Source organism: Antechinus flavipes, chromosome 3, assembly GCF_016432865.1.
Source record: "Antechinus flavipes isolate AdamAnt ecotype Samford, QLD, Australia chromosome 3, AdamAnt_v2, whole genome shotgun sequence".
NCBI classification, from domain to species: Eukaryota; Metazoa; Chordata; class Mammalia; order Dasyuromorphia; family Dasyuridae; genus Antechinus; species Antechinus flavipes.
In genome coordinates this window covers 321284639-321399898 of record NC_067400.1, presented here as the reverse complement: position 1 = coordinate 321399898, position 115260 = coordinate 321284639, and the positions used below count along the sequence as shown (strand labels likewise).

General features: G+C 37.7%; 1 protein-coding gene across 1 annotated transcript; it reads left to right on the top strand.

The window, feature by feature from the left end:
• Positions 1 to 38876: 38876 nt before the first annotated feature.
• Positions 38877 to 113371, top strand: SLC12A8 (solute carrier family 12 member 8). Its single transcript, XM_051985472.1, has 9 exons — positions 38877 to 38982; positions 77301 to 77388; positions 80113 to 80200; positions 88647 to 88793; positions 96460 to 97114; positions 102197 to 102294; positions 103015 to 103132; positions 107610 to 107670; positions 112432 to 113371. Exons 2-9 carry the CDS (start codon positions 77306 to 77308, stop codon positions 112592 to 112594), a joined length of 1413 nt encoding a protein of 470 aa, XP_051841432.1. The 5' UTR covers positions 38877 to 38982; positions 77301 to 77305; the 3' UTR covers positions 112595 to 113371.
• The last annotated feature ends 1889 nt before the right edge of the window (positions 113372 to 115260 follow it).

Genomic DNA, 115260 nt, shown 5'->3' with positions numbered 1-115260 from the left:
ATATATATCTATATTTAATTAACATCTATTTATATTCTGTCATATCCATCTATATCCATATCTATCATGTCTTTGCATCTCTCTATATGTCTCTCTATATCTTCTCTCATCTATTCATTCATTTGTCTAGCTATCTGTCATCTATTTATATCTGTCTATCTATCTTTCTTTCTGTCTGTCCTGATTCCCCTTATGTATCATTCTAGATATTCAAGATTCTCCTAGATATCATGGAAAAACTATCTGTATGACATTTCATTTTTCTCCTATGAACTGGACTTTCTTCATTTATAAATGAGGAGATTGGACCAGATAATCTGTTAGCTCTAAATTCTATGCAAAAAGTTCTTCAGCCACAAAGAGAATTGTAAAATTATGGCTGGGTCAATATCCTAGTATCACTAGAAAAATAGCTAAGAGTACAAATTCCATCAACAATGGATTGGCAGAATCTGTATGTGAATGGGAGCACATTCCTATAAATCCAGCCTCTGGTAATAATGGATGGTTCCAAAATTCTAATCATTGACTTTGGGAAGTAACACACTTCCTCTTAAACTCCTCAGGACCTGATGAGCCAGGGGGAATGTGTGTGATGGCAAACTACAGTCAGAATTTAACTATTATCAAAAAATCCTGTCCTGATAACTGTTGATTTTTCTTGAGTATCAAGAGTATCCTGGTAAAAGTTTAACAATTGTCTCCATAGGGGAAATACATGGCCCTGGCATAGTTTTAAATTTTAATCTGCATCTAAATTTCTCCATTACTTAAGTCTAGATATTAAAAAAACCCAATAAATCAAGCCCTGTTTTGTAGCTATTGTTAATTTTCAAGATATAAATACTCTTGTTAAAAATTTAACAATTGGTTCTAAAGAACTGACAGGAATTGGCTCCAGCACACTCTGTTTGTGCTCCAGTTTGAGAAAGTAGGCTCTGGGGGAGTCGGGGGAAATCTGATGATGCTGAATGGGAACCAAAAAGGATGAGGTTGGGTCTGATTTCTGGTATAGTGAGGCAAATCATTTATGGATATGTCTCTATTTGAGGAAATGGTTCCATGAATATTTTAATGGAGTGGCAGAGCCTTCTAGCTATCAGGAATCTTTCTCTATTACTAAGGAAACTGAGTGAAGCAAATTCAGCATTACCTGGACATTTATAAAAAAAGAAATAAATGATCATTTTTCCTCAGGTTTTTCCAATTAGAGTACAGAGACTGTCAATGACCTCACTTTTGACCAATGGCCAATGTATTCAACAGTCTGGTGAAGAAATCTATTAACTGGGTACCTGCCAATTGTCTGGAATAGGAACTAGTCTACCCATGTGTGTTTAAAGAAGCGATAACATTGTAAAGGGCTCCTACATAGATATTAGGATGGGAAATTAAGGGGAGGAGTAGAGGGTCAGCCGACGTGCTGAAGTCTGTACTTAATGACTGCTTGTGTTTTTCTAGGATTGACCAAACCATGACTTTTTTTCCCCTTGGGTTTGTGCTGTTCTCTGAACCTTGGCTTTGGCAGTATTCTATGGGCTTACTAGTTTAGGAAAAACTGTCTTGCACTGAACATAGAAAAACTAGAAAAGTTTCTCTCTAAACACCATCCATTTTATCTATATTAGCGTCATTATATGACTGTAGCCGATGGGGGCTCCCTTTGTGGTGAAAAAATTCAAAGAGAAAAAATCAGATTTTTTGTTAAGGGAATATTCAGATGATATAAGATAGCAAAACCAGCATTCTGCCAGCACCTAGCCCAGTGCCTTCTGCCCAGGGGACAGAGACTGGATTTGTGATTTAATTAACAAAGGGAATTCCTAGGTGAGGAAACTCCCTCTGCCAATGAAGGCAATGCTTTCTTTGCAATTTAAGAGATTTAGGGGTTTGCCTAGAACAGAGGAGTCAGACATACTTCTTTCTGTCTGTGTGTGGCCCATAACACTCCCAAGTGAAGCCCAAACTTGATTGAAATGTAATTGGGAAATATTTAAAAACATGAATACAAACATAAATAATATTAATATGTGGTTTTCTCTTGGGGCAGTTAGTTGGTGCAGTAGATAGAACGCAAGCTTTAGAATCAAAAGGGTCTGAGTTCAAATCCAATCTCAGATACTTACTGATTATGTACTAGCTAAGTCACTGAACCCTAATTTTCTCATGAGTTCTCATGAACCCATGTCTTCCTAGCATGGAGGCCAGCTCTCTTTCCCCTACACTATTCTGCCTCAAAATACATTATCTAGTGCATGTTGTTGTTCAGTCATATCCAACTCTTTTCTTGACAAAATATAGTGGAGTGATTTGCTCATTTTAGGAAACTGAGGCAAGCAGGGTTAAATGACTTGCTCAGAGTCATATAGCTAGAAAGTATCTGCAGTTGGATTTGAACTCACAAAGAGGATCCTTCCTAATTCCAGAAGCCTGGAACTCTATCCACTGCCCCATCTTGTACATAATAAAGACTTAAAAATGATTCTTGATTGAACTGAAGATGAGCTCTCATTAACTAATGGCACAGGCTAAGTGAAATTACAGTTAGAATTTGCAGCTGATTCAGGCTGAATTCAGAATGTTGTCATTAATGGTTTGATGTTCATCTGGAATAATAACAATAGCTAACATTTTTTATAGTACCTACTATAGGCCAGGCACTGTGTAAAGAGCTTTGCAAATATTATCCCAACTGTCCTCACAATATCCTTGGGATACAGATGCCATTACTATTACCCATTTAAGGAAACTGAGGCAGACAGAGTGCTTGCCGAAGGTTACACAGCTAGCAAGGAGTTCTCAAAGGAAATGGCCCGAGAAGGATCTCCCCTTGGCCTTGTGCTGTTTAGTATCTTTATTAATGGCTTGGGAAAAGTTGTAGATGGTTTTTTAGGACCATAGACTTACAGCTGAAAGGGACCACAAAGATCCTCTAATTTAACCTTCTCATTGTACTGATGAGGAAACTGAGCCCTAAAAAAAGTCACATGACTTGTTCAAGGTCATTCAGGTAGTAAGTTCCAGAGCAATAACTTTTCTTGAGGTTCTCTGACTCCAAATCAAGGTCTCTTTCCTGTGCCACATTTCTCTTCTAGCTGGATGACAGAATGAGGCTCTCATCAAATCTGCAGATGATTCAGATCTGGGAGGGACAGCTGGAAGACAAGAAGTGCTATCATAAATATATTAGTATATTTGGGCAAGGCTCCCCACGTAAATCATTCTTCTTTTGGACCATTCAGATTCTTAGGGAGTTCTTCCTTATATTAAACCTAAATCCACCTCTCTGGAGCTTTCGCCCATTACTTTTAGTTCTATCTTCCGCACTCAGACAGAACAAGTCTAATTCCAGTCTTCCCCATGGCAGGGGACATTTGAAGATGTCGTGTCCTCCCAAAAATCTCTTCTTCAGATTGAAAACCCCTGGTCCTTTCAGCTGATCCTTTTATGGCATGGTCTCCAGTCCTTTCAGAGTCCTGGCTATCTCTTCTAGTTGTGCTTTAGTTTGCCAGTATCCTTCCTAAAGTCTGGTATTCAGAAATGGACATAACACTATTCCAGATGTAGTTAGCCCAGGAAGATTACCAAGGAATGATCAACTCCCTCATTCTATACCCCATACCCTGTGATATAACCTAGATGGCAGCAGCTTTTTTGTATGTTACACTGTTGATTTCTATTTAAGTTGTGGTCCACTAAAACCCCTGCATCTTTTTCACAGAAAGTATTATCCAGTTATACCTCCATTATTCTATGTTTATAAATTGACATTTTGAACCCCAAGTGTGGAACTTTACATTTAATTCTATAACATTCATTTAAAAAGATCCTGCCTTCTCTGGTGTTCAGAGAATGCTGGTTCAATTGTTTCACTAATTCAGTATCTCTTTGGAGCCTCATTCTGTCATCCAGCTAGAAGAGAAATGTGGCACAAGAAAGAGACCTTGATTTGGAGTCAGAGGACCTCAAGAAAAGTTATTGCTCTGGAACTTACTACCTGAATGACCTTGAACAAGTCATTTGACTTTTTTTAGGGCTCAGTTTCCTCATCAGTACAATGAGAAGGTTAAATTAGAAGATTCCTGTGGTCCCTTTCAGCTGTAAGTCTATGGTCCTTAAAAAAATCCAAACATGCTATTTATGGCATATTAATATAATGCAATATTAGTTATTTTTAATTTTTAAAATTCATTTATTTGGAGCAAATAAAAAATGGAGAAAGAAAAAAATATTGCCATGTGTACCATAGAGGATTTAAAAATATGAAACAATTAATTCAATATTAGTTAATAAGAGAAAAATGGAAAGATTTGTATGAGATGATGCAGCATGAAATGAGCAGAACCAAGAGGCAGTATGGTATAAGAAATAGAAAGTTGGCCTTAAAGTCAGGAAGACATTGGTTCAGATGCCGTCTGTCACACATACTGGCAGTTCCTTCATCTCTTAGTATTCCTAGGAAACTTCCTAATTATAGAGCAAATATCTTTCTTTAATGGCAGAGAAAGTTTCCTCAGTAATCACAGTTTCAGGCCAAAATCCAAAAAACAAAAGGAAAATGAGTGAATACAAGAGAAAAGAAGAAAGGAAAAGAACAGAGAAAAGAGAAAAGTCAAAAAAAGAAGAAAGGAAATGAAAAAGAGAGTAGAAGTGAGAAAAAGATGAGAGGAAAGGAAAAAAGAACAGAAGAGTGGTAAAAGAGAAGGGAAGTGAGAAGAGGAGAGAAAAGAATAGAGAAAAGAGAAGAGGAAAGGAAAAGAGAGAAGGCAAGAGAAAATAAGAGAAGAAAAGGGAAAGGAAAAGAAGAGATGAGTAAAAGAAAAGAGAAGAGGAGAAAAAAGTAAATCAGCAAAACCATTATGGAAGCCATGGGAGTGGATGAAATTTCCAGGAGAAAGGAGGAAACCAAGGAGAGATCAATGGTAAATTTTGGTTAGGTAAAAGCCAATGAGACAGCAAAAAAGACAGAGCGGGAGTGTTTAGAGAGGAAAAAAGAGAACCAAGAGAATTGTGAAGCTCTGGGGAGAGAGAGTATCCAACATGCCAACAGGGTCAAGAACTGAAGATAATGAGTTTGGGGAGGGGAGGCCTCCAGGTTGGACCATGAGGAGGAGCCTCTGAGACCAAAGTTTCAGTAGCAGTGAGGCAGAAGCCTGAGTTGTAAGGGAGGTAGTGGGAAGTAAGGAAATTGCAGTATTGGGTATAGATTATTTTTTTAAAGAAAAAGTTAATTAACAACAATATGGAGCTAAAATATAGTTTTAAGCATTTGTATTTAATTGAAAAAATCTCCACATTCTCTGTTTTTAATTTTAAAAGTATATAAGCAGATTAAAAAAAATCTCTAGGTCAAACAACACTCTAAATTGAGAGTTGAGTTGGAGGGTTTTTTGAACATTATCTTTGAATGCTTTTTCCACCTGTGCTTCAGTGGCCTTTTAAAAGTAAAGCAGTTCTCTTGGAAATTGAGTGGATGCCCCTCAGTGGGGGAATGGCTAAATAAGTTATGGAATATGAATGTAATGAATATTATTGTTCTATAAGAAATGATGAGTAGACTGATTTCAAAAAAGCCTGGAAAGACTTATGTGAACTGATGTAGAGTGAAATGAGCAGAACCAAGAGAACATTGTACACAGTAACAAGATTTTTTGATCAACTCTGATGGACCTGGCTCTTTTTATCAATTCCAATAGACATGTGACGGAGAGAGCCATCTGCCTCTAGAGAGAAGACTATGGAGACTGATTAAAGCACAATAGTTTCACCTTTTGTTATTGTTGGTTTGCTTGGTTTTTCTTTTCTCCTATTTTTTTCCTTCCCTTTTGATTTGATTTTTCTTGCTCAGCATGAAAAATATGGAAATGTTTAGAAGGTTTTTCTTTTCTCCTTTTTTTTCCTTCTCTTTTTAATTTGATTTTTCTTGTGCAGCATGACAAATATGGAAATATGTTTAGAAGAATTGCACATGTTTAACATATATTGGATTGCTTGCTGACTAGGCAAAGGGAGCAAGGAAAATTTGGAACACAAGGTTTTGGAAAGCTGAATGTTGAAAACTATCTTTGCATGTATTTGGAAAAATAAAAAGCTGTATATTAAAAAAAAATGTAAAGCAGTTCTCCACTCCTGATCTAGAAGATGTTTCTTAATTACAGCTTATTCTAGGGCTTGATTCTGATTAAGATAGTCTGGAACTAGAATGGAGTCTCCTGGCCACAGGGAGAAGAAAGAGAGAAACAGCAGCAAATGTCTTTTGCATGGGCTCGGAGCACTTCATTCCAGCTCCATTTCCACGGAGGAAGCTTGGATGAGATGCTAATGCTCTGGCTTGTGTTGCTGGAATACTTGGAGCATGAAGTCACCAAAGCTGGGGAGGGTCCTTTTATGCTTGGATGCTTCTCTTAGCTCAGGCCTGATCACAGTTGGGATAGTTTGTGGTATTGTCAGATCTCAAGATAAATGGATGATTGTCAGTGAATACAGTGACACTAGTTCTATCCTCTCATGTGTGAGATAGAAACTGAGGCACAAGAGAGGGCTCATGGATTTAAAGTAGGAAAGGGTCTTCAAGGTCACCTAGTATAATCCCGTAAGTATAAGGATAGGGAAAATGAGGCACAGAGAAGAGATTTGTTTTGCCCCAAGTCACGCAATTAGGAAGCAGCAGAGCTGGAACTGACACCCACGGCTTCTAGTTCCAAATCCCAGTGAGGTGAAATAGCTTACCCAAAAGTGGCACAAGTAATTAATTAGTGGCCGAATTAGCACCAAGACTCCCAATTCCCATCCTACTTTTCTTTCTATTCTACCATGTCGTAGGATCATAAATTGAGGACTAGAAGGGATCTTAGAGACCCTTCCATTTTACAGATGAAGAAACTGAGGCATGAGGAGATACTAAAAGGTGTGGGTCCTCTCATCAATTAGGACCTAACTTCCTAGTCCATTTTTCCCCCCTCCCTCCCTTCATAAACACTTAATTCTATGATTGGGTGGTGGTGAGGGGAAGAGAGTCCAGGGGAACATCAGGTGAGGGGAGTTACCTTCTCTGGAAGCTCTCAAAGCTGGAACAGATTGAAAATTGTCTAAGCCTGAGGCAAGAAAGTACTCCTGAAATTCTCGCATCCTCCCACTTTTCCACATTTAGCCTCAATCCTGATAAATTGGCTTCTCTCTGACGGGTGGAGGCATTTTAAACTATTTTCAGTTAAGCAGTGGAAAGAGCAAAAAAAGAAATCTTCATGTACACTTTTGAAACTTTCTGACCCAGAGTTAAACTTCCCCACCCCTCTCTGTCATAAACAAACCCAGGGCTTACTCTCAGCTCAGGGTCATTCCATCACTGGCCTGATCACATCCAGGTTTGGACCCGTCTTATTAAACAATGTGGCAGCCTCTCTGATTCACCAGCGCTTACTTGTGGATTTCTGGGCTTTGACAGTGAGTTGGGAGTTGGCCAGACATAGTGAGGCTGTTGGGAAAATGTGTATCAGCCTTTTCATAATTTCCAGCTTCATCATAGGAAGAGTGAACACCTGACTCCAGCTGGACTAGATACTGGGCTATCCCAGGGATACTGCAGACAAACAATTTACCCAGGAAAATGTCTTCCTTCCCCGTCTTTGCTCAGTCTCTCCCCTGCTTGACCTCTACTCAAGTCAACATCTCGGTGAAGGTGTAACTAGACAATAGTCACTTAAAAAAGGTCTTGGGGTTTTAGTGGACAATATAAGTCTGTAGAGTTGATGCAACCCACCCAAAAAACAGTGCAATCTTGGGGCTGCATGATAAGAAGTATAGTTTCCAGAAAGAAGGGGATGTTACCCAGTTACATTCTGCCCTGGTCAGATATCATCTGGAGTACTTTGTTCAGTTCAAGGCACCACATTTAAAAAAAATAAAATTTGTTGTTCTATTTTCTTTTTACATCATCTTTATTTTCCAGTATACTCCTTCCATTCTCCCTCCCAGAGAGCCATCTCTTGTAATAAGGAATGTTTTAAAAGAAAACCAGAACTAGTCAATATATTGATCAAGTCTGGCAGGGTTTGCTGGATTCTACACTCCTCATTCCCCACTTCTGTAAAGGAGAGAGGGAAAGAGAAGACATGATAGAGTAAAGTCTTCAGAACAGGAAGCTAGAATAATGAAGGGCCAAGAATCCACAGTAGTATTAGCAAAGTGATATATGTGTGTATGCACACATATATACAATATATATCTACATATTTACACACACATACATATATAATAAGTCCATGACATGAGGATTGGTTGAGGGAAATGGAGATCTTTAGCTTGGAGAAAGCAAGTGGGAGAGGTCTGATATGATAGTTTAATTTAGTGACTTGAGAAGGGAAGATGAATTAGACTTTTTCTTGATCCCAGGAGGAAGGATTAAGAGTGATGAGTGGAAATTTCAAAGGAACAAATTTTGATTTAACATGAGGAAAAGCTTTTTTGAAATTAGAGCTCTCCTAACATGGAACAACTCCCTCCCTCCCCACATTTAAGTGTTTAACATTTTATTTGTTTTAACATATTCAATCTTTTTTTTTGAGTCCCAAATTCTTTTTGTTTGTCCCTCCAACTCCTCCCTCACCCACCAAGAAAGCAAACAACGCATCAGTTATAATGTGAAGTCATGCAAAACTATTTTTATATAGGCTCCAGTATGGAACAACCTGACAAACAAAAGCCAGATAGTCACTTAGGTGTATTGGATGAGGGTATGGGTTGAACTAAATGGCCACTGAAGTCCTTTCCAACTCAAAATTTTGTGATTTTTCTTTTTATTCAGTCTCCTCTTTCTATAGATCCTTGATCTGGGATCTGAGTGGGATTTGGAGAGAGGACAAAGATTGAGAGAAAAAGAGGAAAATCTCCTCACCTCATGAGAAGGACACAACCTTTACTCTTACCAGCCTCTGATTCTAATGAAGAAAATATGGATTCTGTCCTTAGGGAACTGTTAGAGTCACACATACTATCTGTTTTGCCCTGGGCTGCCCCCCTCTCCCCACCAGCTTCATTTCTTCCCAATGGTCTCTAGTTGTTTGGAAGGTGAGGTACCTAAGGAATAGACCCAGTCACGGATCACTGCATGTTGTAACTGGGGTGCATTGCTTGCTCAGATCTGGCAGAATGTCTGTCCACTCAATTCTTGCTAACTTTATGGTGGACCTGACCTGACAAGCCTCTCAAAAACTGGCCTCCTGAATCTTGACAACTGATGGGCCCAAAGGGGTGAGACACCATTGTGGAATAGGTCAGTAACTTTGATGTGCTGGTCTAGGACTTCCAGTTGGCTTTGAGAGGCCAGTTTTTGAAAGGGAAGGAGGGGAAAAGTTGAAACAGAAGTGTTTGCAAGGGTCAATGTTGAAAAATTACCCATGCATAAGTTTTGTATATAAAAAGCTATAATAAAAAAGTAAAAAAAAAAGATATGAATAGAAAATAGAAAAGCAAGTAGCAAAGAGTAAAATGAGAACATGACACTGTTCTATAAAGTATCAGGAATGCTAAAATTCAGGAGACATTGATGAAGGAAGTTGAGGTCAATAATAATGTGACAGGGAGGTAGAAGTTTTTTTCTGGAAGAATTGCCACATGGAAGAGAAAGGAAGATAAATGAGTACGTAGAATCCATATATTACATGGGATATATAGGATAGTGATCTGATAAATAATAACACAGAAAGAAGTCCCAGATGCTCTTGTTGTTTTTTGCATCATCTGCAACGGAAATCATAGAACAAAGATGGTTCCTAGGTGGTGATACTCAAATAGCTAAAGAGAAATAAAGTTCCCAGTAGTTCTTGATGAATTTAAGTAACTAGGATAAGGACTTATTTTCTCAGGAACTTAAAGAATTGGCATGTGTGATTGCTAAGCTATTATTAATGATAGTGAAAAAATCACAGAAAACAGGAGAGGTATACAGAAGCAGAGAAAAGAAAAATCCCATTTTTTAAAAAGGTAATTTGCAAAGAGAATATAATTTACAAATTATAAGCTAATGAGATAGGAAAATTCTGCAGCAAATAAAGAGTTATTGAGTGAACATCTAGGAAAAGGAGAAGTGATTTCATTAAATCATGCCAATCTGTTACTAAACTGATGGTTGAGATCAATGACAAATCAGGATACTTTTGGAACATGTGAATCCCACTGGCAATCTGGTGAAATTTGTGGAAAATCTCTTTTCAGTCTGATATTTTAAAAGAATATAATATAATATTGAAATATGGCTACCAATAAATTCATCATCAATTATATTGACAAAATAATTTGCCTTATTAAAAAATAGAATAAGAAAAAAGAAAATCAGAAAAGGAATTTTTAAAATGAAACCAAACAAAAGAGAACATTGTCCAGCAGAATATCAGGAAGGATTCAAAATATATAATAACAAATATCAGATCAAGAAAATATAAATGTTAGCAGAAGAAATTGTATTCATGAATGTCTATCTTTACTTCTTTAAAAATTATTTTTTTGTTCTCTGCTGCATACCTTTTTTACTTTATTCTTTTTCCTTCTTTCATCCCCCTCCCCATCTCCAAGTAGATTAATAGTTAAGAAAGGTTACATTTATATATACACACACATACATAGACTCACGTGCCCCCCTCCAAAATCTTTCCTATCCCTGCTGACCCTTTGCTTTAATTCTGCACCTAACTTGCCTTGCTATTCCTTAATCTCCCCCTACCCATGGATCTCTCCCTTTTCTTCTCTTACTCTTTGCTTCCCAGTTTACCCATCCTTCTCCCTTTATTTGTTTATAGATTATGGAGGGTGCTACATCCTTCATAGTATATATGTAGTGTTGCCTGTTTAACCCATTCCCAATGTGAATTGGTTTTCAGAACTAAGAGTCCTCCTCACCTCTGTGTTTATTCTTCCTCTGAATCTCATTTGTTGAATTACTATTTTTGCCTTAACTTTGCTCCAATCTTTCTTTTGAGCTGCTGTATTGTTGATTACGATCTTAAAACATACGCTATTCATTTCCCATTTATTAAAAAAAGTAGGGGCAGCTAGGTGATGCAGGACAGAGCACCAGATCTGAAGTCAGGAGGACCTGAGTTCAAATCTGACCTCAAACACTTAACACTTCCTGGCTATGTCTCCCTGGGCAAGTCACTTAACCCCAATTGCCTCAGCAAAACAAAACAAAATTTAAAAACCCATAAACAATTTGTCTGTGCTGAGTTCCTTGTAACTGATCTTTGGTATCGGCTTTTATGTATTTATATATTATAAGTTTTCTATTAAGTTTGGGTTTAGTTGATAAAGTCCTGAAAATCTGCAAGTTTGTTTGAATGTCCATTTTTTCTCATTCAGTATTATAGATAATTTTGTTGGATATGGTATTTTTGGTCGCAGGCCTAGTTGTTTCTCTTATATGTTAAATCTTCTGTTAAGTTCAGGTTTGGTTGATAGAAAATCTTGAAAATCTGCAAGTTTATTGAATGTCCATTTTTCCTTATTCAATATTATCTATAATAATTTTAGATAATTTATAAAAAATAATAGATAATTTTGTTGGATATGATATTTTTGGCTGCAGGTCTAGTTCTTTTGATTGTTAGTAGATATAATTCCAGGATTCCAGTCTTTTATTGCGGCTGCTGATAAGTCTACAGAATAGAGTATTTTACTGTAGAATAAGTCTTCAATTCTAATTGCAGCTCTAGCATATTTGAATTGTTTTTTGCAAAATTTTCTCTTTGATCTGGACTTTTTAAAAATTGGCAATGATATTCTTGTGTGTTTTCCGCAAAGGATCTCTTTGAGGTGGTGATTGGTGGGATTTTTTTCTATTTCTACTCTCCCCTCATGTTCTATCACTCTAGGAAGATTTTCTTGGATTATTTCCTGCATTATTTTGTCAAGATTCTCTTTAGTCACAACTTTCTGGCAGTTCATTTGTTCTTATATTTTCTCTCTTTGATCTGTTCTCTAGAAATGTCATTTTTCTTATAAGATGTTCTGCATTCTGTTTTATTTTCTCATTCTTTATAATCTATTTTTTAATTTTTCAGTCTCTCATAGCTTCACTGGCTTCCCCTTGCCCGAGTCTAATTTTCTTTCTTTCTTTTTTTTAAATTAAAGTTTTTTTTTTTTTCAAAACATATGCCTGGATAATTTTCAACATTCATCCTTACAAAACCTGTGTTCCAGATTTTTTTCATTCCCTTCCCCCTCCTCCTAGACAGCAAATAATCCAATATATGTTAAACATGTGCAATTCTTCTATACATATTTCCTCAATTATGCTGCACAAGAAAAATCAGCTGATTCTAATTTTCAAAGAATTATTTTCATCTTTGAGACTATCTCCTTTTTTAGTTGGTTAACATAATCTTGTTTTTCTTAGATTTTTTTTCCCTCAATTTCTCTCATTTGATTTTTAAATTCTTTTTTGAGTTCTATAAATTCCCTTCCTTTGAAGATGAACCCTGGTGTTCCCCTTCTTCTTTGCCACTTCACTCTTTTTTAAAATAAGAGGTATTAGTGTAAGCATGTCTAATAGTGGGGTGGGGGGTGGATGGAGCCTCAAGCTTCCCTTCAGCTCTCTTCTCTGACCAGGAACCCCAAATCAAGAACTATACCCTCCTGCAAATGCCTACAGCCAGTAGCATCTCTGCCCCACTCTTTCTGCACTCACCTGGTGCTGGTTCGTTCTTACCCAGGGCCTCATCTCTGTAGCACAGCTGGGCCTGGCATTCCTAATCAGCAAAAGTTCACTCAATCGTCCCCGATTCAGCCCCCACTCAACAAACAGGGAGGTGAAAGTTTTTGTGATTCCTGCTGAGACTTCAGTCACAACCAGCTAGTGCCAGGGATTCCCACTGGGTGCTTCAGAGGAACTAGTCCAGAGGTGTTTGCATTCAGATAGGTTTATCTCCAGCTTGGGTCTTTCTTTAGATCTTCTCAGGTTGTACCAGAAGGACCTCTGTTCTGCCCCAAGTCTTCTTGATTTTTCACCAGTCTATGTTCTTCCTGAGGAGCAAATTTGTTCCATTTATGGGGGAAATTGGGAGAGCTTGAAATTTACCAACCTACTCTGCCATCTTTCCATAATCCTCCCCCAATTCTATTTTTTTTAAAGGAATTGTTTTCTTCAATCAATTTTTGGGTTTCCTTTTTCAAACTGTTGACTCTTTTTTCATAAATCTCTTGCATACCTCTCATTTCTTTCTTCTACTTCTCTTACTCAATTTTATAAATCCTTTTTGAGCTCTTCCATGAAACCTTTTGAGCTTGAGACCAATTCATTTTCCCCTTTAAGGCTTCCCATATAGGTGTTTTGCCATTGCTGTCCTCTTCTGAATGCTTCCCTGTCTCCATAGTAGTTTTCTGCAGTAAGAACTCTTTTTGGTTTTTTGCTCATTTTTTAATTAACCTCGGCTCCTGGGCACAGATGATATTGTTCTGAAGCTTCTTTTACAGGGAGACAGGGGCCTTGGCACTGGTTTTCCCTGCTGGAGACTTGCCCACTGTGCCAGGGAGGCCAGTCCTACTGGTGCTTCTTGTGCAGGGATTTCGGGACTCACAATTTGCCTTCTGAGCTGGAGCTGGAGGCCACACAGTCGGCATGCTGTGCCACTGGCCGGATAAATCAAGACAGAAGGGCCTTGGCTTCTGATCTTCACATAGCTTAAGTCTCTCCCACTAGACTTTTTGCTTTGGACTATGCTTCCCTTTTACTCAAGTGAGAAAGACCTTTCCTGCAGTCCTTCTAAGTTATCGTAAGCTGGAAAATGGTTTCACTCTGTTATTTTGTGGGTTCTCTCACTCCAGGATCTTTTTAGAGATTTGATTTAGCATTGTTTCTAAGGGAAACTGGGGAGAGTTCAGGCAACTTCCTGACTTCTCTCCATCATCTTGGCTACACCTCCAATTAAATAATTAATCAAATAGGTTCCTCCCATCTTAATTAACTAGCTGGCTAATGGAATGATAAACTCATCTCTTTCCAAAGAGGAAACGTAAGGCATCTATCTATCTACTTAAGAATCAGCCATTGCATATAAGAAGATATGAACAAACAGTTCTCAAAAGAATTGTAAACCATTAACAACCATATAAAAAACTGCCTTATATCATGTACATAAGAGAAATGTGGATCAAAAGAACCCCAAAGTTTCACTCCATCTCTCATCTCTGGGCATTTTCTCTAAAATTCCTTATACATGGAATAAATTTTTTAAAATTTAAATTTATTCATTTATTTTAATATACATTGCTTTGTGAATCATGTTGGAAGAGAAAAATCAGAACAAAAGAGAAAAACTATGGGAAAGGGAAAAAAAACAGAAAAAAGAAGTTAACATACTATATATTGATTTATATTTAGTCTTCTTAGTTCTTTTTCTGGATGTAGATAGCATTTTCTGTCCAAAGTCTATTGGGATTGCTTATGAAAAACCAAGTGTTTAATAGTTGATCATTGCACATTCTTGCTGTTATTGTGTGCAATGTTTTCCTGGTTTTTCTTATTTTGCTCAGCATCAGTTCATGTAAATATTTCCAGGCCTTTCTAAAATCAGTTTGTTCACCATTTTTTATAGAAGAATAAAATTCCATTACCTTCATATACCATAAGTTGTTCAGCCATTCCCAGATTGACAGCCATCTACTCATTTTCCAATTCTTTGTTACCTCAAAAAGAGCTGCTACATACATTTTTGCACGTTTGCACGTTGGTCACTATGCCCAAAGGGCTATAAAACTGTGCATATCCTTTGACTCAGCAGTGTCATTACTGGGTCTGTATCCCAAGAAAATCATAAAAGAGGGAAAAGAACCCACATTGGCCTAAAGTCAAGGAGATTCATCTTCCTGAGTTCAAACCAACCTCAAACACTTTCTAGCTATGTGACCCTGGGCAGGCCATTTAACCCTGTTGGCCTCAGTTTCCCCATCTGTAAAATGAACTGGAGAAGGAAATGATAAACCACTCTAGTATCCTTGCCAAGAAAACCCCAAAAAGGATCACTAAGAGTTGGACTTGACTCAACAACAAGAAACTTATTCTTTATCAATAAAATGGAAATAATAATAATACCTGCCACGCAGGATTTTTGTGAGGATCAAATGAAGCCCGACTGGGTTGAACTCTTCACAGAGGGCAGTGTAGGGGCTCAAGGAGGGAAAGGATACAGGTCAGAGTTTCAAGCATAGGCAAGGAACAGAATCATCCTTTGAACAGTATTTAATAATATATATCATGAGACTGGAAGACTGTGATGGTAAGTAAATGGAAGCAGGAGCTTAAATCAAGGATCAGAGGCAGGATCAGAGGCAGTCTGGGCTTGGGTTTATAGTAGTTTGGTACCAAGGTAAATCAAAAATGTGGAGCTTGATAACATTCTCACAATTTGTTGCATTGAAGTGTTCAGCCAGCCCTTCTGTTTGCCCCATCCGGCTGTTTGCAGTATGGGGAGCCCCACCCTTCAGCTTCCTCTGAATTCCTTTCAACAGGACTACTGCCACCACTACCCTGATAATTCTGACAATGGTTGATTTTTTTTCCTTTTAAGAAAAGGATGTCTTTTGTTTTTAGTCACCTTAATTTCTGAATTTATTTTTTCCTCGACCTATTAAGCTATTCCTTAAAACAATGATATAAAAATAAAGAAAAAGGCTGCTCAGAAAAACCAACTAATATCAATATTCCATACTTTGTACTCCCATTTCTGCTATGAAAAGAGAGAAGGAGATTTTCTTGTCTCTTTTTATGGGCCAATTTTGGTCTTTACAATTATACAGTGGTCAGATTTATCTTATTATTTTTTCCTTTTATATTGTTGAGGTCATTGTACATACTATTTTTTTAGTTCTGCTTTATTATTGTTGTTCAGTTGTTTCAGTCATGTCTGACTCTTCAGAACCCCATTTGGGTTTTTCTTGGAGTGGTTTGACATTTCCTTCTCCAGCTCATTTTACAAATGAGGAAACTGAGGCAAACAAGATTAAGTGATTTGCCCAGGGTCACACAACTAATAAGTGCCTGAGGCCCGATTTGAACTCAGGAACTTGAGTCTTCCCAATTTTAGTCCTGGCACTCTGCACTGTGCCAATTAGCTGCCCCCTGCTATGTATCAGCTTATATTTAAGACTTCCCATGTTTTTATAAATTCTTTGTATTTTCTGTGTCTTGTAGAGGAGTAATATTCTATTACATTTATATACCAACTTTGACTACATTATACCTCACTTGATAGGAACATTATTTTGTTTCTAGTTTTTTGCTATCCCCCCCAAAATATAGCTTTGAATATTTGGTTTTATATGGGACCCTTTCTTCTGTTTTTGAACATCTTGGGATATGTGCCCAGTAGTAGGCTAGAGATCCTACTGGGAAATTAAAAAGTGTAGATATTTTAATCACTTTTAAAAATATAATTGAAAATTATTTTCTATTTTAAAACTACCAGATTATTAGTGTACCTGCTTTCCTGAAATTCTTCCATCTTTTGTCCTCTTTGTCAATTTGTTGGGTGTAAGGAGAAATCTATAATTAATAAATAAACATTCATGAAGTGCCTACTATGTGTCAGGCACAGAGCTAAGTGCTGGGGATACCAAAAAAAAAAAAAAAAAAAAGCTCCTGGAGACAACATGCAAATAAAAATATAAAAAGCAAGATATGTATCAGATAAATAGAGAATAGAGGGAAGGCATGAGAAATTAAAAGGGATTGGGGAAGACATCTGATAAAATATAGAATTTTAGTTGGAACTTAAAGGAAGCAGGAAGGTCATTGGTCAGAAAAGAGGAGAAAGAACATTTCAGATATGAAGGACAGCTAGAGGAAATGCCCAATGATGAGAAGATGGAGTGCAACTTTAGGGTTATTTTAATTTTCATTTCTATTATAAGTGATTAGGGCAGTCTTTCATATAGTTTTAATAGTTTGCAATTGTTCTTTTGAGAACTGTTCATTCATAGCCTCTATATGTAATCTCTGATTCTTAAGTGGCTATGAAGGAGCTTTGGGTCTCTTCTTGGGAAGGGCATGAGTTTATCATTCCATTAGCCATCTGGTTGAGTAAGATGGGAAGTCAATTGACTATCTACATTTGTATCTTCTTCTCCCAGGGTCAGCTAACCCCGCCCTTTGCCCCTTCCCCTTTCCTCCTGAATGGGATAGATTGTCCAGAATTCAAAGGTCCTACAGTTGTGGTTGAAGTGGAAGGGCTGAGTTGGGGAAAGAGGAAATTGCATTGCTTAATGATTGCAGCCCTAGGCTGTGGCCTGACTTCTAGGGGTCAGCCAAGGCTGTTTTTTTATCTCCATGGAGATGATGTAAGACCACCCAACCCAATTCTAGTGCTTCTTACTGTCTCAGAGACCCTGGACAAATCTCTCTTTTTTAAAAATAGTATTTTTTCAATATATACAAAAAGAGTTTTCAATATATACCCTTTCAAAACATGTTCCAAGTTTTTTTCCCTCTCCTTCCTACCCCCTTCCCCAAGACAGTAAGCAATCCCATAGAGGTTAAATATGTGCAATTCTTCCATAGTAGTCATGCTGTGTAAGAAAAATCAGATCAAAAAGGAAAAAAAAAAGGCGAAAAAAAATCAAGTAAACAACAACACACAAAAAGATGAAAATACTATATTTTAATCCACATTTAGTCTCTATAGATCTCTCTGGAGATGGATGGCTGTTTCCATCACAAGTCTATTAGAATTACCTTGAACCATCTCATTGGTGAAAAGAGCCAAATCTGGACAAATATCTTAACTTGTTTGGGTTTCATATGTATAATGAGGAGGGCTAAGATCACGTCTGTCGGTCTCTGCTGGTATATTTAAGGCACTAAAGACAATGTGTTCAAATCTGGGCCACATACCCAGGACTAAGCTTCTCAATGATCAAATAAATTTCTGAAAAGTGAATTTAAACAATCAGTGTCCTAAAAAGGGGTGTGAGTGTGTGTGTGTGTGTGTGTGTGTGTGTGTGTGTGTGTGTGTGTGTGTGTGTGTTAGCATGGGGAAATAGTGATTTTTTTTTTATAGGTTGTCTCAAAGTGGTGGTAATAACTTGTTGGGATAGAAAGGCTGCATTCTGTGGTTCTGGGCAGCTTCATTATAGAACTCAAGTCACACCCACTTGACCAAAACCTCAGTGGTTTTATATGTCACTGAAGAGAACTATATTTTTAAGCATTCCCATTCCCTCCCCCTACTGTCCCCCCCCCCAACCCATATAGATAACTACTTTCTACAAAGATCTAAGATTATGAAATAATCAGAAGACTGGTTAAATAGCATTAACTAGCAGTTCAATGTTATAGTTAGTTAAATCTGTGGTTGTATGGTGTTGGACCTCTGTAGATTGGCAACATGAGCCAGTGGAAAGGGTCTTGGTTGTTAGGATTCTTACAAGGTACTAACACTGGGAATCAAGGCCAAATTCTACCCTTGACTCCATGTGGTTTGGGGCAATTGATGTAATTTCTCTGTGATCTGAATTTCCTTGATTTAAGGGCTAAAAAAAATGCGCAATGATATGAGAGATGTAGAAGAACTAAGAAAATATAAAAGTATTTTTTTTTTACATTATCAGTAATAACAATCAAACCCTATAAATTATTAACCAACATCATTGCAGTGAATAATACTTGCTTATCAAAATTTTGGAAGGAAGAGGATTCCTAGTTGATGAAACATCCAGGTGTCATGGTGATTAGAGCTCTGGATCTAGAGACAGGAAAATGAGTTCAAATCTAGTGTCTGGGACTTACTAACTATGTAACTCTGGACAGGTCACTTAACTATATCTGCATCTATTTTCTCAACTGCAAAATAGCATACCAATAGCACCTACCTCCCAAGGTTGTCGTGAGGATTAAAAGAGATGATATTTTTAGAGTGCTTAGCGTGGTACTTGGCATATAATAAGTGCTATATAAATGCTAGCTATTATCCTTGTTACTTTGATGTTCCATTGTAGTATGTGGGTTCTCAATGGCTGTGGTACACAAAATGAACTATATAGGCTATAGGTTACAGCCATTCTAATTAGCCTGGAGAGGCTTATCACTGGAAGATCACTTATTAGGTGATTAATATTTTTGATCCACAGCAACCTGGGACACCATCTATTAAGATATGGAAGGCTTATGCTCTACTGCCATGGAGGGCATATATTGTATGTATACCAGTGAAACTATGAATTTTGCTAGGACTGAATGATAAGACTTATTGATTATTGATCATCAATAGCTATAAATTAATTTACTAATAAACATTACTTATTATTTATTAAGAATTAATCACATTAATTTATCACTAATAAGATCCTAGATTTAGTGTAGAAAGGGATCTTAGATGAGAAAATGGAGGTCCAAATAAAGCTGGGAAGTATCTGAGGCAGGACTTGAACACAGGCCTTCCTTCCTGACTCCAAGATCCGGTGCCTTATCTATGTCTTCATGTTATCTCTCAGGAAGGGTAGATTCTCTTACACAACAATCCATCACTGTTTAGCTGTCTCATAGCTTCTGCTGCATTGTGACTAGGAGTGGGGAGGATAAGGTAGGATTGGTAAACGGTCACCTGGGTGGCAGACCCTCACTTTTGCAGAGTTGGCTGCTTGGACGGAGGGGTTGCTCCTTTCTCATAACCTGAAGGGAGGGAGGGCTTGCACATCCCTGACATCAGGATCCTCTCAGAGAAGAAAGGACAAAAACGACATCCTGAAGCATGATGGGGACATAAGGAAGCGCTGCCTTCATGAAGCTGAAGCCCTAGAGGTGGAGCTAATTTTAGGGTCGGCAAAGAGGTTAAATTGGGAACAAGGGGGCATAGGAGTGGTATGGAAAAAAAAAAAAAAGGAAAAAGCAAAAAAAAAAGCTCTTCAGCCGGATGGGAATTGGTATTGTGTGTTGACTTTAAGCAGGCGGAAACCTTCCAAAAGGAGTGAGTAGTGTCTGGGAGGAACAAGCCGGGAGGGTGGGGACTTCCTGTGAAAACAGCCACTTATCCTGGGGAGCCCATTCCTTCCTACCCCGTGATAAGAAAGCCAGATTTTCCTTTCTCAGGCTCGTGTGAGCTGTGAACAGCAACAGCCCCAGGTGGCTTTTCAGCAGGGTGATTGTGGTCCGTCTCACCAGGGCCAGAGCTGGGGCGTGTGTGTATTGGGTGGGTGATATTTTTGTGGGGGTCCCCAGCCTGTGGATCACTAGTTACATAGCTCTTCTACAAGCTCTGTGGTACAGAATGCATACCACCAGGCAGGAGACAAGACTGTCCCTAAGAAACGGGGCAGGCTGTAACCCTCTCAGATTGGTGGTCAGGCTGTGGTAGCCCATCTTCTATAGAGGAGAGGAAGAAAGTTAAATCAGATGATTTTCTTTCTCTCTCCACCTCCCCCCATTCCCCTGTTCCCCTTCACCCTGTCTCTCGGTCTCTTTTCCATCTGTCTATTTCTGTATCTCTATCTCTCTCTGTCCCTGTCTCTGTCTCTTTCTCTCTGTGTCTATCTCTTGCTATCCACTCTTTTTTTCTTCATCTCGTCCCCTTTATTACTCTCCTCTCTTATCGTACTACCTCTTCATTTTTCTTCTTCTTTTTCCTCTTCTTCCTTTTCTTCTCACCCTATCTCCCTCTTTCTCCCCTTCCTCTTCTCCTCCCTTCTTTCATTTCACTCTCTTTCTTTTGCCTCTTGCCCCCTCTCTTTTCTCTCTATTCCTTCTTTATTCTCCTCCATAACTTTCTCTTATGCCTTCCATCTTTCCCTTCTTCCATTTCATTCTCTTTCTTTTGCCCCCTCGCTCCCTTTCTTTTCTCTTTCTCTCCTGTCCCTTTTTCTTTTCACTCCTCCATATCTTTCTCTCATGCCCTCCATCTTTCCTTTCTTCCATTTCATTCTCCTCCTGGCTAACTCCCTCCATCTCTCTTTTCTACTTTCTCTTCTTCTTTCATTTCTTTTTCGCTTGTTCTCCATTTTCCTCTCCCTTCTCTTTTTTCATTCACCCCACCCTCCATATTACCTCTTCCTTTTGCTCCCATTCTCCCTTCCTCCATTTTCTTCTTCTTCCCATTATCCAGCCTCTATCTGTCCCATCCCTTATAATCTCCTTCCTACTAAAGGGTAGCATGAAACTCTTCTAATGTTAGGGACCTGGAACACCACAGTGAGAAGTGATTTCTAAAATGGAAGTAGGGTCAAAGTTACATGCAGGGCCCGTTAATGGTATTGTTTCACTAAAGATTTTTTTTAAAAGAGCTTATATTAATGGAGATAGATCATCACATTTCATGTTCATCTGAAGCTGCTTCTCTTCATAAGATCAGTGGTTCCTGTATTATAAAGAATCATGTAATCTGTAGCCTAGAGGGAATTCTACAAAGCCCCATAGCCTATCTATCCCCCTAACCTCTTTTTAATCTTTTTTTCTAATAAATTTATTTATTTTTAATATACATTACTTTATAAATCACATTGGGAGAGAAAAATCAGAGCAAAAGAAAAAAAAAACTATGGGAGAGAGGAAAAAAAAAAACAGAAAAAAGAAGTGAACATAGCATGTATTGATTTACATTCAATCTCCTTAGTTCTTTTTCTGGATACAGATGGCATTTTCTATCCAAATTCTATTGGAATTGCCTTGTATCACTGAACCACTGAGAAGAACCAAGTCTTTCATAATTGATCATTGCACATTCTTGCTATTATTGTGTACAATGTATTCCTGGTTCTGCTTGTTTCACTCACAATCAGTTCATGTAAATTTTTCCAGGCCTTTCTAAAATCAGCTTATTCATTTTTTTGTAGAACAATAATATTAAATTACTTTCATAAGCCACAAGTTGTTCAGCCATTCCCCAACTGATGGGCACCCACTCAGTTTTCAGTTCCTTGTCACTACAAAAAGGGCTGCTATAAGCATTTTTGCACAGGTGGGTCCTTTTCCTTCCTTTATGATTTCTTTGGGATACACACCCAGTAATGGCACTGCTGAGTCAAAGGGTATCCATAGTTTTATAGCCTTTTATACCCCCTAATCTTCTAACGTTAGGATCACATCTAAACTATCTTGAACATTTGAAAGTTATTTCTATTTTCAAGGAGGTTTAGAGAAAGAAGCATTGACTTTAGAGTCAGGGCACTTAGGTTCAGATCTTAACCCTGCCACTAACTGTCTTTGTGATCTTGACTAATTATTTCACATCCCTAGCCTTCATTTTTCTTAATCATTAAAAAAAAAAAAGTACTGTTTGGACACTATGGAATAGTGGACAGAATGCTGGACCTGAGTTCAAGTCCAGCCTTAAATCCTCCGTACCAACTACGTGGCAACTCATTTAAGTTCTCTGTGCTTCATTTTCCTCATCAGTAAAATAAGAGGGTTGGACTCAGGGGTTTCCAAGGTCCCTTCCAGTTCTGAATCTAGGATTCTATGGTCTTTCCTTCATTTGGAGAGGGGACAAGGGGCCATTCTTCCCATCTCCTATTCTCTGATGTGCTTTTATACTCTCAATCCATTTTCCCTCAATTGTCACAGCTCTTTCTTTTAGCTCTTCTTATGCCTTCTTTTCTCATGGAGAAACTCACAAGTGCTAAATGCTTCAGGATAAGTATTTCCTTTCCTCCTGCCTCTCCTCCACTTCTTTTCTTCCCTCCTCTGGTCTTCTGTAATCTCCTACTGCACAATGGGATTCCATGGAATCTTTAGTTCCTGTTTTAATTTCCTACTTGCCATATCTCTTGGACAAGTATTTTCATCTGAACCTCTTTCCCCACTTGCAGAAATGGTTTAAAAATATTAGGCATGAAAGTCCTTTCTACTTTCCCTTGAAGACAATCTTTTTTTTTTCTTTTTCTCCATCTCCTTTTACTTTCTTCCCTCTTCTTTCCTCTTTCATTCCTCATTTCCTTCCCTCTGTCTTTATTTTCTTTATCTTCTTCCCTCTTTATTTCTTTTCTCATTCTCTCTATCCCTTCTTCTCTCCCTTTCTTTTCTCTTTCCCTTCCTTTCATCTTAACATTTGGTTATCGCAAGAACTATGGAATAGATCATTTACTAAACAAATATTAAGTACTTTCCAAATGTCTGGCATTGTACTGGAGATTTAAAAAGGAATATAATCTCTGTCCTGAAGGAGTTTGCATGCTACTTGTGCATTGTAATGAATGTATACAAGTAAATAAATTGGAAGTATACAAAGTAATTTCAAAGGAGAGAAGGCACTAACAACTGGGAAAATTAGGAGAAGTGCTCAGGGAATAGAGAACTTAGTTTAGAGTCAGGAAGACTTGAGTTCAAAAGTGATCTCAGATAATTACTAGCTGTGTGACTCCAGACAAGTCATTTAACCTGTTTTTCTTAGTTTGTTGTTCAGTCCTTTCACTTGCATCTGAATCTTCTGATGTTATTTGGGGTTTTCTTGGTAAAGATGCTGGGGGGGTTACTATTTCCTTCTCCAGCTTATTTTATAGATAAGGAAACTGAGGTAAACAGGGTTAAGTGACTCTGAGGCCCGATTTGAACTCAGTTCTTTCTGAGTTCAATATAGGTCTGGTGCTCCATCCACTGTGCCACTTAGATGCCTTAGTTTACACAACTGAAAATAAAGATAATTACAGAATCTACCTCCTTGGGATAGTTCTGAAGATCAAAAAAAAAATTGTTTAGTCCTGAATTAGCCTAGCACATATTGGGTGTTTAAGAAAAGCTTTTTTCTCCTTCCTTCCTTCCTTCTTTCCTTCCTTCCTTCCTTCCTTCCTTCCTTCCTTCCTTCCTTCCTTCTTCCTTCCTTCCTTCTTCTTCCTTCCTTCCTTCCTTCCTTCCTTCCTTCCTTCCTTCCTTCCTTCCTTCCTTCCTTCCTTCCTCTCTTCCTCCCTTCCTCCCTTCCTCCCTTCTTCCCTTCCTCCCTTCCTTCCCTCCTTCTTTCTATAAAAAATAGCCTTTGCTTTGATGAAAGTTAGGGATTCTAAAAGTGTAGCAGTAAGGTAGGATGGCTGTATAGTATTATAGACATGGAGTTCAGGCTTTGCAAAGTCATGGAGATAGGGAATATCATTTATAAGTAACAGCAAGCAAGCTAATTTAGCTGGGACATGGAAAACCTGAAGAGTAATGTACAAGTCTGGAAAGATAGATGTCAGCCAGACTGTGAAGGGTTTCATATGCCAAATTGTATTTTATCCTAGAATCAGAAGGGAGCCACTGAAGCTCATTGATCAGAGGAGTGATACAGTTGAAGATGTGTTTCAGGCATATCAGTTTTGCAGTTTTGATAGAGAGAGACTCGAGACTGGGAGCACAATTAGGAGAGTTGCCATGCAAGTAGAGAGAAAAGTGTGGATGTGAAGACTGTTGGGTGGGTGAAACTGGCATGATTAAATAATGAATGAGGGTTAGTGAAGAATCAAGGAATAACTCAGAGATTTTGAACTTGGGTGACTGCACGATAATACCCTCAATAGAAACAGGAAGGTCAGAAAGAGGAAAGGGCTTGGGGTGGGGGGGAAGAGAATAAATTCTGTTTTTGATTTGGTGGATGTGAAATACCAATGGGGCCATCCAGTTAGAAATAGCCAATAGGCACTTGGTGACATGAACCAGACAGGTAATCCCAATTGAATTCTAGTTGGCTTGGAAATGAATTGTCTTTTAAATTGATATTAAAATAGTTTTGTGTTTGCTGAGCCTACATTGAACTAGCAGCATTATCGTAGGAGTGGGGTTGGAATGAACTCTTTGTCATGAATAATCCACAAAGTAAATGACCTACATTCTAGGAACTGAGAATTGGCTTTTCTTTTTGCTCCTCAGGCATTCCTAGAGCTGTCATTACTGTGAGATAGGGGGAGCACGGCAGCATCTATTTCTGTGATTTGAGCTCATTAGAAAAAGTAACCCTACCCTGTTTGCCCTGTATCATGGTGTATTCTAGACCCTCATATTCTGCTTTCTGACAATATTTAGCCTGATTTTCCCTTTTCATTTCCATTGGCAGACAGGTTTTCTTTTCTGGCAGTATCTCTAGTTATTATAAAGAGACTATGCTTGGGATTCATCTAAGACTGTTTTGGAATTATTCTTTAGAAGAGCTTTTCTTGTTTCTTGATCCACTTTCAGTGAGTGTTAAGCTGGGAAATGTTTAGCAATCAAGCTCTTTGGGAAAAAACAATGACATTTTTAACTTTAATCTGCATTATTAATACTTTCTTAAATCTAGACAATCAACAAAACAATAAATCATGTTCTAATTTGTAGCCACTGCTTGTTAGAGCTGGCTCTTCCCTGATTCTACTTTTTCTTCTTTCTGCTCCCCCTCCTATACCCCACATTTGTAATCTTGAAGCACTGTCCTTTTTGAAAGGGCTTGCTTCTGTATAAAAGAGCTTACATAGGACCACAGAGGCAAGTTAGGAGAGACTTTAGAGGTCAAATACTGCTAACCTCTCATTTTGCAGTTGAAAAAACCAAGACTCAGAAAAGTCATATTAATTTATCCAAGATCACACAGGTATTAAGAGGAAGAATTGGGATTTGAGTGTAGGTTTTTTTTTTTTCCCACTCTAAATTCTGTTCTCTTTCCACTGAGCTTTACTAAGCTCAATCAGGTCCTTGGAGGAGAAAAATGATCCTCTCTCCAATGTATTGTAACCATTTTCTCTAGAGACAGAATTATAAGAGGCAGATGTGAGTTTAAGATGAGGTAGTGTCTATACTGAGTGAAGATTGGTAGGTTTTGATGAGCTTTGGAAAGAGAGACTGGTGCTTATGAAATGAAGGGCCAAGGGAGTGGGGATGAAGGGGGTGGTAAAGGGAAAGAGCTTCTAGAAGAAATTAGAACAGCATGCCATCATGGCAAGAGCACTAGTCTAGGAATCAGGAGACCCACTTATAACATTTACCAATAGTGTCAACTTGAGCAAGTGATTTAACCTATCTAGTTCTTAGTTTCCTCATCTGTAAATGAATATAATCCTATTTTTTAAATCTGTCTCACTATTTTCTGTGTGAGGATCCAATGAAATATTCTATATACTTTGCAAATTAAAAGTTCTTTTAAGACATCCATTTTATCATTACGATGGGCCCTAGGTTGCTAAAAATATCCCTTTCTGAGATGACAGCATGCTTTTGGATGGATACCCATCCAAACGAACAGATTAACAAAGAATTGGGATCAGAGTTAAGCCAGAAGTTGGAGAATAGGCTCTGGGAAATGGCATATTTTATGATTCCAAACTTCCCATTAAAATAAGGACCCGTCCTTTTGAAACCAGAATTCCCACACTGGTATACCACCGTTTATCCAACCATTTCGTAGTTTATGGGCCTCCTCTCAGTTTCCAATTCTTTGCCACTACAAAAAGAGCTGACATACATATTTTTGTCCAATGAGTCTCTATTCTTTTCACCTCATTGGGAATTACTGGGTATTCTGGGAGAAGGGGTATTACTGGGTCAGAAGTTATGCCCAGTTTAACAGCTTTTTGAGCATAATTCCAAACTGTTGTCCAAAAGGGGTTAGATCAGTTTACAATTCTACCAGCAATGCATCAGTAGGCCTGTTTTCCCATAGTCCCTCCAGCATTTATCGTTTTCCTTTTTTGTCATCTTAATCAATTTGATGGACATGAGGTGGTATCTTAGAGTTGTTTTAATTTTAATTTCTCTAATTACAAGTAATTTAGGAATTTTTTTTATATGGGCACTTATTTAGGGCTGCTAGGTGATTTAATGGATAGAATAATGGAACTGAAGTCAGGACTTCCTGAGTCCAAATCTGGCCTCAGCCACTTATTAGCTATGTAACTTTGTTTCCTCCTCTGTAAATTATTATCCTTCTTCCTCCTAGAATTGAGAACATCTAGTGGGAATTCATAGGTAAATCACCTTGCAAATATTAAAGTGACTTACAAATGTGAGCTCACTATTATCTGTATGAACATTATAAGGTTAAATTCAAGCAAAATACTCAGAAACTGCCTGATACCACTCCTTGTTCACTGAAGGTCAAATATAGCAGGGGGTCTTGACCAGCATCTGCCAACATTGTGATGTCAGTGTTTATTGCCAGGGAAGGATGGTAAACATTTGGTCAGATTTGCCAGAGCAGATTGGTGATCTTCTAAAGTGTCAAGCCTGTTGGGAGCATCCATCACCTTCCAATAGAAAGGACACTGACTGTCAGGGTGATAACCTGAGTTCAAATCCTAATTGTGCCACTATTTTTAAAAATAGCTTTTAATTTTTCAAAATATATGCAAAAATAGTTTTCAGCATTCACCCTTGCAAAACCTTGCTTGTGTTCCAAATTTTTCTCCCTTCCTTTCCTCAGTCCCCTCCCCTAGACAGCAAGTGATCCAATGTAGGTTAAACATATGTAATTTTTCTAAGCCTAGTTCCACATTTATCATGCTTGTGCCATTATTTAAAAAAAAATTTTTTTTTAATCTTTGTTCCATTTTAAAGTGCTAAACTGTTTCCTTGCTCCCTCCCCATGCTGGAAAACTATGGAGAACTAGAGAACTATGCTATTTAACATATATATGATTATATATAATGTTGAATATTATTGAATTGTGTTCATTTAATATGTGGATATGTATTGTTATAATAATAATGCATGATCTACACATATATGTAAAATCAATACTTTTTTTTTATCAGTTTTTTCTCTGGAGCTGGATAGCGTCTTTCTTCATAGATCCTTTGCAGTTGATTTGAGTATTTGTAATATTCAGAATAATCATTCGCAGTCATTTTTAAAACAATGTTGCTGTTACTGTATACAGTGTTACAGTGTTCTTTTGGTTCTGCTTATTTCCTCTTCATCATTCCATACAAGTCTTTCTATATTTTTCTGAAATCAACCATTCATCCTTCCTTACAGCGCAATAGCGTTCCCTAGGCCAGTCACCACCGACGGAATCTTGACCAGTCCGGGACTCAGTTTCCTCAGATGTAAAGTGAGGCAGTTGAGTGAATTGAAGTCTAATTCTCCTTCGGTCTCGAAGTCTCTAATGCTATGATAGAATACGTTGTTGGTTTGGGAGTTTATCCTTCGCCCCCATGTAGTACAGCCCCTCCCTCTTATTCACCCCCACTTCCATCACGTAGATACATTCTCTCGGCAGCACCCCCTCCCCCTCATCTTCCTTTTCTTGTGGTTCATCTAGAGGTCCCTGCCCCGGGGGACAGCCGATACACAATGTAGACATCAGAGCTGGGAGGGATCTTCTTTCTAGTCCTATCCCCGCCTTTCCCCCCCCCCCCCCGCGCCCCCAATTTACCGAGGTGGGATGTGACTTGGCCAATGGCACACAGCTGCTGCACTGGCAGGACGTTATGTTCCCCCTCTCTCTGGGACCTCCGACTCCTACTTACTCCTCTACTGGAATACCTTGTCTCTTTTAAACGCCCTTTCACTTTCTTACATGGCCCCTCAGTGGGAAGTCTGTTCCTTTTCAAACGTGTGTGTGTGTTTGGCTTCCCAGAATCAGCTTGCTCCCAGCCTCTCCTTTCCCCTTCCTTCCATAGTTACTCTTCCTGTGATCTCCGAAGCCTCACCCCTCCCTGCCCGCTTTCCCCTGGGGTCCCGGCAGCCCTCTCTCCTCCTTTTCCTCCCTCCCTCCCTTCCTCTCTTCCAGGCCCTTCCTCCCCTCTTTCTATTCCTGGCGGGGCCAGCCTCTCATTGTCCGTCCCTCTGTTCCCAGGAAAGGGCAGTCTCTCTAACTTAAGAAGGGAGGAGGGTGACCCTGCTGGGGATGGGTTGGAAGCGTGTGTGTTGGGGGGGTAGATCGAGGAAGAGACAGCTGTGGCTCAGCCACACCAACTCCACCCCGGCTCCGGGGGCTGGGCTGTAACAACGGCCGTGTTGAGAAAACCTAAGTTACTCCGCCAAAGCAACTGAACATCTTTATATAGGCTGCAAGGGGCTTTCCAGCCTAAATAACCCAGAGGGTTTCCAGGGGAAGAGCCTCTGCTGCCAAGCCTTCCTGACCTTCCTTTGCAGTTGTTAGTTCCCTGGATGTCGCTAGGAAATGGTTTTGAAGGTCCCTTGGAGGGGTACTTTTGTTCTGCTGCTGCAGGATGATCTTGGCTTTGGCTGAAGCACAGACCCTGTTGCATTTGGCTTAAGTCAAGGGAGGGTGGGGTTCAGCTTTGCAGCCCTTTGAGAATTGACCCCGTGTAACCACAGTGTTACAAGGCACAGACAACTCGGAGTTCATGAAGTCCTAAGTGGGAGGGAACCCAAAACAGTCACGCTTCAAATTTTTCTGTCTATCTTGATGATTTCCCATTCTAACCTCTCTTGGTCTTTTTTCTGTCCATCTAAATCCTCAAGAAGATTTTTGTTGGTTTGTTGTGGGTTTGGGGGATTCTTCTGATGCAAAATCATTCAACCAACTAAAATGTAAATTCCATGGACTCTGGGAATGATTTTAACTTCATAGGGCAGGAAGGGACTAGCTAACTCCATGTTACAGGCATGGAAATGGAGGTTCAGAGAAAGAAGGATGATTTTTCCAAGATCACACAGCTGAGGTAGGATTTGAATCCGTTTCTCTTTCTTCACAACCCTAGGAGACTGGAAATTTCATTTCTTATCATCAGTCAGCCAAGGAAGTGAGTAAGTTCTTTGCAATGTAATCCAATACAGCCAACATCTTTTAAACATCTAGTAAAATTATACAGGGTAAGATAGAGTATCAGAACCGGAGTTAAAAAGACCCATCTTTCTGATTTCAAATCTGGCCTCAGACCCTCACTGGCTATGTGACCCTGAGCAAGTCACTCAATCCTGTTTGGCTCAGTTTCCTCATCTGTAAAATGAGCTGGAAAAGGAAATAGTAAAACAGTTTGGTATTTATGCCAAGAAAACCTTAAAATGGGATTACAAAGAGCCAGACGTGAGTGGGAAAACTGAAATAATAATAACTAGCATTGTTTTGCAGAATACTTTGCCTATGTTATCTGATTTGATTCTCATAAACAACACTGTGAAGTGGAAGTTAGTCCCATTTTAGGAGATTGAGGGAAGAATATAAGTGATTTATCCATCACATCTAGTGTCTGAGGACTAGATTGGAATTCTGTTCTTCCTGACTCTAAGGCTAGCACATTACATGCCTATAGCTCGTCTATAGAGCACTATTCTTGATGGAGGAGGAGATAAAGCATAAATAAGACAAAGGCACCTGTCCTCTAGGAGATTACAATTCAGTATTGGATTAAAACAACAACATAAATAGCTATTATACAAAATACCTGATGGAAATCATGATTAAGGAACCAAAATGTCATTTGGGTCAGAAGCAAAAGCATTGGACCTGATTGGGTCTCTATTTCCTTTGATGTCTTATGTTCTGTGGCAGATAATTCAGTGAACTGTATCCAAAATGACTTGTAAAGTACAGCAGGATTCTTAGAAGAAGGAGAACAAAAGCATTTCAGAATAATTCACAGTTCTGAGTGACCGACTTGATGCCCCTCATTTTAGATAGTCAAAGTTTTGTCTCAGAAATGAAGAGATCTGCCCCAAAGCAAAGTGGAAGAAGGAAGGAAGGCTCTAGGTCAGATGATTTCCAATTTTAAGGGTTCTTTCCACTGTATCACCCAGCTTTTAGCAGGCATGACATTTCCAGGGTTGCTCAACTGGCTTGGGCAAATATGCTCCTCTCTCAATCACTGGCCAATAATAATTTATTTTATATGATTACAGAAGGGCCTCCCATTCTTGGCCTTTCCCAAAATCCTAAAAAGTAGCTAATGATAATATTATTAGTACCATCTTATAGGTGAAGATATAAAAGTTCAAAAAGGTCCCATGACTTGTTATTTGTCATATATAGAGCATGTTTAGAGAAGCCAGCATTCACTTAGCATGGCACCTGGCATATAGGAATTGCTTTGTAATTGCTTGTTGACTAGCTAGCAAACTATAGCCCATGGGTCATATTCTGTTGCCTGTTTTTGTACAGACTCATGAGATAAAAACATTTTCAACATTAAAATAAGGTTTTATTATTCTTAAAAAAAATTAGGGGGAGATTTTTCTTATGTAGCACAATAATTGTAGAAATATGTATAGAAGAATTGCACATTTTTAACAAATGTTGGATAATTTGGTATCTAGGGGAGGGGGTGAAGGGAAGGGGAAGAAATTTGGAACACAAGGTTTTTAAAGGGTCAATATTGAAAAATTATCCCTGCATTTGTTTTGCAAATAAAAAGCTTTAAAAAAAAGAAAAAAAAGTAGAGTGAAACCCCTTGTACAAAAACAGGCTTTGGGATGGATTTAGCTTTGGAATCCTAAATTGCCAAATCCTGAGCTCCATGATTCTTTCTCAAAGAAAACTGGGAAGAAAAAAGGGCAGAAGCCAATGGTCTGGTCTGGGGGAAATCGTTCCAGAATGTTCTACAGGAAACAACCTGCTACAGGTGATTTAGAAGAAACTGAGGTTATTCCTCATAATTAAAGCTGTCTCTGAGTAGTTCCTGCAGCTAAGTGGAATCATAGTACATAGAGTACCAGACCTGTAGTCAGGAAGATTTGTCTTCATGAGTTCAAATATGTCCTCAGCCACTTACTAGCTGTGTGACTCTGTGCCTCAATTTCCTCATCTGTAAAATAAGCTGGCAAAGGAAATGGCAAACCATTCTAGTATCTTTGCCAAGAAAACCTCAAAGGATTGTAGAACAATTAAGCAGAATAGGTGCCTCTGGAGGTTATGTGACCCCACCATTCCAGCCCCCAACTCTCACCTCTCTTTGAGGTCTTTAAGCAAATGCTAAATTGTTAGTGGTATTACAGAAGGGATTCTTGGCCAGGTGTGGTTTGAGTCATATGACCTCTGAGGCAGTTCCAACTTTGAAGATCCATGATTGTTATTTTGTGACTTATGAGCTGAACTCATGAATATCCAAGATATGAAAGGGTGGGAACAAAAAGGCCATTTAAATTTTCCCAACCTTCCAGTTATTCAGTGGTTGGTTTGAAGCATTTCTGTGGTTCAGTCACATGGGCACACTGTTCTCCATGTAAGATGGTACTTGTCTTTGTAACTTCTTCCCCTATACCGGGACATTATCTGAGAAGGATCTTCAAGAGGTCATGGCCATGGTTCCAGAACAGTCATGATGAAACCTGCTATCCACCTCCCACAGGATAAATGATAGACAGTACAGATTGAAGTGTGTTTTCTTCTATTTCTTTCTGTTTCTTGCCTTTTGTTTTCTTAGATCATGGTTAATGTTTTTTGTTTATGCATATTTGTAATTTTACTTTTCTTGCCTTCTCGATGAGTGGAGGATGAAGAAGGGTAGGAGAAAGAGAATTTGGAACTGAAAATAAAACAAAATTGAATTAAAAAGAAAAATCATGGCAATACATGTATTGTTCATCAGACTGATTCTAGCTAGATTCCTGGAATAGATCCATTTCCCATCTTTCCATTCTCTGTCTTCCTGATCCCTCACTAGTTTTGTCATTACTATTCAGGAAAGAAAGAGTCTTGGGTCAGTAAAGCTAAGTTGAAATCCAGGCTCTGACACCTACTAGCTTGTGGGGTTGTTAGTTATGAAAAAAAGCATTCTGTAAATCCTAAAACACTCTATAAATGAAAATTTGGGCGGGAGCTGAGAACAGTGAGTCAGTCTGGCTTGGTTGAGCTCATGTCCAGGGCAGTAATAGAAGCTGGCTAGAGTGGTTTTTCCCTTCTGTAATATTGGTCACTGAGGTCAGCCAGCGGAGAAACCAGAATTGACTCTTTTATATGTGGAGTTGGGTTCTTCCTTTCTTCACAAATTTAATTGAGGGAAAGATGATCTCTGCAGAAGAAAGTCAATCAAAATGTTAGCTCTCTGTTTGAGATTTAATGCACTTAGAAAAATGTGAAAGCCAAAGGAAGATATTCACAGTGATTCCAAATCCCGCCCTCTGCTTTGGGAAGGCTAGACCTCTCCCTGTAATCATTGCCTTTTATTATTTTTTTTCCTATGAAGCAAAGATTCCTGAGAAATCACAAATACAGAAGAGGAAGGAGAAAGAAAGGAATACACACTTATATAGCCCCTACTACATGCTAAGAACTTTGTAAATATTATCTCATTTGATTCTCATAACAACCCTGTAAGGCAGATGCTGTTATGATCTTTTTTTTTTTTTATAATTGGGGAAACTGAGGCAAAGTGACTTTCTCATTGTTACACACCTAGATATATCTAGGAGGCTCTGGTCAGGCCAGAGGAACTAATTGATCTTCAGCTTCCATGAAAGCAAGTGTTTCCCAAGGACTGTTTTTTGTCAAGTCTAGTTAAACCAACAAGCATTTATTGAGTTCCTATTATATGAGTGGAAAGAAAGAGCTAGATCATAGAGATGCTGAAGAGGGAGTAGACAATTGGACTGATTGGACACAGTGGGAAAAATGAGGGACAGAAGAGTAGAAGGGTGGGAGTAGAGGGGTGACTATGAGACTAGGGAAAAGAAAAACAGAAACAAAGCACCTAATCCCAGAGATAATTTGGAGCCTTATGATACACATAAAACACAGGGTGTTTCTTGGTCAAGGGCACCTGACATTTAAAAACCCTCAGCTCATGACCATAGACACATTCTGTGCAAAATAAGCTCCTTTGACAAGGATAGTAGAAGCCTCCTATGATGAAATCAATTTAAGCCTATAAAAACCTTGATAAGTCTGGTTTGGGTCAGAATGCTTTGTTTTTCTGTTTGGGACACAAGTTCTAAGCAGTTGTAAAGAATGGTTACTATAGCAGTGTAGAGAGAGACGGGGTGGCTATGAAAAGGGGCTGCATATGTTGCTAAGCAGCATTAAGAGGAGACACTTGAGCGAGTAGCTAAATTCCTCTCCTTTTTAAGAGAAAGTGGAAAATTATTCTCTTCTAATTTGAAAAAAAAATCAAAAAAGAGATCAGGGGTATCCTTGTAGACCTGGAATCTCTTTCAATTTTTCTCTGTGAGCAAAGATAGAAATAAAAATGGGAATATTTCCTCTGCTAGAAGAATTCAGTAAAGGATACTCTTACTAGTGTTTTAGAGAATGAACCCAGGGTAATCTAAGGAAAGCTGCTGTGTGATGGAAACCTGGTCTGTTGTTCCAGAGTGAGTGGCTGAGCAGTGATCTGGGTATAAAATAAGAATTCAGGGTATATTAGAAAGAAAAGTCTAAAGGGAGATTCAGAAATAATGGATCTCAATAGACCAGAGTTTGATTAACTTCAATATGTAAATTTACTAAGGAAGCCCTCCCTATTTGATAAGAATTGAGAAAACTGGAAAGATCTAACAAGAATTAAGTTTTGACCAAGACCTTGAAACATATTTTGCAGTTAATTTAAAATTTTAATTTTTAAGACCATACCATAAAAAAATTAGAAGAGAAACAGATCATTAACATCTCACAGCTATGGATTAGAGCTATATTTTCAATCAAGCAAAGGATAGCTAATTGCAAAAAATAAAATAGGTAATTTTGATTAATGAAATTGAAAAACTTCTACACAAACAAAATTAATGCATTTAGGTTATGAAGAGAAGCAGTCGGGAAGAGCTAGGTGGTACAATGGATAGAGCACCAGCACTGGAGTCTGGAATTCAAATGTGGCCCCAGATACATGACACTTATTAGTTGTGTGACTCTGGCAATCACTTAATCCTGATTGCCTCAAATGGGGAGAAAATTTTTCATCAGATTTTTCAGATGAGAGTTTGGCATCAAATATAGACACATACATATATATATCTATATTATATATATCTTACACATACACACACAAGTCAAAAGCCATTCCCAACCTTCATATATCACAACTTATTTAGCCATTCCCCAATTGATGGGCAGCTCCTCATTTTCCAATAGATAAGAGCAGTGCTTAAAAGAATTACAAACTCTTAAACCTTTTGGAAAATGCTCCAAATCATCAGAGGGAAATGTAAATCAAAGCAACCTTGAGGTCCTATTTCATACCCAGCAAACTGGCAAAATGACAAAGATCGTAGTTGTTAGACATGTTGGAGAATTTGTGGGAAGGTAGTGACATTGGTATAAGTACATTGTTGATGGAGCTGTAAATCAATACATTATTTCATTTCATTTTTTTTATTTTGCAAAAAAAGTAACTAAAATATCCATAATGTTCCTATATAAAAACAATGTTCGTACTCTTTGTTTGACCCAGAGATTCTATTTCAAGGTATATTTCCCAAGGAGGTCATTGATAAAATGACACATATTTATAGGAGATTTTTTGTAATAGCAAAAGAACTGAAAACAAAGTAGATAACCATTGATTGGGGAATGTCTAACTATATTTTACATGTTTTTACTATAAAAATGTAGTGAGTTTTATTAAGTAAGTTATTCTTTTATTTATTTTTATTTTTAACACACATTGCTTTATGAATCATGCTGGGAGAGAAAATTCTCAGCAAAAGGGAAAAACTATGAGAGAGATAAAAATCAGAAAAAAGAAGTGAACATAGCATGTGTGGATTTACATTTAGTGTCCTTAGTTCTTTTTCTGGATGCAGATGGCATTTTCTGCCAAAGTCTATTGGGATTGCTTTGAATCACTGAACCACTGAGAAGAACCAAGTCTTTCATAGTTGATCATCACACATTCTTACTGTTATTGTGTACAATGTATTACTGGTTCTTCTTATTTCATTCAGTATCAGTTCATGTAAATCTTTCCAGGCCTTTGTAAAATCAGCTTGTTCATCATTTTTTATAGAACAATAATATTCCATTACCTTCATATATCACAACTTATTTAGCTATTCCCCAATTGATGGGCATCTACTCGTTTTCCATTTCTTTGCCTACATAAGTTATTCTTGATTATAAACCTAGATCTTTTATCTTCTATAATATATCCTAAGTTCTTTTTATAATGACAGCAGCTAAATCTTCTATGATCCCAACTACTTCTCCTTGGTACTTGAATTCTTTTTGGTTGCTTATGACATTTTTTTCTTTGACCAGAAGCTTTGGTTTTGGTTACAATATTCCTGAAAATTTCATTGTTTTTTCAGAAGCTAATTAGTGTAGTCTTTGTATTTCTACTTTATTTTTTTACTCTGAAATGCCTTATATTTTCCTTTTAATACTTTTCACTTTTTTTTTACTTTGTTTTAACATTTCTTTGTTGTCTCATTAATCATTGGCTGCTGCTTGATCAATTCTAGTTTTCATAGAGGTTGTTGCTTAGGCAAGGTTTTATACCTTTCTAACCAAGTTGTTAATTTCATTTCCAATTCTTTTTTTTTTTTTAAATCTGTCTCATTTCTTTTCCATTTGTTTTCCTGTCTACAGATCTCACTTGATTTTTGAAACTATATTTTAGCACTTAAAAAATTTTGCATTGTCTTTTCCAGGAATTCTGATTAGTGCCTAATCTGTGTTTTTCTTTGAGGCTTTATTGAAGATGTTTTGTGGTTATTCTTTTCTGGGTTTGTGTCTTAGGCATGTCTTGGACTTTTTAATAACTCTTTATGGTGGATTTTTTTTGTTTACTTATTTGCTCATTCTTCCATTCTACTTCTTGACTTTATAGACTTCTAGAATACTTTCTCTACTTTATATGAGAGATAGATTCTAAATACTTCTGGGGAGTACATCTAAGCTGAATTTTTATCCTTTTAGGTCCTTCTTCCTTCTTGGGATTCTGAGTATTGTGTTATTACAGAATATGAAGAATACTTAAACTGGGGATCTGAAAGTTTTTAATGTTCCCAAAGCAGTGTGATCTGGGGCAGATTCTGACCATTACCTTCTTATCGGTGTTCAACAAGTTCCTGACCTGGGAATATTCCTGTAAGCTTATCTCTGCTTGCAAATTTTAGTAGACTACTAGTAGAATCAACCACTATCAGCTGGCTAGGATGCTCTGAAAGTTCAGTGACAAAACTATAGGTTCCCTTTTGAGCTTGTATTCCTACTCTGGTTACTCCATTGTAGACTTAAGACTGTGTTGGAGGCTAGAACGAAGACCCCTCTCTTATTAGTTGTGTGACTCTGGCAATCACTTAATCCTGATTGCCTCAAATGGGGAGAAAATTTTTCATCAGATTTTTCAGATAAGAGTTTGGCATCAAATATAGACACATACATATAAATATATATCTATATTATATATATATCTCACACATACACACACAAGTCAAAAGCCATTCCCAACCTTCATATATCACAACTTATTTAGCCATTCCCCAATTGATAGGCAGCTCCTCATTTTCCAATAGATAAGAGCAGTACTTAAAAGAATTATAAACTCTTAAACCTTTTGGAAAATGCTCCAAATCATCAGAGGGAAATGTAAATCAAAGCAACCTTGAGGTCCTATTTCATACCCAGCAAACTGGCAGAATGACAAAGATCGCAGATTTTTGTTCAATACACAGCCCGAGACTCATTGCTGCTCCTTACCCCTGAATACCCTTGGGTGTAAGTCTACATCCCATTATACGCTGGATCTGTGGGTTGTGAGTGACAACATGCCAGTTGGCGTTTGTTCATGCACCCTACAATTTTGTGCCTTGTTGTGGGAATGAAAGCTCTTCTTACCCTTGGGGATTGCCTCACTCTTCCTTGAGTCCCTTGGCATTAGAAAGTTACATAAGTCATGCTTCTGGCCAAGAGCAGCATTCACCGTGATGCTCACACTCACCCCAGGTATCCACAAATCTTTCTGTCTTCCTTTGCCAACCTGAGCTAGAAAATGACTACTATGATCTTTTTTTTTCTTGGAGTTCCTAACCTATACTTGGTTTGGTACATTTTCTAATTGTAGAATGGTTAGATTGGAGGAGCTGGGCTAACTTCTTCCTTCTTGGATCTGCGGCTCCCAATTGTGGTACATGAAAGTAATGGAGTATTGCTGTGCAGTCAGACATGGCTTAAATGAACTGATGCAGAGTAAATTAAGAGGAGCCAAGAAAATCTTATACTCAATTACTATAATACAATAAGTAGAAAGTATAATAACCACACACACAGAAAGGGAAAGTGAACACTGCAGAATTATAAATAGAAAATGTGATTCCAAAGAGGAATAATGAATATATATTCTTCCCCCATTCTTCTGATGAGGCAGAGATGTCCAGGGATATGGAATAATGCAGATATTTTCAGTCTTTTGTTGTATTGATTAATTTTGATGATTTTTCTTTTCTTTCTTTAAAAACTTTGATATATAGAAGGCTTCTCAAGTTGAGGAAAAGAGAATTAAGAGAGGATTAAGAGAAATCTAAGTAATATAGAATCAAATAATATCAGTAAATTTTATGTAAAACTTCTTCAGTGACAAACGAAATAAAAATTCCCATTAGTCTAGTTCATTCTGTAAATAGGATCAGATTTGGATTAATATATAATTAATAGCATTTAAGGATTAATTAGGGCAACTAGGTAGCATAATAGATAGATCACCATGCCTAGAGTCAGGAAAACTTGAGTTAAAATCCAGCCTTAGAAACTTAATAGTTGTGTAACTTATTAAGTCACTTAACCTTATTTGCCTCAGTTTCCTCATCTGTAAAACAGGGATAATAATAGAACCTACTTTAAAAAATTGTAAGACTAAAAATGAAATAATATTTGTGATGCCTTTCATAAAGAGCTATGGAAATGCTGGCTAATATTAGCTATTATTATTTTGCTTGATGGATCTGTTTATAGGATTATGGGGTAACAGGTTTAGGGAGGTCTTTAGAAATGATATAGCCCAACCCCTCATTTGATAGATTAGTAAACTAAAGCATGAGCAGGTCAAACGATAAAAGATATTTTCACTTAAGCTAGAAACAACCATTTGACCTGCTTCCTCTTTCCCTTTCCCTGTTTCAGATCATGGTTTTGTGGGGTACACCCCAGAAGTGCTACAGAACAACACACTGCCAGACTACAGTCCTGGGGAGTCCTTCTTCACTGTATTTGGGGTTTTCTTTCCTGCAGCCACAGGTACAGTTATGAGTGGGTTTTTTCTTTCTCTTTCCTGCAGGAAGTGATGGATGAAGAGCTCCCTGTGTTAGGAGACTTTTTCCCCTTTCAAAACTGCAAAATCTCCCTGATTTCATTGGTGTGGGGATCTCCTTCACTGAGAGAATGCCTCTCCCCTTTCCTGCCACATCATAGTGGACAGTTAGTCTTCATGAAGTCTCATGGACCCAAAAGGACATCATCTAGTGGCCAAACCTCCAGCTTTGGAATTAGAGAGTTGTGGTTCTCAATGGGGAAGAAGGGATTGGGGAGGGGGAGGGTTTATAGATTTGGACAGGGAAGAATGACATATATAATTGGTTTCCTTTGTAGGCTTATATATCTTTTTTTGCAATGAAAAATATATTTCTGAGAAGAGGTCCAAAGGCTCCACCGACCACCAATGGGGTCCTCAACACAAAAAAAGTATAATAACCAATCAACCATATATGTATTTATATATGTGTATGTACATATATCCATGTGTACATTATAGATATGGATGTCTGTGTATATCTATATGTTCTGGATGGTTGGGCTTTGGGTGACTGACATGTACATTCCTAGGTTCATTATCAAAGTCTTTTTAGCTTGAAAAGTGTGGTCTAGTAAATAGTTCTTCTACATGCCACAGGGAATAGAGTTTGAAGTCAGGAAGATCTGAGTTCAAATTCATTTCTGACATTTGCTTGTTGTATCACCCTCCACAAGTCACCTTTCAGCCTCGGTCTCCATATTTATAAAGTGAGAAAAATTATAGCACAAGTTATAACATAGTATAATACCCAGAGTTGTTGTGAAGTTAAAATGTAAATTAATAAATGTAAAATACTTTGTAAATCTTAAAGTGCTATATAAATAATAATTATGCTACATTACATGCTATAATGATTATATCTATTATATAACATGATAATAATATTATATATGTAGTATTTCAAATTATAATAATTATTACTGTGTTTAAATCTTACCTCAAACCCTTAGTAGCTATATGACTGGACAAATCAGTTAACATTTGTGGACCTCAGTTTCCTCATTTGTAAATGAGAGGACTAGGTCTGGGGGCATCTGAGGTCCCCTGTAGCTCTAAATCTATTATTAGATAACGTCATGATAGTTCCATTAGAGCCTGAAAGCTCCCTGAAGGCAGGCACTGCCTCTTTTGGTGTCCCAGAGCTTAGCACACTGCCTGGCACATATTAGGTGATTAATCAATGTCTGATGAATTTGTTCTACGGGATACAGCCTCTGAGAGCCAAGGATCGCCTTCATGCCATGACAAGACACTAGACAAGGACTTTTGTGGAGGCTTTTTCCAGAAATTTGTGTTCACACGTCTGCTTTCATAAGGAGTGTATGGAAGGGGTTATAGAGTTGTGCTTTCTATTGGGCTGTCCACATTATTCTAATGTCAAATGCATGCTTGCCAAAAAGACTATTTTATGGAGAATTAACACAAGGCAAGTGTTCACAGGGTGATTAGAAAAAGCAACACAAGGACACTCTCAGGTCCCTCTTAAGAAAATTAGAATCGATTGTATGACAGGGGACACACTGGCATGGGACCGCCCAGCATGGCAGGCCCTCATCAGAGAAGGTGCTGTGCTCTATGGACAAAGAATTGAATTAGCCCAGAAAAAATAGGAGATGCTCAAAGTTAGAGAAGCTACCCAAAATGTTCACAGGGATCTGAGCTCTAGAGCCTGGTCCTGCCTTAGATCTATATGTGAATAATTAATATATATTCATATGTAATATGTATAATATGCATATACAATATATGTGTAACATAATATATACATATAATATCTAATATTCATATGATAATTATTTCCCTGACCTGTAAAAGTAGAATAGTTCCTGGCACACAACAGGTGCTTAATAAATGCTTCTTCTTGTGGCTGTTGTTCCCTGTGTCTCTTCTGCTATTCTTCTCTACCACTTTGTACTATCTGTGATATTTAATAGATACATAGAACAAAGCAGAATTGAATTAGCTCAGAAGGAATTCGAATGCACGAAGGTTCACAGGGACTATTTGTGTCCGACCTATGGCAGAACATCCTGAGCTCATACTGGTCTGATCAGCCACAGTCAGACATACGGAACTCAATTCTAACATAGTGATGTCATTTTGCTCCTTTTCAAGAACAAAGAACAACAACAATAGTGGAAGGGGAGGCAAATCTAAGTGGAGATGCCTGATTCCCAAGACTCAGCACAATCTTTTATCATCCCATTCCTTTAGGATTTATTTACATTTAAATGTACATGACTTATGTACATTTATATAGATCCATATATCGTGGATCTATGATTTTCGTGGGCATGGGAACTACCATCCCCCTTTCAACAGATTTTAATCAGGCAATTACTTATGATTTTTAGAGCTGCTTAATGTTCAGAGAGAGAGATAAAAGGACATGTCCATGGATGCTCAAATAGTAAGTGTCAGGGGCAGCATCTGTATCCCCTGTTAACAGTCACAATCCATTCACTAGGCCATTATATATATATATATATATATATATATATATATACACACATATATATATATATATTATATATATATATATATATATATATATATATATATATAAAATTTATATGTATATATAACATATATATAAGTAAATATATATACATATAAGTAAATATATACATATAAGTAAATATATATGCACATATATAAGTAAATATATATACATATAAGTATATATATATGTGTATATATATATATATATATATATATATATATATATATCAGACATTTGCTAGTTGTGTGACTCTAGATGAGTCACTTAATATCTCTGTACCTGAGTTTCCTCATCTGAAAAATGGAGATAATAATAGCACCCATCTTATATAGCTGTTATATGTCAAATGAAATAATGTATCAACCACTTTATAAATCTTAAAGTTCTACATAAATATTAGCTATGATTATCATTCAACAAATGATCAAACATTATTAAGCACCTTCTATATTTATATGTTGTCAAGTGATTATTACTCCATTGAAGACATTACTTATTCACTGATGATCTGAGGGGCAGCAAATCCTTAAATGTTCTTCTGATCTCAGAACAAGTTAATCCAACTGTAATTTTATATGGCTGTTTTGTTGCTGATATAATGGAAAGAAATATTTCTTTGTAATGTCAGGCAACTAAGTCTTCAATATATTAACTATGCGATTTGGGGCAGGTCTTTTAAAGTCCCTGTACCTCAGTTTCCTCATTTGTAAAGTGGGGGAGTGGGGATTCCAGCTCTAACATTCCATTCTTCTTTTTGGATGAAACAGCATTCTTACCTGGGGACTGGAATGCCCCCTCCCAAACCACAAGGCAAGCTCTAATTCAGAAATCCCATTGTCTTTGGCTCTGCAGCTTGCCAATTCTTGTAGGCTTCCTAGAAATGTTTGTTTTCCTCTTTGTACTAGCCTTGAGTCAAGGAGAGCCCTGTGGGGAACAATAATTAACACTCTGAAAATAGTCTTATTTTCCCTCCTAGACTTTCCCTTCTTCTTGATCCTACAGTGGCTAGGGAGATAGCTCCAGGCTTTTAAGTCTTCATAGGGGCAAAAGAGAGTTTCCCTCTACATGGAAAGCCTTGTCCACAGGATAATCAAGCACCAAGTAATATTGGCAATATCAAGGAAGAGAAAGGCAGAATAAGAAGAGACAATACTTCCCTTGAACTTTCTCCTCAACCTCCTCCTCCAAGACCTAGTTTCCTTTTAGACTAGAGATTCTTAATCTGAGTCCTCATAGATTTCACAGGGTCCTTGAACTTGCATGGGAAAAAAATATATCTTTATTTCAGTATTACTGGTTTCCTTTACTATCTTATGAATTTTCTTTTGTGCATTTGAAAGCATGATTCTGAAAATCCAAGACATACCAAAAACATTTAGAACCCCTGCTCTTAGAGACTCATCTCAAATACAGTCTTCTTCCAGAAGCCTTTACTGTTCTCCTTCGACTACTAGTGCTTCCTTCTCCCCCCTGTCATGTGTACACATGTTATCTTCCAAGCTTTTTTAAAAAGTATTTTATTTTTTCCAATTATTGTAAAGACATTTTAATATTCATTTTGAATAAAATTTTGAGTTATAAATTTTCTCCCTTCCTTCCTCTTCTCTCCCCTCCCTAAAATAAGTAATTCCATATAGATTGTATCTGTGCAATGATGTGCAGTGATATTTCCCTATTAATCATGGCACAAAAGAAGAAATAGACCAAAAGGAAAAAAAAAAAAAAAGGAAAGAAAGTTAAAACAATGTGCATCAATCTGCATTTAGACTCTATCAGTTTTCTCTGGATATGGGTGATATTTTTCACTATGAGTCTTTTGGAATTGTGTACCCTTCGGGACCCTCTCCAAAACTGTTTTGTTGGTTAAGGCCTTTTGGGTTTTGCAGTGGAAGGGCTTTGCATTCAGTACCACTATACTGGATTTTCTTTGTCTGGACACTGAGGGATTTCCCCTATTTACAGTAATCTGAGCTCTTTCCCACTTTCCCACATGTGAGTTTTTGTATCTTCTTGTTTTTCTGTAGTCCTTGGAACAATCATAAAGCAGGTGGTCCATCTAGAGAACAGATTCATAGGGTCATAAATCTAGAGGGAGAAAAAATTTCATGGGCCTTCTATTCCAATCTCAACTCGTTTTGCAAATGAGGAAGCACACCCAGGAATTATAAATTAATTGCTCAAGGTGAAACACAGCTTATTGTTAGTTATTGAGTCATGTCTACCTCTTCATAACCCCATGGTTTGCCGTTTCCTTCTCCAGCTCATTATATATATCCAAAAACCGAGGCAAACAGAGTGAAGTTATTTGCTCAGGATCACACAGCTAGGGAGTATTTGAGGTTGGATTTGAACTCAGGGAGATGAGCCTTCCTGGCTCTAGAGCTGGTGGTCTCTCCACTTTACCACCTCACTGGCTGAAGTCACACAGGCACTAAATCCTTAATTTAGCTCTAAGGCCTCAGAGCTCTTTCCATTGTACCACACTGCTTCCCAGGGTTCTGTCAGTCTGTGTTCATCTTTAGGGAAAGAGGTGGAAGCTTAGGTGGAGCAGTCAAGGATGCCTGCATATGTTGGGAGCAGAACATCTGTTTCTGAGTGTTCTCCAGTGGAATTGTGGAAAATACCCACCTGGGAAGCAAGTAGCAATGGCTTCCTTAATCAGCCTACTGACCTCAGATAACCACGGGGCACAAATTTCACAAAGCACATTTCACTCTTGACTACCCAAGTGCTAATGAACCAGAGTATGGATTATTTATACTCTAAAATTCCTTCTTTTACCTCTTGCTTCTCTTGTGGCTAAGCCATTAGCCTTCCTCATAACCCTAGACTACCCTGACAACGTAGGGGCAAAGAAAGCAGGAAAAACTTGAACCAGTCATTTTTATTTTTGGGAAATAGTGCTAGGGAAAGGGTTAATTGGATTATAGACTAAAAGTTGATTACAAAAAGGTTTTCAAGATATCTGTAAATTTATATTAACCCCCTGGCTTCTGCTCTCAGATTACTGAGAATTTGCTATATTCTGTTGTTTTATATCTAGTTTTCAGCAAGCCCAAATATTTTTATTCTTGGTAATAACTTTAAATAGTGGAAGATTGGGGATGCCAACGGGTATAAATCAGTTCATGGGAAATAAAATTCCCATCAAATAGTCATCCAGAATATCCTTTTAAAGGTATTTGCTTGCACTGATAATAACTTTTGTGGCATTTGTGTGATAGAGTGGAAAGACTGGATTTGGGGTCAAAGGATCTAGATTCAAATTCTACTTCTTCCCATTATTATCTGGCTATCTGTGCGTAGCCTATGGAGAATAGATTCAAAGGATCATAAATTTAGACCTGAAGGGGTCCCCAGAAGTCATTCTTGTCTAAAGGTGAAGAAACTAGAGGCCAGGGAAGTTGTCACTTCCCCAAGCTTACACAGTTAATAAACATCAGAGGGAAGATTTGAACGTAGGTCAGAGGTATACTGGTAAATGTTTAACAAATGACCCTCCCCCCCAAAAAAATTAACTGCACTTTTCCCTATCACTTTTTTAAGTCTAGACAATCAACAAAATAATAAACCAAGCCCTAATTTGTAGCTGCTGCCAATTTTTGAGGTGTAAATGCTCAAAATTAACCTTTGGCTCTCCTGAGCTAATTTGAATTAACTCCAGCACACCCATGTCTTACTTTTAAATTCAGTTCTCTTTCTACGTGCCCTCATGTTTCCTGTTCCTCGGATGTAGGTCTATCTGTCTGAGTTAAATCTTTGAGGAAGAAGGAGGAATCTGGGGGTCAGACAGAACTGACCAAGATTAGAATAGGCAAGATTGTAATAAGGTTACACACTGATGAGTAAGCCATCACCTCTCCCTAGTACCCTTATCTGTAAAACAACAGGGTTGGACTTTTGCGGTTTGGTCATTTCAACTCTGTGATCCCATTTGGGGTTTTCTCAGCAAAGATGCTGCAGTGGTTTGCCATTTCCTTTTCTATTTCATTTTACAGTTCAGGAAACTGAGGCAAACAGGATTAAATGATGCAGCAAGTATGTGTCTGGGGGTGGATTTGAATTCAGATCTTCCTGACTCCTGGCACTGTGTCACCTCACTTTCCAGGGGTTTAGATTAGGGAACGGCAAAGTTCCTTAGAGTTCTCCCTCTATTATCATCATTCCTTTGACAGAAATAGGCTAGTATTACTGTGTGAGGTGCTATAAGACAATTAAAAAATGATATTTTCAGGTCTTGTCATTTCTATTATTTCACCCACTCTCTTCTCTTTATTCACAGACCACTTTCTGATTTAGATGCCTATCACTTCTCTCCTGGATTATCTCCTACTATTCAGTCTCTCCTTTCTCCAATCTGTCCTCCACAGGACTGCCAAGTGGATGATATTCCTAAAACAGGGTTATTCCTCTCTTCTAGGATCTCTAGTGGCTTCCTATTGTCTCCAGGATAACAAATGAGCTTATCTATTTGGCATATTCACACTTGCCTCTAACCTATTTTTCCAGACTAATTTAACATTGCACAGATTCAGAAAATGTAAAAGAAAACAAGGGGAGAGCATTAAATATAGACAACTTTTTCAAGAAGTTTAGATTAGAAGGGACTAGAGGAGATGATAAGATCAAGTGTGGGTTTTATTTTGTTTGTTTTTTTCAGTGAGGGAGACATGGACTTGTTGGAAGGCAACTGGAAAAAGCAAATAACTGGGGGAAGTGAAGAGTTGTGTGTGTGTGTGTGTGTGTGTGTGTGTGTGTGTGTGTGGATGTGGGTGTGGTTAATAGTGGACAATCTCCTGGGAAATATTGGAGGGCGTGGGATCAAGGGTGCAAATGCAGAGGTTGGCCTTAGCAAGGAGAAAGGCCATCTCTCCACCAGAAAACTGCTATGAAGGATCATGTCTGAGGGATATAAGATGAAGAACTTTGTCCGCAAATTTGTTTGTTAGTCGTGTCCTACTCTGTGGAACACAGCATGACAAAACTTTCTTACTTTCTTTCTTTCTTTCTTTCTTTCTTTTTCTTTCTTTCTTTCTTTCTTTCTTTCTTTCTTTCTTTCTTTCTTTCTTTCTTTCTTTCTTTCTTTCTTTCTTTCTTTTTTTTAATAACTTTTTATTGACAGAGTCTATGTCAGGGTAATTTTTTACAACATTATCCCTTGCACTCACTTCTGTTCTGACTTTTCCCCTCCCTCCCTTCACCCCCTCCCCCAGATGGCAAGCAGTCCTTTACATGTTGAATAGGTTACAGTATATCCTAGATACAATATATGTGTGCAGAACTGAACAGTTCTCTTGTTGCACAGGGAGAATTGGATTCAGAAGGTATAAATAACCTGGGAAGAAAAACAAAAATGCAAACAGTTTATATTCATTTCCCAGTGTTCTTCTTTTGGGTGTAGCTGCTTCTATCCATCATTGATCAGTTGGATCTCTTGTCAAAGAAATCTATTTCCATCAGAATTGGTCATCATATAGTATTGTTGTTGAAGTATATAATGATCTCCTGGTTCTGCTCATTTCACTCAGCATCAGTTCATGTAAGTCTCTCCAGGCCTTTCTGAAATCATCCTGTTAGTCATTTCTTACAGAACAATAATATTCCATAACATTCATATGCCATAACCTATTCAGCCATTCTCCAACTGATGGGCATCCATTCAGTTTCCAGTTTCTGGCCACTACAAACAGGGCTGCCACAAACATTTTGGCACATACAGGTCCCTTTCCCTTTTTTAGTATCTCTTTGGGGTATAAGCCCAATAGAAACACTGCTGGATCAAAAAGTTTGCACAATTTGATAACTTTTTGAGCATGGTTCCAAACTGCTCTCCAGAATGGTTGGATTCATTCACAACTCCACCAACAATGTATCAGTGTCCCCGTTTTCCCGCATCCCCTCCAACATTCATCATTATTTTTTCCTGTCATCTTAGCCAATCTGACAGGTGTGTAGTGGTATCTCAGAGTTGTCTTAATTTGCATTTCTCTGATCAATAATGATTTGGAACAATCTTTCATATGAGTGGTAATAGTTTCAATTTCATCCTCTGAAAATTGTCTGTTCATATCCTTTGACCATTTATCAGTTGGAAAATGGCTTGATTTCTTATAAATTAGAGTCAATTCTCTATATATTTTGGAAATGAGGCCTTTATCAGAACCTTTAACAGTGAACTTGTTTTCCCAGTTTGTTGTTTCCCTTCTAATCTTGTTTGTATAAGTTTTGTTTATACAAAGGCTTTTTAATTTGATATAATCAAAATTTTCTATTTTGTGATCAGTAATGGTCTCTAGTTCATCTTTGGTCACAAATTTCTTCCTCATCCACAAGTCTAAGAGATAAACTATCCTATGTTCCTCTAATTTATTTATAATCTCGTTCTTTATGCCTAGGTCATGGACCCATTTTGATCTTATCTTGGTATATGGTGTTAAGTGTGGGTCCATGCCTAATTTCTGCCATACTAATTTCCAGTTATCCCAGCAGTTTTTGTCAAATAATGAATTCTTATCTCAAAAGTTAGGATCTTAGCTATAGTTGACTATATAATCTCATTCTTTATGCCTATGTCATGAACCCATTTTGACCTTATCTTGGTATATGGTGTTAAGTGTGGGTCAATGCATGGCAAAGCTTTCTATGAGATTTTCTTGTGCTCCAGCTAAGACAAATAGGGTAAGTGACTTTATGAGAGTCACATAGCTAATAAGTATCTGAGGCTAGACTTGAACTCCAGTATTTCTCATTCCAGGCCCAGTGTTCTAGTCACTGAATCATCTAGCTGATTCCTAGCCAAACACAGTTAAGTAACTGAGGGTCATACTCCCAGTAAGTGCCTGAGGCTGGATTTGAACTCATATCTTCTTGACTCCTAGCCCAGTGTCCTATCCACTAAGCCACTAGTTGCCTTCTCTGTCAGTGAATAATTAAATTTTTTTTTCCAGTGAAGCTCAAAGCAAAGTCCTCAGCTGAATGGGTGGGGAGAGCAGAAGGTTTGCCTGTGCCACTGTGGAGTGTGGGATATCAAATCAAGGAGACAAGAGAATGCCTTATTGCAGTGAGAGCCCAATTGAAATTAAATGACAAAAATTTATGGTGGACCCAATCAGCATGTATTTGTGACTAATTCCACTTCCACTCAGTAGCACGGGAATAGGAGAGGAGGTAGGTGGTAGGAGTCGCCCAGAGTTGGGATGTGGCAAGGTGAGATTGGAAATAGTTTAAAGGGATGAGTGTAACATAAAGTCAAATTGGTTCCTCAAGGGTTTGAGATTGAGAAGGGAATCAGTGTAAAATGGAGTGTCAGTCTGGGAAAGAAAGGAAAGCTAGAGCAACTGGACATCACAGGTGCACCTATTCATTCAGGCACTATTTTCTGAGTCCTTGATGGAGCAGCACATCTCAGCCTCCTGGTCTAGAGATTGTCAGGTGGTATGCTTTGTTTTCTCCATGTAGACCTGATGGAGGTCTTTCCCCTTCTCCTCTTAGCCCAGAAATTCAGTCAAGGACAATACGGCCACAGCTGAGTGGGTGTCAGGCATTATGATCTAGGCTCCAAGCTCTGATTCAGAATTTCCACCAGGATAGTAGTCTTGTAAGTAGCACGTATGTGTGTATGGTAGGTCTGTATCTGTGTGTGTCTGTGGAGAGGTGATCTGTATTGTTGGCTCTTTTCCAACCAGACAGGGAATAACAATGATCTGAATCTTCTGACTCTGATCAGTGGTGGGCTTTAGACTTTAGAGCAGGGGTCCTCAAACTACGGCCCGCAGGCCAGATGTGGCAGCTGAGGATGTTTATCCCCCTCACCCAGAGCTATAAAGTTTCTTTATTTAAAGGCCCACAAAACAAAGTTTTTTTTTACTATAATCCGGCCCTCCAACAGTCTGAGGGACAGTGAAGTGGTCCTCTATTTTAAAAGTTTGAGGACCCCTGCTTTAGAGAATCAGCGTTCAGATTCTTCCTCTGATACTACTTATGTGATTCAGTTTCCTCATCAGTAAAACTGAGTTGGGTTAGATTTTTCTTACTAACAACAAAATAAGTCTTCAAAATAAAGAGGAAAGGAACTAATAGACAAATTGAACAACATTTCATCGATTTAGTACAACAAAAAATTCACATCTTTTTCACATATTAAAACCAGTTAATCAGCTAATAAGAATTGATTAATAAAAAGAATTAAATACCTATTATATGCCAGACACATCCTGCCTGGCAAATGGCTAGATGGGGCACCAAGCTTGGGGTCAGACAGTTCAAATTTGGTCTCAGACACTCACTAGCTATGTAATCCTGGGCAATTTATCTCAGTTTCCTCATCTGTAATGGGCTGAAGCTCTTGAGTCGTTGCACTGAGGTCCCAAGCACATGAAGCTAAATAGCAATTGGACTATATTCTATTAATATATATGCTTGGAGAAAGAATGGCCCCCGCCCACTCTTTGTGCAAGTTTTATGTGTTATATAGGAGATGACATAGAAACGATTTGGTGGGTGGAGTGAGAGAGCCAGAGGCGCTGCTGGCTGGATTTGTGTCGCAATTGCTCTTACTTCATACTGCCATTCCCCTTCACCTCCGCAAAGAATAAAGATCAAGCATTTTCCCTTATTCCGACTCCAGCTGATTCTAATATACTCTGGTTGCTAAACACGGTCATCACACTCATCTGTCAAATAAGCTAGAGAAGGAAATGGCAAACCACTATAGTATCTTTTCTAAGAAAACCCCATGGGATAGCTTTGGTGTGCCATGGTACATGGGGTCACAAAGAGTTGGACAAGTCTGCTTTGTCAGCCTGTTTTCTTCTCAATAAAATGGAGATAATAATATCCACCTCACAAGGTTATTGTCAGGATCATATCTACAGTGTTTTGCAAACCTTAGAATGTCAGAGATGATGATCATCATCATCATTATCTTTATTTGGTCTGAGGTCTCTTATTTATGATACTGGAACCATACATTTTTAGAGCCTTCAAGGGATCTCTTTTAGTCGATCTCCTTTTATAGATAAAGAAACTGAACCCTTAAGAAAGGAAGTCAAAAGAATATGAGACAAGGAGAAGGAGAGACGAGGGATGGGGTTTGGTGAATTATCTCCATTTTTTCAGTGAAGAACAAGGCAAGATCCTCAGACAAGAGGATGGAGGTAGAGAGCACTATGAAAAGCTTAAAGAGAGAGGAGAAGGTTTATGGGAAATGGGATATCAAAGGACTAGGATGATTGCCTTTCTGTGGTGAGTGCCCAGTTGAAGTTAACATAAATTTGTAGTGATCTCAATCGACATAATTTTGTTCCTTATCCACTTTTATTCAACAGCAAATAAGGAAAGTAGATTATGGGAGTAAGCCAGGAGGTTGGGAATTGGCAAACTGTGGTCAGTGATGAAATGGCTGTTCCTACATCATACCACTAGCTATCAAATGATCTAGGACTTGACTGTTGGGTCAGAGTCCTTTGAGGAGGGTGTCTCCCTTTAGTGTAGACTGCTTTCCTGAAATTTCCTTCATTTTGTTTACCTCTGCCCCAAATGTACACTCATTGGGTAAGATGGACCCCTTGGGGTTAGCCCTCCCTGGACAGACTTTCTCTTAGGCCACCCCAGCTGATAAAAAGCAGTGGTGATTGGCAGTTTCCATGGTGATGGATTTGCAAAGGATTAAGTTTAATCGACTCACAGCTGGGTTCCCTCCCATGTGTTTCACTTCTGGAGCTGGTAAAGCCTCTGGCAATGAACAAGGAAGATGGCTTTTGAATAACAAACATTTTTGTCCTTCCATCACTCTTTTTTCCCCCTTATCCCTCCCACTTCTGGGCTGAGATATATTATTTCATCCCCTCGTATCCCCATGTCTATAGGCAGCTTGCTAGAAAGGCCAGCTAAAAAACCGGGTTTTAGAGGCTTTCCTGGACTAATACAATATTGCTTTTCCTGCTCTCTCCATCACCACACCCTGGGCATTTGACAAATGCTTTTATTTGTTTTTTTTTTTTTTGTTGGTGTGTGTGTGTGCGTGTGTATGTGTGTGTGCAGTTAGCCAGACGTGGAGGAGAAGTAGCCTCTGCACTTGTAAGGTTCCTAAAAGGCAGAATTTTTCAGTCTTTGTCTTTGAATCCCCCCCTCATTACCTAACACAGTCTGGTATCAAGTAAGTGCTTAATAAATGCTTATAGATTGATTGCTTTTTAGAAAAAAATCTGTGCTGTTTTTTTGGTTTTCTGCCCCAGCTACAATCATACTTTTTATTTTTTTCAAGAAAAAATAATTTAGAGAGATGCTTGTACAGTTAACACACACACACACACACACACACACACACACACACAGCCCACTGTAGAATACTTTTGGTCCGTATAATTAGACTATGCAGTGAATATAAGTACCATGCAGTCTGACACTCCTGTGTCCTCACCTTAGTGAATCTCTTCTTTTTTTGGGAGCACGGCTGATGAATTTGAAAACAATCACAAATCGAAATTCTTACAGGCCTGGATAATCCACATTTTGGATTTTTTTTAGAGTAGTGTTCTCAACTTTTTTGGTCTCAGGATCCTTTACACTCTTTTTAAAAAATATATTATAGCTTTTTATTGACAGAACATATGCATGGGTAATTTTTACCACATTATCCCTTGCACTCACTTCTGTTCTGACTTTTCCCCTCCCTCCCTCCATCTCCTCCCCTAGATGGCAAGCACTTTTATACATGTTAAATATGTTACAGTGTATCCTAGATACAATATATGTGTGCAGAACTGAACAGTTCTCTTGTTGCACAAGAAAAATTGGATTCAGAAGGTATAAATAACCCGGGAAGAAAAACAAAAATGCAACTAGTCCATATTCATTTCCCAGTGTTCCTTCTCTGGGTGTAGCTGCTTCTGTCCATCATTGATCAATTGAAACTGAGTTAGATCTCTTTGTTGAAGAAATCCACTTCCATCAGAATTGATCATCATATAGTACTGTTGTTGAAGTATATAATGATCTCCTAGTTCTGCTCATTTCACTCAACATCAGTTCATGTAAGTCTCACCAGGCCTTTCTGAAATCGTCCTGCTGGTCATTTCTTACAGAACAATAATATGATCCTTTACACTCTTAACAATTATTGAGGACCCCTAAGAACTCTTGATTATGTGAGTTATATCTATACCATATTTAAAATGAAAAAGGATAAAAATTTTAAAATATTCATTAATTCATTAGAATAACAATAATAATAAATTCACTACAAATAAAATATTCTTGTGAAAAGAACTGTATTTTCCACATATAAAAGAATTTGAAAATTATTAAGAAGAGTGACCTAGTTTTAGAGATTTTTTTGCAAATCTCTTTAAAATACGGCTTAATAGAAGACAGCCAGATTTTCCTATCTGTTTCTGCATTCAATTTGATACTTATGTTTTTTTTGAAGGGTATGGAGAAAATCTGGCTTCACATAAATATGTAGTTAGAAAAGGGAGGAGTGTTTTAATGAAAATAGCATTGTTGTATTACTGTAAAAAATAGTTTTGACCTTGAACATCCCATGAAAGGATCTCAAAGATCCCTCGGGGTCTTTAGGCTTAGGCTATATTCTAAGATTTGCAGCTTTAGGATGTAGAGGATAAGAAAGGGAGATAGCATAAAGTGGCAGTTGTTTAATTGGATGAGAGTCAACAGATCTGACTTCTAGCCCTGGCTATCACTAACAAGATTTGTGGATAAAAGTCACTTTTGTCTGTTCCTCACATTGAACTTAAATTCACTCATTGAATCCCCAGAGGTGACTGCTCTCATAGGTACCATGTATAATGCTGTGAGTGACTACTCTTAAGATTGTAGCACCTGAGTCCCCATCCATACTTCCTATTAACAATTAATCTATAGATTAACAAGCTTTAAATAAAGGCATTATTTATTAAGATGTATTAGTAAGACTATTTGGTACAAAATATTCCTCTCCAAAACCTAGGGCACAAGCTTCCATCCATATACACAGAATCCAAGGGACAAATGGGTTCAAATTCACAGTAGTGTGAGTGAGGCTCACATGGAATACATATGTATATCCTAATAGATGGCCTGGAAATTCTCTTTGTAAAGTCCTTATGAAGTTCACCTTTCAGTAGAACCTTTATTGGGTGGAGCTTATAGGATCTGCCCCTTCAGGAATCTGTAGCTATCTGTTTTTTCTTCTATGAGTCAAGATCTTTGAAGCTTTTTCCCTCCTCAAGTGGCTGTTTCATTTTATCAGCTTCCTGTTCTTGGGTGTTTGTTTTTACAGAGTGCACCGTCTCCTACTTGTCCAGTAATTCTGGAGAACATCCTCTTCCCTCCCAATTAGAGTCTCTTCCACAAGGCACTCCTGGGTTTTTGATCAACTACTGAATGGCTTGCTGTTTTTATATTTTGGTCTAGGAAACATGACATTCTGTCATGGAATTACATGATCTTTCCTGTGTTATATCAGTTGCTTTTATATAAGGCTAAAGTCCTGTAAGTCCTCTCAAGTTAGACATATTCACACATGGTTGTGGGCTTGTGGAAAACTCCTTAACACTACCATAATACCTTGTGATTATATCTTGAGTCTTCTGTGATTATATTAACTGAGGTGGGGGGGGGGAAGGGGGAGCATAATCTCCCTTTAGTAAAATGTAATGCGAAAAAATGAAGGGACTGGCTATCATATTATCCAAGATTTCTTCTAGTTCATCAAGTTATAGTTGTTTGTCCTTCATTCTCAAAGGTGGCCATGACATCAGGGAGGTGATGTTATGACATGCAGGTGAGCTGGATTTGAGGGAGGGAGGGCTGTGCTCATCATGGTATAGTAAGAGGAAAGCAGCGGACCTAAAATCTGAAAAGACTTGGGTTTTTTCATTCTACCTTTGACATGTACTAAAGGGGATTTAGCACTCCAACAATGTTAGCTGTAAGAAGGAGAAGTGGGGTCTGAGAGGAGAGACACCATAAAACATAGTGGGGTTAGGAGAGATACCATGTGGCATGGGGAAGGGGTAAGGACATGGCAGACTGACCCAAAGGAAATTCATCAGAGATGTTGTGGGCTAAAGCAGATTTATAGGGAAAATCTAACCTCAGGGGCATGATTGTAATTTCTGACAGATCATAGCCTGGCTGCCCATGGCCTCCATGGAAGGTGGACCTCAGGGGTTTGACATAACTTGGATTTCTGACTGGATGATCTCCCCAGAGGGTGGGAACATGGAGTTAAACTGATCTCTATCAGAGCCTTTTCCTTCCTGCCCCAGGGGAGTGCTCTAGTTTCTCTTGGCCAACTCCAGTCAGCCATCCAGGACCTCACCAGTCACTAAAACAAAGAAGGAAGAGAAGGGTCAGCATGTGTGTGATAATTCTGCAAAGGAGAATGAGAAGGATTGGTCAGACTGGAAGGAAAATGAACAGTGTCATGAAACCCCAGAGAGAAGAAAGTACTCCACAATATCCATTGACTAAGAAAGCCATTGAATCTAGCAATAAAGAGCTCACTGATGACTTTGCAGACTGTAATTTCCACTGAATGAGGGGAAAAGAGTTATCTTGTAGGGCAGTAAAACTTAATAGGAGGTGAGAAAGTGGAGGCATTGAGTATGGAGAGGGCTTTTCCTAGGAAACTGGCTTCGAAAGGGAAGAGAGATAAAGAATGATAGCTTGAGGAGGTGGAAAGATCAAATAAAGTTTTTGTTTTTTAAAGTTAAATAATTGGAGAGATCTGATGATAGTTGTAAGCAACAGACTGAGTCCCATCCACATGCCCCATATGTCTTCTAGGGTTGTTGTGATGATCAGATTTGAAGGTTTAAATGAACAAAAACTGCTATACAAATATGAGATCATTATCATAATTACATAAGGGAGACAGCAAAGTACATTGGAAAGATTGTTAGATTTGTCCTTTGATGATGGCTCTGCTGTTTATTGTATGTTTTCCAGACTAGAGCTGGTTTCCTTGTCTGGTACAATAGAGAATTGAGCTAGATGTCCTCCCTTCCGTCTCTAAATCAATGATTGTGTTATTACCTGAGATATGGACTGCCAAAGTTTCATTGTACCTCAGAGCCAGTAATAGAGTGCGAAGGTGATCCGAAGCTGGAAGGAAATTGGAGATCAGCGAAACCTATAAAGGAAAACTTAAGAGTAATTTTTATTTTTTTGCTTTTGTAGCACCTGTTTTTCCTAATACAACTGTTTTCCCCTTGCAGAAGACTATCCAGAATATAGAATTAAAAAGGGGAAGAAAAAAAATTCAAAAAGCTTAACCAAACACATAAGAAATCTGATATTGTATGCAGTGTTCTATTCTCCCGGTCCCTAACTTCTGCAAATAAGAGGAGATGTAACTTTTTTTCTTTCCATTCAAGAACATATGAAACCCATATTGGGTCAGTGTCTGACGCATAGTAGTACTTAATAACTAATGCTAATTGACTGACCTAGGTACTTTTCTCCATTTGACATCCTTTATGTTATAATATATGTGAAGCATTTTGCAAACTTTAAAGCAACATCTGAATATCAGTTATAATAATTAATATTATTTAAAGACTTTTGATTAGATTTGATATATGGGGTATTCGAGGAATACCCCATTTATCCACCTCCAGTGTGAGGGCTTGAAGAACCCTTTTCAGTGCTGCTTATCCACTTTTGGTGTCTACCTTGAGCCAACTCTTACTTGTGCCTCCAAGAAGCTGTATAGTGACCATGATAAGGTAGACTAAAGACTCCAACAAAGACCAAATCTTTGTTATCCAGGTAGGTCATAAGGAAGGGCAGTAATAGGAGAAGATCTGAATTACTGTATATTTTTGGAAGCCATGTTTAGAGAGAGGCATTAATAAGATTAAGTGGGCCCTATTCACAGCCACATTGACAAAATCATCATAATCTCACAGTTACTATATCCAATCAGAAAGCCAAGTTATATAGTCAACCTCCAAGGTTATTTTTCCCCTATAAAAAATCGACTGTACCTCACTTCCTTGTTAACTTATTACTCTGCCGGTCAATGGTATAATCTCCCAATTTTTTTTTTCTGGTTCATTAGGAACTGCCTACCTTATGGCAGTAAGTTCATTAGGACTTAGTCTGCCTAATGGCATCTTTCCCCCGATTAATTATGAGTTCTGTTAGGGAACAGCTCAGGTTTTTCCCCCTTCTTACTGACTAAAACTCCTTTTTGGAACTTAAGCCCCCAGTCAATGGTGTAATAATAAAATCTTTGCCTCTTGATTTGAAGATGGTTTAAGTCTACCAATTCTTTTGAGATACCTTGTAATACTGGTCTGAGATTCCAATATACTTTTGGGGTCCAAAAACCCTTCTCCCCAATATTTGATGGACTATATGGAGGGAGTCTGAAACCTCAGTATATTTTGGGGGGTTCAGTACCTTTGCATCCCATACTCCATCAGCCACACTTCAGTCAACCAACTTGTCAAATGGGCTAAACCAGGTTGAGGGTAACTGAGATGCCTCAGATATGTGGGTGAGTTAGGCAATGTGTTCCCCAGGCAGAATGGGTGGATGGGAACAGTTTGCTCCAATGATCATGAAAGCATCTGAAGCAGTTTCTGTGGAGTATTTAGAGCTCCCCAAAGGGCAGTGAAGACATCAAGGTCATCCACTGTATCTTGGGCCATTGCCAGTCATCTTGACTTTTGTTGCTGGACTTCAGTGACACAGGAGGAGAGAATGAATGAGGCTGACAACTTTGTGCAACTCTGGTCTTCTTAGAAAAATGAAAGATGAACTACATTTAAAAGCAAATGCACCTCCATTCTTTTTTTTTTTTTTTTAAAGTCAGCTTTTTTTTTTTAATTTAAAACTGGAGGAAATCTAGTGAAGATAAAAAATTCTAAAACTTAGTTTTCTTTTTTTGGTGGAAAAGTCCTACCAGAACTGTCAGGAAGCTACTTGAGGAATAAAAGAATGATAATGTCCTTCTCTTCATTGTAATGCCTGTAATGGGCTGTGACTCAGGAGGGATACATGGTATAGAATGAATCCTTGTTGGTTTAAGGAATGAAGAAAAGGTGAACTAATGAATAAGATGAACAGGACATCACCAGGAACTGGGAAAATGAGACCTGGGAAAGGAGAAGGTCAAATTTCATTTTGTAATAGTTTAATAGTAGGGAGTAGGGATTGTTTTATTCTTTGATTCTGTCTCCCTAGCACCTACTTCAGCGCTAAGCACTTTGTTGTTGAGTCTTTTCCATCGCATCCAACCTTTGTAATCTGATTTGGGGTTTCTTGGCAGGGATAGTAGAATAGTTTGCCATTTCCTTCTCCATCTTATTTTATAAATGAGGAAACAGTGACAAACAGAATAAAGTGACTTGCCCAAGGTCACCTAGCTAGTAAGTATCTGAGGACAGATTTGAACTCAGGAAGAGGAGTCTTCCTGACTCCACAACCAGCACTCTACCCACTGTGCCAAATAAAGCCTTATTCTAATATATTGCACATAGTAGGTCTATGGTCTGTCCCAGCTCCTTCTGAAGTCCCTTTGGTGGAAGAGCTCATCATGTGACCTCCTTTGTTGGCAATGACCCTTGTCATGCTACATTAGACAATGACAAAATAATTTTCCCACCTAATAGACAACTAGCAGGTATAGGAGATGGCAGAAAAGTCTAATAAAAACCACACATTCTGATCTGACTTTACTGTGCTATGAGAAATAATGAATACAGAATATAGAAATGAAGAATACAGAGAAGTATCAGAAGACTTATAGGAACTGATTCCAAGGGAAGTAAGCAGAATCAGGAGAAAACTTTACCAATTACTATAATGCTGTAAGTGGTTGAAAATAACAACAAAGCAAAAGTGAACACTGTGTAATCATAATGATTAGGCTTTGTCCTGAAGTAGAGAAAAAAGATAACCTCCAGGCATTGCAAAGGTGAATGATAGGGGTACTAAACTGTTTAGTTTTTAGTGTTTAGTATTGCTTTGCTACTTCCCCTTCCCTTCTTTTCATTTTTGCATTTTTAATTTTTAGATACAAAGGATGGCTCTCTGGGGAATAGAGTGAGGAATAAATTTGAAAATGAATGCGATATAGCAACAAAAGAGATCAATTATTTTTTGGTGAGACATGAAAAAATTGGGGTTAATTGACTTATCTACAGCCACACAGCCTATAAGTGTTAAGTGTCTGAGGTCGAATTTGAACTCATGTCCTTCTGACCTCAGAACCAGTGCTCTATCCACTGTGACATCTAGCTGCCCTCAGATTATAAGAATTTTAAAAGTTATACATCCTTCCTAATTTCCACCCTAAGTTAAAAGGAGGAAATTTGAGATATTCATAATAATCGTATTATATAGGTAATATCTAAGAGACTTAGGAAAAAAACCCTTAATGGGATATGGTTCTTATAAGCTAAAAATTCTATAGGAAGAATAGGAATGAGTTGATAGGTGAGGATTTAGCTTTGTGTGTGAGAAGTGACAAAATAACAAAACCACAATAATACTGTGAAAATATGATTGTGCAAAGAGAACTATTACAAGTACTTCTATGGGTTTGTGAAGGAATCCAACCTAGTTGTGCTTTCTTTCACATTTCTCAAAATATAGACTCTGAAAGAAAAGCATGCCTTTTTGTCAAGCCAGACTGTGAGTTAGAAGCCCATTATAGTAATAAAAAGGAAACACTTAAGCAATTTTCTGCAATTTAACTTTTATATTAACTTTGGGTTTTAATGAAAAGGGAGCTAGGGAAGAACAGCAGGTAGAGGAGAAGATTTTCTTATTTTGAGGGAAAAGAGAATACATGTAGAAATGTACTGTATACAAAGTCATGAGCTTTCTCATTCTTTGTTTTAACTATGGAAAGGAAAGGAAGTAAAAGCAAAACAGGAAGACACTTTCTCCCTTTTGAAAAGGAAGACTCAGTAGGGTGGAGAGATTGAGTAAGAAGTGCTTTGGGAATCAATTAAACCATCTAAGGTGGAAGCTTGGAGCCTATTCCCTCACAAGTTTGAAGTAGTAATTAAAAGCATCCTAAAAGGATGGACCCAGCTGCTTCCAGGGATTTTTGATACCAAAGGTAAATGGAACCCCCAAAGCACCGTTCAGTTATATTATCTGGAATACTTTGGGTTCCAAAAAACACACATTACTACCAGAGCACTTGCAGCCTGTAAGGCAAGGTAAATTAGATTTCATCTCTCTTCCAGAGTTCTCTGCTGCCTTAAAGCTCAAACTCCCAGGTGCAGTGGGGATCCCCCAGGCACCTGAAACTGAGAAGGATAAAAACAGACACCTAAGCTCATTTCTCCAACTTGATATAAAAGCAATGGAGAACGAGAGAGAAAGTCCTTCCTCCTCCTCAGTTCAATCCTTGCACCTGTGCTGTGCATGAACCAGCATCTTCATCCTCCGAATGTAGCAAGAAAGAGATAAAATCATATCTGCCGAATGTAGCAGATTGAACAGAGAGGGACCATTTCCACTCACTTGTTTTAAAGACAAAACTTGTTCAACTACGTAGCCAATCAAAGGAGGCTAAACCTACCTGTACAGTAAGGGATGGAGAAGCTTCCATGTTAGGAGATCTAGGTGTGCCCAGAGAAGTTACACACAATTAAAGGTGAATTATTTACTCAGCCTCAAACACAGAACCAGTATTATTTATAGGTTAATTGTTAACAAAACAGTAGAATTTAAGTCAGGGCTGTACAGAATTTTACCTAGGTGTTAATTTTCTTTTTATCTTTGAACATGTTATACAAGTATCAGTAATTCAGTTAATACATATTTGTTACGTGTCTACTATGTGCCAGATATTTTGAAGGGTAGAGGGGATATAAAAATCATCCTTACTCATAAAGAGTTTAAATTCTAATGAGAACAATAAGTGTACGTGTTTACACACACACACACACACATATGGATCTATAGACAGATACTTGTATACATAGATGTACATACATATGTATATATATATGCGTACACACATTATAAATTATAATTATAAAATTATAAATTATAAAATGAATAAATGTAATTATACACTAAATAGTTAAATACAAGGTAGTTGAGAGACAGGGCACTAGAAATTAGGGAGAAATCAGGAAAGGCTTCATGCAAAAGACAGTGCTTAAGCTGCATATTAAAGATTGAGAGAACCCATATGGGGTTGAAGTAAGGAGGAAATATATTCCAGACATGTGAGACAAGAAGATGGAGCATCAAAAGGGAACAACAAAGATAAGGATTATTTAGTATTTATTATTTGAATAGAAATAGTTTTACACCTGCAGGAGAAATGAATGTTGGAGTTTTTAAAGAACCTAGAGTGATATCTTGCTATTTCCCTTTACTATTTGGTGACATTGGGCAAATTATGTAATTTTTTGGGGAGGTCTCAGTTTCTTCATCTATAAAATAGGAGGGTTAGACTAAGTGACCTTCTTAGATCCAAAGGTCTAGATCAATTGTGTTTCTCTTTTCATACATTCTTTCTTTTGGGAGGCCTGGCCATTTAGATTTATTTATTGTATTTGCATCTTCAGCAGCTAACACAGGCTTTGGCACTCAGTATTATTGTTCAATCTTTTTAGTTGTATCTGATCCTATTTAAGGTTTTCTGGACAAAGATACTGGAATGACTTGCCATTCCCTTCTCCAGCTCATTTTACAGATGAGAAAACTGAAGGAAAACAAGCTTAAGTGACTTACCCAGGGTCACACAGCTTGTATCAGAGGCCGGATTTGAACTCAGGAGCATGAATCAGAAAGACTGACTCCAGGCCCAGTTCTCTATGTATTATAGCACCAATTAGCTATTCTGGTACATAGTAGGGACTTACTAAGTACTTTGTACTCTATATTGCATTACTATATTGTACTGCACTCTATATTGCATTGCTATATTGTATTCTCAACTCAAGCACCCCTGACTCTATGGTGGGAGCTATAAAATACAAAGCAGCACAAAGTATAAAGAAGTACAAAGATAGGGAGAGTCTCAGAAAAAAGAAGCAACCTTATGATCATAATCCCATTAAGTGATGAAAGATAGTGGTAACAGATGAGAAATCATATTTGCATGAAAAAGATCTTATAACAAGAATAATAAGATGGAGCTGGAAGTGTTTAATAAATTGTTTCATTATTCTTTCAATTGTGTCTCACTCTTCATAATCTTCTTTGGGGTTTTATTGGCAGAGATACTGGAGTGGCCTGCCAATTCCTTCTCTGACTCATTTTACAGATGAGGAAACTGAGTCAAACAGGGTTAAGTGACTAATGCAGGGTCACCCAGCTAGGAGATGTGTGATGCCAGATTTGAATTCAGGTATTCCTGACTCCAGATAATGAATTTGACCTTTTTCTAAATTCAACCAGTTTTCTCAGCAACAAAATAAGGCAATTAGACCATATGGCCCCCAAAGATCTCCTCTAATTCTAAATCTTTGAGGTAGACTCTAACATGGAGCTGAGATGGGGAAGAAAGGATTTTGGATGAGATAAATATCTGTTTCTTGGAACAGGTAGTTGTAGAAAGCAGAAGTGAAGAAACTTGATCGAGTATGAACATTAGTCAGGGAAAAAAATGGAAGGAAACGGTTATTTTAAAACAAAACAAAATTAAAAATGGAATCAGGAAACCTGGAGATAGTTTTTTGAAAATGAGTCTTCTTTTTCTGTCTACTCTTGAAACTCTGTCCCCACAATTGGATTGTTGAACAATCAAATTACTGGATTGTTAAATCCTTCTATTTCATATTTCCAGGGCACATTGTCAGATAATCATGAAATTGTATTTTCTAGGCAAATTATAGTGTAAGGAAAAGAAATTGTAATGCAACTCATCACTGAGACTGAGCCACTGGAAGTGTGACAGCAAAGTCCATTTCCAGATTTTTTAGCCAGACAGACCAGAATGGAGAGTCCAGAATTCAGGCCCCCATAAGCTGAGTTGAATTCTGCCCCTGCTTTCTTCCCAGATTTTTCTGAAAGTATCCTCTTCATCATGTCCCTGCTTCAATCCAACTATCTTGTTCCATTGCTGAATTTGAAAGTGAACGTGTTGGAGTAGATGCCATTAGGAAACTGTCTTAATTCTAATTCTACTTCCTCCAAGAATCAGGTCTAAAATATGACAACTACCACTAGTGATAACAACAATAATATAGTCTACAGACCTTTTTATAGTGGCAGGGAACTGGAAATTGAGTGGATGCTCATCAGTTGGGGAATGGCTGAATAAGTTGTGGACAAGCAGGCTGATTTCAGAAAGGCTTGGAGAGACCTACATGAATTGGTGCTAAGTGAAGTGAATAGAACAAGAGAGCATTGTATACAACAGCAATGAGATTATGTGATGATCAACTCTTATGGACTTCGCTCTTTTCAACATTGAGATGATTCAAGGCAATTCTAATAGACTTGTAATGGAAAGAACCATTTGCATCTAGAGAGGGAACTATGGGAACTGAAGGTGGATCAAACTATAGTATTTTTATCTTTGTTGTTGTTTGTTTGCTTGCTTGCTTTTGTCTTTCTCTTGTTCCCCCCACACACACACACCTTGATAAGATTTTTCTTGTGCAGCATGACAAATATGGAAATATATATAGGAGAATTGCACATGTTTAACCTATATTGGATTACTTGCTGTCTTGGGGAGGAAGGAAGGGAAAGAGGGAGGGAGAAAAATTTAGAACATAAGATTTGGCAAAGATGAATGCTGAAAACTATCTTTGCATGAATTTGGAAAAAATAAAATATTATTTTGTTATGTAAAAATGTAGTCTACAATAAATTGAGTGGGAAAGGGGGAGTGCTCCTCTACCTAAACACTTGAAAATGAAAAAAAAAAGTAACTTCATGAATATTTGTCAAAAATTTTAAGTGCTATTATAGTGGGAGAAGTATAGCTTTTAAAGAATAGACAGAATACCTAAGTGAGAACAAAAGGAAAGCTTAAAGAGTGTAACAGGTAAAGTGAAAACAAGAAATTAGTTGATCCAAAATAGAGATGGAAAAACTCTTTGCAGAAGACTCCAAAACAAAGATGCACTAATATTATTGTTGTTGTTGTTGTTTATTCTTTTTTTTTTTAAAAAAAATAGCTTTTTTATTTCCAAAATATGTGCAAAGACAGCTTTCAACATTCACCCTTGCAAAACCTTGTGTTCCAAATTTTTCTCCCTCCCCTCCCCGTTCCCCTTAGACAGCAAGTAATCTAATATATGTTAAACATTAAGCACTAATATTATTTTAAAATTTAAAATTTTATTTTATTTACATTAGTAAATTCTTTCCCTCTTTATGTCCTTTTCCATACCCATTGAGAAGGCAAGAAATACAGGGCCTTTTATACACATGAAATCATACAAATTATGTTTACATATTAGCCATATTGCAGGAAAAGCAAGAAAAAAATTGAAAAAAAAATGCACAGATTTTATTAGGTCTTTGTAAAATCACTGAATCTCAGAATTGAAAAATGCTTAAGAAGTCATCTATATTTGAATTGGAATTCCTTCTTCAGGGATCCCAATAAGGAACAAAATGGCAGGGCCATTGGGCTTAGAGTCAGGATGAATTGGCTTTGAATCCTGCCTCAGGCACTTAATGGTATGTAACTCTGGGTGTCACTTAAACTTTCACAAATTGCCTATTAGACTTTTTTTTTCTTCCCATTGGGTTTTTTAAAAAAAATTCACCCCCCATTGGATATTTAAAATTAGATGTTATATAGGTATCTCAAGTTCAAAATGTCCAAAACAGAACTCTTTTAAGCTTAACTTTTTATTTTTTAACTTTCATTTTTTAAATTTTGAGTTCCAAATTCTGTCCCCGCTTTCAGCCCCTTCTCTACTCATTGAAAAGGCAAGCAATATGATATCCATTATACTTGTGAAGTCATGCAAAACATATTTCCATATTAGTCATACTGCAAAAAAAAAATAAACCAAGAAAAATAAAGTTTAAAAAATATGTTTCAGTCTTCACTCAAAATTCATCGTTTTATTCCTGGAGGTGGAGCATTTTTCACGAATCCTTGGGAATCATATTGATCATAGTAGCTATTTCACAGTTGATCATCATTATAATATTTCTCTTATTGTGTACAATGTTTTCCTGGTTCTGTTCACTTCATTTTGTTGTTATTCAGTCATTTCAGTCATATCCAACTCTTTGTGAGCCCATTTGGGGTTTTCTTGGCAAACAAGAATGGTTTGTTTTTTTCCTTGTCTAGCTTATTTTACAGATGACATTTTACAGAAACTGCCCAGAGAGAGTCACACAGCTAGTAAGTGTCTGAGGCCAGATTTGAATTCAGGTTTTCCTGATTCCAGACCCAGTCTTTTATCCACTGTGATACCTAGTTGTTACTAGAGTAGAACTTGCTTCAGTTCATGCAAGTCTTCCCAGGTTTTTCTGAAACATCCCCTTTCATCATTTCTTACACCATTATAATCATGTACCACAAGTTGTTCAGCTATTTGCTAAATGATGGGCACTCCCTCATAAAATATAAATCTTTAAATTTTTTTTCTGCAAAACCCATTCCTTTTCCAAACTTCTTTATTTTTTGAAGGTACTATCACCTATGCAGGTTTGCAAGCTAGGTATCACTTAGCCCCTCACTGCCTTCAGGGAATTTATCAGTTATCTTCTTCTTTCTGGTGGCACTTGAGTTCAGCTTCTAGGAACCCCCCTCCAAATGGCTCCTATTTATTTTGAACATATTGCTACATGCACATGTTATCTCCCATAATAGAATATACGCTTCCAGAGTGTAGGGACTCCTTCATTTTTGTCTTTGTATCTCTAGGACCTACCCAATCCCTTGAACATTATAGAAGCTTCATGAATGCATGTGAAACAGGAATGATAGTACTTCCATCACAGGGCTCTTATGAAAATCAAATGAAGTAACGATATAAGCTAATAGCTAATATTTATATAGTCTTTACTATGTACCAGGAACTGTGTTAAATGTTTAGAGTAGATCCTTTTGCTCTTCATTTGAGGATGAAATTGAGGGTATATTTGATCCTCACAACAACCCTGGGAGGCAGATGCTATTATTATTCCTATTTTATAGATGAGACAAAGGTGAAGTAATTTATTTAGAGTGTGATAGCTAATAAGTATCTGAGGCCGGCTTTTAACACAGGAAATTCAGTCTTTCTGACTCCAGTCCCAGTTCTCCAGCTACTGTTTTACCTAACTTATCAGTCAATTAGGATTTATTTTGTATTTACTATGCCATGTGGATAGGTAGTCAGTGCATTAAATAGTGTGTTGGGCTTGAAGTCAGGAAAATTCATCTCCTTGAGTTCAACTCTGGCTTCAGATGATTACTAGCAGTGTAACTCTGGGTAAGTCACTTAACCCTGTTTATCTCAGTTTCCTCATCTGTAAAATGAGCTGGACAAGGGTGTGACAAAAACTCTAGTACCTTTGTCAAGAAAACCCCAAATGGGGTCATAAAGAGTCAGACATAACTGAAAATTACTGAATAACATGAACTATGTACAGTGCTAAGCAATGGATTACAAAGGTGACAACAGTCCCTGCCCTTAAGGAGCCTATATTCTAAAGAGAAAGAATGTGTAAAGAACTAGTTACAATCAAAATTATATATATATATATATGGAAAGAGAGAGCAGAGACAGAGAAACAGAGAAAGAGAAAGGAGATAGAGGAAAGGGGGGAGAGAAGGGAGGAAAGAGAGAGAGGAAAAGGGAGAGAGAGGAAAGAAGGGAGAGAAGGAGGGAGGGAGGGAGAGAGGGGGAGAGAGAGAGAGAGAAGGAAGGAAAGGGAAGGAGAGATAGAGAGTAAATAGAAAATAATTTGAAGGCAGGCTGGAGTGGGGACTAGAAAAGGCTTCGTATATAAGGTGAAATTTGAACTAAATCTTGAAAGGACAGTCAAGGAAACCAAGAGTTGGAAAGAAGGGGTGGAGTATTCCAGATGTGGGGACAAACCCTTCACAATTTAAAAAAAATTGTTATTATTATAGTCAGGACTGCTAGGTAGCCCAGTGAATGGACCACCATATCTGGAGTCCAGAAGACTCATGTTCCTGAGTTCAAATTCTGCCTCAAATTCTATGTGATCTTGGGTAAATCACTTAACTCTGTCTCAGTTTCCTCATCTATAAAATGAACTGGAGAAGGAAATGGTAAATGACTCCAATATCTTTGCCAAGAAAATTCCAAATGGAGTCACAAAGAGTGGGACTCAAATGAAAATTACTTAAGAACAACAAAATTATTATGGCCAATCAGACTGTATTTCAAGACATTCAGTGATGAGAAAGCTTTTTTCCTTCCTCCTGAGGCAATACATTTACTATTGGACATGGGAAGAGGAAATTATTATGCAGTTTTTTCCATCAAGACCCAAAGATTTCCTTTCTATAACTTCCATTCATGACCCCTACTTCTGCTTTCTAGGTCTAAACAGAGTAGGTCAGCCTTAAAAAATTATTTTCTTCCCTTCCTCCCTCCTTCCCTCTCTCCTTCTCTCCTTCTCACCCTCCTTTCCTTTCTTCCTTCCTTCCTTCCTTCCTTCCTTCTTTCCTTCCTTCCTTCCTTCCTTCCTTCCTTCCTCCCTTCCGTCCTTTCTTCCTTCCTTCTTTCCTCCCTTTCTTCTTTCCTTCCTTCCTTCCTTTCTTGTTCTTCTTGTTCTTGTTTTTTTTTTTTTCTTCTTCCTCTTTTAAAAGATTATCAGGGAAAAAAATTTATAGACAGTTTCTCAGATAAAGTCTCATACCAAAAATATACAAAGAACTTAGTTAAATCCATAACAATATGAGACATTCCTAGTTATTAAATCATCAAAGGATATGAACAGGTAGTTTTCCCATGAAGAAATCAAACCTATAAATTGAGATGTGAAATATCAAAGCTATAAATACAGAAAGTGCCCTAAATCCTTATTAATCAGAGAAATGCAAATTTAAAAAAAATAAGATTTCATTTTATACCTGCTAGATTGACTAAAATGTTTGAAGGGGAAAACAACTATTGGAAGGATCAAGGAAAACTGAGACACTAATTTACTATTAGTGGAATTATGAACTGATCCAACCATTTTAGAGAGCAATCTGGAATTATGCCCAAAGGATTATTAAACTGCCTATACACTATACTTTTACTAGGTCTATTTCCAAAGATGACTAAGAAAAAAAGGAAAAGAATCTGTATGTTCTAAAATATTTATAGTAACTCTCATTGTGATGGCAAAGAAGTGGAAATTGCAGGGATGCCTGTCAATTGGGAAATGGCTGAACAAGTTGCGGTATATAATACTAATGAAATACTACTGTGCTATAAGAAATACTACTGTGCTCTTAGAAAACAAGGAAAGATGTGCATGAAATAATGAAGAGTGAAATTTGCAGAACCAAGAGAATATTGCATATAGTAACAGCAATATTGTTTTAAGAATGATGAATGAATAAGTCATATTGACTATTATAAATATCCAAATTAAATAAAGGACATCTGAAGGAAGACACAATCTGCATCCACAGAAAGAACTGATAAATAAATTTTCTTCCTTCATATATATACTCATATATGCTTGTTTTATTTCATAAATATATATTAATGTTTAAAAAAGAGAAAAAACATAAAATGTGGGACATAGACCATCCAAAAAAAAAAAGACTAGCAGGGCCTTGCCTGTTTTTAGCACTTCTCCCATTTGCTTTGATTTTTTTAATGGTCAGTGACCCAGAAACTCACTCCAAGAAGAGGAACTCCTTAGAAACCAGACAATGCCGACCTGCCATTTTTCTGAGTCTTGGTGCTCTAGTCTGGGTCTGGCCCTGACTTTGCCAAAGGGAATGAACCAGACTTCTAGGTAGACTTCCTCCTCTTTAAATAGCCTAGCAAATACCATCTCCTCATGTCATTGCATTGTCTTCCAGTTTCTGGCAATGCATTTCACCTCTTTCCTCATCCCTGTCCCTTGGGGACGCTGATAATTGCAGTGTTAATAGTATCTCCCCTCTAGGGTTTTTTATCTTGTTTCTGAATATATGAGTTTGTGGGGGGGGGAGAAGAGAGAAGGGGGAGAAGGAGAAGGGGGGGAGAGAGAGACACACACACACAGAGAAAGAGAGAGAGACACACAGAGAGAGAGAGAGAGAGAGAGAGACAGAGACAGAGAGAGAGACAGAGAGAGACAGAGAGAGAGAAAGAAAGAAAGGGAAGAAGGGAGGGAGGGAGGGAGGAAAAGAGAGATTTAATCTACCTACATTTACCTGGGGAAATGACTCATGGTATCATAGTATATATAGCCTACTTTTGTCTGTGGGCATGCAAGGCAGTTATCAGCATTTTTCTAACTGGTTAATGAGAGAAGATACCAGTTCCTCCAATATAAAAGTGGGAAGTCTTAATCCAGAGATGCGCCAACCAATAATTCACCCTTTAACAATAGCAGAATAGGATTTTTGTTCACAAAAGTGAGGAAGATACAGAAGATATGAGATTTTGTTTCTTTTTCTTTCTTTTAAATGGGTCCAGCAAATCCTCTGATATTGTTTAGAACTCAAAGCCAGCTCCATATCCTTAACTCAAGGCTACCATAACTTGGCTTCCCTTGGTTATTGCTTATTGCTTTTCTCTTGAAGGGCTGATTGGTGCTGACCTGCTTCTGTGGTAATCCCTTCTCTTCTATATCATTTCAGTTCTACCAGGAGCAGTAAAATATTTCTCCTTGCCTAATATCTGCCTGTGTCAAAAACTTGAATTTGAAAGTGCTGCCTGAAATTGAAGCAAGGCTACAATAATGCAAACAAACTGAATGCCACGTAATTATTATAATTACCAAGCTTGGTCCCAGAGGAGGGTTCAGAAAAGTCACCTCTCTCCTTTCCTTGTGGAGATGGGAGATAATGTCAGATATAGTTTTGCTGAGAATTTTTTCTTTTTCCTTTTTATGATTTTATGATTTATAAGGGCTGGCTTGACAGGTGGGGAAGGTATATATTTGAAGGTTATATAAAAACAAAAGGTATCAATACAAAGGTTAAAAACCTCAAAGAGCTCATACATAATTAGTTATTAAGTATGTATGAGATGTATGTAGAATGTATATAAAAGATAATACAGGAGAGAGAGGTACTGGCAGTTGAGGAAGATGGGAGACTTTTTTTCTGAATAAAGTAAATAATAAAATGGAATAAAATAGCAAAAAGGTAAATCTTCCCCATTTAAAAGAAAGAAAAAGAAACAAGATCTCATATCTTCTGTATTTTGCTCACTTTTGTGAACAAAAATCCTATTCTGCCATTGTTAAAGGGTGAATTATTGATTGGCGCATCTCTGGATCAAGACTTCCCACTTTTATATTGGAGGAACTCGTATCTTCTCTCACTAACCAGTTTCAGGAAACTTGCACATAGTAAGCCTATAATAAAAATTTATTGACTCAAATTGAATTAAGTTATCTAGATGGTGTGTGGAGTCAAGAAAACCTGAGTTCCAATCCTCTCAACACTCACTGGGTTTATGATCTTAAGCAAATCACTCAAACTCTCAGCCTCAGTTTGCTAATCTGTAAAATGAGGGAACAATATTTGATGAAAGTATATTAGTTTAAAATAGCACTTGCATTTTCTGACCCTTAGGGCTCAAACACAGCCTTTTTGACCATCCTCAAAACTAGTCCTTTTCAGGACCCTGTTGAGTTTCCCAATCCTTGCTTTATTATTATTATTATTACTATCATTACCATTATAAACTGAAGCTTTATTGATCACCATTTGTGAGATTGAATTCCTGGTCAGTCTCTCCTTGAGCAGTTCTAGGACAATTCTTGTCAATCTAAGATCTTCCTAAGAAGTTTCTAATTCAGATCTTTTGGCACTACAAGGCTGTAGAATAAAAGACATTACATTAGAAGCTCTGATGGTTGCCAGTCTGATACTGCCATCCCTTTAGGAGATGGAAATCTGATTGATCATTCTCCTTTTCAATATATGGGTTTAGGATTCTTCTGCCACCCACGTTGCTCTCTATATTCTTTCTGGGCCCAAATATGCATTACTGTTCCTGTTTTCCAGAAAGTCAGTCAATTACATGGTCAGATCAACCAAAGTTACCACATCACTGAGTATATTATATCTTTTGACTCTTAATTCTCACTTTCCCTATTAGGGAGTCTAGGCAAGTCAAGATTTTTGGTTAGAGATGTTTGCTGTATTCACATTTTGGGTGTTAAAAATCTGTTGCTTTAGATTTTTGAAAAAAAAGCAATGCCTGATTTTAAAATGTTTGTGTTTAATTCATATTTGAATTTTTTGGGGGGCAAGGCTTTTGGGGTTAAGTGACAAACCGAGGGTCACACAGCTAATGAGTGTTAAAGTGTCTGAGGAGAGATTTGAATTCAGGTCCTCCTGACTCCAGGGCTGGTGCTCTATCCACTATATCATATAACTGCCCCTATATTTAATTTTTTAAAATGTAGTAGAATAAAAAATGTTTTAATTCACTGTATGCCTTTTATTTTTTTAAATTTTTGCTTCTCTTGGCCATATATGTGGCTTTAAAATTTTATTTTTAAACTTAAATACAAAATAAGAAAAGGAAAAAAAAATTACCATACATACCACAAAACACAGTAAAAGATTCAAAATACAAAGCAATAAATTTCCTATTTCAAGAAAGTCTGTGTAATAAATACTATACATTGATGAGAGCTGTTCATCTTTGCTTCCTCATAGGTTTTCTTTTGTTCTCTGCTGTGTACTTTTTACTTTATTCTTTCTCCCCTCCTTCTCATCTCCCAAGAAGGAAAAGTGAAAGAAGTGTTTGCATTTTACTCTGGCTGAACCTCTGCCCCTGAAGATCAGGTTTTTTCTTAGTTCTTAAGTTGTCTTTGTAGAACAGCTACTTTTCTTTGACTTTTGCTTAATTTCTCTGTTCTACATTCCCTCTGAGGCAGTGTTCTCTCTTTTTCTATGGAGGAAATTTGGAAAACAAAGTTTTCTGGCCTACTCTTCCATCTTTCTAGAAATCTTTCACTGGCTAAATGTCTTTTAAAAACATAAAAAGATTACTGTATCCTAAGAAATAAAGACTATAAAGAATCAAAGAAATATGGAAAGACTTCTATGAACTGATCCATATGATGTAAGCAGAACCAAGAAAACAATATTCACAGTGACCACAGCATTTGAAGAACACGGACAAATTAAACTAAAGCCTGGATAATAATAGTGATCTAGCTTGGTGTCAGAGAAGAGATTATTTCCAGAGAAGATACACTTCCCTTTATCCTTTGCAGAAATTAGGGACTATGGCTATGGAACATTGAATATTGGTTGATTCTATTTTTTTCTCTTTCTTTTTTATGCTTTATTACATGAGATCAGTCATGTTGAGGAGAAGAAAAGACTAGATTCAGAATGAATATGATAGAGAAATCCAATTAATACAGTTTTCAAAATGAATTAAAATAGAAGAGAGCCATGAGTACCACTTGTTCCCTATTCAACATGGTTTTCAATTGGCAAAGTCATCAATATAGGAACTCAATAATCATCCATCTATCCACTCATCTCATCTGAGTTCCATTATGGTTGTAGTCTGATTCAACTTCTTATGGGAGTTCCTATGACCAAATATTATGAATTGTTAGTAGCTCCCCAGTGATAGTCTTTTCTTTTGATATTAAAGAAATTGTCCTCAGCAATTGGTGTAGTGAATAAAACTCTGGAATTGGAACCACAAAGACTTGCTATATATGTGACTCTGGGCCATTCTCTTAATATCTCCCAGGTTCAGTTTCTTCATTTGTCAGGTTTTGGACCTGACTTCCAAAGCCCCTTCCAGTTCTAAATCTATTATCTTTTCAGTGTCTGTGCACAGACATTATGCTTTTTACAAATTGAAGACTTGTGGCAACCTTTGAATTTCCCTATCATAAAAATCACCCGTATCTGATCTGTCAGAAAAGTTAGTGGCTAAGTCTAAAATGTTAGTTTAAAATTCTTAATTCAGTACCTAGTAGGCTAATAAATCCTTATTGACTGACTTAACATTGGCTGAGTTTCTGTTCTTACTTCTTTTTAAAAATGGGAAATAATAGCAGACTCCTGCAAGGGTTGAAATGATTGTAGGGATAGCAGCTATGACCTGAAAAACCTGCTTTTGGTGAGACATCACCCTGACCATCACAACTGTATTTCACTGAGCCTGTGAACTACCTGGTAGACCTTCCCTAGTGATAGGGGAAGGAGGGAAGGTTACTATTCTAAAGTCCCTGTTAATCTGGAACTCTCAAACGTGCCCATAGAGTGACTGGGTGGAGTCTCAATGACACTGGCCACATCAGAAATACAGCCTGGACTGTATCTGAATAGTCTTATCATCAAAGATACAGTCCTTACTGGAAAAAAGAAAAAGCCCCTTTGCAACTAGAAACTTTCCTATTTCCTTTATTCACATTGTTATGTTGACTAGAAATCTTGGAATCGTCTGACTTTTTCCTCTCCTTAGCCTCACATTTGGGATTGGAGTATTTGTTGTTCTGATTTCTACCAGACTAGTCTCACTTTACACTTACCTGATCCATCCACTACTACCAAAGTAATCTTCCTAAAATAATATTTTCATTATTCTCATTATGTTATGAAAATCTTCATCTTTATTACACATCCCTATGTGTAATTTGTAGGGCAATGATCCTATTAGAATGTAAGTTGTTTATGAGCAGAAATCATTTCATTCTTTGCAATTTCATCCCCACCAACCACCAAACACCAATGGTTTGTCATAGACCCTTAATAAATACTTGATTGATCAATTGATTGATCCCTCCACTCTTCCGTTGCCAATTAAAAATTTATCTGCTGGCATGTAACTCACTAGCTTTTTCTTTTACTTCTCTCCTACACAAATCCTGCACTTCCAACAATCCAGAAGTCTCTATCCTAAATGATTCCTAATAGACTATATTAATGATGACTTGAGCATTTAAACTTTGTTCCCCTATCTAGAATGCCCTCTTCTCTTTCTGGTTTGTGGAGAAGTAGAGAGAGAACTGGAATTGGAGTGAGAGGGGAAAGGGAAGGGTAAGGAAACAAACATTTATTAAGCTATGTACTAGGTGCTGTACAAAGCACTGAAAAATATCTCTTTTTCAAATCTAGTTCTAACACATAATAATAATACCTAGGTCTATATTGCTTTAAGTTTTGCAAAAAACTTAACATATATCATCTCATTTCATTCTTACTATTGGAAGGTAGAAGCTATTATTATTTTTCCTATTTTACAGATGAGGAAACTGAGTCTGAAAGAGGTTAAATTACTTGCATAGGGTTGATGAGCTGCTAAGTGTCTGAGACAAGTTGTGAATGCTGGTTTTTCTGGCTCCCAGTCTGGTATTCTGTCTACAATGCCACTTTGTTTTCTCACCACTTGGGGAAATCTCTAATCTTCAATTTCTTCATCTCTAAAATGGATATAATAAAACTTGTACAAGTATACTTCATTTTATTACACTTCACAGACATTGTGCTTTTTACAAATTGAAGACTTGTGGCAACCTTGAATCAAGCAAGTCTGTTGGGATGCCATTTTTCCAAAAGTGTGAGTTTACATCATGGTTCTGGGTCACAGTTTGGTAATTCTCATATTATTTCAAACTTTTTCGTTATTATGATATCTGTCATAGTGATTTGTTATTAGTTATCTTTGGTGCTACTGTTGTAATTGTTTTAGGGTGCCCCCAACCAAGTTCACTATAAAATAGTGAATTTAAAGTTTAAGTGTTGAATGTGCTCTATGTCACCAATCAACTGTTCCCAGTCTCTCTTCTTCTCCCCAAGCCTTCCTGGCTTCTTCCCTAAAAAACAACAATATTGAAATTAGGCCAGTTAATAACCCTACAATATGACAACCTCTAAGAATTCAAATGAAAGGAAGAGTTAATTAATGTGGCTAACATCATTGGGGTCTCATTTTAAGAAATTATCTTAACTATCCCCAATCTTAAGCAACAACCACCCTGATCAGTCAGCAGCCATCAATATTGAGGCAAGACCTTTCACCAGCTGAAGACTCAAAGGAAAGTTAGCACTTTTTAGTAATAAAATATTTTTAATTAAGATATACATTTTTAAGACAATACTATTGCATACTTAATAGACTATAGCATAAGTTAAACATGCCTTTTATATGCACTAGGAAGCCAAAAAATTCATGACTTGCTTTGCTGTGATATTCACTTGACTGTGGTAGTCTAGAATAGAACTTGTAATATCTTTGAGGTTTGCCTGTATTACCTACTGTAATTAGAATGATCCTGAGGAGAGAATACTCTGTAAAACCATAAAATGTGTAGGAGCCATATTCCTATCTATGCTTCAAAGTTCAGCTTAAATGCTACCATTTTCTCCCCAGGAAAACATTACTGACCACAGCCTACAATCTTTCCTTCCTCTTAGGTCCTATAGCATTTACTCTTTGAAGTACTCCTTTGATATTTCATTTTATTCTGCTTTGTACTTACTTAGCTCTTCTTGTCCCTAATTTTTTATCTTCTTAACTGGGTCATTATCTCTCTGAGGAGCAGTTTTATTGCTCCAACTTCCCAGACTAGAACCTCATCAGCATTAGGGTATAGAAAGATCACTGGGGCTGAAGGCTGGCTCTGCTATATACATATTATATACACACATATATATACACACATACACAAATACACTACCTATATGACATAAGGCAAATTGCTTTCCCTCTCTAAGACTCAGTTTCCTCATCTATAAGATGGGAGAAATAATACCTGTTTTCCGTCTCTCACGGGGATATTATAAAGATAAAACACTAGGGAAATAACAGTTACTCTCTCTTGGTTTAGTGATTTTTATGAATGGTGATGGTGATAAAACTTAGAATTTGCCTTTAAATTCATGATTTGAGATGAGCCCAGAATCAGAAAATTTCAGAATGGAAAAGGGCACTGGAAGCTACCTGGTCTGATTCACACCCCCCAAAGAAATCCCTCCACAACATTCCTAACAGTGGTCTTCATTCAGCTTTTGCTTCAACAAATGGGAACAAACACATTGCCTCTCAAGGGAACCGGATTCATTTTTGGACAGCTCTAATGGTTGGGAGGTTCTTCCTAGCATCAAGACTTCTTTGTAATTTAGACCCATTACTTCTGGTTTTTCCCACTAAACCCAAACAAATTTCATTCTTTTCCCAGAGGAGAGCCTTTTCAATACTTCAGGGCAGCTGTGTGTTATTCACCTTAAGTCTTCTCTTCTCCACTCAATGGATCCTCATAAAGCATGAACTCATACCCTTCACTGTTCAGATTGCTACTCTCTGCGAGTTTTCCTTCTGACCTCCTCATTCAATTGATACTTCTTTCTCCTAAATTCACAACGTGTTTACTAAGGGTGGGATTGCCCTAGGTTTCTATCCAGGACTATCTTCCATTCTTCCATTTATACTATTTTCTTTGATGATCTCATCAGCTCCTATGGATTTAAGTGTTATTTTATATTGAGGATTCTCAGACCTATTTAAATTGTCCTAAACTCCAGATATACATCTCTACTTATTAGATATTTCAAACTAGGTATCCTATAGATATTTTAAACTGAACATCTCCCAAACAACTCATTATCTTTCTCCTCAAACCCTCTTCCCATTCCTATTACTGTCGAGTATTCCACCATCTTCTCAGTCTCCCAAGTTGGAAACTTATGTAGCATCCTTAACCTCTCTCTTATGGATCATATTTAATCTGTCCCAAGATTTGGAGTTGGAGTACATATAGTTGAGGAGCTCTTATCTGTTATAAATAAATATGTATAGATAGATAAATAGATAGATATGGGACCCCTTTGACTGTCTGGTAAACCTTATGGACCCCTTATCAGAATCACTGAAATAGTTATCAAGTTTGTTTTTTTTAAATCTGGGTTCATGACCCCCAATTTAAGAACTTCTGATTTAGTCTCTTCTCCCCATTTTGGGGCAGCTAAGTGGTTCAGTTGATAGGAGACTGAGCTTGAGTCAGAAAAACTCATCTTCATGAATTCAAATTCAACCTCACACATTTACTTCTATATGTCTCTGGAGAAGTCACTTAACCCTGTTTCCCTCAGTTTCTTCATCTATAAAATGAGCTACAAAAGAATAGCAAACTGCTCTAGTATCTTTGCCAAGAAAACCCCGAGTGGGATCACAAAGAGTTAGACATGTCTGAACAACAACCACCGTTATCTTGACTTTTGGTTGACTCATGAGACTGAGAACATTTGAAACCTGTATCATCCATCTCAACAAAGACAGAAAGGGCACTGGATGAATGAGGGGCCTTGTCTTGGGCCTTGGCACCTAGTCTCTGATGGGCATCCTTCCAGCCTGGTGGAGGAGGGGGGCTCGGTGTGGAATGTCAGGACCTTTGTGTTGGTTGTCAGACCCTACCACCATCCCTCATTATGTTTGCCCCAAGATAAGGTGTTTTTGTTGCCATCCAGGGCTTTTCCCCCTGACAATTGCCCGGCCTGAACAAAGGTCCCTTTTGTAGTCTTGCCGCTGCTTCAAAGGTTGCTAGGGGAAATTCAAAAAGAGACTGATCAGCCACGCAGATGGTAGGGATGGTGACGGGATGGCATCCAGAAAGCGCGGCATTTGGGGAAAGGGGGCGGGCAGCAAATGGGGAAAGATGTTTGTCAAGTGCATAATGATGCTCCTCTCTTTTCTTTTGGGTGTTTTTCAGGAGTCATGGCTGGTTTCAACATGGGGGGTGACCTTAGAGAACCCGAATCCAACATCCCTGTTGGCTCACTGGCAGCAGTTGGCATCTCGTAAGTTCCCAACTCAGCAGGCAGAGGAAAGAAAGAAACAGAGAAAGTCAGAGGGAGAGAGAAAATAAGGGTTTTCTTTCCAGGTTAGAAGCCTTCTCTCTGACTGGGATTGGACTGTTTCATAGTCCAATTGACCCTTTAATACCCAGCCAGCTAAAAAAAATCAAGTCTGACTCTTTTTCAAATGATCATCCATTAATAGCCTCTGCACTGGCAGGCTCAGGAAGGATTTTCATTAGTACAGAAAGAAATAGTTTTTCCCTTCCTAACTATCCTTCCATCCCCAATACCCCTATTATGAATATGGGAGATTTATTAACCTTGGAGTATTTCCAAAATCTTTGAAAGTTTTATATTTTTATCTTTTCTGAGCTAGGGATCCCATTTGGGAGTTAAAGTATTAAGAGAATTGAGTTTCAGCTCAAATTATGCAAGATCTGTGATCTTGGACTCTTCATCTTAGGACTTAGTTTTTCTATCTGTATAAAGGGATGGGTTTTTGGTCATAAATATAAAAAATATTTTTTTCTACTTGTCTTTCCATTTAACTCTCCTTAAAGGGTTGTTATAAGGATAAAATGAGGTAACAGATATGACTGTTTTGAAAAGTTAAAAGAATGATATTTATACAATATATAATAAATATAAATATCTTATCATAATTAGTGTTAGGATATAGCATAATTGGCATTATTAACATTAACATTCCTATAATTCAGATTTTGTTGTTGTTTAGTTGTTGGTTTTTTTACAATCATATTTGACTCTTCATAACTCCCATTTGGAGTTTCTTTGGCAAAGATACTGTGGTTTGCCATTTCCTTCTCATTTTATAGCTGAGGAAACAGGGGCAAACAGAGTTAAGTGCTTTGTCCAAGGTCACAGAACTAGTAAATAGCTGAGGTCAGATTTGAACTCAGAAAGAGAAGACTTCTTGATTCTCAGCCCAGCACTCTATCTACTGCATCACCAAGGGCTGTATTAATATGAGCTCTACTGACCAGGTCTATTAAAATAACCTATTTGGAAAGCAGAAAATTATTATTAAATAATTATAATAAATCAAAATTTAATCAATAATTATAAATTATTATTTAATCAGGATCAAGCTGTGTAGTTCACAAGTATGAAAACAAAAAAGGTGAGGGGGAAGACAATTTAAGATAGCACCAGATTTACCTAAGGATAAGACTGGGTTTGATCTCAAGGAGACTAAATGTGATAATATACGTGAAGAAGTATGGAACTATTAAATACTATATAAATATAAGTTATTTTTAGTCTATTTTGTTTCATTTAATAAATACATATTAAACAACTTATATTTCTCTGGCATGGGTGTGCAAGGACAATAAACACTTGATCTAGCAGGCTTAGGTTGTTCTTCACTGTGTTCCAGGATAACTTATAAGTGAGCTTCCATCTTGTCTTGAGTATCCTCTTCTCTCTTCAGACTAATTGTCTTGATTTGCCCAGAACTGTGTAGTGTCCTCTCCATGCAGTTCTGATGTCTGTATTTCGACTACAAGGAGGCATCAGCAGGGGCTTGAACCTGGAATACTCTGCCCAGTACTCTGACATCATGGGAATTTGCTAAACTATTTTTTTTTAACATGGATTCATTTTGTATTTACTGATCTGTGTACATATTTTTCCCAAATAGAATGTAATTTCTTTTTGTTTATTTCCACTGTTGTCTACAACAGTCCTTGGCACCCAGTAGGAACTTAATAAATGCCTATTGAATGAATAGATTTCTTTAGCCTGAGGTGTCTTCAACTCTGGCTTCGTCCCCTTCATAACCCTACTCTATTTTCTTTTCTATTTCTGTCTGTCTTCTCTATTTATTTTATGATGTTAATCTATTCCCTTCTCTCTCTCTATTTTTTCTATTTCTATCTTATCTTCTCTATTTATTTTGTGGTATTGGTCTATTGTAATGTAATGAACTGGCAAAACAATTTTTCAGAAATTATTATTTTAGGAAATAGTGTCTTTATAGAGATAGCATAGCATGGTAGATAGGATGCTGGAATCGAAGCTAGGAAGACTTGGGTTAAAATATTGTAGTATTTGTAGTACTTGGTAGCTGTGTGATCCTGGGCAAATCACTTAACCCCAATTGTTCCTTCCCTGTCCCCCCTCCCCCAATACTGCCTGTAATACTTAGGAGCTTTGTGATCCTAGGCAAATCTGCTAACCTTTCTTTGTCATAGACATCTCCCTAGGATAGATTTATTAAATTCTTGGAATTGAAGGAGTCACAAATCCTCTCTCTCTCTCTCTCTCTCTCTCTCTCTCTCTTCTTCCTCTCTCTCTCTCTCTCTCTCTCTCTCTCTCTCTCTCTCTCTCTCTCCCTCCTCTCTCTCTCTCTCTCTCTCTCTCTCTCTCTTTCTCTCTCTCTCTCTCTCTTTCTCTCTCTCTCCTTCTCTCTCTCTCTCTTTATCTCTCTCTCTCTCTCGTTCTCTCTCCCCCCCTCTCGTTCTCTCTCTCTCTCGTTCTCTCTCTCTCTCTCTCTCTCTCTCTCTCTCTCTCTCTCTCTCTCGTTCAGTTCTTCTTTTTAGGAGAAAAACTCTCCTAAAATTCTTATGTGTTTTTGTTTCCATATTGCCTTAGTTAACGTTTAATCCCCGCTTTTCTCATTTCTTTACATTATGAGAAACAGGAGTTAAACACATTTTTTTAACAGTAGGCAACGATGTCCTAAATAGCTTTTCTTTGCAGGTGGTTTCTCTATATCATCTTTGTCTTTTTGCTGGGTGCCATCTGTACCAGGGAGTCCCTTCGTTATGATTTCATGATAGCAGAAAAGGTAAGTCTTCCTGCAAGGATGATTTTGCCAGGGCTCTCTTCCAGGATTAAAATATATACCATTTAAGGCAATGTGAAAAGGGCAGCTCTCTCTCTTCCAGCTCTAAATCTTATGCTTCTGGTGTATTGTATCAAGCAGCAGACTAGGGATCTTATCACAGATCAGAGAAGAAAGGAAAGGATCAGTCTTTAATTTCAAAGAGCTACTAGATTTTGCATGGGATTGTTGGTACAATGAAATGCGGTGAGGTACTAAAGAGCTTTGTACCATATCTATGAGTTATTTTAAAATTCAATTCAATAAATTTTAATTAAATGCTTATTATGTGGAAGGCACTATTCTAGAAGCTGGAGATAAATGTGACACAGACCTTATTCTCCAGGAATTTACAGCCTACAGGGGAAAACCAATAACTATGAAATAAAGAGAGAAGTAAATACAAAGGAAAGATACAGAGAAAATGCTATAAGAAATTTGAGAAGGGAGAGATCATGTTTCACTTGGGGAAAGAAAATTAAGGAAGGCCTTATGGAGGAGGTAGACTCTGGATTGAGTCTTGGATGAAAGGAAGGACTTCAGCAGATGGAAATTAGGAAGGCGGTGTCTCTTCTAAATTTGGAAGTGATGAGATTATCATTTAGTAATTGTCACTTCTTCATCAACAATGATCACAAGACAAAGGAAAAACCTGGAGTTGAAATTTACCAGGAATTGAAATCCTTTACAGCCATCAATGGTTCCAACTTCTGCCATCATTAAACTTTTCTCCAGAACTATACATAAGAAGCTAAGCAGACTGCTGTGATTTTCCTGTCCTCCCTTTGCCCTACCCACTCTCTGAGGAAGAGAAGGGAGTGAACAAGAAGAGGAAGGACCTTACAGATAGGGTGATAGCAAAGACCCCAACTAGGGTGGAGGCTATGGGTCGTGGTCTGAACCCTGTTCTGCCTTCTCCAGGACATTGTGCTCTCACGGAAAGTCTCTGTGGTGCCTAGTGTTTTTCTTGGCTGGGCAAAGACCCCTTTATTTTCAGATTTAGTGCACTGTGCACTGAGAGGAAGGGTAACAAGATTAGTGAATTCTGTACATTCCACAGTGGCATGTTTTAGCAAACAGGTTTTCAGCAAGCCTCATCTGGCACCACTGGGAACTCAAGACTGAAGATATCTTGGTATTTCTCAGGGAGCTCCCTAAGGGTACCTCCAACCCTCCTTGAGTTCCTAGAGGAAAAGAGGGACCTGAGATGCCCTTCTAATTTCAGAGAAGCTCAATGGAGTGAAAGATTCTCATTAGCTATTTAATCCCTGGGCTTTATTAGGTTTAGGTTTATTACCTTTTCTTTTCTATGAGATGAATTGCAAGGAAACTGTGCTCCTGGTCTTGTTGAGGTAGAATTCAAATGAAACTCCCTCTCCTTTCTCTTTCCATTCCTCCTCTTGTTGTTATTGTTCAGTCCTATCAGTCATATCTGACTCTTTGTTGATACTATTTTGGGTTTTCTTGGTAAAGATACTGGAGGGGTTTGCCATTGCCTTTTCCAGCTTGTTTTATAGATGAGGAAACTGAGGTAAACAGGATTTAGTGACTTGTCCAGGATCACACAGCTAGTAAGTGTCTGAGGGTAGATTTGAACTCATAAGGAGAAGTTTTCCTGATTCCAGGTCTGATACTTTCCTGCTGCATCATCTAACTGCCTTAGGTTATTCCAGGTTCCCCTTTCCTCCCTCTCCCCATTTAGAAAAACCTGATTAATGAAAATTTGCAGTTATGCAACAGTTAAATTAGGGAAAGATTGTTCATGACAGAAAAGGATTCTTTCTAGTCTGTCCCTAAGCACTATTGTGGAGAAGCCAATTGTCCTCAGGAGTCCCCAGCTTCCTTCTCATTATCTTTCCCTCCTGCCTACAGCTGAACGTCATGTGCCAGGCAGGGACTGCCCATTCTCCCTCTCCATCTCTCTGTCAAACCAAGCCCTTATAAAAGGAGTTGATGTTGGTAATTTATCTCTTAGTGTAAATGAAATCCCTCTCCCAGGGATATTTTCAATTTAAGTCATGTCTCTCATTACCAAATAAAAAGTTTTTGTCCTTTTAAGATAAAAGGAATTAAAGGACATATATGAACAAATGAAGAGACGTATTTTGGGAGCAAAAGGACCTTTTTGCCCTTTAAGTTCCATCAGGGAGAAGGCCACCTGCTATATCTTTAGAATTATAGATTCTCAGAATTGGAAGAGACCTTACATTTTAAATTCCTATAATTCGGGATATTCTCTCTGATATCTTTTTTCAATCATCCAAGAGAGGATGGTAAGGTAGAAAAAATGCTGGCTTTAAAGTTAAAAGTTATTGTTATTCAGTGTCCAACTCTTTATGACCCCATTTGGGGTTTTATTTGTAAAGATATTGGAGAAATTTGCCATTTCCTTCTCCAGCTCATTTTATAGATGGAGAAACTGAGGTAAACAGAGTTAAGTGATTTTACCAGGATCACACAGCTAGTATCTAAGGCCAGATTTGAATTCAGCTCTTTCTGCTTCCATGCCCAGTGTTCCAGTTACTGCATCATCTAGCCGATGTAAAGTTAGAAGACCTGGGTTTAAATCCCATCTCTTATTCCTATCTGTGTGACCATGAAAGACCTCCCCAGTTGTCAAATCAGACTAGAGGTACTTGCCAGCATTAAATCTATGATTCTGTGGTCTATAGTAACAGGGAACTCATTACTGCAGGAGGAAGCCAATCCATTTCCAGATAGTTTTTGCTATTTCATTGCAGTGAACTGAAAATCTCCCTGGAATTTCCATCCCGGTCCTAATTCTCTTCTCTGGAGCCATTAAAATTTCAAGATTATTTCCTTTTGTTTGAAACACACCCAATTCCTTAAATTGATCCTAAAATGACATTTTTTTTTTTTGTCTCTGCGTTATTCTAATCTTTCTCCTCTGGACACCTTTAAAACAGAACACAACTCTCAAGAAGTGGTCTGACGAGCCAGGTGATTTCCTCTATATCATTTTTGTAAGGCTGATGTTGTTTCTTTATATAACAAAATTCATTCCAAGTCTCTCTGAACCTTTAAAAGATGGCAGTCTTTTAAATGGAAGAGCCTCAGCAGCCCACCATGGGCAGGAAGAGGGCAGAACCAAATAAACAGATAGATTTTAAAAAATTCTATCAAACAAAGGAAGGACCATGGAATTCTCTGCGGGTGGAAATTCCATGCTCAAATCATAGAGTTGTGGCAAGAGGGTTAAAGATCCCTTGACCAAGATAAGGAAATTGAGATGGAGATGTTTAATGAGGTTGGGAAAGCTTCTGAAATAGGCCAAATCAAAGGATTTGGGAGAAGTTAATTAGAGAGAGAGAGAGAGAGAAAGAAAGAAAAGAGGAGAAGAGAGGAAAGAAGAGGAGAGGAGAGAAGAGAAAAGCTCATTTAGGATAAAATGTGGAGATTTGGTTTCTAGATAGGACCATGACTACTTCCTGACACAGGTATATGTCTGGCCCACAAAGAACGGAAATATACAACTTTGGGCTTTGAGTAGTGAGCAGGAACTGGTACAGGAAGTATCTGTGGGTGAACTTTGACAAAGCTGCCCTTGGCGACTCCCCCAAAGTAGACTCCTTGGCAGCCAGCTCTTGGTACTTTCCATTGCTGCCACCCAGGAGAATTCCAGAAGGGAGGGAGAATCTCTTTCCTTCAAAGATTTGGCCTTGTGGCTGTGCTCTTTCTTCTTGATTTTTCCTTGGCATCCATCTTCTATGGGAGGATTCAGGAGAAAGCTCAGGCTAGACTCAAACAATCTCAGTTCAAAGCCCTGCTTTGATGATCTAGAATCTTTGTGATCTGGTCAAAATCACTTGACCTCTCTGGGCCTCATTTGTAAAGTAAAAAAGTTAGATTAGATGACTTCTAATGACTTATAGTTCCTAGCATCTGGCAATTAGTGAATGCTTGTTGTTGAAAGAAGAATAACAAAACACAGGACTGGGAAACTAGAATGCAAGAAGTGACTTAAATATCACAAGGAGTTGGCATTTTGTCCTGTAGGCAGTTAGGAGCTATTGAAGATATTGGAACAGGGGAATAGCATTAAGAAACTTCTTTGGTTACTGTGTGAAGAATAGAAGAGATGAGATAAGATAGAGATCAGAGAGGGGGAGACTAATTAGGAGACTATCACTATGGTCTAAGTCAGTAGTTCTCAAAGTATGGTCTAGAGAATCCTGGGGATCTCTGAAACCCTTTTAGAGGGTCTACAAATTCAAAAATAGTTTTTGTTTCCACTATGGTAAATGTCTGTAAATATAATCCAGATAAACAAAAACTCTTTGGAGAGATCCTCAATAATTTTTAATAGGATAAAGATACTGAAAACAAAAGTTTGAGAACCACTGGAAGTGATAGGGTAGAGATCAAAAAAAGAAGGCAGATGTGAAAGAGATTGGAGCAGTAGAAACAATAAGAAAGAAGAATCAAAGGAGAAAGATGTTGTCACCTAGAAAAAAAGGGAAGTGAGAAGGTAGGTAGGGGTTGTAAGGAAGTTGGTAAGTTCAATTGTAATTATATGTCTTTTTAACTAAAGACTCCCAGGTCCATAAAGGGATCTGAAATGAAAGAAGGTCCAATCACAGATTACAAAGCATTTATAGTTTGGAAAAAGGCTTGTAGGGGAGGGAAGATCCTACTAGGGAGTGGAGAAGGGGTGAGTGTTCTCAGCTGTTCAAAAGAGAGTGGGAAAAGGATCTAGTTTCTAGAGGCTTTCAAGTGGGTGAGGGAAGTATGAAGGGAGAAGATATCTGTAGACACAATAAGCCTGATGTTTAGGAAGTTCAGAGCAAGGTCTCCAGTCTGCAGCTTCTGTTCAAGGTTGCTATTGAGTTGATCAAGGCTGATTCTGTGGTTTCTGGCAGCTGCAGGCATCTCTAAATTCAGCTAGAGTTTACTGGCAAAGGATCACTGGTACGTCAAGCAGCTCTGAGTCTGAGAAATCCTTCTAATTGACTGGTTGTTGTGAAACTCCATTGTCCTGCTCCCCTGTGAAGAAAAGAAGCTCCAATACAAATAACAAATTATTATCCTCATTACAGAGCTCATGTGCACAGTCTCTAATTCTCATTCCTGTGTTAAACTTATGAGTGACTGAGTCATTTTTTCATCTTTGTGTCACCATCACCTATCATAATACCTTATGCATAGTAGCTGCTTAAAAAATGCTGATTGCTATTTGAGCTGGAGTTGTTAGCAAGATATTCAGGAGGAGAGAGCTAGTAAGCTATTGCAAATGGAGTCTGGGACCTAGAGGAGGGTGTGTGTGTGTGTGTGTGTGTGTGTGTGTGAGAGAGAGAGAGAGACAGAGAGACAGAGAGACAGAGAGACAGACCAGAGAGACAGACAGACAATGACAGAGACAGAGACAAAAAGACAGAGACAGAGAGATATCTAGATTTGGGAGTCATTTGTCTAGAGTGGCAATTAATGCCACTGGAGTAAATGAGTTTTTCAGTGGATAAAGTTATAAAGAGAAGAAAAGAAGAGTGAACAGTCTTAGGATGGAGGAAGAAATAGGGACCAATAAAGAACTAAGATAAAGTGTGGCTGGGTAGATAAGGAAAAAACTCCCCCACCCCTCAAAAACCCAAAAGAGCAGTGTTACTGAAATCATGAGAACACAGAATGTTGAGGAGAGGAATATTACAGAGAGAGCAAGGTGAAAGTATTAGGACTAAAGGTCCTAATTGAATTGAATTGAATTGAGTTACTACAAGGTAATGGGTGATTTTAGAGAGAGTTGCTTCAGTAGAAGAAAGCCTTCTTATGTAGTAGAAGTTGGAGTTTCTAGATTCCTTACAGAATAAGGAGTGAATAAAATAAAAGCAGGGGTGGAGGTGGAGTGAGTACAAATTATTCTTTATGGAAATTTAGTGACAAGGAAGAGATAGGACCTAAAGGAAGAGAAGGATTAAGGAAAATTATTTTTAGGAAAAAGGAGGCCTGGGCTTATTTATGGGAAGGAGGGAAGGAGCCAGTAGATCACGAGAGAATGGAGACAAAAATAATAGTGTGGAAATGAAACCTTAGAAATAGAAGAGGTGATCAAGGACACAGGTGGAATAATTAGCCCTTGAAAAAGAGGAATGCCATTTCATCCTGAGAGATCAGAAGGAAGTAGGAGAGATTCGGTAAAAATATAGATTTTGAAGTATGGAAGATGGGAGATGGCGGAGCTCATATTGGAGGGCCCCACTCTTCTTAAAATTATCTGCTGAGAAAGAATGGGCATGGGGTAGAGTTGGGTATTTGAAGAAATACAGTTTGGGACAACCACTGGAGGAGTGTGATAGGACAAGATGAATAAAAGGATTTCTAGAAGCTGAATTTTAAGTTAGCATTCATTTTAAGTGGACTTCAACAACAGTCAGATTTGTAGTAGAGGAACAGAGAAGGCTGAGAGTACTAGGTAGTGCAGTTCATAGAGCACCAGCCATGGAGTTGGGAGGACCTGAATTCAAATAAGACCTCAGATATTTAACTTGTAATCCTCTTCTGACTCACTGAACAATATTCTTTTCTGGCTACCCTGGAAATCCCTCCCATCTGCATTAAATTATTTGGCTTTCTGATTCCCAGTTTCTATAAACAACTTCCTTTTGTTAAAATATGCTTTAAGACTTTTAGTCCTCTGCCCTCCTCACTTGGACCTCTAAAGCTCAGTACCTTTTATTCCTCAACCCTGTACCCCACCCCCCTACCCCACCCACCTTCACCCCCTACCATGTAATTCATATATCCTCTTCTCAGCACCTTCTTCCTAACTCTTAAATTGGCCACTCCAAGATTGTTTGCTCTTGAAAACATTAGCTTTCTGAAAAACCATTTAAAAATAAGTTTTATCAAAGCCTTTAAAAATATTGCAATCGTTTTCTGATGTATCACATTCCCCCATCCCCACCCCCATCTCACCACCTTCCCCATTGAACCTTCCAAAAACAAAACTTTCTGAGACTGCAACTGTGGCTTACTAAGGATGCAACATTCTGAATCTATACTCCTTTATACTTCTTCTGAGAGGAGGAAATTGTGTTTTATCATCTGTCAAAACTCACGATTACGTTACAGTTGTTTCTGCTTTTCAGGTAGAGATATATGTTTGTCGTGTCTACCTCTTTGTGGGCCCATTTGGAGTTTTCTTGGCAAAGATTCTGGAGTGGTTTGCCATTTCCTTCTCTAGCTTTTTTTGTAGATGAGGAAACTGGGACAAACAGGATTAAATGGCTTGCCCAGGGTCCCCCAGCTAGTAAGTGTCAGAGGCCAGATTTGAACTCAGAAAGAAGAATTTTCTTGATTCCAAGCCTAGAACTTTATTCAGGGCCCAGAGATAATATTCAGAGTCATATATTTTGGGGAACAAAGGAAGATTCTCTACAGAACCAACACCCAATTTTCCATATCATTTTTTTTTTCAGTTTACAAAATGCTTTCCTCACAAACAATCATAGATTGATTTCAGCACTATCATTCCCATGTTACTTGTCTGAGTCACTCTTGTTGTAAATGGGCAGAAATGAGACTCTGCCTCTGATCTCCAAGCTCAGTGCTCTTTCCAGTGCATTATGTGAAGATAATTTTTAAAAGCTAATTAGGCACACCATTCAGTTGTGCCAAAGCAATCCATCCCAAGGTTCTATTCATTTCTAGACAATAGGATCCTAACAAAAACACAGGCATTAATTAGTAAAGAAAAATGATATATGGCAATTTAAAAAATAGCTCAGAGAAAGGCTGAAGACAATAAAAATACTATACTGGAAACTTGGAAAGAATTTATGCCGTGAAATAAAAAGCATGGGCACTATAGCTTGGAGGGAGGGCAGGAGGTGATGTTAACAAAATAGGAACAGAAGATATGTTTACTGCAAGGAGGAATGTTGCTCCAGTGAAGGTAAAACAAAAAGCTTTAGCACAGGTACAAAGTCAACATTCTTAAGGATTGAAAGGAACATCTTACAAATGACTCCAAACCTTTCCCGCCCAAAAATCCAGAGCTAGAGAACCAATGAGAATCCTGAGCAAATATAATCTCAGGGATGCAAAAGAGCTAGGAGAGAGACTCAGCATTTCAATTCTTCCTAGAAAGAGTGTTCAAAAGCTGTCTACACATCAATTATGGAAAGGCAAAAGTCACAAGGGGGTGGGGAGCAGTCATAAATGGGTTGCAATCTGTACCATTGAAGAGATTACTAAGCTATTTGGGAAATACATCAATAGAATGTAAGCTTCTTTGGTGCAAGGACTATTTTGATCTAGAAGAACCAGGGTAGCCATTTTAGGATGGTGACTGGAGTGAGACTTGATTCTGGAGTTGGGTGGGTGGATTTGTTCTCAAATGTTGCTCATTCTTTCTCTCTTTCTCTGATCTTCTCTCCATCCCCTTCTCTTCCAGGTATCTTTAGTAGGCTTCCTATTCCTCTTGGGGCTGTACATCTCATCGCTGGCTTCCTGTATGGGGGGTCTATATGGAGCCCCCCGTATACTACAGTGCATTGCTCAAGAGAAAGTGATCCCAGCATTGACGTTTCTGGGGCATGGGGTGAGTCATGTACTTGGGCAAAAAGTTAACAGAGATGATGACTTCTCCAGAGAGGTAACAATTTTGTGTGTGTCTTCAGTATTGGCCCCACATTGGAAGTTGAAAAGGGTCTTGGAAATCAACTAATTCACTCTCATTTTGTAGACGAGGAAACCAGAACCCAGAAGGCTATATAATTTCCTAAGGTTACAAAGGATATATAAGCAAAGCTGATATTTTAACCATTATTCTTCCAAATTCAACTCTTTCCAGTATACTATCCTGCCTTGTGAATAAATAGATCTCTCATCCCCAACACACACACTTTTTGGAAAAAGTTTATATGAATCAATGATACTTTATACTGGAATGTGGTGGTGATTTCCCTCAGTTCCATTCACCAGCTGATTTATTCTGGGTTGACAAAAAAACCACAGAGGAAATCCTTCCAAGAGTTTATATGAGAGTCAGAGAATTTAACTCCTACACTCCAGCCCACTTGTTATTGCAGCAAATAAAAATATTTTTCTTTTCTTTTCTGATTACTGGATTGATCCTGATATGGTTAGCACATTTCTTCACAGTTGTGGCCATCTCTGTCCCTTGGACTAACAATGCAAAGGGCATTGAACCTGGAGACAGAAGCCCTGGCTTTGGGTCTTAATCCTGCATAACTTTGAGGATCAATTGATCTCTCTAGGTCTTAGTTTCTTCATCTGTAAATGGGGATAATGATATTTGCACTCAACTCCTGGATTTATTTGGGCAATCAAGTATCCCTAGATAGAACACTTTCCTTTCTGGATCTCAATTTCCTCATATGTAAAATGGGGGTGACGGTGGTATCTATGATCTTTTCCAGCTCCATATTATTGATCCTATTAAATTCTTGTCCACTTCCTCCAATGGATCTTCCTTAGAGATTTTCTCTTACATGCTGGAAGCCTGACTCTAGCACTATGTAGTTTCTAGAAAAACCAGAAAAGTTTCATTCCATTATCTTCAATAATGCATTTACTGGGTGATTTTCTTATTTCTTTCATAAAAGACATCATTGGTAATATTCTGCAGCCTCCTGATACCCACAATGCAGTTAGATTAGAGAAAATAATATTCCATGTGATCCAAAGTAGATTGTGATCATTGAAAACAGTGAACTATTACCCAAAGGCAATTCAGCTCATCCTCTTTCTTCTATTCAATTCTGGTCCTGATTTATTATTCATCTGCAAGAACGTCTACGACATACACAAACACATGTATGCACACATATATGTGTATTTACATATACCCATACATACAATACACATGTGTATGTGCATATTATATACATATGTACATATGCATTTGTGTGTGTTTGTGTATGGAGGTGTGCTGGTAAATATGTAACATCAGTCTCTCTGAGGGAAAAATGTATGCAGGACACACTTTTAAGTTTAATAAACATTATTAACATTTTCTCCATTATTTTCTTAAGCCTAGACAATCCTTAAAACAATAAGTCAAGATGCAATTTGTAGCATTTGCCAATTTCTGAGATGCAAATGTTCAGAATAAAAATTTAACAAATGGCTTTCATGAATTGGTATAAGCTGGCCCCAGCACATCTTTGTATCTATTTATATAGTAATGGAAAAAAAAAACTCAGTTTACTATTTATCCAACTCCATGTTAAAATTTAAATATTTTTTAAAATTAATATCCATTTGATTCTTCTTGTATTGAATGTTAGTTCAGTGTCTTGTAGAGCCACAGTTTTCACTGAGGAGACCTGAGAGTATTCTGAGACTTCATAAAATCATCATGAAATTATCTGTAAAAAGTAACATCTGGAGAATCCCAGTATCAATGAGGAATGCCTGTTCTGCTTGAACTCTGTTCAGGACATCCCCCTGACAATAATTAACACCTTTCATGTGCCTGTTTCCAACTCAACAGTTCCCAAACTGAGTACTTGCTACTTTTTATAATATCCACTTTATTGTTTCTATTTCTGCAACATCTTTTCTGCCTCAATGACTGAAGGGATGATAGTTTCATCAACAGAAATAGAGAAGCTCAGAAGAAGGAGCTGTTGGGGGAGAAAGGTAATGGGTTAAGTTTTGGATGTGTTGAGTTGGGCACAAGATCAACGTAGATATTAATCATTAGTAGTGTCATCTTCATTACATAAAGAAATTGATCTAAGAAATGACTGACATGCTCATCATCACAAAGGAAATCAGTGAAGGAGACAATCTGTTGTGATCCGGGAGCTACCTGCCAGTGGCTGCTGGAGGTCTAACTCAGACATGTAGAATGGATCTCTTCATGTGAGAGGATGATGATGATACAAGGAGACTGAGAGGCAGTTGCGTTCTCTAACCTCTCTTCTCTTCCCTCTTGCTTCCAATTTATTTCATTCCTAATCCACAAGGAACATCTACGTAAGCAAAGGCTGCTTTGCAACTCTTTCAAATGTTATGATTTACAACTGTGGAGGCCCTCAGAGAATTGATCTGCCCCTTCATTTAGGCATGGTCCTTAACAACATCATTCAATTAACAAGCATTTATTAAGTGCTTACTATGTTTTAGACACTGCTAGGGATACAAAAAAGAGTCCCTTTCCTCAAATAACTTACATTCTTTTTCTTTCTTTTTTTCCATTCATTTAAAAAAGATTTTGAGTTCTAAATTTTCTCCCTTTCTCCCTCTCTAGAAAGATAAGACTTTTAAATAGATTATATATGTTTAACCATGTAAAAAATTTTCCCTATTAGTCATGTTGTAAAAGAAGAAACAGACCAATAGGAAAAAACCATGAAACAGATAAAGTGAAAATAGTATACTTCAGTCTGCATTCAGAATCCATTAGAAGAACTTACATTCTGATAGTATAAACAAGCATGTGGAGCAGTTAAGTGGTGCAGTGGATAAAGCACTGAGTCTGGAGTCAAGAAGAATCATCTTCCTGAATTCAGATCTGGCCACAGTCACGTTCTAAATGTGTTACCCTGGGCAAGTCACTTCACTCTATTTGCCTCAGTTTCCTCATCTGTAAAGTGGGCTGGAGAAAGGAATGGCAAACCATAACAATATCTTTTCCAAGAAAACCCCAAATGAGGTCATGAAATCAGACACAATTGAATATAGATAAATAAAGATAGAGATACACACATAGATATATAAAGATACATAAAAAGTGGATACAAAGTGATCTTAGAAGAAAAGACAATAGTAGCCTTGGAGATCAGGAAAGGCTTCTTGCAGAAGGTGATCCGTTTGAGCTGAGTCTTGCAGGAAGTCAGGGGTTCTATGCAGAAAGTGAATTGGGAAACTCATTTTCTATGTGGAAAGTGCGTGCATTCCAAACACAGGGAAAAGGCAGTACAAGGGTAGAGATGGGAAATGGAGGGTCACGAATAAAAAGGAACAAGAAGCTAGTATGGCAGGATTGTAGAGTGTAAGGATCTGGAAAGATAGGCTGGTTCTAAGTTGTAAAAAGCTTTAAGTGCCAAGTAGAGGAGCTTCTTGTTTAGTCTCAAAATAATAGTTTACTAAGAAGAGGATGATTGGTCAGACTTTCATTTTAGGAAAATCACTTTGGCGGCTGAGCAGAGGATGGATTGGAGTAGCGAGAAACTTAGGAGGAAGAGGGGAATAATTAAGATGTTCTTTCAGTGGTCAATTTAAGACATGTTGGGGACCTAAGCTAGGTCAGTTCCTGGGTGAGTAGAGAGAAAAGATATATGTGATAGATGTTATGGAGATTCAAGTGATAATGTTTGGCATCTGACTGGCTAATTGGGATGAGAGATGAGAAGTAAAGATCATGGAATAGTTGTGAATTTGGGTCATTAGAAGGATATTGCTTCTTTCATAGTAATAGGAAATTCAGAAGAAAGTGGGGAGAAAGGAAGAAGTAGTGAATTCTCTTATGGGGATGTTGATGCTGAGTTATCTATCAGAAGTCTAGTTTGAAATATTTAAAAGGCAGTTGATGATACAGGATTGGAGAAAGACTAGGACTGAATTAATTAATCAGCAAGTATTGATTAAGTGCTTAGAATGTGCCAGGCACTCTGGTAGGCTTTAGGGATACAAAGTGCAAAGAATGAAATAATCTTTCCTAGAAATATGTAGATCTGGGAATCATCTGCAAAGAGATGATAATTGAACCCATGGGAGCTGATGAGCTCACCAAATGAAGGAGCATAAAGAAAAAATGTGTGGCCCACATTAATTAGATCACAGATCCATAGAAATCTTGTAATATTTTAAAAGTTATTTTCTGGAATAAGCTGAAATTTGTCTGATTTTCCAAGCAGTTTTTAGCTGTTGGATTCTTTAGTTAGAGCTGGTTACTAATGGTAACTGTTCAATGTTAATTTATACCCATAATTCAGTAAAAGTCTTGATGGGACTTGAGAGGAAGGATTTAGAGCAAATTAATAAATCAATTGAAACCAAAAAAATCTTCTGATTAATGTAAAGACAGTCTAAAAATTTTGCTTATGCCAGCAGCATTACTCTGCTCTATAACAGATTGCTTTCTTTTGGTATTATGTGGACGGAGAGTCAGTAAAGAAACAGGAGGAGAGAAATAGCTGAGATGCTGTCTTTATTTCTTCTTAGGCATTTACTTCCCATGCCATCATATATAAAGAGAGAAATTTTGGAAACAGACATAACATGTCTATGTAGTATTTGTAGGCAGAGATAAGTTGGACTCTGTTATTAAAGAGAACAAAGATATGAGCAAATGATGAAGAAATGATGTCCTACATCCTTGAAGCATCAGAACCATAGACATGCTCTGATTAGGGATTATTTTGACTTAAAGCTTCAAGATTCAGATGAGTTCAAAGAAGTTTCTTCCAAAGCTTGGGAATAAGGACCTAAATGATTTTAAATAGAGGTAAGTTATAAAAATCAATGGGATAGGACCAAGAAAAGAGATAGGGAGCATTATGAAATGTAAATTGAATGCTTTTGAATATATATTAAATTTAGAAAGGGTTTTCACAAACAAAACCAATGTAACCAAAATTAGAAGGAAAGCAGAAAAATGGGGGAGGCAGAATTTATTACAATTATTTCTAATAAAGGCCTCATTTCTCAAAGATATAGGAAACTGAGAAAATTTGTTAAGAATACAAATCATTCCCCAATTGACAAATAGCCAAATGATATGAACAGGCAGTTTCAGATCAAGAAATCAAAGCCATTCATAGTCATATGAAAAAAATGCTCTAAATAATTATTGATTAGAGAGAAGCAAATTAAAACAAGTCTGAAGTACCACCTCATACCTATTAGGCTGGCTAACTCAGCAGAAAAATAAAATGATAAATGTTGGAAGGGATGTGAGAAAAGTGGGATCCTCATGCACTGTCAGTGGAGTTGTGAACTGATTCAACCATTTTGGAGAGCAATTTGTGGTATATTACTGTGCTATAAGAAATTACAAGCAGCATAACCCCCGAAAAACATGGAAAGACTGACATAAATTGATGCTGAGTGAAGTGGATAGATCCAGAACGGTGTACATAGTATCAGCAATATTGTATGAGTACAGTCTCAGAGGACTCATGATGAAAACTGCTATCATCTCCAGAGTTAGAAGTCTGACTATAGACTGAAGTATATACAATCTCTCTCTCTCTCTCTTTCTCTTTCTCTCTCTCTCTCTCTCTCTCTCTCTCTTTCTTTCTTTTTCTTCCTCCTTCCTCCCTCCCTCTCTCCCTTTCTTCCCTCCATCCCTCCTCCTTTCCTTCCTTCCTTCCTCCCTCCCTCCCTTCCTCCCTCCCTCAGTACTTTCCTCCCTCCCTCCCTTCCTCCTTCCCTCCTTCCTTCCTCCCTCCTTTCCTTCCTCCCTCCCTCTGTATTTTCCTCCCTCCCTCCCTTCCTCCCTCCCTCTGTACTTTCCTCCCTCTTTCCCTCCCTCCCTCCTTTCTTTCCTTCCTCTCTCCCTCCCTCCCTCCCTCCTTTCCTTCCTTCCTTCCTTAGTTTTTTCTAGTTTTCTTCCACAAAATGACTAATATGGAAATATATTTTTACATGATGCACATATATAACCTTTATCAGATTGTTTACCATTTAATGGAAGGAAGAAATTTTGGAATTCAAAATTTATTTTTAAATGTTAAAAATTGTTTTATAATTGAGGGAAAATATTATTTTTTAAAAAATGGGAAATACTTTACAGGTTCAGATTTTACCCCAAATCCTTTTATAACTAATTTTTCATTATGTTTAGATCTCTTAAAATTGGGTTGTTCTTAACCTAGTTGAGTAGATATTAATCTGCCATCTTAGTTAGCCACTTGTATGGGAAACTTGCCTATTTGGACCATAAAGCCACCACCAAAATAATACCACTCATTTGCTGGCATATTACTAACTTAAAAACTGTTGAATGATCTCTTTGTACTTTCTAACCTAAAAGAATACAGTAAAGATCCCGGTCACCTTGACCTCATTAATCAACAGTTTCATAGAAAGCTCATGAAACATTAGGACAATAAGCAATCTTAAGAAATCATGTGATCTATCTTTATCATTTTGCAAATGGGAAAACTGATCAGAACACATATGAATATGCATTCCTACTGTAGCAAATTTAGGTACATTAATAGTTCACATTTATTGTTTCTTCCTCTTCTCTACCAGGTAAGGTGAAAAGGCACTGTTCAGATTAGAACTTCTAAATGGGTCCAACTCACATGCAAGTCAAGACATTACCCTTATAATTGTTCTTCCATGAGACCCTTGATGAGTCCGATTGATTATTGGTCCTCTATGAGAACAAGGGATGGGCAACAACAACAAATGGGTCATATTTCTGTAATCAGTTCTTATTTTTCTCAGTTTTCCCATTTGTAATAAGGGAAGGATAATTATTTTTCTTCCATATCTCCTAAAACTTTGGTGTTAGAATATCAGGAGAGAAGATTTGGGTAAAATAAAAATGTGGTAGAAATATGTTTCTCTTTTGCATTAATTCAATTTCCTAAAAGCTTATCAAGTCCCTTCTATGTACATGACACTGTAGGTATTGGGGATAGAAAGACAAAAAATTGAATAGTCCCTTTCCTCAAGAAGCTTACATTCCTTTGAGGTCTACAATGTACACAGATAAGTGAATATAAAATGTATTTTGTCTCAGAGAGCCTACTACTAGGCATAAAGGAAAGCATACTAATGTTAGAGGACCTGGTTTTGCTTTCCTTTTTAGATGTAGATGATGACCCATGAAACCATGGGTGAATGACTAAACTTCCCTGAGTCTCAGTTTCCTCATCTATTAATGAGATGGTTAGATTATATGACCTCTGAGTTCCTTCCCAGCTCTAGATTTATAATCTTACAATAGTGACAGGAACTAGAGCATAGAAAATTTCTGGTTGAATAAATTCCCTCTATAAATTCAGATCAGCATTGTCTCTACAAGTTACAGTCTAAGAGAGTTCTCAAAAGTACTGAGAAGTTAGCTTTACCCAAAATCACATAGTCAGTATGTATCAGAGGCAGGACTTAAATCCAGGTCTTATTGATTCCTATCTGCTACACCATACGGCCTCTATAACTCTATACTACAAAGCAATTTCAAGAAGGAAGAAATATTAACAACAAGGGAAACCAAGAGGGGGTGTCCTGTAGGAGGTAATACTTGAAATGTGCTTAGAATCTTCTTGTTGTTGCAGAGAGGATGCAATAAAACACCTGTGGCTGCCATTTGCTTAACCAGCCTGGTAACCATGGCATTCATTTTCGTGGGTCAAGTCAATGTTCTGGCTCCCATCGTCACCATCAACTTCATGCTTACTTATATTGCTATTGATTATTCTTACTTCTCCTTGTCTATGAGTCACTGCAACCTCAACCAGAAGCTTGATATGGGAAGGAAGGAAAGCTCTAGGGCTTCTTGTTCTGAGCATCTGGTGCTGGACAAAGGGCCCAGCTATGGCTCTGAAAGCACCTTCCAGGCCAGCCCTGAGGGCACCTTATTGGAATTCACCAAAGACATGGATCAGCTTTTGCACCTCACCAAGTTCTGCCAGAATGGCCCTAGTAAAGGAGAGAGGGATGGGATCAAGGAGAAGAAGAAGGTGAAACACCAAAAAGCAACTAAGGAAATTCTCCAGGAGAGCTTCCTCTTGGACCTCAACTCCCCTGCTTCTCCATCCTCTCCCACATACTCTAGAATGGGGACTGTCTCCTCCTCAGAGGAATGGGAACATCATTCCACTCAGCAGAATTTCTTGGGAGAAGGGAGTGTGTGCTCATCCCGGACTAAGAGGAACCATAAAGACCACTTGACTTGTGAAAGCCAGCAGTCTCTTGGACGTGGAAGACAAGGTAAGATTTTTAGAAAGGGATTTGGATCTCCCCTTCTGGAGCAGTTTCTGTTCCTACTAAGCAGCTTTTCTTTCTTCAGGTGCACCTGACACTAGGTTTAATAATGCTTTTGTGTCATGATCACTAACACTTTCCTTTGGAGAAGAAAGCATTCATAAGGACCTTCATTGTTTTAGTGCTCTAGAACTAAAACCACCACAATAACAAAAACAACTCAGGACATTTAACGCAGCACACTAGTTTTTGAGGTGAGGAGCAAGTCCAAGGGAGAAGTGATTAGCCCCAAGTCACATAACAAGAGTTAGTATCAGAGGCAGGATTTGAATTCAGGTCATCTGATTGTATGGTTAATGCTCTTACCATGGTGACAAGTTCTTTTGGAAGACGAGCAGGTTGAGAAGAAAAGGGGTTAATAGTGGAGAAGAAATAACTCTTTGAGAGAGAGACAGAGACACAGAGAGATAGACAGTTGTTTAGTCATGTTTCAGTCGAATCCTAACCTTTATCGCCCCATTTGAGGTACTGGCAAAGATCCTGGAGTGATTTGCCATTTGCAGGATTAAGTGACTTGCTCAGGATCACACAGCTCAGTGTTCTAGCTACTGGAGTGACTCTGTTAAATCTACAATTCAATACAAACTCTTCTGTTTGGCATTTAAAACCCCTAACAACCTAGTTCCAGTCTCTTTTGGGGGCTTTATCACACATTGTTCTCCTTTATGCTTTCTTACTGAATTATACTTTTTTTCTATCAAAAATAGAATTTTTAGTGAATTAACTGCTAACTAGGCCCTAATTATAGTATTTTAGGAATTGATGCAGAGTTTAGAGCAAGATTTAAAAAAACAAGAATATCTCCAGTACAATTCAGGACTTTTAATATTTTTAAAACCATTATTTTATCTAACCTTTGTCTTCTTTCAGACCTGAACAGAGCATGAATTTTTAGTTCATTTTGAGCCTTTTCTTAAATAATATAAGCCCATCTGATGTTATAGAGGCATCTCTAGGCTGATACTTTAGACACTGAAGGCTTCAAGGCTGCTTGATTTTACCCTCTCCTATGGATAGCTTTTCTCCAGCTTTTGATTTGTTTTACTCTAGCAGGCAAAATATTAATTTGACAACCTTAAATTTCTCATGGAAAGAGACATGCCTTTCCAAGTTTTCCCCTGATTCTTTGGATTCTCATGACAAAGCACAATTTAAAAAAATATATTTACACACACATACACATATATACATATGTGTATTTGAATACATATAAACATCTACACATATGCATATATAAATGCACACATATTTTTGTGTGTATTATATCTCATATTATTTTATGCATATATATTATATATATTATGCATGTATTATATACATGTATATTGTCAACAAACTTGCAAAAACATTATAACCTTTTCCTTAGTAACAATTTTTCTGACAGTTAGGCAGATAGTGTTACTAACCAAGGCTAATCTTTCCCTTCCATCAGATAACTTTAAATGAGCATGCAGTCAGCATACATTTGGTTTCTTTATCAACCTCTGCCAGTCTCATATGTTTTATGCTCTGCTGCTTCTGATACAGACTTCTTGCTTTGAAAGACATCAAAACAAAACATTTAAAAGATATTTCAATGTAACATAACAAAGTTTTACAATAGACAAAAAAGGTTATTTCTCTATGTCAATTGATAAGCTTAGAGAAAAAAAATGCAGTTTCATAGGCTTTCCACATCTCTGAGCAAGTTGATTTGATCAGACTTATCCCAGATGCCCAGGGTCTCACCTGGATACCTATTCAGGAATCAGGGAAGAGGGGAAGAAACTGTTATCATGTGAACATATACCTTTTGATTTCTGTCATAGTTAAGTAGCAAGTGAAATAAATTCTTAAAGACTTTGGTTTGAATAAGCCCATAATAAATAAATAATGAAAATTATATTGAAGTTGTACATCATTCGTTGCATATTGATCAACATAAAAAAAAAAGTTAGGAATAAGAGATAGTAGGGTTATGGAAATATACTTTGTTGCATTCTTAGTGGAGCTTTGAAATAAGTAGCCTACCCATTCTGGATTTCAATTTGAATTATATAAATGCCCAAAAGTCTGTACCCAGTAACTAAGAAATGCCACTGTTGATCATATATACCCAAAGAAAGTCAGAGAGAAAGAAAGGACCAATATATACTAAAATGTTGAAAGCAATATTCTTGGTAATAGAAAAGAACTATAAAAAAGTGAGTGTCCAATGATTGGAGAATAGCAAATGAAATTATGGTATATGAATGTAATTAAATCTTCTATAAATAGAAATTATGAATATGAGGTAATATGAGAAACATGGAAAGATTTAGATGAATTGATGTAAAGCTAAATAAACAAAACTAACAGATCAATAAGTATAATAACAAAGACAATGAAAATGAAAATCACTTAAAGGAAGTTGAACTCTGAGTAATGGAAAAAGCTAGTGAAAGTCCCAGAGAAGAGGTAATGAGCCATACCTCCTTCTTCCCCTTGGAGAGGTAGGACACTAGAGCAGGAACATGTCAGATAATGTTGGTTTATCAGATGTTTTTGATGAATTGTTTTTCTTTGTTACAAAAGATTTTTTAATTGGAAGGAAAGATGGGAACTGACCGGAATACAGAGATTAAAAAGCATCAAACAAATTATAATTTAAATTTTAAAATAGTTTGGAAATTGAACTCATACTAGATCATGAAAGTCCTCTTCAAAAACTTCTGCTATATCCTCAGTAGATGGAATCAGAAGATCATAGGTTTAGAGATGTACACCAGAAGCCAGCTAATCTAATTATTACAGACAAGAAAAGTGAGGACCAGAGAGATAAGTCACTGTCTCAAGATTACATAAGCAGGAAGCATCAGCAGCAGAATTTGAACTCAGGTTCTCTTGATTTTAGAGTCAAAATTCTTTCTACTGGATCATATTGGATTCCTGAGGGTCTTCCCCTTCCAGATTAAATTTTTTTGAGTAGATAAATTTTGAGAGGTTTTTTGCCTCATTTCTTACCTAGCCTTAATAACTGGTTGAATTTTGCCTTAAACAAATTGAGAACTGGGAAAAAACCTTAACTTAAAAAGGCCAAGGTGTCCCACTGTAATCAGGGCCAGCTCTAGTTGTCCTGATTTATGTCTTGCCACTGGCCCCAAATGGCTCTGGAGGGGAAAGTGAGGCTGGTGACTTGCACAGCCCTCCCTCCCTTAAATCCAGTTCATGTTCAGGTAATGGCATCACCTCTCTGATATTATTGGTTCTCTTGGAGAACAAAAGACAAACATGGGGACCAAGTACTTAGGCAAAAGCATTTACCTAGGGGGAAAAACCAAGCATACAGAAAACTAGGGTTTTGAGTTAAGAAACTTAGTTTATAGTCCCAACTCTGCCATTAACTAAAAGACTTTGACAAGGTTAAGATGTCTGTGTATCATGATTTTTTCCTCTGAGGTGTGTGTGTGTGTGTGTGTGTGTGTGTGTGTGTGTGTGTGTGTGTGAAAGAGAGACAGAAAGAGAGAGAGAAAGAGAGAAGGGAGAGAAAGAGAAAAAGAGAGGGAGAGGGAGGAAGGAAAGGGGGAGGGAGGGAAAAAGGAAAGGAGAGGGAGAGACAAACAGACAGATAGATACAGAGACAGAGAGACAGTGTAAGGCGAGAGGAAGAGAGAGAGAGAGAAAGGGAGAGATAAACAGAAACAAAAGAGAAATGTAAGGGGAGAGTGAGAAAAGGAGAAACAAAGACAGAAAGCAAACAGTTAGGTGGGAATTAGGAAATGGATTAACAGAGGGGAGAAAGTTTCAGGAAGAGGGAGGGAAGGAGAAAGGGAAAGGAGAGGAGAGAATTTCTTCATTCATTACATGAGAATTAAGAGTGTAAATGAGATAACAAATACCAATGCACTTTGAAAAGTTATCAGTGCTACATAGATGTTTATCATTTGTTGAGGGATTCATTGAAGTAGAGGATTAGGGAATGAAACAGATCTCTTAAATAAGATCTGTAGGTTTCCATTAACCAGGTTCTTCCTGTCTTGAAAGCTACAGATTGCTGAGAATAAAACATTCTAGAATAAGAAATGGGAGAGGGCATGTAGGGAGCAGTCATAGGAGCTGCTGTGAACTTTCCACTGGCTTTAAACATCTCCAAATAATTATAATGACATTAATAGGATCATAATATGGAGATCCAAGAGGGACTTCAGAGATTCATCTTAATGGAAAAGAAAACTTAGTCCTAGATACATTAATATTGAAAGTTTAAGGAGTGCATGGATGAGTAGGAGCTGGTATTTGCTTTTCTCATTCTTTGTTCATAACAAGGTCATGTCGGGCAGTGTGCCCCGTGGAATCTGACCTTCAGATTCTAGCTCTAACCCTGACCCACTAGTTCTGTGACCACAGCAAGTCACTTAAGCTCTTGTGGAGCTGGGTAAGTGTTTAAGATTATCAATTATAGAAGAATTGTTGATTTATATTGGAGGAGGGAATTTCCACTTTGGGAACAGATGAACTCACAGGTCTCTCCACCGAAAATGTCATGCAGCTAATAAGTAAGACAACTGTCCCTAGAACTTAGGCCTGCCATTCCACATGTTTTTCCACTATATCACACTATTCTTATGCATTTGTCAGTATCAAAAACGTAATGTTTATGGCCTCATTCATGTAAAGTGACATTTCTTAGCCCAGTGAGGGAGAAAAGGACTTAGACTTCAGTACTCTTCCCCTAAACATCCTAAATCAGAATGATGTTGCTTTTGGAAAGAAGTGTTACAAAGCTTTTAGTGCAAGAAAACTAGCTACCCTGGGATTATTGAGTGATTTTTGACTGAGGTTTCTAAAATAGGCTTATTAATTCCTATTCTATGCCTTTGAAAAGATCTAAGAAGGTCTGGAAAAGGGAGAGAAATTTAGCAATGTAATATTGTCTGATGAGAGGAGGAGGTGGGGTTTGTAGCTTGTATTGAACCTGGGAGAAGGGTGGAGGAACTTGCTTTTAAAAATAGAAGAGGGCTTGGTAACATAACACAATTGAACTCAGGATTGGGTTTGTCCTCTCTCCAGATTCTTTCCCAAAGCTCAGTTTCCAGGAACAGGATGTCAAGAGGAGACCAGTTTCCTTCTACACTCAATTGTGCAACCCGTGGGTCTCCCTGTTTGGGGTGAGTAACTGTACCTTGACCTCATTTGGCCCTGGGGTCCAGATTAGGATGTAAGGGGGTGGGGTTCCATGGAATCCAGGCCTGACTGAAAGGCAAGGGAGCCTTCCCCCCTCTCTCATCATTCTTCTTCTTATTAGTTCTGAGGAATACAACTTATCAGAATGTCATATTATAATTTAGATGAGCTTCAGCAGGGCCATATTGCAAGCAGATTATTATTATTATTGTTATTAATTAGAAGGAGAAAGTATAAGTATGTGCACAGCTATGGAAGTGACAGTTTCATTGGGCTTCAGTTTTCTCATTTGTTTAAAAAAAAAAAGGTTGTTCATGAACTGGGCTAAAGGAATGGGTAGCATTTCTATAGAAAAGAAGTAGAGAGTTGTTTTAATGGGTAGCATTTCTATAGAAAAGAAGTAGAGAATTGTTTTAATAAGTGGTTCTGTGTCTTGCATATAATAGGCCCTTAATAAATGTTTGTTTAATTATTGTTAGCTTTGTTGAGTTGAAATTATTGGCCTAAAAAAAAGAAATTATTGATCTAAATGAGGAGTTATCATCAAGGGACTATTTCATTATACAAGCTTTCACCTCCACCTTCGCTATACATAGAGTTTGGAGAAATGGGCCATTACTTAAGACAACAGGACAGAAGCTTCCTTGTCATGTGGGATCCCATAGGATTATTTGTTCACAGCACCATGCATTGTTTACCAACAGGCCATCGGGTCCCTCACCATCATGTTTGTGATTCAGTGGATCTATGCCTTAGTTGACATAGGAGTTGCTGTCATTCTTTATTTCTACATAGGTCAAGTCAGCCCTGGCCTTCACCCTGGTAAGTAGGCTCCCTTCTGCCTTTTCTCTTCTACCAGGTATTTTTAACTTGGGATTCATGAACTTAGTTTTTTTAAACTAGTTTTTAAAAAAAACACTTTGATAACTATTTCAATATATTTGATTTCTTTTGTAATCCTGTATGTTTTATTTTATGCATTTAAAAATATTATTCTGCTAAGGAGTCCACAGGCTTCCCCAAACTGCCAAAAAGGGGACTTTGACATGGGAAAAGTTAAGAACCTCTACTATAATTTAGAAGTCCTTCATTAAAAAGGGCTTGTGAATATTTAATTGACCTCATATTCATTAGTTCATTTAATTGGAACATAGATGCAAAAAAGATCCCTTGACTTGGGTGCAGTTAGTAGCAGGTTGGAAATTTCTAGGAATCCATAACAAACCAGTGAGGGTCAATATTGGAGGGACTATAAAATGGAAGGTCGAGTGGAAAAAAGTTCCCATCTAAAGGATCACAAACTAAAATATGCAAGAATAATAGGAACAATATTATTTATATATGTGTGTGTGTATGTATGTATGTATGTAAAAAAAAAAAAGGCAGGGAGGCTGTTTGAGAAGCAGCCTTGGCCACAGGAAATAAGAACTCCAGGGAGGAATCTGGGCAAGGTATAGACAGCCACAAGAAAGCAACTTAATTTGCAACAGTGCTTTGTCTCTCTTCTTTTTGGGGCTTTCACAGGCTTCCTGTGGAGGCAGGAACCAGCTCCAGTCTTGGCTACCTTGGGATTTGCCAAGTAGAAATAAGTATTAGTTCTACTATAGGAGGAGTGGGGACTGAAGAGATGGTGAGGGGGTGTGAACAACAGATTGGTTTCTGCAAGAGGCCAACAGCCCAGATTTCAGCTGAGCCTTTGAATGATTAAGTCACTTGATTTCATACCCCCCAAATTTCTTCAAACTCAAGTAGTCCTGTCAACACCCATCACACGTATGTCAGTTAGGGTCACATATATCCCTATTTACAGGTGATTGAGTCAGCAGGGCCAATCTGGGACCATGTAGGAGGTCATTTGTCATTTGTGGCTGAATATTTTTACCTCTGGAAGCAAAAAAGGCCCAATTTCCAGGTACCAGCTTGAATTTGGACAAAATGTTCCCTGCATTTTTTGGTTTCCTTAGCTTTAGCATATTTATTTTATTTTTTGCTCTTTAACTCTCTGACTGGCAACAGACTTGATTGATTTGCCCCAGATTATTTGAAGAGCTAGAAGATATTAACTTACTCTGTGTCCCATGAGCACTCCAAGAGGCATAAAGACAGGTATTTGAGCAATCCCACTTTCTTGGAGAGCTCTTGAGTATATAACATATCAGCTCCCGCTATCTACCTGCAACTTCTCCACCTGGACACGTTCTCAAAAACTGGTGATGGGGGATAGACCTCTTGCTCATCACACAGAAGGCAAATTCTGTCTCTAACTAGCTGGACCTGTCCTGATTTGAATTTCACTAGCATTTGCTATGATGAGCTCACCTTGACCCCAAGCTATATTTGAAAGATCTCACCAAGAGATGATATATCTCTTAATTCAGAAAAGGAGCAGGGCTTTATCTGAATACTAGGAGACTAGCAAGTTACAGGCCTGAGGAGAGGGTGTGGGAGGCAGTATATAACCAGCACATTCCAGAACTGATAGAGGGCTCCTCTCATTATTGTCACTAATCTACCGTCTTGAGCTCTAGGAGACCTTGAGATTGAGAGATTCTGGGAATAGGGATAATGGAACACAAGGCAAAGCATCTCTATGAATTATTTTCTGCAATAATAGGACTGGCTTTAAACTGAAGTGATCTTGTTTCATTCAGAACCCCCTGAGACCAGTATCAAGGGTGTGGTCTTTGACCATAGGATAAATTTTATCTCATCCCAAAGCTAACTGGCCCATTAAAGGAATCAGCGAATGAGCATGATACCTATAGAAACATTCACTAGAAGAAAGACATTAAGAAGACCCTTTTCAACAAACCAATGATTCCAGAATTCAAAATGAAGTTAATGGGGCAAAGTACTAAATCTTTGGAGCATAATTATGGGGATAACATAATTATTTTTAATCAAGTAATAATGACATTAGTTAAATAATAAAATAAAATCTCATTGACTCAGAGGGTTTGTGGGAGGAAGCTAATGAGAAGTGGTGAGTCGTCTGATTATAGAGTACTTTTTAATTGGCACAAACTTTTAATTATGAACAATAATTCAGTGTCACCAAAGGCATTTTACCTAGAAGTCCTTAGGGAATCTTCCTTAGCATATAGAGTGGTTTAAAATTAGCATTACAATTATTAGAATGTCAGTGGTACTTCTAATGTTCCAAGAAGCAATATTTTTCTCAAGTATTTTAAATATCCTAGTCCACCCCAATTCTCTCCCCAACAATCTTTATGTTTATATGTATTAATTTAGATAATCCTATTTTTAAATTAGCAATTTATTTTTTGCATTAAATAGTATTTCAATTTTTCCATTTACATGTAAAGATAGTTTTTAACGTTCATTTTTGTAAGATTTTGAATTCCAAATTTTCCTCCCTTCCTCTCATCCCTCCTCCTCCCCAAGACAGAAAGCAATCTGTTATAGGCTATACATGTGCAATCATGTTAAAAAAATATTTCCATATTAGTCATGTTGTAAAAGGGAAAAACTACAAAAAGAAACAAAAATTTAAAAAGAGAAAATAGTATGCTCCAATCTACATTCAGACTCCATCAGTTCTTTCTCTGAATGTGCATGGCATTTTCCATGCCAAGACTTTTGGAATAATGTGAGATGATTATATTGCTGAGAAGAACCAAGTTAATCATAGTTGACCATCACACAATGTTACTGTTATTGTGTACAATGTTCTCCTGGTTCTGCTAACTTTACTCAGCAAGAGTTCTTGTAAGTCTTTCCAGATTTTTCTGAAATCTTCCAGCTCATCATTTCTTACAGAACAATTATTTCATTACATTCCTATACTACAGCTTATTCAGTCATTCTCCAATTGATGGGCATCCCCTCAATTTCTAGCTCTTTACCACCACTAAAGTCATGCTACAAATATTTTTTTACATGTGGATCCTTTTCTCTTTCTTATAATCTCTGTGAGATACAGATTTAGCAGTAGTATTGCTGGATCAAAGGTTTGCACGATTTTATAACATTTGGGCAAAGTTCCAAATTATTCTTCAGAATGATTGGATCAATTCACAACTCTACCAATAATACATTAGTGTCTCAGTTTTCCCACCTCCCTTCCAACATTTATCACTTTCTTTTTCTGTCATATTAGCCAATCTGATAGGTATAAGGTGGCACCTCATAGTTGTTTTAATTTGCATTAGAGAACCCTATTTTTAAAAGGTAGTTTAGAGGTAAATTTTAGTTCTGACCTCTTTAAAATTGCATAAATCACTGAAATCATAATTAGTAAAAGTTTACTGAACCTTAGATTTATCCAACAAATTTACTCTAAAGACTTTAACATAGAAATGACAATCTTTATAGTTATATATGTTATTGCTAAATTCTAAAATGAACTAATTTCCACTTTAAACAAAACTACTTGATACACACCAAAAATGATCATATTTTAGAAGGTCAGCATTAACCAAATAGCTAAAATAAATTGAACTTAGATAGCTATCTTTCTGAATTCTAGTCAGCAACTATTAACTTCTTGAACAGATATTGAAGGTTGGTTGATGAATATATATAATTTCAAGACTATCCAAATAATTAATCTTAATATCAGCCACACTTTAGACTTCAGTTTTGATATAGGAATGAATGAATAAATAATCCAGACACTGTACAAAGCCCTGAGAATGCAAACACAAAAGTGAGATACACTTGCCTATGATTGCCAGGGAACAGAATTGTAATCTAAAAGCCATAGTGATGGTGATTTGGTCCTTAGGAAGTAGGTTGATTTTCCCTTTCTAGAAACCATACCAATATTGATTTTTGTTACTGTGTCATAGTAAAAGGCAGAAAGGATAAATAACGCGTATACAAAGAGATGTTATACAATGTGCATACAGATCCCACCATTATAAGCTTTAAAGATTGTTTTGTAAAGGATTAATGAAAATTATCATTTGTACTTTCCCAGCCTTTTTACTTCTCTTCCTACCACACATTTTTCATTTTTATAAATCTTTAAAGACTTCACACACACACATATATGCACACATCATTTTTTCAAAAGCAGATCTGTGTTAAACTTTCCTTGATTTTTGGATCATCACCCTACTGAATTAAGGCTTATAGGAAAATTTCCAGAAATTTCTTACATTTCTTAAATCTTATAATCCACTTTTGCCACATAGTAGGTTCTTAATAAATGCCAATTGACTGGCTTGTAATAGAGGTTAAAAAGATGTAAGCTATTTTGATAATTGGGTGGTTAACAGGACCATGAAGAACTTTTGTCAAAACTCTGCTTGCATCTGTCTGTCTGACTTTGCAGGAGCTGCTTCCAATTTTAGCCTTTTCAGATGGATGAAGTCTCTTCTTATTCCCTCATTCAGGTTGGTATAAAATTTTAGCATTTCTACTATGGGTAGATGACAGTTCTGGGATGCATAGAAACTGCCCCCACCCAAGCCTGGCTTGGATGTGAATCAGGATAAGTGAATTTGACCTTTGAAAGCCTATTAAGGGATTCAGGATTTTTTTTCTCTCTTTATTTCCTCTATCCTTCCTTCTTCCAGTTTTTTGGTTTTGTTTTGTTTTCCCTTGGCAAATGAGATATACCTGGAGGTTCCCAATCTAGTTATAAGCACAGAGTGCCAATGTCTTTCTCTTTAGAAGCCACCATCTGGAGACTCCTAGGATGTCGGTTGAAAATCTTGAAGGTCAATATAGTCTAGCCCCATTCTCGTCTTTATTGCCCTCCTTTTTTTTTTTTTTTTTTGAGACTGGATCCCTCTCGCTTGCCCAGACTGTAAATGCAGTGATGGCCCACAGCCCTGGTCCTAGGGAATTTCAGTGAAACCTTTTAACTGTCTCTGTTTTTCTGTCCTGTATTAATTTACTCCTCTTCAGGCAGCCTAGTAGCCTCTCCTCCCCTCTGCTTCTCCCCAGCTCCTAGTTATTCACCATGTTGGTGCTAGACTTGATGTGGACAACAGCTTGTCTTCAGCTCTACTATAGCTCAGAACTCCCAAACTCATTTGATCCACCGGTTTCAGCAGGTGTAAGCTCTAGGAGCAGGGATTATAAACCTGCTCCATTATGCCCACCTCCCTTCATTTTATAGAGATAAAAACCAAGCCACATCACATGGTTATCAGTCATCAAGAAAAAAGCTTATATTAAGCCTCTCTATACATACATATGTGGCACATAGCAGGAGTTTAACAGTTATTTATTAAATTCAATCCAGTTGCATGTGGGTCCTTGCTTACTGATTTATCAGGAGAATGATTAAGTAAAGACTCTGTCCTCTGAATATTTATAGTCTAGACCAGCTTCTTAAATTGTGGTTCATGGCCCCATATGGGGTTTCGTAATTGAATGTAGAGGTTGCAAAATTATGAATAATTATTAATAAATGTTTGCTTTGCCTACCTATTTTATAAACCTATATACTCAGGGTCATGCAAAAACTTCTTGCGTGAAAAGGAATCACAAATGGAAAAAGTTCAAGAAGCCCTGATTTAGAATATACTAAGATGGATAAACTTGGGTAGCCAAACATTTGATCTTATAGCAAAAGAAACATAGTCATCATAAAGAAAGGAGGAAACCAAAATAAATAGAGAAGTGCTAGAATCCTCAAGTTTTCAGTTATTGTCAAATCATTCCTGGAGGCAATCTATAAAGATCTTTGTGACTCTAGATAAGTCATTGGAGAAGAAAATGGCAAAATGTTCAGTATCTTTGCCAAGAAAATCCCCATGGACAGTGGGGTCCACAGGATCCCAGAAAGTCAGACATGACTAATCAATTGAACAATAATCATAGCAGACTGTTGAAGGAATACTGGGGATGGTAGTTATTTGGCAGTACTTATTGGAGTTGATGTGACAATCCCTCATAAACCATGGAAGGTTCATTGCCAGACCAGATTGGACAAGGCGGAGGAGCCAACATTTTTCTGATTCATTTAGGAAGACTCATGGGGAGGTGAGCTTTCAGGAGTATTTTATATTCTTTTCATCCTTCCTTACTCCCCAGAAGGCAAGGTATCACAAGTCCTTTTCATAAAATTTCATAAAATTCATAAAATCCAATTAATGATTCCTGCTTTCTTTCTTTGTCACCAAAGAGAAACCAGAGTTTCAAGCATAGGCTCACTTAAGCAGAGCCTGATATAGCTATATAGATATAAACATAGATATAGATAGACATATATACATATATTTTAACATAGTGAACTATTTTTAATAATAGTGATATAAAAATTTGTAATTATTAAAAGGCCAATCTTGATGTAAATCATGAAATAAAACTATGGAAACTATAGTGATAGCTGAAGGAGATAAAGATGTGGTAAGAAATCAAGGAGCAGAGTAATACCAATATTTTTTGACATTTGAATTTTCAGTATTTAAAATAGAATATTAACTTGAAAGAGCTGGAAAGGATTTTATAGATCATATTTTCAATATAGATACTAGAATATCAAAGAGAAAGAAAGGAAGACTGAGGTCAGTGTGAAGAAAGTGGTAGAACTGGAGATGGGGAGGGAAGAAGGAAAGATGTGTAACAATAAACCACTATTTGTTTGACGGTGGGAGAATTTAGAATTTCTTCCCATCCAAAACACAATGTTAGGCTCTGTAGAACATGAACTACCACTAAAGTAACTTCCACCAATCCATTTCCACATCTTAGCTAGTTCTGAGAGATAGCATTGGATACATTAGAAGTGCATTGTAGGTAGATGATATCCATAAATTCCAAAGCCAGAAATGGGGCAGGGCTTAACTTCTTTCAGTTTCATTCTAGATTTCATATATAATATCTCCCTTGTAATGACCCAGAAAGGTATAATTTTATATAATGAGATTATTCTTAGAAATGACCATTACCTGTGGTTGAAATAGAACTCAGCATCAAGGTCCAAGACCTTACATTCCCCCTGTATTCTGAAATGGTGATCCTAGCCATATCCACATCAATCTGCTAGCTTTTCAGCAACTGTCCTAGAATTGCTTTTTTGTGTACATACAGGGAAGATAGCGATCAAAAAGGAGATCTGCTTACCACTTGAATAATCCCTCTCTAGTTCCCCAATAAACTGGTGGCTTTCAAATTTCCTTGAAGCAAAGCAGTTCTGACTGCTCCATCTCAGAGTGATAGATCTTTCATTGAATGATTTCAGGAGGTGGGACTGGATAGAAGCCACTTGTTTCTAAGAACTTTATAGTTCTCATCAGGAGAGAGAGTCACAGTCTCCATTTTAGGAGATACCATTAAAGGCAAATCATCCTATCTTGTGTTCTTAAAAGCTGTGCAGATGAGATTTCTTAACCTATTTTTATACTAGTAAAGTGTTTTATTTGTGTATGTGTGTCAGAGAGAGACAGAGACAGAGACAAAGAGAGCCCACTTTATATGTTGACTGGTGTGATCTTTATCAGTTCACAATTTACTTGTACAGATTCAACACTTGTAAGAGGTTTATTCATCTTCAAGATACCCTGTACCTGCAGTTTAGATAATTTTTCAATAGGTGGCAATGGTGCTTCAGGCTCATAGAATTACAAAAGATATTTTTGTGAATTAGTAAATATTTTTTTCTGCCAATGCCTTGAATCTAGAACCACATAGTTTTATATATTTTTGTCAGACATATGATTATTTATTGGAACAGTATTCCTCAAGAACATTAAGCAGTGAAATGGAAAATTCTTATGGACAAGCTTTTGAATGAAGGAAGAAAACAAGCATTTATTTATTAGAGGCAGCTAGGTGGTTTACTGGGGAGAGCATTGAGTCTGGAGTCAGGAACCATCCAAGTTCAGATCCAGCTACCTGTTTGCCTTCATCCATTGGTGAAGAAAATGGCAAACCACTCCAGTATCTTTGCCAAGAAAATCCCGGGATTTTGGACAACGGCTATGGGACCAAAAGTCAGGAGTTCAGATTCCAGTCCCAGATATGTCTCTTACTGGTTGTGCTATCTTGTCATCTGGCCAAATCACTTCAACTCTGAAAGCTCCCATTTGCCCACCTGTAAAATGGAGACAGAATTGATTCCCCACTCTGCCTGGCTGTCTTATGAAGTGGAGAATCAAATGAAATTGCTTTATGAGAATCAAAGTAAAGGCGAAATAAGTGCTTTGTAAACTATACAGATGAAAGTCATTATATATGATTTGGTATCTTGAATGCAGTAGGCAATTATTCAATCACTGCTTGTTGAATAAACCAACAAAGAAACAAAAAGTGACAAGATGAATGAGACGGTAAAGGGGCTTTTGAGACCAAGATGCTCTATAGTTATTTGACTAAAGCACTCAGAATTTCTAATGTCCCCTACAGGACCATTTTAATCAAAGTTACAAACTTACTAGAGTTAGGATAAGGACAAAGGAAAGAATTAGTTAGAAAGATATTAGATTGCACAGTAGGTGTTTGTGACTAGTAGATGGTGCTGAATTCAAATCCAGCCTCAGATCCACTCTCTCCATTGGGCCGTCCTGTCTCCCTCAGGGTTCCACAGAGGAACCTCCTGTGACTGCCTCTTGCACACTAATCAAAGGGCAAGCACAGATTTTTCTGGCCTGTTGTATTCTGTTCTTCCTCTTTTTATCTCTGTCAAAGGACAAAGAGAAAGAAAGGATTATGTAAAGGCCTCTGTTTGGGTTCTCTCTAATCAAAAGGCTACAGTTTTCCCTCTTTTTTCCTCTTAAGTAAAAGGCAGATAGCTTTGTTCCTTGTTCTTTTCTGCCAGGAGCTGCTAGATGGGTAGAACCTGATTTTTCCATACAATGGCACCCCTTTTTAATATTGTGATAGAAATACCTGGAGATGACAGGCAGCTTTAGATATAGAGTTCCCAGATATATGAACTCAGAAACAGCTCAAATCTCTGTAAAAGAATGCTTTAAATAAGGTTTTGTGATAGTTGGTTTTAAAATTTTTTTTAATTAAAAAAATTTTTTTTTGGTATATAACTCCCTTCAACAATATGGAAACTTCTGTCTCCCTTGGAGGTTTTGGCAAGCCTTCTAATATAGAAATAGCACCGGTGTCTTTAGGTAACTGAGTCTGACCATTCCAATATTTCTTTGATATTCTTGACTGATTGTGTGCTTCTTTTGGTTCTCTTATTGAAGGAGACTGCAGTCTTCTCAGAAGCAGATTATTTTGACACCATCCCTGGCCAAGGTTGACATGGAGATGACTCAGCTCACCAAGGAGAATGCAGACTTTGCCTCTCGGGACCGGTACCACCATTCCTCTCTTGTGAGCAGGGAAGAGCTGATAAATCAGTTCTAGGAGCTGCCAGAGACGGAAGCCTTTATTTCCAGGAAGCTATCCAGTGGGAATAATGGACCCACACCCTAAAACCATGGTGGGGCTGGTCCCATTCAATGTGAAAGTGCCTCCCAGCTTCCCCATTGATAAGGACTTGGACTACTGGAGGAACAACAGAAGAATCTGGATTCTGAGAACTGCCATTCAAGAAGAACCAATAGACATGATCCCCAGCTCTGAGAAGATGGTATACTCAGAGAACCTAGCAAATCTTGTTTTGTTTTTGTTTTTGTTTTTTAAGTGAATGTCCTTTAAATTAAAGAGTTTAACGAGTTGGAATTATTTTATGGTTTCTACAGTCTTGAAAACATTTGTGTCTCTGGCCTCCAGAGCATTTATTGGCAGATGTTTTGTGGAGTGAATGAGGTGAGGGAACCAGGATAAGGTTGAATTCTGCTGGGAGCTTGGGACTATAATTGCCCTACAGAAGGTAGAGTAGTGTTTCAGCTTTAGGGATGAAAATGGAGGAGTGAAGGAAGGAAGGAGGAGTGGGCTGTGACCATGGCTTCTAGAGATACCACATGGTACCTGTATTAATTAATTATGTTGCCATTTCAGAAATATATTGTATTGCTCCCAACATAACTTCTATAGTAATAATAATTAACATTTATTTTTACATAACAAACACCTAATAGTTTATAAAGAATTTTCATATACATTATTTTATCATCTTTACTCCTCAATAACATTTTGGCATAATATGGTACAATAAAAAGAGTATTGACTTTGTCAAGAGTCAAAGGACTTGAGTTCAAATCCTACCTGCTGAACACTACCTGTATGATATTGGGCCTCCTTTTTATTAATTGTAAAATGGGCAGGTTGACTAGATGGCCTCTGAGGTCTCTTCCAACTCTAACTGTGTGATCCTCTGCGGGGGGGAGGGGGGAGGAAATATATATATATATTATATATAGTTTGGAGAAAATAGTCTCATTGCACCCATGTACATGTGGACAGAAATGACAGGCCAACTGTCCTGGCTGAGAGAGGTCCTTCCAAATCCAATGTTCTATGATCCAGGCATCTATGGTGAATGTTAATTCTGTTAAATTGTTAAATTCTGCAGAAGGGAAATATTGAGAATTTCCAGATATTTGGAGGCCCAAGGACTATCAGACTCCTGGATTCAGAAAATCAGCAGCAGAAGTGCCAGGTATATGACATATACATAATCACAGACACACATACACACATATACATATATAATATATAATAAATATAATATATATATTTCAGATCTTATATACATATATATCTTATATATGATAGATTTATGATGAGAGGATATATATATGAAATATGATACATTTCTTATGTGTATGAGAGATATGCTAAATATATAATATATGTGATAAATATATCATATGACAAGATACCAAAGTACCTTGGGGTTTATAGACTAGGACACACTAAATCCAAATCACTCTTCATCTCATTGATTAGCCAGCAATGTCCCAATCCAAGCCCCACTTAGTCAATGTTTGGGCCCTGATTAATTCAGAGTGAACATAAATAGCAGTTATTTCTGTTTTGGTCAGAAACCCTGAGGGTCTTCCCTTCCCAGATTGATTTTTTTTGGACTAGATAAAAGAAGCCATCCTCTGTCCGATAGCTTACTGAGCCGTAATCACTGATTGGTTGTTACCTCAATCATACTGAAACCTGGTAAAGACCGAATCTTAAAAAAGCCAAGGTTTCCCATTGCATTTCCAGGGTGTGTATACTTCCTAGAGGAAGGAGATATTTCCCCCTCTTTCCTCACAACCACTCTCTCCCCCCAATGTCCTTTGTTATCGGCATTAGAAGTGCAAAGATCTTTAACAAATCATTCCTTGTTTGCTATAGATAGAGCTGAAAACCATCACTCCTTATCAGGAATGTGTCATTGCCAAGGTCAGAGAGAGCAGCCATTTGGATAATAGCAGCCGGCTCTCACCTACCCTGAAAAGTGCTTTACAGACACATTTGAGCCCTCTCACCACCCTGCGATTTCAGTGCTGTGGGGATTAGGAATAGGGACTGAACCTGTGATTGTATGAGTACAGGGATCCCAGGTGCAGGGGCTTTCTCTCAGTGTAGATCAGTGACTAGTTCAGCAGCTAAATTAAGTCTAATAAAGCTGCCTACAGCCCTGAGAAGTTAAATATGATTAGAGTCAGGAAGCCAGTTTGTGTCAAGGGCAGTATGGAATCCATTTCTTTAACCTTGAGGTTAAAAAGAAAAAAATTCTTTATTTAGTATATACCATAGTGACTCTTTATAGGTAATATCGGGCACTAAGTAATGTAGTGAAGAGAGTGCCTGACCTGCAATCAGGAAAACCTGAGTTCAAATTCAGCCTCATCACTTACTAGTTGACCAAGACATTGACTTCTGTTTGCCTTAATTTTCTCATCTGTAAAATGAGCTGGGGAAGGAAATAGCAAATCACTCCAGTATCTTTGCCAAGAAAACCTCAAATGGGTTCATGGAGAATCAGACATCAACGATGATAAAATAGGTAATGTCACTGTTTTAAAAATAAGACATTGAAGTTGGGAGAGGTTAAGAGTGAACTAGGATCATCCAGACAATGTCTAAGCCAGACTGTGAGTCTGATATAACCAGGCTGTGATCTCAAC

Excerpts from the sequence above, each read along its gene's own strand:
- SLC12A8 (XM_051985472.1), top strand. The coding sequence starts at position 77,306 with ATGGCTGGTTTCAACATGGGGGGTGACCTTAGAGAACCCGAATCCAAC. Across the intron at positions 97,115-102,196 it reads TCTTGGACGTGGAAGACAAG|ATTCTTTCCCAAAGCTCAGT; the intron begins GTAAGATTTTTA and ends TCCTCTCTCCAG. Across the intron at positions 103,133-107,609 it reads CAGCCCTGGCCTTCACCCTG|GAGCTGCTTCCAATTTTAGC; the intron begins GTAAGTAGGCTC and ends CTGACTTTGCAG.